Raw genomic sequence first — 144,179 nt, forward strand, 5'->3', positions numbered from 1 at the left:
TTCTCATTGTGGATCTCTAATATGTGATGATTTTACAATTCAGATAGGTTTCAATTGATGTGTTTGTATATATTTTTGACGTTTTCTAACTATCACTTATTCACAAGCACATTTGTAAGCACCCATTATCAACCTATCTTGGAGCAACTCATTTTTTCAGAATAACATATGTCTACTGTTAAAAAGCAACACAGATTCTGAATTCATTTTGACTGAACTTGTGTTATTGCCAATGTTTTGGGTTATCTTGTGTACTCCCTATTGTTTTAATTGGTTCTGTTGGGACCAATTGTGTATTGTATCGAACATCATTGGGAGCCAGCGATCTTAAGAGAAACAGCCTACATCTGCTGGTACATAGATTTGCCAGGGGCTCAAAAGTCATAGTTTGGATGCTCCAGACTAACAGAAATCATACCTAAAGTACATCTAATTTAGTGGCCCAAGGACAGGTATAACTCACTCATTCTTGAAATATTTTGTTTCAAAATACTCTTTTCTGCTCTAATAAATTGCAACATATACTTCAGGAATAAACATCCAGCCAAAAAGGACAGTTTCAAAAGGCCAAATTCTAGCATAATGTTCATTTGGGCGACAGATTTATTCAGATTAAAAAATGCTGATGACAACCTGTTTGACCTTGGTTGAGACGGCTGGTGAAATGCCACAATATGTTACAGGGATATACAACAGTATGGAATAGAGTTCAGTTGCAAGTAAAAGTGGAACAATTGACAGACAGGGCAAATTGTTATGCAGTTTAGCCTTTGCATGAGATAAAAGCTGCAGTTTTGTTTTCACTGTGGATCTATGAGTTTTGTTTCTCAAGGGCATGAAAATCAACAGTACTTTGTAAAAATTGGACCTGATTGTGACTTTAGCGGGGGCCTGCTGTCCATCAGGCTTGCAGAGATTTCATCCGCCACTCTGAGGGACTCTGCCTTCCATATTTAGAGATCATCACATGCCGAGTGCTGATCTTTGTGCCTTTAAAGGAACCACAACAATGGAGGTTCCGCTGAAGGCACTGCACACTTGGGGCCATATTCTGAAAGTGCCCTGGGACGCAACAGGCATTTGTGCCCGTTTTGCACGCCCCTGGGGCACTTTGGTATTACAGATGGGGCTGCAGACCCTTCTGCATCCTCTTCTGTAATACTGAAGTGTGCCAGCACTACCTTCAGTGGGTGTTCTCTAATTTGCATGGGGGCGTGCCCAATGCAAATGTGGGAATCCTTTTGCCTCTGCACCCACACTGTATTGCAGAGGCAGGCTCAGAGGCAAATAAGCTCTAAGGAGGTGCACTGATAGTGAGAGCAGCCCTCGTGAGGGAGGAAAGGGTGTCCCATGGACCCCCAGACATCCCCCTGCAGGTGGGTGCAGCCACCTACTGCACCTGCCTGCAAGGGGCTCTCTAATACCCTTTAAAAGTGCAGGCGGGCTGCCACCTGCACAGTAAAACACGGAGCGGCTGCTTCCAATCGGCTCGTATTTCACTTGAATCTGCTGCCCCCTGGGCAAAACGAATTTGTGGCTGCCCTGGGGGCAGTGCATTCTATGTAATAGGACACACTTTCTCTGTTTGTGCCCGGTGCACCTGTTCTAAGGTACACGAGGCGGAAACAGAGAAAGTGCTCTCTATACATAATGTGGCCCTTGGTGCGCACGCTATTTTTGAGGTGGCTGAGGACTAGTTTTTTGTTTTGTTTTTCCAAAACAAACTCCCAAAGTAGAAGTTTGTTAGTGAAAAACAAACAAACTAATGACCACCACACTGTGGGAGCCTTATCTCTGTGTGTCAGGGCCATTTTTACGTTTTTTAGGTCGAGCATTCGAGACCTCTTGTATATACTTTAGTATATACTTATATGTGTATGTACTTTGTGGGCTCTGGACTTGTCTGCTTCCGCTTGGGGACTTTTTTTCTGTTCAACTGCCTCTATTCAACTGTCTGGATGGAAAACGACCAGGAGAGGTCAGTAAAATACCAGAATTGCTTTCTGCTGAGCGATTTTCTTTTTTTAATTCTTTCTGGCAACTGCCTCTATTTATATTTCCTAATAGAAAAGGACCACCAGAGGTCAGTAAAATACCAGAATCACTTTAGCATTCTCTGGATACCAGTCCATAGAAATTGTCTTCAACGAGCACCAGTAGACAATAATATTTTTTCAAATCTTGTAGTTTCCTTGATATGACCACCGAAGTCCCTGCTTTGGACTATACCATTTTTCCGCTGAAAGGTAATATTTCTCTCACTGTGTTCCCATACCTGGCACGTCACACAGTTTGGTGCATACTTTCCGTCCTTGTTAAAGAACAGAAGGTGTTTCAGCACCCAGGCTAATGTGCTGCATAGCTAAATACATATAAGTTCTCATAAGCGAGACCGATTGCACTGCAAATGCTTGTTTCTGTCTTGTACAACCAGCGTTTTCCTGCTAGTAACAGAAGAAAGGAAAACATCAGACCGTCAGCTTTAAATAGGCGGTTGGAGGTCCTTACTCTGATGCTACTCTTCTTTGTTGGGTCATCAGAGTAAGAGTTGTGATGGCAAAGCCAGCGGGAGCACCTCGGTCAGAAAGACAATGGTCTGTCGGACTCTAAAAAAAGGGGAGAGGGGGGACCATCAGTTTCCTGGACAGGGTACATGCCATATTTGTGGCGGACTCTAAGTCATGCTCATTGTTTTTTCTATGAAGATTCAAGACTTCTTTTCTGTTTTCTTCTTTCTAAAGGTAATTATTTGTACTTTTTTCCGAGACCAAGGCCGGCAGTTTTTGAAAAATTAGCCTAGTGAACACTATGGCCTCAGGATTTAAAAGGGCTATGAATATACATTGATCCAGGTGTTCACTGGCTCTTTTTTATGGATTGGAAACAAAACCTTGAAGCCAACCAGCAGCATAACTGCATGTAGGGCCATTCTGTAGAGAGTGTTTGATATTTGAACCCAGAGTGTGATATCCACCTTTCACAGGGTACAAGGGATCCAATTGCATCCTTATGCACATCACGGATTCATTTTACCATAGCCTAGTTTTTCGCTCTATTCAAAAATAAAAACAGAAAAGGGTCTGCCTGGGGTTGTATAGAGTTCACCTATTCCATTAAACTAATGACTCTGCTCCCCAGCATCCTCTGCATTGACGATTTGAACATTTTGTATGCGCCTGTGGTTTAAATAATGCTACGTAGCCCCCATCTTGCTTTCTGACGGATGTCTCACAACCTACAAAAGACCCATGCAAAATCTGAATTTTGTATTCTATTTAATTTTTGCAGCTGAGAAGTTAATTGTATTTACTTTATTCTAGGAGTTTTTTCAAAATTAAGAACACCCTCATTTTCTCCCTCCCAGGTGAAGCAGCAACCATGAAGGTTCCAGTTTCACTAATAGATCAACCAAAGGAGATCTTGCGGTGCTCTTCAAACTGCTAATTCCTTAAGGTCATAGAGGATTGAATGCTGAAGTCTGTAAATCTGTTTCAATCCAGCCTTTCTCTAAAACAGACTCCCTTGGAACTCTCCAGTTCTGCTTGGTGTTTTTCCACTACCATAGATGGGCTGACCCAGACACCAGGTCCAAAACTTTGTGCTGGTGGAGGCAATCAATTTCAAATAGAAGCATAATCTCACAGCTAGTGCATCTTTCAGGTAAATGTAGATAGGAAAATAGATTCCCAAACAGTTTACTGTCAAAGCGGCCTATGAATATATTGGACTGATATTTCGGAGACCTGTCTTTAATTAACTGCTCTCCGTCAAAAAGAATGTAGAAAATAAGCCACTCCACTGTTCCCATAGTGGAAGACATTGATGGAATCGCTCCTCCTGACCACATTCCCCTTCCTTCCATGGAAGGTAATCAAGCTAGAAGGCTTAGTACAATTTTAAGGGATAGTTACTTGACAAGAAGGTGGAAGCTGTTCTGGTGTATGAATTAAAAGATGTATGCCTTCCCGGGAGTTCAGCTGAATCACTTGAGTCAGAGGGAACTTACACAACTGCATGTGAGAACAGTCAATCCATGGATTCACTATTGTCTGTGGTGGTTTTTCTAATATACTTCCTGCATTTTCCAATACAATTCTCTGTAGTGTCAGTGCCCCCTTAAGGAAATAGCAGGCTGATACCTACAGCATCTCTAGCAAGGGGCACCAGATTGGAACTTAAATCCAACATGTATATAATCATCCTGGTTGATTCATGCCCAATGCATTTCGGGACAGATAAGTCCCTTCTTCAGGGGAAATCCTACACAAAAAAACATTTCTGTGTGGTGGGAGGTTCACAATGTCCTATATGCGAGGTCAGGCATCTGCCATTTTAGCGGTTGGAACTACAGTATTGGTGACTATTAAATGCATCACCATCATTAAATATGTGTTAGAACATATTTACATGATGTATTGCTCCATGGCTCTATAATTTGCTTTACAAAACATAAGTGTAGTGCATTACTTCGCATAAATGCTATATTACCATGGTGCTCTGTACACGGACGGGGTTCGGATTTTAGGAGTACAATTAAATCATTACAATATTAGGGTGCTCATGATATGTTTTTGGCTGTATAATATGTACTTTTCTGTTACAGACACATGGTAAGACCCCAAGGTGGATGTTGGACAGTAGACAATTATTATGTGAATTATGTGTAATACTTTCTCAATCAGTTGTGTTTTCTCACATTACTTCTGGCTTACTCTACATAAAGAATAGGACACGTTACAACTCAAACTTTTACAACGCATTCCCTTACAACGCAGTTTTTACATCGCAACATCCATTAAAACGCATGATTTTATAATGCATGCCATCACAATGCATTTTTAGAAACTACACTTACAACGCATTTCATTACAACGCATACCATTACAACTCATACCATTACACTGCATAATACTTTTAGGGCAACAGTAGTGTAAGTGTTGGATAGTGTAAGGGTAAAAAATTACTATTCCAATTTCAGTGAGTGCAACAATAGGGTCAGTGTTGGATAGTGTAGGGGTAAAAATTACTATTCCCACTCTAGTGAGTGCAACAGTAGGGTAAGTGTTAGATAGTGGAGGGGTAAAAATTACTATTTCCCATTACTTACCTTATAATGCGTTGTAATGGCATGCGTTGTAGTGGCATGTGTTGTATTGGCACGCGTTGTAGTCACATGCATTGCAAAGGCTGCGTTGTAATGGCATGGGATGTAAAGGATGTTGCATTGTGATGACTGCATTGTAATTGTAGTGCGTTGTAGTGACTGCATTGTATGGTTGTTTCCCCTACATAAATGTTACTCTGGACACTGTGACCAATGTTCAAAATTGTTTCCACTGCACAAATGGGTATCCTGGGAAAGAGAGGAGATGACAGCCTTCAGTGTACCGCCCATTTCCAGACCTTCAGAGCATGGAAAAAAGGGAAGTCATCAAGAAAGTTTATTTAAATAGACAAACAATACAGGATTTATGTCAAGAGTTGGAGTCTGATCTCTTTTCTCAAAACACTAATCCAACATGTATTCCACCTATTGTGAGATTTATGAGAGTACTGCATTTTCTGGCCAATGGTTCCTTCCAGTACACTGTGGCTATATCTGGTGGTATGTCACAACCAATGGTCAGTGGAGTACTACACGATGTGCTTTCAGCAATGATTAAACACATTGACAGATACATCCAGTTCCCCAGACGTGAGGATTTAGCCAATTTGAAAGGCAATTTCCAAGGATTTGGCGCCCGAATAGGGACACTTTCTCATCTCACGCGCCGGAGGTGCGTTGCAGGCCCGGTCTCCTGCCACAGCTGGACGGACAACAACGCGTACCCACAGGATTTCCTGTATCTCCCTCCTGCCGAGCGGGGGTAACTGAGGCTGCGATCAACACCCAGACGAGGCGGTGAGAAGTGCGAAGTGCGAAGAAGCGAACCTGAATGTGAAAAAGCTTCACTGACGGTTTTACAATTTTTGGCCGAAAAGGGGCACAAGGTGTCCCCTTCTAAGCTGCAATTCTGTGTCCAGCGAGTTGTTTACCTTGGGCACTCGCTGTCCAAGGAGGGAAGGCAGCTTACGTCAGATCGCATCCAGTTAATTGCTAACATGCCAATACCCAAGACACAAAAGGAGGTACAGGCTTTTATAGGCCTCACTTCATATTGTAGGCAGTGGATCCCTCAGTATGCATTTCTAGCAAAACCACTCATTCAGTTGACAACACAGGAGGCGGCCACATCGACTGTCCTCCCTTGGACTCAGGAACATACACAAGCTTTTGAAAGCCTAAAGAAAGCTTTATGTCAAGCACCAGTCCTAGCAACACCATGTTACAGTAAACAGTTTACACTCTTTGTTACAGAACGCGAAGGTACTGCTTTGTCAGTACTCACTCAGGAACAAGCAGGATCACATAAACCATGTGCTTATTTCTCTAGTACATTAGATCCAGTAGCTCAGGCTCTGCCTGCGTGCCTGAAATCAGTGGCAGCGACAGCTTTAGCAATCAGACAAAGCGATGCCATAGTATTAGGACATCCATTGACAGTACAAGTACCACACGCAGTAGAGGTTCTTGTGAACCGAACGCAAACACAACACTTGACTATAGCAAGACTTACCGGTTACGAATGAACATTGTTTCAGCCACATATAGAAATCAGACGTTGTAATACGTTAAATCCTGCCACACTTTTGCCAGTAAACGGAACAGACCCACTAGCACATGATTGTATTGAAGTTATTACTATCACGACGAAACCCAGACAAGACTTAACAGACGTCCCATTGACAGATCCAGACCTGACGTTGTATGTAGATGGTTCATGTATGAGAACAAGTACAGGAGAGCTAGTGGCCGCGTATGCAGTCACAACAGACACTGAAGTCATTGAAACATATTGCATAAATACCTTGTCAGCTCAAGCAGCAGAGCTCATCGCTCTGACACAAGCCTGTATTCAAGCCACAAATAAGAAAGTCAACATATACACTGATTCACGTTATGCATTCGGAGTTGTACATGACTTCGGCGTGCTGTGGCGAGAGAGAGGTTATTTAACTTCTCACGGTGCCCACATTCAGCACGGACCCCTCATTCATGCCTTATTAGATGCAATACATCTACCTACTGCAATATCAATTATGAAATGTAAAGCTCATACGAAAGTTACTGATATCATTTCCCAAGGCAATGACCTAGCTGACAGAACAGCTAAACAGACTGCTCAGAATAAAACTCACACATCTGACATGACAAAGACAATAGTTCTGACACCAACACATTGCATGACGGTTAAGGATCCCGCTCTTGACGTAATTGACATACAGACACACGCTACACCAGATGAAATAAAGAAATGGACTGAATTAGGAGGGATCCAAACAGATCAGGGATGGATGACGAAGGAAAAATGTATATGGTTTCTTCCCGACTCAATGGTCCAAGTCATCATTAACACAATACATAGTCCAGCGCACCTAGGAGAAAAAGCTATGCTAGACAGCATTCAACACATTTGGTTCAACAAACATTTGCGAGCCGCAGCTAAACAAAAAGTTCGTACCTGTATGATCTGTTGTCAGTTTAACCCAGGTAAAAGCATTCCCGTAGAACAGGGTGGATTTCAGCCTCCTGATCACCCTTTTGAAGTCCTCCAGATGGATTATATCCAGATGGAACGATGTCGAGGATTCAAATATGTTCTTGTAGTTGTTTGTGCTCTTTCCCGTTGGACAGAAGCATACCCGGTCTCAGATTACACTGCCCCGACTACTGCCAAACAGTTAGTTCGAGAATTCTTCCCACGGTACGGTTTACCACGTGTTGTCTACTCAGATAACGGCCAGCCGTTCTCATCCGAATTAATGAAACACGTTTCACTTTTGTTAGGCTATCAATGGAGATTTCACTGTGTCCGACACCCCGAGGCAGCAGGTCTCGTGGAACGACATAATCAAACTCTGAAAATTAGATTGTCCAAAATATGTAGACAGAAAGGTGTCGATTGGGTAGTAGCCTTACCAGTTGCACTCTTTTACATGAGAATGGTAGCGCACTCTCGAACAGGGCTATCCCCGTATGAGGTGATCTTCGGTAGACCACCAAATATGTGGGGGACGCCTATACCTCGTAAAATAACTGACGTTGACTGTAATATGCTGACAGATTACCTGGCTTCCTTGATGTCTGCACTACAATCTTGTCGTTCACAGGTAGCTGCAGCCTTTCCCGACAACACCGAGGTGAAACCCCATGACGTAGTTCCCGGGGACCTGGTGTTAGTGCGTAATTTTGACCGGAAGACTCAGCTGGATCCTAGGTGGAAATCGCCTCAACTTGTACTGCTCACCACGAGGACAGCCGTGAAGATCGAAGGTCGCAAAGGGTGGATACACTCGAGTCATATCAAGAAATTTTATGGACTACCATCCGATATAGAGACTAAACCCTGTATTTCCTCAAAGACAGACTCAAAGCTCCCTTTGGTTGAGAAATCGAACTCAGAACTATATAGACTAAAATTGAGGTCCAGTCAGTCAGACAATTTGATTGTTTAAGTCCTCCCCAAGGTGAATCGGTTGAATTTGTCTCTGACATGTATCCTCTGGACCGGAATAGAGAAAGAAATAATCAAATGCTGCTCAAAAGACATGCGTACTGTAAATCACTGCGTAGTCATTGCACAGTGACGTTATTAATTTTGTTTTTCTTAAGTCTTTTAATAATCACTGCAAGTATATTGTTGCACACATATTATCCTATTTCTAAACATGTTTACAATGTTACTGCTGAACATTCTTTTAGTGAATTACCCCCGCATGAGTTGTCATATAGATTTGCGCTGCGCAATAACACTTTTATTAGTATGTTACATCATTCCCATCAAACTAGCAATGCTACAAATTGTTGGATATGTGGCCGACTCCCTCCCTATCAGAACTATAAGGGAGTTTTGCCCCTCTTTCCCTATCCGTTCACACACAATGGCTCCTGTGGAGCATGGTTTAGTTTGATCAATTCCCTAGACTCGAATTCCGCAGTTTATCAAGACAACTGGGTATGGGGAAACCTGAACTTAGTTTTGCTTAAGGTCTGCTACCCTAACAAGGAGGGACTTCCCAAAAGAACAGGAACTGATCTAGAAAATGAAGTATACGGATTAGGTAATTTTACACTTAACCTCATGATCCTGAACGTTGAATCTGAAGCTACACCCATATTGCCCGCCATGTCGGTATTCCCAGTAAAAGGGGAACTATGTATAAGAAAGAATGGCTCCATACACATGGGCCATAGTAAATGCACCACTGTGAAAAAATTTAGTGATCAAGGCAAGTCTACATTTAGAGCTTCTCGTCATTCCTACTTTATATGTGGCCAGACCGCATATATACGCCTACCTCTAGATTGGGATGGTACCTGTTATATAGCATTCCTCCTACCACCTGTTTTCTTAGCTCCTCCTGATTATCATAGAAATACTCATTTAGTACACAATAGACAGCAGAGAGATCTCCCAATCGTCGATTACACTGAAACAGCATGGGAAAAATACACAGATTTCAATAAAGGTTTCTTTCCTTATATAGGTACAGTTACGAATAGTAAGTTAATACGTAGATTAACCAGAACCCTCGAAGCAGTAGTGAACGAAACTATTTCCGCCTTAGGCAATTTAACAGAAGAGCAGTCTGCTATGCGGATTGTTGTGCTTCAGAATCGTCTTGTCCTTGACGTCATCCTGGCCGATAGGGGCGGAGCTTGTAGGGTCATCGGATCAAGTTGTTGCATTTTCATACCAGAAAATTCACCGTCAGTATATAAAGCCATAACCCGCCTTCATAAGATTGTAAGCCAGATACACCAGAGTCCAGGCACCTGGACTTGGTCCGGTTGGTTCTGGGGCGTGTTGTCAGCCTGGGGATGGAGAATTCTATCCTTCCTAGGTATTGGCTTTCTCATACTATTCAGTTGCTGCTTATGTCTACAATGTGGGCCAGCGATTTGTGGTCTGTGTGCCACCTCGTGTATCCCACATCCAAGTTTTCGTTCAAGATCCCGGAAGAAGAAAGAAGAACAAATGATGTTATATGAACAGATCGATGGATTGATGAAGATTGATATCTCCTAAGGGCAAGTAGGGGACAAGGAGGGAATGTGGAAATATGGATTTTTATGGTCGGTTATGTCCCCTATCTTGGACCCCAACGGTTTCATGTATAAGTCACAAGTACATGTATGTTCCCTCCAGTTCCAGTTATGAAGACGCAAATACATGTGCGTCCACCGTCAACATGTCCTCTTTCAGATCCGCCATGAATGGGCCGGATATTCTATTCCTAAGTATGAAAGGCCACCGGCTTTATATGGTTCACTTCCCACATTTCTACAGATTCAGGCGAGTAGGCCCTGATTCTGCCACCAAGCCTTTTCTTGCCTTCTGCCTCTGAAAGCTCCAGTCTGAGCCTGCATCTGTGACCATGAACTTTGTCTTACTCCCTGCGCGGCTAACGGTGCCTGATCCAGCCCGTTGCCTGCCAAAAACTGTATTTCACCTTCGAGATTATCTCCTTCGCCCCTCATCCGATGCATTCCTGTCTAGCAGTTTAAGTAAACATTCCTCCAGCTACCATGCAAAGGGGCCAGGCCTCGCTGCCCTCATGCAAGTAATTCATAGCCCTGTTACCATGGAATATTCCTACCCCCTCGCATCTAGTGTAGACACTTAGACGCTTGTACACGCACTAACAGTCAGTATAGTCAGTATAGAATAAGATTCTATCCTAAGAGACCTCTCTTTTTGGATAACACAGTTCTTTAAACATAGGATATTAGATATGATTTGGGATTAGGTTGACATAACCCCAGACTTTTGTCTCCACATGTAGAGCTAAATGTCAAGTCCCATTCTCCCCCTAGTTGCACGTCAACTCACACGTCATGCTGCTGCGCGCGCATCTCTGCCAAGTATTTTTGCTGACATTGCGAAATTCTTTCATGGAACCACCCATTTGTGACATCATACCTAATGACGTTCTTTAGTTACGCCTAGTTACACCCATTTTGGTTACGCATGTATGCCTTTATCTCTGTTATCAGCTGTTACGCCTCTTGCATCTGCTTTACTGTAATGTATTTTCTATAAAACTGCCTATCTGTCAATAATATATGTTCCTTCCTTCCTGAACTTTCGTGGTGATGGAATAGAAGGCCCATAATTTGAATTATGTTCCTTTGTATAGGAATAAAGCCCGTTCCGAACCTCTAATACCACGGATTCTGCCTCTTATTTTCTGAGCTATTCTTATTAATGTTCCGCATCAAATTAAGTTCCGGTAATTAAATTATTTACCACAGTATCCCACAAGTGGTTGGAGCTATTGATGTGGCACCCATATTGCTTCAGTACCACCGCCAGTCAGGGAACATGTTTATTGGAACAGGAAGCACTTCTATTCTATCATCTTGCAATTTGTCTGCTTACTGGATTTGACAATCTCAAACATCTGTGCCAAGTTCCTACGATTAGCCCATAATTCATTTGTGCTGTGGAACAGCAAGATACCCCAGCTGATGCCACAACTACTACTGGAGAGGGCCTGACTTATTGGTAAGTATGATCTGTCCTAACTTTGCGTGAGTAGTGTCAGGTAGTATGATCAGAAAGTTCATAACTTATTGTTGCTCCTTCATCTGTCTTCCATCTGGGAGACTCAGTGTATCCCAACCATCCATGATTGTTGGAACCGCTGAAGAATCCAACTACACCAGATGGCAGCTTCAGTGAGGCCCATGGAATAATAGGTCAGCCAGTGGAGCTGGCTTTTGGGCTCCAAAAGGTGAGATTCAGATATCTGGACAAGACTGGGGGAGCCCTCCTCTACTCACCCGGGAAGGTATGTCAAATCACCAAGGCCTGCTGCATGCACCACAACATCACCTTATGACAGAACATCCCATATATCGCAGGGGATGGAGACCATGAAGTGCTAATAGGTGAGGATCCAGAAATGCCAAATGATAATGATAGTGGTGAAGAAGAAGGAGGAGAATTGCTTCAAGATCTCATCAACAACTTTTTTTCATGAGTGTAAGTATATTGTGAGATGTCATGACTTTGACTATTAAAGCAACTCTTGTTGTGATGATGTGAGGAGTATCTTTAGGGAAAATATTAGGAAGCTGGTGATAGGTGTTTGAAGAGGAAGGTTTTGACGCATTCTCACCTTGTTGGTGTTGCTTTGTCTAGCACAGATTTTTGTCAAGGACTGTGTACTTCAGACGTTGAGTATGTGAATTTGAATTTGAATTTGAATTTAAAAGCATTTATTAAGCGCACTTATACCATGCGGTTTCATGGCGCTTTAAGTGATGCAGTAGCAGTCGGCGGTAGAAGGCTAGACATTGTAGGCTTGCTCAAATAACAAGGTTTTAAGATCCTTCCGAAATAGTATGTAGGAAGGAGAGGTACGGAGAGCGGCAGGAAGAGAATTCCAAAAGAGCGGGGCGAGAACAGCGAACTTCGCTCCGCCAGATTTCTGTTTCTTGAAACGAGGAATGGTCAGGAGAGCCATGTGGGCAGAGCGGAGTTCGCGGCCTGGAAGATACGATTTTATGGCAGAGCGTATAAACTCGGGGGCTGTTCCCGATCTAGCCTGGAAGGTGAGGCAGCCGAGTTTAAAAAGGGCACGCTCTCTCACCGGGAGCCAATGCAAAGCTTTAAGCAGGGGAGTGGCTCGGTGGTCTTTGGGTAAGCCATGAATCAATCGAGCCGCTTGGTTCTGTATCAGCTGTATCGCATAGGCAGGGGCTCCATTGTAGATGATATTGCCATAATCAATTTGTGATAGTACCATGGCCAACACAATGATTTTTAACGCAGAAAGGGAAAAAAAACGAGATACTTTCCTAATTAGTCTTAATGAAAAGAAACAAGCAGAGACCACTGAACCAACTTGTGAGTGGATAGAAAGTTGTGAGTTTAGAAAAATCCTGAGAGTTTTGACCTTAGGGACAGGAAGAGGGGGAACACCAAGTGACAGGGGCCAGTGAGAAGGGGCCCATGGACTGCAACCACCTCCAGTCAGGACTAACTCAGTCTTGTCCGGATTGAGTTTGAGGTGGTTGCAGTTCATCCAGTCCTGGATAAATGTCATTACTGTCCGAACATTAGAAGCGGATGAAGAGGAATTAGAAAGATTAAAGATTAGCTGGAGGTCATCGGCGTAATTAAACACCGTGACCTCCATCTGCTGTAATGAAAAAATGAGGGGGTAAATGTATAAATTAAATAAGAGGGGGGAAAGTGATGAGCCCTGAGGAACCCCGCACTCCACCTTACGGGAGACAGCGGTAAAGTTGGCCAGATGGACTGCTTGGGCCCTCCCTGTAAGGAAGGACTCAATCCACGAGAAGGCTAGGCCTTCTATGCCCGCCGCCCTGACACGATTAAGGAGGATGGAGTGATCCACCGTATCAAAGGAGGCGGACAGGTCTAATAAGATCAAGGCTTGCGGGAGGTTGGTGTCAATGCCTTCGCGTAGCACATCCATTACCGAAATCACCACTTTCTCGGTGGAGTGCAAGGGGCGAAAGCCAGCTTGACGAGAGGAAAGACAATGATTGATTTCGACATGGGTGCTTAAGGTGGTTGTGACGTGAGTTTCCAGGACTTTTGCTAAATAAGGCAGAAGGGATATGGGACGATAATTGGAGGGGGAGGAAGGGTCAGCGTCAGGTTTTTTAATGATATGTATTACGACCGCTGATTTGTGTAGGCTAGGAACATTTCCTTTCCTTATCGAATCATTAAGGAGGGTCAGGTGAGGAGTGGGGGCGTTTAAGTAAATTTCCCTAAGAATATGGGCTGGGGCAAAATCTAGGGGAGAACCAGATTTGACTCGGTGAAGTAGTGGGAAAAATGTATCCTCGGTTAGTAGTGGAATAAAATTGAGTTTGGGGGCAGTGGGCGGGGGGGAAGGATTGACAAATGTGAGGGAGGGTGGGGGAATGTTAAGTTTAATTTTGGCTACTTTGTCAATAAAAAACTCGTTGAGCGAGTTACAGAGGGACTGAGAGGGGGGAATGGTAGCCGTGGTTCTACTGGATAGTGCTAGTTCATGGACCGTGGTGAAAATGTCCTTTGAGCGAGACTCAGCTGCCATGATCCTGCTGGTATAGAATTCAGTTTTAGCCGCAAGAATGCCCTTTTTATAAGTTTTTAAAACAGACAAATAAATTGTCTTTAGCTCTGGACTGTAGGTTTTCCTCCAGGCTCGCTCGGCTCTCCTTGCTGCTAATTTCTGTTCTTTTAGGTCTGAGGTAAACCATCGATTGGCTGCATGGGCCCGCTTAACAGTGAGTCACCTCAAAGGGGCGAATTCGTCACCCGCCAGGGTCAGCCAGTTGTCAATGGCGACCAGTTGGGAGGTAGCAGCGAGGTCTGCAAGATCGGGAGAAGTTTTGGCCAGGGTTGAACAGAGAGAGGACATATCCGTTTTTCCCCATTTCCTGACCCAGGTGTTTTTGGGAAGTGGAGGTTTGACCAACGCGGTCAGTGCAAGGGAAAAGGAAATAATAGAATGGTCGGACCAAGAACACGGAGAGATTATGGGAGATGTAGATGGAATGTTTAATGCCCAGATTTGATCCAGCATGTGACCATGTATATGCGTAGAGCCATGAGTAAGCAATAGAAAATTTAAAGAAGTCATAAAGTCCGTGAATTCTTTGGATTGGGGACTCTCAGCAGGTTCGTTGGGCCAAAAATGTAGGTCCCCTAGAACTAGTACCGATGAATTATTAACCACCAGGGTGGCTAAGAGAGCCTGAATGCTTGGGAGAAAAAATAGGGTAGGCTGGGGAGGACGGTAAATTAAAACAAAAGTGAGTGGTACCTGATGGAAGGTCGAACGAGCTACAAGGTAGTCTACATCAGGAATGGGTGGGGAAGGGAGAGTCTGGAAACTGAAATCGGTCCGGGCTATTAAGGCCACTCCGCCACCCCGTTTGCCCTCGGGCCGGTCTGCTCGAATGGCAGAGTATGATGGGGGCAACGCAGCTAACACGTTGGGTAGGGAGTCAGCCTTGAACCAGGTCTCAGTTAAAAATAGGAGGTCTGGATTATGAGTATCGATGTAATCAAATAGCTCGTACTGATGACTAACCGCAGACCTAGTGTTTAGGAGCATAGCTGAGGTGTTGCATGATGGAGCGGAGGAAGCTGATGGGAGCAAGGGAATAATGGATGGTGTTTTGGGTGAAAGGACTAGGTGTGAAACGATAGTGGGAGGACAGTGAGGAGGGGAGGAGTATAGACCAAGCTGTCTCAGGTAGATACTGACCAAAGGGTCAACAGCTCCAGGGACCCAATAGGAGAGTAATAGTGCAGGCGGATACGTAATTGGACGGGCAGCATCTCGTGCCCCTAGCCCCGGTCGGCCGCGGACGGGCGCAGACGGGCTTAACTCAGGCGCAACTCCGGCGCGCCTTCGTCACGCCCGCTGCGCTCGTCCGCTGCGCTGACACATACTGCACGATTAAGTAGGGGCGGAGCGGTGGAGGAGGGGCAGGGCTGGGATGGAAGGCAGCCCGATCAAAGATGGTGCACGCTGCCACTGGGAGCCCACAGACACGCCAACCCGCCCTGGCAACCCAACTCTGAAACCCCAATAAGGTGAGAACCTGCACAAACTTTAAAAACAAGTTAGTGACAGTAAAAATACAATGCTAGCAAACATCGCCTGCGCTAGTAATCAGCGGGGGCGGAGTGCAGGGAAATAGTGACAAGTTTTCCAAGCGTTTTACCAGCCAGCCCACTGCCACCGGGCTACTAGCAAACACAGAAGGAGAACAGATCTCAGCTCTTAAGTAGGGGCGGAGCGGTGGAGGAGGGGCAGGGCTGGGATGGAAGGCAGCCCGATCAAAGATGGCGCACGCTGCCACTGGGAGCCCGCAGACACGCCAACCCGCCCTGGCAACCCAACTCTGAAACCCCAATAAGGTGAGAACCTGCACAAACTTTAAAAACAAGTTAGTGACAGTAAAAATACAATGCTAGCAAACATCGCCTGCGCTAGTAATCAGCGGGGGCGGAGTGCAGGGAAATAGTGACAAGTTTTCCAAGCGTTTTACCAGCCAGCCCACTGCCACCGGGCTACTAGCAAACACAGAAGGAGAACAGATCTCAGCTCTTAAGTAGGGGCGGAGCGGTGGAGGAGGGGCAGGGCTGGGATGGAAGGCAGCCCGATCAAAGATGGCGCACGCTGCCACTGGGAGCCCGCAGACACGCCAACCCGCCCTGGCAACCCAACTCTGAAACCCCAATAAGGTGAGAACCTGCACAAACTTTAAAAACAAGTTAGTGACAGTAAAAATACAATGCTAGCAAACATCGCCTGCGCTAGTAATCAGCGGGGGCGGAGTGCAGGGAAATAGTGACAAGTTTTCCAAGCGTCTTACCAGCCAGCCCACTGCCACCGGGCTACTAGCAAACACAGAAGGAGAACAGATCTCAGCTCTTAAGTAGGGGCGAAGCGGTGGAGGAGGGGCAGGGCTGGAATGGAAGGCAGCCTGATCAAAGATGGCGCACGCTGCCACTGGGAGCCCGCAGACACGCCAACCCGCCCTGGCAACCCAACTCTGAAACCCCAATAAGGTGAGAACCTGCACAAACTTTAAAAACAAGTTAGTGACAGTAAAAATACAATGCTAGCAAACATCGCCTGCGCTAGTAATCAGCGGGGGCGGAGTGCAGGGAAATAGTGACAAGTTTTCCAAGCGTTTTACCAGCCAGCCCACTGCCACCGGGCTACTAGCAAACACATATGTACGGTTTCATAGCTGTGTTATTTGATTTGGTTTGTTTTAGGTACCTTCACTGTGTTATCTTCATTTGAACATTTCAGAGTTGTGACATAAACAGGTATATGATGCTGTTTGGATGTGCAAAGGGGACACATATTGTTCCTGGGAACGACTGTCACAGACTTTGGGTGTACAAATCTAATGCCAAGACAGTTTGCACATCGATAGGATGGAAGTAATGAGGAATCTATTGGACTTGTTCCTTGTTGTGTGGTGGTCCTAATGCAATATATATGCAGTGACAGCCGGCATAGCTCAGAGGCGGTGGGGGGAGCAGGGTGTAAAAAAAAAGTACCTTCTGCCCGCTTACTCGCCACGTCTCTCCTCCAGACCTCCTTGCTCCGGACAGAACAGGAAGCCCACCCAGGCTCCCCATAGCCAATTAGAATGCTGCAATGCAGCGTTGTGATTGGTCTGAGGGCCGTGGTTCTGTGCTCAGCCTGGGAATGGGAGCCTGGCATGTTCTCCACCCAGGCTGAAATACAGCCTGGGCGGAGAACATACACAGTGTGCATGAATGTTTGCCTGGCCCAAGACCGTCGGCCAAACATTCATGTGCACTAAAGTTTGCTCACCACTCCCCCTGTCTTAAAAGCAGCCTCACCCCAACTCACCCTGCAAAGCTGCCTCAGCAGTAACACATAAAATGATAAAAAATGTTGCGTTATCATTATATGTGTCCTTTATTTCACTGCTAAAAAGTAGTATACACACTGTTTGTGTGGCATCATGTGTTCCAACAAAATGTTCATGTGGGCCCAAATCATGCTGGTCTCTCTTCACATTGGCTAAACCCTCATTGTATAGAAACTGTTTGTAGGTATTTATGTGTCTCTTCATTGTAGGCCAAAGTGTGTGTGGCACATCACTGACATTTGTTTGTGACATTCCACCAAATGGTGCAACACTGGATTGGAATGACCCTGTAAAGAGAAGCTGTGGTACTGCCATGTGTCTGTTCATTGGTTTAAATGATGTGGGATTCCTTTTGTGAGCTAGGTGAAAAGGATTCAGCTGATGGCATGTACCAATTTTATGTTGCCTATTCAATAGGAAAATGTCTCATGTATCTCCTCCTTCATTGTTGTTAAGGACGGCACCTGAAAATATGGTCACTGACACAGACGTTTTGAGTCATGTATGATTTGCTATGTTACTGACATCATGGCAGCCTATGATATGAAAAATAGAATACGGATGTTATTAGACCAAACACTTGTATGTATGTGTTGGTGTGACATGGTTAGGATCCTGAGCTAAACATTGTGTGCATGCAACATATCCATGCTTATACGGTAGCTACTTTTGGCATTGTGAAGTTCACATGGCAGCACATATATACATTTCTAGATGTGAAAGATACTACATCAGGCAATGAGTTGGTGACAAGTGTATTTATTTTTTATTTTTGTATTTTTTTTATGTTTTATATAGCACAAACTACTCCAGAAGCTATCAGGTATCAGAGCGCTTAACATGAGCACCAGTTTTGTTACAGATGGACACAATCATTTTCTTGGTAAGCACGGAGAGATTAACCCCTTGGATGCCCATGACGAGCTGGACTCATCATGGCACACAGTTGTCGTGTGCCCATGACGAGTCCAGCTCGTCATGAGGCATCCCCTGGGAAATCCCTCTGGTGTCCGCACCAGAGGGATTCCCTTTAATTCAAAATAGCCTCAGGAGCTGGGGAAGAGCTTCCCCAGCTCCCGAGGCCCCCCCTGCTTTCCCTGTAATGACGATAGGCGCGCCGACGTCATTACAGTGAAACCGAAACTGAAATGAGCCAAGAGGCTCATTTCAGTTTCACTTTCTACATGCTCAGGGGGCTATCTCAGCCCCCTGAGCACGTAGAAAGATGGGAGAGGTATCGTTGGAAAGGGGAGAATCCCCTGCTTGGGGATCGCCACAGTAGGGCGATCCCCAAGCAGGGATCCACCCAGTAGACACTAGGGAGGGGGGAGCGGCCCCTGGGCATGGGCCTTTGCTCCCCCCTGATTATTTTGGCCACCCCGGGGGGCAGAAAGCCCACTAGACACCAGGGAATTTTTTATAAAGTAAAAATAAGGGTGGAGGCTGCCCAAAATGGGCAGGCCCATGCCCCACCCCACCCCATAAATGATTACAGTCTTTCTGCCCCCCCTGGGGGGCAGATGGGGCAGTGGCCCCTAATCTGCCCCTTCGGGGGGGCAGAAAGTCCACTAAACACCAGGGATTTGTTTTTAGGTTTTTTTAGGGTGGGGGCTGCCCGAAATGGGCATGTCAATGCCCCCACACACACGCCATCATTACAGCCTTTCTACACCCCCGGGGCGCAGATGGGGCATTGGCCCCTAATATGCCCCTTCGGGGGGGCGAAAAGCCCACTCGACACCATGGATTTTTTTTAGAAAGTATAAATAAGGGTGGGGGCTGTCCATGCTCCCACCCCCCTGCAATCATTACAGTCTTTCTGCCCCTCTGGGTGCAGATGGGGCATTGGCCCCTAATCTGCCCCTTCGGGGGGGCAGAAAGCCCACTAAACACCAGGGATCTGTTTTTAGAAGGTTTTTTTAGGGTGGTGGCTGCCCGAAACGGGCACGCCAATGCCACCACCCACCCACCACCATTGCAGCCTTTCTGCCCCCCCAGGGGGGCAGATGGGGCATTGGTCCCTAATCTGCCCCTTCGGGGGGCAGAAAGCCCACTTGATGCCAGGGATTTTTTTCGCGCAATTTTATTTAGGGTGGTGGATTTTATTTAGGGTGGTGGGTGCCTGAAACGTGCTCGCCAATGCCCCCACCCTTGCTACCATTACAGCCTTTCTGCCCCTCCGGGGGGCAGATGGGGCAGTAGCCCCCAATCTGCCCCCCCGGGGGGGCAGAACACCCATTAAATGCCAGGGATTTGACGCACAACCCCCAGCCACCATTACAGCCTTTCTGCTCCCCCCCAGGGGGCAGATGGGGACAGTAGCACCCAATCTGCTCCCGGGGGAGGGCAGAAAGCCCACTTGACGTGAGGGATTTTTTTTGCGCATTTTTTTTTAGGGTGGGGGCTGCCCAAAATGGGCACCCAAATGCCCCCACCTCCTGCCACCATTACAGCCTTTCTGCCCCCCCAGAGGGCAGATGGGGCAGCAGCCCCTAATCTGCCCCCCCCAGAGGGGCAGAAAGGCCACTATCCACCAGGGATTTTTTTTGCGCAATGCCCCCACCCTCCCCCCCACAAAAATGACAATTTTTCTGCCCCCCAGGAAGCAGATGGGAGCTGTAGCCCCAAATCTGGCCCCCCCGGGGGCGCAGAAAGCCCACTGGAAACCATGGATTTTTTTGTTTTATTAGTGTAGGGGTAGGGGATCCCCAAAATGGGCATGACAATACCCCCACCCCACCCCCAGAGAAATTCCGGGAGGGCAGATGGTGGCAGTGGCCCCTGATCTGCCCCCTGGGGGGGCAGAATGCCCACTAAGCGCTAGCGAGTACGCAGGCTTTTTTTATGCATTGGGGTGGGGGCTGCCCAAAATGGTCAGACCAATGCCCCCACAAAAAATAGCTGCAGTCTTTCTGCCCCTTTAGGGGCATATCGGGATGAAACCCCTTTCCCCGATTCCCCCCCCAAGGCGGCAGAAAGCCCACTGGGCTCCGACTTTTTTTTAGCAATGTGCCTACCTGAAAACTAGACACCGAGGGGAATCCAGGATGGGGTGACTTGACTGGCTCTCACCAGGTTCTGTTACCCAGAATCCATTGCAAAGTGATCGGGAGAACGCTGGGTGGTAGGAAATTTGTGTCAGGCCGGTGATGCCACAACTTTCCCACACAAAAATTTGTGAAAAAGGTGATTTTTTCAGCTAACTTTGAGGTTTGCAGGGCAGTCTGGGTAAGGAAACGTTGGAGGATCCACGCAAGCCATACCTCCCTGGAATCCCTGGTGTCTAGTTTTCAGAAATGTGTAGGTTTGGTAGGTTTCCCTAGGTGCCAGCAGAGCTATGGTTCAAAAACTACAGCTAGGCACTTTGCCAAAAAAAGTTCATTTTTCACAGCGAAATTGAGGTGTGTCCACGTTGCGTTTTGCACCGTTTCCTGTTGCGGGCACTAGGCCAACCCACACAAGTGAGGTACCATTTTTCTCGAAAGACTTTGGGGAACATTGGGTGGGTGGAAATTTGTGGATCCATGCACATTCCAGAACTTTCCACCACAGAAATGTGGGGAAAATTTGTTTTTTTTGGCAATTATTTAGGTTTGCAAGGGATTCTGGGTAACAGAACCTGGTGGGAGGCAGTCAAGTCACCCCATCCTGGATTCCCCTGGGTGTCTAGTTTTAAAAAATGTATAGGTTTGCTAGGTTTCCCTAGGTGCCAGCAGAGGTATGGTTAAAAAACTACAGCTAGGCACTTTGCCAAAAAAGGGTCATCGTTTGCTGCGAAATTGAGTTGTGTCCACGTTACGTTTTGCGCCGTTTCCTGTCGCGGGCACCAGGCCGACCCACACAAGTGAGGTACCATGTTTCTCGGAAGACTTTGGGGATCGCGGGGTGGGTAGAAATTTGTGGATCCATGCAGATTCCAGAACTTTCCAGCACAGAAATGTGGGGAAAATGTGGTTTTTTTGGCATTTTTTAGGTTTGCAATTGATTTTGGGCAACAGAACCTGGTGGGAGGCAGTCAAGTCACCCCATCCTGGATTCCCCTGGGTGTCTAGTTTTCAAAAATGTATAGGTTTGCTAAGTTTCCCTAGGTGCCAGCAGAGCTATGGTTCAAAAACTACAGCTAGGCACTTTGCCAAAAAAGGGTCATTTTCACTGCGAAATTGAGGTGTGTCCACGTTGCGTTTTGCACCGTTTCCTGTCGCGGGCACTAGGCCGACCCACACAAGTGAGGTATAATATTTCTCGGAAGACTTTGGGGAACGTGGGGTGGGTGGAAATTTGTGGATCCACACAAATTCCAGAACTTTACACCACAGAAATGTGAGGAAAATGTGTTATTTTTTACAAAAGTTTAGGTTTGCAAGGGATTCTGGGTAATCGAACCTGGTGAAAGGCAGTCAACTCACCCCATCCTGGATTCCTCTGGGTGTCTAGTTTTCAAAAATGTATAGGTTTGCTAGGTTTCCTTAGGTGCCGGCAGAGCTAGGGTTAAAAAACTACAGCTAGGAACTTTGCTAAAAAAGGGTAATTTTGCATTGTGAAAATGTGGAGTGCTCACGTTGGGTTTTGAGCCATTTCCTGTTGTGGGCACTATGCCTACCCATACAAGTGAGGTACCATTTTTATCGGGAGACAGGGTAATTCAGATTTGTAAAGGAACTGTTATTACCTATTGACTTTCGATGCATTTCTGCCTTCCAAATGAAAGACATTGTGTAAAAAAGAAGTCATTCTAAAAAATGACTGATAATTCTCATGCTAGTATGAGTATTCCCAATTTCGGAAATGTGCAAATATCTACTGTTTCTAATCTCTACATTTTGTTCCCATTTCAGAAATACATAGGTGTCTTTCATACCGATTTTTCCATGTACACATTTTTACAGAATAATTACTATATACCCGGTACATAATAAAAAACCATTGCAAGTTGCTGCTCAGTTTTTGGCTCTGGGTTCGTCGGGTTCTTCGTGATCCTACAAGTCCTATATATCCCCACAACCAGTAATGTCCAGTGGATGTAACGGTATATTGCTTTCAAAGAGCTGTCATAATTAGAAGAAGTTACAGGTGAAAACGTTAACACAAAAGGCTGTTTTTTTCAACAAATGTTCAATTTATCCTATATTTAACTGTTAGTTTCTATAAAGAAACCTTGATGGATCTACACAAATGACCCCTTGCTGAGTTCAGAATTTTTTCTACTTCTCTAAAATGTATAGCTTTCCAGGATCCATTATTGCTTGTGTACCCATTTTTACCATTAACTGGAAGGAGGTCGAAAGAAAAAAAATAGCAAAAATAGGCTATGTCCCAGAAAAATCCCAAAACTGTGTAAAAAATGTTGGGTTTCTGACAAACGTCTGGTATCCCCTAAAAGCTGGGAAAATGGTGATTTCAGCCCCACAAACCCTTTTTTGATAACATTTGAAGGGAAAAACCCAGATGCTTTCATTTGCAGCCCGTTTCTCCCATTTTCCCCAAGAAAGCAAAATGTTGCTGTATTTTGGCTCATTTCTGTGACCCCTCTAGGGGAATCCACAAACCCTGAGTACCTTTAGAATCTCCATGATGCTGGAAGAAAAGGACGCAAATTTGGCGTGGATACCTTATGTGGTCAAAAAGTTACAGGGGCCTCACTGCGCACTACCCCAAATAGCCCAAAAAATGCGTGGCACAGGAGAGGGAAAAGGCCTGGCAGCGAAGGGGTTAAGTGATTATCCCAGAATCACAGGATGTTGAGGGTCATTGCCGAGAATCAAACCTGACTCAAACCCGGTTCCACAGCTTTGAGGCCGACCGCTCTATCCATAAGGCTACATCCTCTCCCCTGCAGTGAACAAGGAAAAACCAAGAGTGAAGAAGTCAGTCATGGTGGATGAAACCATAGACATAGATGCCAAATTGTTTGAAGTCCAAAGTCCAAAATACTACTCCCATCAGAAAGGGAAAGTGTCCAGAAGTAGTCTACAAAGTGAATGCGTTGCACACACTGAAGGAAATTAGATGTGAGCTTTCTTACTGGCGGTGATGCAGGTCTTGCCATCCACACCTCTTGGATTTTTGGGTGGAAGTCTCCTTTTGCAGGGGAGGGAGGGATCTGCTGCTGGTGAATCAGGCATGTATGCAGACATGTCTTCCTCTGACAGGGCCTCCCTTTCCGTGGCTGCCACGGATATAGATGGGCTGGATGTAGTTGTACCACAGTAAGAAGTAGATGGTGGTGTAAAATCCCTGCAGATGATGGTGTTGATTTCCTGCAGCACCCCAATGAGCTGGCCCATTTTGGTGTTGTGGGTGGCCTGCTCCTGGTGTATGTCCCCCTGTAGCTACTTCATCTCTCGGATTTACGCTAACACCTGGCCCATCATGTTTTGGGACTCCTGATAGGCTCTGAGGACTTGGTTGATGGCGGCCTGGGTGTGAGTGATCCCAGTGGCCTCATTCAGCAGACCCATATTTACCCCTATGACCCCTACCCCCATGGGCTTGTGCCCTTGGCCCAGGCTGCAACCTCCCACTGGTTCCTCGTTCCTCAGTGACTGCGTTGGTGATTGTCACCTCAGGATCCAGGACTTGGAGGCACAAGATGTTACTAACAGTGGTAGGTACCCAGATTAGGGGGACTGGGGTTGGCTGAGGTTTTGCAGCTGGGGTGGGAGGTGTTGGTGTGGGCATAGTGAGGCTCATTGTTGCAGTCTGCCCAGGCTGACCAGATGTGACAGGAATGTCATTCACATCCACATCTCCAGGAATGTTGTCATCACTGAGGGCTTTATCCGGGGGTGGAGTGGGAGTCTGTTCGGTGGCCAAGCTCTGCCCAGGTGCTGTGCCAGATCGACCTGTAAAAAATAGAGAACTTTGTTACTGGTGGATTTGTGGTACCTACATCCAAATGTTTTGTGTCACAGTAAGTAGAGACCTAGGAAATACAAAATAGGTAGAGAACCATTATGATATATTTCCATGGTATAGAACTTGTCAAGAAGAAATTTGGAGACATTCAATATATGTACTAGTATTGAGCAGCTGATTAGATGTGCTGATATGTTGCATTTTGGATTTAGGAATGAACATGACATATCTCAAACATTTAAGGCAATGTGTAATTGAGCATTCCAAGGATTATGTGTGTACAATACAGGCAAACACACAACTCAATTGTATATTTAGCATTAGTCATAATGTGAACAGTGCAGAGTCAATGGGTCACCTGCCACTTCTACTCAGCTAAATTACCTTAACGCTTTACAAATATTTGAGGTACACACTTGGTATGGTGTCATTTATGGCAACAAAAAAGGCACTATCTGAGCAATATAATTACATGGGATTACTGGTAGGGTAATGTATAGATCTATTACTCCTACGTTAGTAGTTCTTGTCATGAACTATCATTAAATCCCCAGTGCCATGCAACTTCGTACTTAATAATTCCCAAAAGGTGAGAAAAAACAGCCCTACATTAGAGTCACTCAACCAGCAAATTGTGAGAAAAAATCAGAAAGTATCTCACGTGTGCAACGCCAAAGGAGCTGCTGGCAGGTTCTCACCAGTTTGCTCACGATATTATCATAATCGATATCTTTCTCATGAAAACAACTATGTGTCCCATTTAAGAAAGTGTAAAAAAATTGAAAAAAAGGGAAGAGGCAAACCCCAAAACAAAGATGAAAGACCTGTGAAGTCTTAAATAAAATTAGGTCTAACTCACGTATATATTTCCAACTTCTTTATTTCATTACGTGAGTTATCCCAAGGTTAAAAACACAGTCATGTCATGTAACCACATTCAGGAATGGCCAACATGTTTCATTGCCTTTTTAGAATAACGGCAAATTCATCAGGGCGTAAAGGGTCTGCATTCCCTTTCCCTGGACTTTTTCTGTTTAAGAAAGAGTGACTGCACATATGCAAAAAGAATAAAAAGAAAGAAACAAGGCTGGTAAGTTCATGAGAGACAACACCCAACTCGTACTTCAAATTCAAGACAGGTAGTCTAAATTAAAAACAACACACCGACCCTCTGACTTAAAGCCAAAGACGTCAATTACCTAATGATAGCGACGGGCCCGCATACCAGCTCTCAATTAGTTATGGGAGTATGTGCCTTTTGCACTTTTCTTCCCCAATGTAAGCACGTCTGTTACTCACACTTTTATCTGAAGAGGCAAAAACATAAAATCAGTACATTCAAATATTGTGCCAAAATCATCTACCTACATCCATTCTAGGCCATGTAGACTACACTAAGCTAATTCCCAGGAGCAGGATCTAACAAGATGTCAACATCCGATATATAGCCCTACAATTTACGTTAAAGAAACCCCTCAACAACCTGCTCTCCGAAGCTATATCTAGATTCTGATTCAGTTTAGCATTTCATTATGGGGAAGTAATTGCTAGTTGAGCCACCATTGCCTTCATACCGGCTCAATCGTTTTACTCTACTCTCACCGTTAACATTCTTAATCCGCGCGGTCACTCATCCCGGCATCAGCGCGTCTTAGTACGCGTCTTCAATTTAAACAGACAGCGCGTACCTTTCTCTCTTTCCTGATTCTGGCCTCTCTAATACCACCTCTGTAAGAGAGGAATGGGAGAAATTGAGTAGTATTAAGAAGAAGCAAATTAGAGTGGCACTACATGGGGCATTAATGACTGAGTATTATCGAGCAGGTGCAGCCCCCACAAGTCTTTTGGTTAGGATCGAACATAGGATTTTCTGGAGAACAAACAGTTTAGAGTTGACTGGAGTTTTATTGCGAATAAATGCACTAGAGACTGGTTGATTTTAATTATTCAGACAGCCAAAAGATTGAGTGAGCAGCTTCTAAAAGAGATTTTGGAATTAGAAGAAAGTATAAAAGCAGACTCAAGTATTGTAGACGCAAAGGAGCAACTTCAGAGGATACAAGATGATTTGAATGAAAATAAGAATTATATGGTCAATCAAAAGATCAAAGTATTGAGGAGAAATTTAGAAAGATACTCACATTAGTGGGCTTTTCCTTATACTGAGGACAAGTACTACCAGCAAGGTAGTGAACAGTTGCCACAGAACAGACATCAGAGGGGAGGTTGAGTACAAGCTAGACGCTCCCCCCAAAATTGGACATTTGACAACACATCCAGTGAGGAGGAAGAGGGGGCACAGGTATCTGAACAAGGAAGGGTAAAATTTAATCCCCAGGTGCAGGCAAATCAGGATTTTGGAGGATTGTTATGTTCTTTTTGAGCCCAAACCCAAAGAGGAAACAGAGGGGGAGGTACGAGGGGCAGAGGTCGAGCTCGTCAGAATCAGTCACAGACATGGCAGTCTTTCTCCCCTCAGGTAACTAGGAGCAGGGGCAGGATGCCAACGTGAATAACATTGTAGTTAATCTATCAGATTACCATCTAACGGTAGATGAATTGAGATTGGTCAATAAAGGTTTGGGATATGTCCCTACCCCACGTCATGACTCATTCAAATGTAGAATGGAGTTACAAAAAGTGGTGCGAAAAATAAAAATAAGAAAGTTTTTTGCTCATAAAGATTCTGACCCTCCATCAATTTTTTCAACTAACCTTCACCGTCCCTCACACTTTTGCCCACCAAGTAATGCAGTTGGCCCAGAAGTTGCTGTTTTTGAGAGGAAGGTTTTGGATGAGATTAAGATACTTGAGGAGACACAGCAGCAAAAAACCTTTAACAATATGAGTAAGGGTGATTGACATGCGATTAAATCTCTACAAGAAAATGCCTCTTTAATAATAAAATCGGCAGATATGGGTAGGGCTGTAGTTCTAATGAACACCGTGAACTACGAAAGAGAAGTAATGAGGCTACTAGATGATAAAAAGAACTATCAACCCCTGTTCAGAGATCCTGTTATTGAGCTCCTAGGGATGATTACAACAATGGTAGGTCAAGCCAGAGAGAAGAACTGGATTACAAGTAGGGAGGCGGAGTTTTTGGTTCATACTAAACCAAGTACCCCAGCATTTTACATCTTGCCGAAAATCCATAAGAAGCAACGTTCCCCTCCAGGACGCCCGATAGTTTCGGGGATCTCCTCTGTGCTTGAACCGTTATCCCAGTTTGCTGATTTCTTCCTAAGAGAGTCAGTGCTGAAACAGTTGTCTTATGTCCAAGACACGACGGATATTTTGAACATCATCCAAGATATGGACTTCGATTTGTCACAACAGCTGTTAGTGACGATCGATATTGAATCCCTGTACACGAGTATCCCCCAAGACGCTATGCTGGTGGCAGCAGCATGCGCTCTTGGGGGACAGGATTGGTTTTATGACACACCCCAATCCTTTGTGATGCAGTGTATCGAGATTGCATTAACTCACAATTATTTTTCTTACAAGAATGACCTCTTTTTGCAGGTATCCGGTACTTCAATGGGTGCTACTTTTGTGCCGAGTCTGGCCTGCATTTATGTAGGCCAGTTTGAAGAGCATCACTTATACCATCCATCAAACCCCTTCCAGAGGCATATCAGTCTCTGGAAGCGGTATATTGATGATATTTTATGTATATGGACAGGAACTCAGAGTCATCTTTGTGAATTCTTGGAATGGTTGAATGATCATGATGAATGTTTAAGATTCACGTGGAGCATGAGTACTGAAAAAGTGACTTATTTGGATCTGGACATTAGGGTAACTGATAACAAACTAAGTTCTAGTGTTCATTAGAAACCTACAAATAAAAATTCACTATTACATTATCAATCTTTCCAAGATAGCGGCTGAGTGAGGAGGGAGGTGTTCAGCCGGTTGTGCTCTCCCGGAGTTAAGACGAAAAATCTCTTAAACACGACGATATTCCGATGCCTCTAAGCTAAGGAGGCGATACTTTTCCGAGTGCCTTCGCTAAGACAAGACAGGGAAAAAAAAACTCAATGCATAAGGAGTATAGTGGCGGAACGGATAACTTACTTGGCTGGGTTTCAGCATTGGCCCGATATACGGAGCAGCTGCTTCCTCGGTTGGAACGCATCGAAAGGCTCTGTACCTCCCATCTGCCGATCGCCGCCTCAATCTTTCCCTCAAACATGGGGCCAAAGGCGGTTCCACGGGGCAGAGGTGCAGCGGATCGACCGGGCCCACCGGTAATGACTTCGGAGGTTGACGCTTCTGTTCGCGGACGCAGACAGAAGCACAGTGCTCTCCCGGAGACCGCAGACAGGAAGGAGAAGGGCGGAGGCTCCCAGCCCCAGCCACACCGGTCCTCAGTATCGGTAATCGACCTGCTTAGAGGGCAGGTTGCGCCGGCTGCCCTCAATAGGGATAGCAATGTGTGTGGCAACCGCAACGCTAGTGGAGACGGCGGAGACGACGGGGAAGAAGGTGGAGCTGGGGTTCTCGAACAGCCAAGTAAGGAGCTGAGCAAAGAGTTGACTGGAGGGAAAGAGGGGGAGAAGGAGTCCATGCTAATGCTAACGGAGCTAAGCATGGTTGGCCCGGCAGGCGAAGGTAAACCTTTGGATTTGCAGCCCAGCGCTGCTACAGTCAAACAGAATGCTTGTCCAGTCCAGGACCAGGAGAGTCCGTTGGTTCCATTGGTGGGTGGGGAGAATATACCCCCCGCTCAGATATCCGCTCAGACATCAGTGCCACAGGCGGGTCAGAGTGAGGCTTTGATGGGGAAAAATAAGAGTACACCTGGTCAGATGAAAGATCATGCCCCAAGAAACAAGGGGGGTTTCAGGGGCCATCGAACTCCACGCCAGGATTGCGATAGGGATCTTGACTCAGAGACAAATGATTTTTATTCTCTCTCTGACGTAACGTGGTCTGATGGTGCCTCTGATTCAGGCGGAGATACCCTGTCTAGCGATGAACCACAATCGCAGTCTAAAGCTAAGCTACTTTCTGCCTCTGAATCCATGACAACGGTACGTTCCCTGAATCTCTGTCCAACGAGACTTGAAGGCCAGAAACAGGCGACTCTGAACTGGGACTATACACTCGGAGATCAATTGATGGGCAGTATTAATCCTAACTCAATTACTTGCTCAGAAGCTGGGCTTAATCCAGCTCCTTCTACATTAGAGTCTATTATGCAATGTGTTGCAGCACACCGAGAGGAGTCCCGGGCAGAAAGCAAGAGATCACAGAATGCCTATCGTAAACTCCAAGGGGCAATCAGGAAGGTCGCTAAGACCTGTAAGGATATAAGTGACGGCATGACGGATATTGAGACTCGGACAGAGGTTTTGGAATCAGAGGTTGCTGGTTCCAAAGGTCAAGTGGATGCTCATGAGGCACGATTAATTGATATTCAGTGGAAACTTGAGGAGGGGGAAAATTATCAGCGTCGGAACAACCTGAGATTTTTGGGTATTCCAGAGGGAAAGGAAGGGTCTGACTCTCGTACTTACATTATCCAATTGTTGCGGACCTCTTTGCCAGATTTGGTTGGCTGGGACTGGGATAAGGAGGTACAAAGGGCGCACAGAGTCCCCTTTTCTATTCGTCAACCTCTCCGTCCTAATGCTAAACCTAGGGCGCTATTGGTATATTTTGGGAATTTTTTGTTGAGGCAAAGTGTTTTTGAAAGGGCTAGACCAGATGCCCAATTAAAAGCTGAGGGGTTTTCTTTCTTTGTCAGACCCGACTTTTGCCATGTCACTGTGGAGCGCCGGTGGCGTCTACGTCAGATGATTAAACCCTTCCAAGAGAAAGGAGCTCAGGCTTTTCTTTTAAACCCTGCTCGCTTAAAAGTAATTTGGAAGGATACTACAAGCTTTTTTACATCTGAGATAAAGGCAAAGGAGTTTTTGGATACAGGAGGGAAGGTTTAATCGGAGGCGTAATCAGTTTAATATCGGATTTTGGGTAATTCCCCCGTTTTTTTTTGCAGATGATTAAGAGAGTGTTAGACAGTTTTAGGAAGCTAAGATATGTTTATCTTCGGGAGAGCACAATATTCATCCTCTACAGACCTGGTTGGTCTGTTGCCTTCATTTGCAGGGTGGGTGGTTTGGGTGGGTTGGGTGGGTTGGGTGAGTAGCCGAGGGTTAGGGAGTGGGGTGGGAAGGGTAAGGGGTGGAGTAAAAGTTTCAGGGAAATCAGGGAAATTTGGTAAAAAGTATAGGTTGATTGATACTGTGTCATTGAGATGTTTTAAGTCACTGCATTGGAATAAAAGTTACTATGATGGGTAGGCTGAGAATTTGTTCTTTGAATATAGGGGGGTTGAACGATGCTGGCAAACGGTATAGATCTGCCGAAGTTATCCGCTCATGGGGGGTAGATGTTATTTGTCAACAGGAAACCCATATACCTTTTCCAAAGAGAGGGTTAAACAGTATCCCTGGGTTTAAACAGGTGGTCTGCTCGCGTCAAACTACCACTACAAGAGGGGTAGCTATACATACCACCACTCGGATGTTAGAGACGGAGCGAACTTTAGCAGATAGGTGGGGGAGATGGGCTATAGCTCTATTACCTTGTAGAGTAACTCTATGTACAATTTATGGCTCCAACTTTGATGATTCGGATCTGTGGGGTGAGCTGGAGCTTGAGCTAGCAGCCTGGCCTTCCCCACTTATAGTTTGTGGGGATTTTAATATCCATTTAGGTATCTCGGATATCTCTTCGGGGGGGTATGATGGAAGGAAGCCTCGGGTATATAAGGCTCTCAAAGCCTTAGCTGGGAGTCATGGATTAGTTGATGTGTGGACCCGTAAGGTAGTAGGAGATGCCGGCTATACTTATTTTTCCTGCCCCCACCAGAAATATGTTAGATTAGATTATTTTTATATTTCTACCTCCCTTATAGACCGTGCCAATATACGGAAAATCCCAAAGATCCTATCAGATCATAACCCGTTGATATTAGAAGTGGAGCTTTCGGCATTTCTGAACCGCCCTAGTAAATGGTCCTTTGATAGGAAACTTCTTGTAACTGAAGGATTTGTAGACCATCTCAGGAGATCAACCAAGCAGTTCTTTGACATAAATCGGTATAGTGCGTCAAGGGAAACTGTTTGGGATACGTTCAAGGCATATTTAAGGGGGGAAATTATAAGTTTTGCTGGACACCTCAGGAAAGAGCATAGGGTGACTGTACAGAAACTTATGGCTGATCTCTCTATGAATGAGGAACTACATCTTAGATCTATTGTTAATAAACAGAAGGATGCTGCGAGGCTAATTGAACTAGAAGTGATAAAGGTTAAAGCTAAATTAAACGGAATATACAATAACAGGAATGCTAAAATATATCAAACACGAACCAGGGAGAACTACGAATATGGGGAAAAGACCGGAAGACACCTTGCATTGAAATTAAAACAGCGGACGGCGGCTAACAATATCCTGGAGGTTAAACGGGGTGATGGGAGTAGTGTAACTAATCCTCAGGACATTCTTCAAGTTTTCGCTGATTTTTATGGAGATATTTATAAATCTCAGACTGATTCTCAAACCGCCACAGGTCAGGGTTTAATTACTCCTACTCCTACTCCTGAAATTTTACAGGAACTGGAAGAAGATTTTACACAAGCTGAGGTTGACGAGGCTCTACAGTCCATGGCATCTGGTAAGGCCGCTGGTCCCGATGCAATTCCTATAGAAGTGTATAAGGTTTTGTACCCCGAGCTATCACACATGCTTCTGGATTTATTTTTAGCAGTACAATATCATGGTACCACACCCCATTCCTGGAAAGATACTAATTTAATTGTTTTTTTGAAAAAAGGGAAACCATCTGTTAATCCAGCCTCATATAGACCGATTTCCTTGATTAACACCGACGAGAAATTGTACTCTAAAATTATAGCCAACAGGCTATCAAAAATAATTGCTTCCTTGGTTAGTCCATGGCAGCATGGCTTTATTCCCGCGCGTGGAACAACGGATCATGTGCGCCGGGTGATCTCCTTATTCGATATTACCGAACAGTTGGGGGGTCAAATGTCTCTGATTTTATTAGACGCACAGAAAGCCTTCGATTAGGTTGAGTGGGCTTTTCTTTGGCAGATTCTAAATACTAATGGCTTTGGTCCTCGTATTCAGACCGCCATAAAGGCCATGTACTTACAACCATATACAAAAATACAAATGATGGGGATGGAATCCGGGAGAATTAAGATCTCACGTGGCACCAGACAGGGATGTCCATGTTCCCCGATTCTTTTTGCTCTGTACATAGATCCTCTAATAAGATCTATGCTTAACGATCAGGCTATTAAACCTATAGTGGTTAGGGGATTTAGTACAAAAATCTTAGCGTATGCGGATGACATCGCTATAATCACCCCTGACTGCGTTGGTCCGTATTGAGGCTCTTGCATTACAATTTGGTCGCAAATCTGGATACAGGCTGAATACAGCGAAAACTAAGATTGTTTGTTCTAGTAATACCCCGTTTAACGATGATAGGAGATCCTTGGAGGCTACTTATCTAGGGATTAATATAAGTGCGGACGCTTCAATTATCTGGGATATTAATCTCCCACAGCTGCTAACTAAGATTAGCACTGATTTAAAGCGCATAGATAAATTATATATTTCCATCATAGGACGTGCTAATATCATTAAAATGACTATGTTTCCCAAAAATTTTTATCTTTTTAGATGCATCCCAATTGAGCCCCCTAAAGAGTTTTTTCAAAAAATTGACGGGATATTTTCTCAGTTTGTATGGGGGTATAAAAAGATTAGAAGATCTATAAAGTTGATGACTTTGCCACAAGACCGTGGCGGATTAGCTATCCCCCATATGAAATATTATTTTTGGGCTGTAATGCTGCAGCAAATGGTTAGCTTATTTCGACCAAAATTTGGACCAGGTACTATTTCGGCGCTGTATAACACGGACTCCCCTCCATCTGTCTATGAACTAGCACTAGGAGACCATGCACCAGGCGTTTTTACTAAGGCAGTTAGATGGCAGCTATTATAAGAGAACGCGGTTCAAAATAGTCAGAACTGCCTGGAGTGTCTGGAGTAAAATAAGTAAACTTCTGGGGATCCCCAAGATACATAAATATCATGTTATCTGGCGCTCGTCTATTTTTCCACCTTTATTTTATGATAATTTAGGAAAAACCTGGGAACTGGCTGGTATAAATCTAATTGGAGACTTATTCGTGAGATCCGAGTTAAAATCCTTTCAAGAGCTTCAAAGTCAATTTGGGGTGGAAACTAAGACTTTTTTTAAATATTTACAATTTAGGGAGATTATTAAAACCGCAAAGTTTAAAATAACTGGATTCGACGATATACCGATGCTTGATTGGCTCGGGTATAGGCAGCCTCGAATAAAGGATTTATACTCAATCTGGCTGAATGCTAATCAAGATGATATCGTCAGTTCCGAAAGTGTCTGGGCAGGCTTGCTAGGGGACCCTGACGTGGACATTTGTAGATCTCTTTATTTGTCAAAAAAAATATTTCTCGCAGCTAACCTTAAAGCTCAACATTTCAAAACTTTGTTTAGGTTATACTATACCCCTGCTAAACTCTTCAGTTGGGGGAAAAGGGAAACTGATTGTTGCCCTAGATGCAATTATGGTCCGGCAGATATAATACATATGTTTAGTGGATGTAACCAACTTGTTAATGTGAAGGCAAAGATAGAGAATTTTCTTAATCAGGTTACTGGTGGTTCGGCACGACTAACATCAACTCTGATCATTTTAGGGATTGATGATAGTCTATGTCTAGATTCTTCCCAAATTTATTTTTATTTTATGGCCTCGGCCATTTTGCGTTTAACCATTGCAACTCATTGGAAGGATCCTGAACCACCCCCCTTTCAGGAATGGTATTCAAGACTTCATCATGTTTTTAATTTAGAGAAGGCACTTTATAAATGTAAAGGAAATAGAGCCAAAAGAAGAGGTCTTCGGATATGGGGCCCGATATGGGAAACTGATGAGATTTAGGGATGTATTTTTTTTTCTAAATTGCTTAACCATTATTTTGAAGTGTATAGCTGGATTTGTAATATGTTACTTGCAGTGATTAATTGGCTTTTTTCCTTTGTCTGTATGATTATTTCCTTTTTTTTTATATTCTTTTCTTTTTCCCTCTCAGTGTAACTATGTTTCTCTTGATTTCCCTGTCTAAATCAATAAAAATATAATAAAAAAAAAAAAAAGAAACCTACAAATAAAAATTCACTATTACATTATCAATCTTTCCATCCCAGAGCTTTGAGGGACAATCTCCCGGTAGGGCAGTTTCTGCGCTACCGTAGGAACTGCTCTTCCATGGCTGATTTTTTGCAACAGTCTGAAAATCTAACTGAGAGATTGGTACAGCGTGCTTATCCCAGAAGAATTGTCAACAGAGCCCGTAAGAGAGCACATAATACCCCCCGGGAGGCCTTATTGGAAAGGAATACAAAAGACAAAAATGAGTGCCTGCCCTTAGTTTTGACTTTTGACCCTTTGGCGACGAAAAGCCATCAGGTTTTTAGGAAACACTGGTCATTGCTCTCTACTAATGAGTATCAAATGCCCTTACCCAGGTTTGCTTTTAAACGGGCAGAGAATCTCAAGTACAGGCTTGTCCATACAAGGCCCACATTACAAGCAATGAATACATCCATTCCGTCCGGGCATTACCCGTGTGGTGGCTGCTCAGTGTGTGAACTTACTGAAAAGACAACAAGTGTTCTGTTGCAAAATGGGAGAACGTGGCATCTGAATAGGTTCAGCAATTGTAATTCAACAAATATCATCTACAGATTAACTTGTCCGTGTGGGCTTCATTACATCGGCCTCACAACGAGAAAAATTAAAGTGAGGATACAAGAGCATCTTAGTTCCATTAAGAATGGGAAGCTAACCACTAGGGTAGCCCAACACTATAAAGATAGCCAACACAACTATAAGACAGTGAAGTGGGTGGTGTTGGAAAAAGTGAAGGGTGACATGAACTATATCGAAAGAACACTTGCAATGAAAGTGGCACGCTGGCTCTCATTAGGTAATTGACGTCTTTGGCTTTAAGTCAGGGGGTCGGTGAGTTGTTTTTAATTTAGACTACCTGTCTTGAATTTGAAGTACGAGTTAGGTGTTGTTTCTCATGAACTTACCAGCCTTGTTTCTTTCTTTTTATTCTTTTTGCATATGTGCAGTCACTCTTTCTTAAACAGAAAAAGTCCAGGGAAAGTGAATGCAGACCCTTTACGCCCTGATGAATTTGGCGTTATTCTAAAGAGGCAATGAAACATGTTGGCCATTCCTGAATGTGGTTACATGACATGACTGTCTTTTTAACCTTGGGATAACTCACGTAATGAAAAAAAGAGGTTGGAAATATATACGTGAGTTAAACCTAATTTCATTTAAGACTTCAAAGGTCTTTCATCTTTGTTTTGGAGTTTGCTTCTTCCCTTTTTTAAAATTTTTTTACACTTTCTTAAATGGGACACATAGTTTTTTTCATGAGAAAGATATCGATGATGATAAAATCGTGAGCAAAGTGTTGAGAACCTGCCAGCAGCTCCTTTGGTGTTGCACACGTGAGATACTTTCTCATTTTTTCTCACAATTTTTTTCTCACATTTTTTTCATATTTGTTTTCATCGATTCCTTGCACTATATCAATTTCTTCATGCTGGTTGAGTGACTCTAATGTAGGGCTGTTTGTTCTCACCTTTTGGGAATTATTAAGTACTAAGTTGCATGGCATTGGGGATTTAATGATAGTTCATGACAAGAACTACTAACGTAGGAGTAATAGATCTATATATTACCCTACCAGTAATCCCATGTAATTATATTGCTCAGATAGTGCCTTTTTTGTTGCCAGGTCTTTGTTGTTGTATTACAGATTGAGTGTAGGGTGGCCTGGCATATATTTTCCCTCTTCAACTCCTTGTTGAATAACAATGGTGTCACTCATGCCATCAATTTTTTCAGTTGAGGAGACTTGCTAGGTAGGAAGTAATGTCTCTGAGTAGAGCATGGTATGTAGATTGCTTAGTCTTGAGAAGTGAACAGCAGTTGTAGCATGTGAGACAAATGAAAATGGGCAAACTCACTGTTGCCTCTAGTCTAGAGTTAGAGAAATTGGGCCTCATGGCAGCTATAGTCGTTTCGAACTTTACTGGCCAAGACTTGACAAATTGGGTTAGTCCATGAGAAGTGGAAATGAGTTGTAACATGTGAAACAAATGAAAATCGGCAAACACACTGTTGCATCTAGTTTTGAGTTAGAGAAACAGAGCCTCATGATAGTTTTTAGTTATTTTAAACGCGACTTGCCAACACTTGGCAACTGGTTAGTGTAACATACTTGTTGCGAAAATGTAGTTGGAATAAACCATACATTTACATATTGACATATATCATGGGCCCCGGGATAATGATTTCATCGAAATATACTTACAGGCAGCATTGCAACGTGTGGCCTGTAATGGAGATTGAGCCATGTAATTCTATATGCAACAATACATGTTGAAACTGACAATCAAACATCTCTGATACTTTCAGTATGGCATGTTAGGAAAGTAAATAGATAGAGAACACAATAGCAAACGATGAGATGAGATGAATGCAAACAGGACATTGAAGTGTTGTGACAGTTAGTGAGGTTCAACTTACCAGATCTCGCATCCCAAGCTATTCTTCTCAAGCCATCTGAATGCAGGTACCCATAGATCTTCTCCTTCCATACAAAGAGTTGTAATGGGGGCAGGGAGGACCACCACCAGTCTTCTGGGCCTCCAGGTGATGCTTGGAAGCCAGGTTAGGGAGCTTCGCTCACAGCTCATGCCACCTCTTCCTAATGTCCTCCTTTGTGCGCAGGGTGGTGCCTACAGCATTCACTTTGTTGACTATCTTGAACCACGCTTCCATTTTCCTACAGAGAGGAGTATGTTGGAATTGGGCTTCAAACAATTGTGGCTCTACTCTTATGATTCCATCCACCATAACTGACAACTCAGCCTTTGAAATACCTGGAAGAAAGTGTGTGGAGGGTGATAAAGTAGGATAGGGAAAAGGGTAAGCTTTATATGGCACAAATTACTGCTCTGAGTTTCTATGCTGCTGTGTAGAGGCAAAATACCATGGTCTGGGGTGTGTTTTATAATGTGATTTGCAGGCGAGTCCACTTGGCGAATCAGATATGTAGTTTTTGACTCCATCCAATGGGCACTGTTATGGCGCTTTGCTGACAACGTAACGCAGTGGCTTACAGCTGCTGGGGAACCCCCGTTAGGGCACCACCAGTATAACTGTGTTATTTTAATCTGGTCAGTGAAGTATGAATCACCAATATTTCTGTCCGCTGTGTCCTAGGTGGAAAACACTCAGAAGTCGCAGGATCAGGCTTCATGCCTCATAATACAGCGGGCAGAAGACTGCCAGCTCAGGGGTCTTCTTGGGCCCCCGACACAGTGGTACGGTGGTAAGACCTCCTAACTTGTAATCAGGCCCTAAGTACCTGAGTCTTGTAATTAGGGGTGGGCGGAATTTGCATAGTCACGCTACGCAAAGCTCCGCGAAACAGCAAAAAATCTCCGCAACCACGCAGAAATTCCGTGAACACGCAGAATTGCCTGTTCGCGATGCTTTTTTCCTGTTTGCGATCGCTGTTTGCATGCTCGGGGGAAATATCTTGCGAACACGCATTTTGAAAACGCGAACAAGCAAAAAATTCCACAAAGCAGCAGAAGGCAGAATTTTGGGTAATTTCGCGTTCTCCGCGGAACGCGAAATTACCCAACTTCCGCAAATTCCACGAGCGGAACGGAATTTACCACCCAGGCCTACTTATAATGGCTGCCAGCAACATTTTTCTGATGTTGCTGGCAGTCAATCAGAGCACTCGCTCCCTTGGTGAGTCTGACTCCTACAGGAGTTTATTGACCCAAAACAAAAAATGTTCCCTGGGCCAATCAGAATACTCTATTTTTTAATTGCTGCTCCCATTAGAACCTGTTGAGCCTCTTACGGGCCCAACTATCCAGGTATCCATATTTTAAAACATAATTTTATGTCTTTGCCTAGAAAAATGCTAAAGAAATGATTGGAAGTTATTTTTCATGTAGCTTCGAAAATAGAATAAGTGGTGAAAATAGATTGGGTAACTTCAGTTATAAACAGTTTTGGCCTATTTCGATATCTGTCGTAAAGCACACAACCTTAGGTCAGAGGCTTTACTACCAAGATCACCGGTTTCAATTCTGACAGGCTGATTGCAATACAGCCGGTCGGAATTGAAACCGGACGGTCATTCCGGCTGACTTCTGACGTGCTCTAAGAGCCCTTCGGCCAGTCGGCGACTGGCCGGTAGTCCCATAGGAAAGCATTTCCGCCTTTGGGATTACGATGCCGGAAAGTGAGTTTGTTTCCTTGTGGCCTCTGGTTCGGGCTGAGGCCTGCCAAGGGGTGCAGGGATTAACACAACCTCCCATATCCCAATGGGAGCTTGTGCTACGCCCAGTTTACAGCCGTAACACATGCTACCATAGGGAAATATGGGGGTGCAACCGCACCATGTGCAGACGCATCATAATTAGGCCATAGGGACCGTTGACTGACCGGAAGGAGGTCGATCCCATTTCCGCCACGGTCGCAGTCGGAGGAAACTCCGACTGACATTGAACAGGTTTAGAACGAGCTTGCTTAATCCTACTCCAGGGGTTCAATTGGCATTTTTTGCTAGGCTTTAATAGCCCTGCTCCAAGATGACAATAGCTTGGTCACTTAATCTAGAAAGGCAGGAGTTGCATCAACAACTGTTCAGGTGAAATGGATTAGACATCTGGGAGAAGGTCAGGAACAGTTGAAAAAACAAAGGACAACCTTTAACCATGATCCTTTAAATGAATGATGCCAAGTGGCCAAGTGTCAGGACTTAGAGTGCAAGGACAAGATGAGCTCAGTCCGGCCAAGTTAGATGTGCATGAGGTCCTGAGCTAATAGCGAGATGCAGTTGGGTTGGCTATTGTGCATGTAGTTGAGAGGGTTCACTGCCAAAATATGGAAAACGTAAATATCGTGATGCAGGAATATCATGTCAAAAATATCGATCACAAAAATATTGTTTTCCTATACCTATAATGTATGTGTCAAAAATAATTTTAAAAAAGACATTTTTTACTAATATCGAAAAATATATGAAAAAATATCATTTTTTAAAGCTATATATAGTTAAAAATGTAAACATGAAATATATTACCAGGCAACAGTAATATAATATAAATTACATATATTAAAATAATATATAAAATACATATCAATATATGTATTTATACAAATACACGTATATGTATATATGTTTGTTTAAATGCACATATATAATGTAAAACTATTTTTAAATAATTTTAATTCAAAATTAAATTTACTAGAGAACATTTAAAAAAAATCCCAATTAAACTAGACTAAACAAGTAAACAATATAGAAAAATACATTTGACTCAACATATATTATGTATTACAGAAGTGACTACATAATAATATATTTTGAATACACAAAAACATAACATAATTTTAAAGAATATTAACAAAACTATTAAATTCTATGAATAATACATATACTATTCACACTCAAGTCTGTGCAACAATAGAGAAAGCTTTGGACTCAGGGGGGAGTTAAATTTACTAATCTCACTCCAGTCTGTTCAACAGTGGGGAAAGTGTTTTACTTCAGTGGGGTAACATTTACTAATCTCACTCCAGTCTGTGCAACTGTAGGAGAAACATTGGTCTTTGGAGGGGTAAAATGTCCTATTTCTTATCTAGTCTCTGCAACAGTACTGAAATCGTTGGACTCTGTGGTGGGGGGGTAACATTTATTATTCCCACTCCAATCTGTGCAACAGTAGGGAAAGCATTGGACTAAGAAGGTGTACAATTTACTATTCCCACTCTAGTCTGTGCAACAGCAGAGAAAGAGTTGGACTCAGGATGGGTACAGTTTACCATTCCAACTACAATCTGTGCAACAGTAGGGAAAACATTGGACTCAGGAGGGGTTACATTTACTAATCCCACTCCAGTCTGTTCAACAGTGGGGAAAGTGTTGGACTTCAAAGGGGAAAACTACTATTCCCACTTCAGTTGTTGCAACAGTAGGAAAAGCATTGGACTCAGGGGGGGGGGGAATATTTACTATTTCCAATCCAGTCTGTGCAACAGCAGAGAACGCATTGGACTCAGGCAGGATAACATTTATTTTTCCCACTCCAGTCTGTGCAACAGTAGAGAAAGTGTTGGACTAAGGAGGGGTGAAATTTACTGTTCCCGCTCCAGTCGGTTCAATAGCAGCGAAAGAGTTGGACTCAGGAGGAGTACAGTTTACTATTCCCACTCCAGTCTGTGTAACAGTAGCGAAAGCGTTGGACTCAAGAGTGGTAAAATCTACTATTCCCACTCCAGTCTGTGCAACAGTAAGGACAGCGTTGGACTGAGGAGGGGTAACATTTACTATTCCCACTCCATTTGGCGCAACAGCAGGGAATGTGTTGGACTCAGGAGCGGTAAAATGCACTATTCCCACTCTAGTCTGTGCAACAGTACGGAAAGTGTTAGACTGAGGAGGGGGGGACAAAATTTTGTAATTCCACTCCAGTCTGTGCAAAAGTAGGGAAAGCATTACAGTACAGAGAGAGTGCTTCACTTCAAACAAATAACATATTTAAACAACTTTATTAAATCCCCAAAAAATATAAATATAAAATTAAATGTCTTACAAATACCAGAAATAGTACAATTATTAATAAGTATTATCAATTAGCACAAATATTATTGATATAATTAAATAAACAGACTATATTCCCACAAAACATAACAGCCAACAGATAAAATGTAATAAAAATAAACAAAGTATAACACAATTAACATATTAAATATTATTTTAAATAAATGAATATTTATTTCTTATTTGTGATTACTTAAATAACTTCCCCCATTCCTCTACAAACTAAACAACACACACCTAAAATATAACTTAACAAATATGATAAGTTCACAATTAACATAATTACCTATTAAATAATTATTAATAAAGTAATAATTAACCATCAATAAATTATTTCTGAATTAACTCCCCACCCTGTAACCCTAAAAAGACAGCAACCCACACCTAACATATAATTTAAATAATATCTTAAATACACAATTTACATAAGTAATTATCAATTAAATAATGCATAATCATTTATTAATTATTAAGTAATTATAAATAATTTACTTCTAATCCTGTACCCCTTTAAACCCCACAACCTTCTCCTAAAACATAACCTAAAACATTTATTAATGACATAATTAGTTTTTAATTAAACAATCAAAAATACATTTTTATTTAATTTAAGTGAATTTACTTCCCACCCTCCATGACTATTCTTATGCATTAAGTGACATGACATCCTATTTATCATAAGGGTGAATACCGTTCACATTGAAAGAAGAATTCCAAGCCTGTGGTAGCCAATAGGCAACAGCAAGTGAAAGTAAGTGTCGCTTCTGGGTGATTAGAGTATAGATAATACAAAACTGCCCTTGAAACTTGAACCTGCTCTCAGTGCCTGGCAATATGGCATGTTGGTCGCTTTCTCCCAGCTGTGAAGTTCTTTACCGAGCCTTTCCTTTCCCTGCACCTTATTTATTTTCTTGTGGTCCCTTCTCTTCTCTGTTGTTAATCCTGTCGTAGTTGTTGCTGTTCTTGGTTGTTTTGTTTCTTGATTCATATTGAAGTCAGAGGACTGGGTCTTCATAATTGAGTCTTGAGCCGCTCAGGTAGGAAGTAATATCTTTATTTCATTTGATGCTAGACCCTCGGGTAACAGCAACACCAGGTAGGTGCTTCAAGGCCTTTGAGTGCTTCATCCTCTCTCTTTCATCCTCCCTCCAAATGTCCCTAGGGACCACCCCGCATCACACAGCAACATTCTATTACAACATTCATTCTCATCATTCCAGAAACCAGCGTAGGCATACAGTGAATAGGGGCACACTGAATACCAAATGTACTTACCTTTAAGAGTATCATAGAGATTAGTGTGTAAATCTTGCTGTCTCCTTTTGATCAGTGGTCCTTAACCTTGAAAAGATCAAATCAATACTTGCTTTCTGTATAATGCTTCCTGGCAGTATGGTTTCAGTATTTGGTACCACTATGCACTTCATTTACAGAATCTAGTCAAGACTCCAGCATTATAGACACAGTCTCTCTCACTCTCTCTTTCTCTCTCTTTCACTATCTACTTACGTAGTACCCCTTGCTTCCCAGGGTTCTACCCGTTCAGGTGCTTAATTTAGAAAGGGACTTCGAATTGGCAGTGCAGGTTGGTATTCAGTTGGGTCACTGACTGACTGGCAGGAACTGCTCCATTTTATACCCACGACCACCATTGATTCTACCAGCGCAGCAAGAGGGGTAGCCAGCTTGACCATGATTTGGGGAAGGGCATCTGATCTAAATAAGGCAATACTAGGGAAGAACCAGAACCACTCCTGTTGGAGGAAGGTAACAGTCATTTTGATTTTAGGGTTTCTGGAAATTGCTGTTGTAAACCAAAGTAGGGGTACTGAAAAAAAAAGATTAGGGTAGTCATATAGAGTAGTTGAGATTGAAAGTAAGAAATTCTTCAATCACTGGCCACTTCTCTACCACCGCCTCAGAATATGCCTATGAAGAAAATGTATTTAAAGATAAAGACTGACTGACTGGTTGATAAAGACTCAGATACTCCTGATTCCTGCTGGCAACTAGGGCTGGAACTCCTCTTCAAGAATTAAGTGAAATAGAGGACTCCTGACTGCAAGAAGGATCAGCTGGTAACTGAGGGCAAGACCCTGCAGAAACCCTAGGCTGGAGAGTGACAAGGGGGTCCATTACGATGGCGGGAATGACCGCCAGAGGTGCTGCAGTCCCGCCATGGCAATTATCTCGCATTTATTGCATTGCGGCTGACGGTGCTGTAAGCTGCATCCGCCACAATGCAATATATGCATGTTGTGCATTGGCATGCACAACGTGACAGGCACCATGCGGTGCTTCCAACCTTGTGTATGCCAATGTTGGGGGGTACCCCCTGGGCACCCGCGACAGGCCCCCAAAGTGAACTCCGCATGCCTTTTCATTGGCTGAGTCTCCGCCATGGAAAGGCCCTAAAAATGGCACATCCTAATATGGATGGCAGTGCCTGCAAGGCACTGCCACCATATTGAATCCAACCGGAGGAAAAGCGGCGGACGTTCTTTCCATCCGCCACGGTGCCCCTCACAATGCTAATATGGTGGGGGGTGAAGATGGGTTATTTGGCGGGCGGATCGCCACCGCGGAGCTGGCGGTGGCCACCGCTAAGCTGGTGGTGGCGTTCCACCCGCTATGCTAATAGGCCCCATAGTGTCTAGAAGTCTGCCTCAACACCTGAGTGCCACATAAGTAACCAGGCAGAACTGCCTCAGCTGATGGAAGAAAATATGACATAGCCATTATTTTTTCACATCTGCAGGACTGCGACTTACCCTTGGAGGGCACTCAATAGCTGGGCACGAAAACCAGCTTCAGTCTGCCATAATTTTTGTGGCACTGAAATTTGATTCAGCAGGACCTTGAGTTAAAGGTGTCCGACCTCCATCGTTTCGAGATCGGGACTGCACGACAAGTAGGTGGCGTTCCGACCTCCAAATTATAATCCGACTGCTGTGTAGGTGGTCAGAAACATGCATTTTTGCATTCAGGCTTGTGATGTGGCACAAGCCTCAATTCAAATAGGCATGTTTAGAAATAGCCCTTCATCGTATTTGGGTGGGACACCACAGGTGCCTCCTGGGCCCCATAGCAGAGACCCTGCAAGGGGCCCCCAAACTCATTTTCCATCTGCCTTTTCAAAAGGCAGAGGGAAAGGGACATAGTAATCCCAATGGTGGTGCCTGCACAGCCATGGCTGCTATTCAGGGATTACCTGTCTGACCACCGAGATCGCGTTGGTGGCTGCATTCTTTCCCCCCACCTGCAGCACTCCAGCTTCGTAATTATGTCGTTGGACCGTGGCCCTGGATGTCGTGCAGATCGCCACTGATGGCCCGTCGGTGGCGGTACATACAATACCGTAATCTAGCCCTAAGCACGAAAGTATAATCTTGGGCCAGGGTGAGCAATCTATTGCAGCATTGAAGAGACCTCAGCAGCTATGAAATTTAAGTGTGTCCAACTCACAGATTTTGGCACCAAAACCAACAGCTTCAGCTGGAACCTGGTTATGTACCTGATTTTGAGAGAACCTCACTGGCTTGAGCCTTAGATTTTGCCTGCATAAGACTTTATGAACTAAAAAGTAGACTACGTCTTAAGGTAAAAAATGTGCCCAATGTAACCATCTTGGCTGACTTGATTTCAACTCCATTGAGGTTGGCCTGAAATTGTGCCTAAGTCCAGGTCAACCTCAAACTGATACTTTGCATGAGCCTTTTACTTTTTCTGCGAACTTTTTGCTTTAAAATTAAAAAAATATATATTTTCTGGTTCTTCTTATACGAAGTGTTGGTGTATTTTTTATTTGATACATTTCTCTTTAGTTTTCTAATTTGGTCTGGTGATTTTATTTTGTTATTTTCTTAAATGCCTAATTGCTGGTACTGATTCCACTTAACCTGCTTTCTTAATGGAATTGCCTTCTTCGTGTGTCACAGTTACTTTTCTAAGAACTTGTATAACCTACCCAGGCGGTACGTATGGTAGAGAAACGCCCCACTACAAAATTAAAAACCCACATTCTGACACCTGTATCTGCTGATTGCTTTGAAGAAGCTTCCCTAATCAATACTGTATAATACCATGATTTTATGTGGCGAAAGAGCGGCACAGAAACTTTAAAATAAATTGCTTTAGAAGTGTAAAATAATGTTTTTTCTCACAATTCTATAGAATTAAGCAATCTGATGTCTATACCATATTTTTTTTATTCCATCTAGACAAATCCCATTCTTAGCTGTAGTAACTGTGCTTTTCAAATCACTACTCCATTACCGTATGTTACGTGAATTTTAGACACTTGACCTAAATTGATATAAGTGGCGTTGTGCTGTTATTCTTTTACGAAAAAACAGACTCTCTCTTCGCAGCATCACTGCCATTTTATAGCTCAAAAATAGCTGGGCTTATCTTGCTGCTACATCCTCGGTTCATCTCGGTGTGCTGGGAGATAAGATTAGAGGCCTTGATCTTCTCGCTGTTAGAACAAGACCTCAATCTCTCACTGTCTCTGTTTAATCAGGTTCCTATTTTAGCTGCCACAAAGCTGTCAACACAAGAAAATAAGCTATCCCGCATCAAGGGGTTAAATTGGATTCTACAGTGTGCAAATGCGTATCTGAGCAGAGTTCCACCTGTACCCTCCATCAGACAAATTACTTCTGACTTTTAATTTATTTCCCCGGGAAATAGAAAGGTATGGCATAACCAAAGTCAATAGGGAATAAGGAATGAGGTGTAATCAGACTGCTCGCCAATTCCAGACCTCCTACCCTGTCAGTTTTAATAGGTTCTCAGACCACACATTTTAGAAAATCCGTGACATGTCCTTTCTCTTCTGTGTTTTATTTTGGACTTGTCTCGTTAACGGTCCTACCAAGTGAAAACTGATTTTTGTTTCACGCTATATGCGCGCGAGACCTATATGTTATCTATTTAACAGCCCTGAGTTCAGATTTTAGCTATCGAAGACGCGGGTGCAACTGTATCTCTTTTTTTGTATTCAGCGATGCAAAAGAATTTGTTTATGGCGCAACCTCACAATATAATACAAAAAAATCTGTACTTCATTCTGCTCTACAACTGATTGCCTACAGTGAAGTGCAACGCAGGAATTCATTGTGAGTTGTATTCATGGATTCAGGCTTTGTAATCTTTGAAAATATTGCTTAAAAAATCGAGGGATATGCAGTAATTTCAGACACGTGCGCATACTAGTTACAAAAAGCAAGATTTGTTATCAATGGCAGCAACAATCGAATTGATCACATATAGGAGCCAAATGGAAATAACAAACTATTATATTTTACATGGCATTTGCTTACTTTTGAAATTGTGGGACTGAAGCCCCGAATTCAAGGCCCTTAATTAATGAATGATAGGCAGGTGGTACTACGATGAGCAACACAAAACATAGCATCAATTTATTAATTGTAATCAAATAATAGAATAGTAATAATCTATTTTGGCATTTACTAAGCAATGCAAAGCTCATTTTGGGTGGCTTTGAAAAAAAAAGGAATGCAATGCAGGGGATATCGCTGCCTCCTGTTACTTTGCGTCTGGGAGGTGTTACCTGGGTAGAACGTGAGCGTTCTTCTGCATCCAAACATCTATATCGCTGCCTCCTGTTACTTTGCGTCAGGGAGGTGTTACCTGGGTAGAACATGAGCGTTCTTCTGCATCCAAACATGTATATCGCTGCCTCCTGTTACTTTGTGTCAGGGAGGTGTTACCTGGGTAGAACATTAGCGTTCTTCCGCATCCAAACATGTATATGGCTGCCTCCTGTTACTTTGCGTCAGGGAGGTGCTACCTGGGTAGAACATGAGCGTTCTTCCGCATCCAAACATGCATATCGCTGCCTCCTGTTACTTTGCGTCAGGGAGGTGTTACCTGGGTAGAACGTGAGCGTTCTTCTGCATCCAAACATGTATATCGCTGCCTCCTGTTACTTTGCGTCAGGGAGGTGTTACCTGGGTAGAACATTAGCGTTCTTCCGCATCCAAACATGTATATCGCTGCCTCCTGTTACTTTGTGTCAGGGAGGTGTTACCTGGGTAGAACATGAGCGTTCTTCCGCATCCAAACATGTATATCGCTGCCTCCTGTTACTTTGCGTCAGGGAGGTGTTACCTGGGTAGAACATGAGCGTTCTTCCGCATCCAAACATGTATATCGCTGCCTCCTGTTACTTTGCGTCAGCGAGGTGTTACCTGGGTAGAACATGAGCGTTCTTCTGCATCCAAACATGTATATCGCTGCCTCCTGTTACTTTGCGTCAGGGAGGTGTTACCTGGGTAGAACATGAGCGTTCTTCTGCATCCAAACATGTATATCGCTGCCTCCTGTTTCTTTGCGTCAGGGAGGTGTTACCTGGGTAGAACATGAGCGTTCTTCCGCATCCAAACATGTATATCTCTGCCTCCTGTTACTTTGCGTCAGGGAGGTGTTACCTGGGTAGAACATGAGCGTTCTTCTGCATCCAAACATGTATATCGCTGCCTCCTGTTACTTTGCGTCAGGGAGGTGTTACCTGGGTAGAACATGAGCGTTCTTCTGCATCCAAACATGTATATCGCTGCCTCCTGTTACTTTGCGTCAGGGAGGTGTTACCTGGGTAGAACATGAGCGTTCTTCTGCATCCAAACATGTATATCTCTGCCTCCTGTTACTTTGCGTCAGGGAGGTGTTACCTGGGTAGAACATGAGCGTTCTTCTGCATCCAAACATGTATTCCGATGCAAAACCATATTTACTAAAGTCAGTAAACATGGACTTGCACTTAAATGGTGCACCTTCTCGAGGCTGGTGCAACAAGGAAAATATCTTTATTCCTCATTGTTACTTACTCTTTTTGTTTTGGAAAGCTACCTCTATGGCTTTCCCGGTGCTTTGCATTATGAAACAAGAGAACTATCTACTTAAAATAGCCATGTCTTCAAATCATTGCAGAATGCAAGAGGGGAGGTACTGTCCATAAGGGATTTGAGGAGAGAGGTCCACAGGTTTGGACCATTCACTGCAAAAGAATGTCCTCCCAACTGGGCCAGATGGAATCTCGGTACAGTGGAGAAAGCCAAGTTGGAGGACCTCAGGGGAGGAGAAGGGATGTAAGACGTCACTAGGTCTTGGATATAGTGTGGCTCTGGACTAGCTTTGGCCTTACACATATAGCAAAGAGCCTTAAATTGGGTCTTTTTAGAGACTGTCAGCCAATGCAGTTCAAGAAAGATGTGAAACTGAGGCATGTTTGGGAAGCACGTACAGCAATCTGGCCGCTGAATTCTGGACCATCTGCAGGTACCTCATGGATGCCTGGTCTATTCCCAAGTATAAGACATTACCATAGTTCAATCTAGATAAAACTAAGGCCTGAATCACGGTCCTCTGGGCAGATTGGGATATCATACAGATAATCTTCCTCACCCATTTCAGCACCATTGTTTGCATTTTGCAGGTCAAATAAAAAGAGGAATAAGAATACTTTTTGTGTAGGAAATTGTGGCTTCCTGCACAAAAACTATTCAGACCGCAACGCAGGTACTCTTGAGATATGAAGCAAGGGTGCCTGCTTTGGTGCTAGATAGCCACAAGAGCCCCAGCTACAGGAGAGAACAGAACTGCACCATAACTTTACGCAATGCAGTGCAGCAACTTCCCTTGTTGTGCTGCGTTTCATAAAATGCTAATAAATCTGGGCCCACATGCGCAAAGCTGAATTGCACTGCTGCGTTAGCTCCCATACAAACAATAATACAAGCAGTTCAGACTTTGTCCAAAGAATAGCGACTTCCATGGAGCTTTAGAACATACCCTTATAGTTAACTCACTTATTATGTATTTATTTTATTTTGGTGATAGAGGTAAGGACTGAACTGCGATTCTCACTAAGGATATTACCAGGAAAATTCCTGGATGTGCTAGAAGCTAGGGTGGACTTTTATGGTGGTAAATCACTGGTGCTGCTTAATGTGCATAATCGAGTGGATGGCAGGATGAAGACAATAAATCCATTAGCATACTAGAGGACTTCCTGTTAGAGTACAAGGGTAAATGGGAGGTCATAATAGCTGGCAATCTTAACTCCACCTTTGAGACACTCATGTCCACCAGATTGAATTTATCAGATGATCAGGATGCTAAATGGAAAACCCCTACTCTAGATCTTCCCATAGTGAAATGGTCCCTGAGGGCAGCACAGCTGCTTGCTATAACCTTAACATTGTATCTTAATGCAGCTAATGGGAGAATTGTGTCCGACACTAAGGGTAAACATACATACAATCAACCAGGCCACTCTAGTTGGATAGACTATTTTTAATTACTTTGATTGGTTGGTCATTTACGCATGTTTTGCAGTCATCAAACGGGCCGACAGCGATCATAATGCCCTTAGGCTGTAGTTCTTGGGAACGCTGGCACATGCCCCGCAAATCTAAGGTTGTGCACATATTGGTGAATTTACACTTTCCAATAATGGGAAAGCTATTAGGTGGGGATGGGTTGAAAAACACCCGGAGGTCTTGAGCGATGGTGGTGAACAGAGTCAAAGAGCAGTTAATGATATTGGACAGCCTACCCCAAGGAGAGAGATCCAATTCTGGGAAAGGACCACAAAGTGATTTTCTCTAATATCAGAGACATTCTGGTAGAGCGCCTCAAAATCCCAACAGGAAGCTCTGTGGCATACTAAAGCTTTTAGGATGGCCAAAACCGGTCTTTTGTTAGCAGCCAAAGGCAAGAATAAGCACCAACTTGTGCTTTGCAGGGTAAACTATAAATGGGAAGTGGCAAAAGCCAAGGGGGTTTGGGAACATGCGCTCTGGGAAGAGCTATTCCTTGCAATGAGCACTAAAGACAATAGAAGGTTCTGGAATACCCTGGCATTGAGAGATAATGGCAGGGGAAAAGCAATGGGATACTTTGTAAAATCCCAGGACTGGGTATCCCACTGTAGCAATTTGTACTCCTGTTGCGAGGATCCATCATAGGTGGGGATCGAGCCTTAACTGGCAGCCAAGATGAAGAATTGCAACAACTTGAAATTTGAGATCAGGTAGTCGACAGAGGCAATTAGGTCCTGTTTACCAGGAAAAGTGCCAGGTCCCAACAGGATCTCAAACAAGTTCTTTATATGAAAATTAGATACATGGGGTCTTTCTATTAATTAGCTCTAAAACTCTAATCTAAAGGCCATGACAAATCCTACCACTTGGCTTACTGCAGAGATTTTCCCTATTTATAAGAATGGTCAGCATAGTGTTCCAAGGAATTACCAGCTGATTAGTTTAATAGATGCTTCGCAGAAGGTCTTCTGCAGACAAGTGTGAGAGCTCCTTCTGGACTGGATTAGGAAGAAGAATGCAATATCTGAGTTTCAGCGGGGTTCAGAAATGGCATTAGCATGGTGGACAATATGTTCTGTTTTAATTGCATTTTATGCAAGGCAGTAGCATTCAATAAGGGTCAACATTTTGTCATCTTTGTTGATATGTTTGCTGCCTTTGATTTAGTCCCAAGAGCAATGTTGTGGACATTTCTTCCAACCTATTGGCAATTCTCATACAACTGCATTAAGAAAACTATGTGAGGGTCAGGTGTTGAGAGAATGGGCAAATTATTGATCCCAAAAGCCTACACGGGGTGTCTGGACAGGGATGGTGGTGACTCACCCAAAGTGGCAGGGAGGAGAGTACCTGTTTTACTCTTTGCAGAGAATATTCTGTTGGTTTCAAAATCCCTTAAAGGTCTACAGCAGCTCTTGAATGATTTTTATAATTTTTGTGAGGAGTGTGGGCTAGAGCTTAATAGATCAAAAACTAAATGTATGTTATTTAACCCTGTAAAAAACATAGATGTAAAATGTAACCTATATGCCATCAATGATCCTATAGAACAGGTTTCCATTGTTGCCTATTTGGGTCTAAGACTGCAATCACACGTGGGCTGGACTAAGCAGGTGCAAAGATCTCTCTGCTCTTTACTATACTCTATCTCAAGATTATCAAAGATCTTCAAAGAAACTCATTCAAAAGAGCTGCCCCGGCCATAGAGAGCTATACCGTGAAGGCACTGGGAGCTGTTCTGTATGGCTTTGAGATTTAGGGGTGTGCAAACTGCAATATACTAACTTTCATGGACAATAGATTTATTAGACCACTTTTTGCCTTTCCAAAGAGCGTGTCCCTGATTCCCCTGTTTCTTGACATGGCCTTTAAGAATATCTCTATGAATGTCAAGTACAGGCCATTGCAGCACATTTTGCTATATTGGCATAGACTTTGGACTTCAACTGCTTTTGGAGCTAAGAGAGACTCTAAGGGATCGCCTGGCCTCTTCAGATGTTCAAAAAATACTTTGGCTAATACATGTTAGGTCTGCACTAAGGAAACTGAGGTTAGAGAGGCTTTGGATATGCCAGGCGAAATCAAACTGTATGCCTAAAATGGATATAAAAACACTATACTGAGAGTACGCATCCACTGAACAATTTGCAGAATTCCTTCATTTTAAACTGCTTCCTGCTTATGAAAAGATGATAGATTAAATCGTATCCCCTTTGGCTCGCAAATTATTTTTGCTATTCAGGTACTAGTCCCTCCCTACTAGAGTATTGTCTATCAAATTTGCTCACAGATATCCCATGAGAGATGAGTGCTGAGCATATAGAGGGTCCCCAGAGCCATACCCCATATCCTCTTTTTTTGCACAGCTTTTGGCCACTAGAGAAAAAATGGTTATTTCCCCCAGTGTAGAAATGCTCTTAGGATACAAACGATATACAGTTTCAGGCTGGTGGTCTAAGCTGTAGCGAGATTACTTATGTCCACCTGGATATGGCAATCCACGCATAGCCAAGTAAATGAACAAGGGTTGTCGTAACACTGTGTACATGTTTGTGGGAGATCTAGGCAGAGGCAGTTCCTGGATTGTACCCAATGCCCCCATAAGCCAATGCAGATATGATTATATATGCTTTCACATTTATCCCTGACTTTGTGATTGTCTTTTAACCAATGTTTTTAAGTATTTTAGTAGTTATGTTTTAAAAATTATTGGCACTTTATTTCATTCGGTATGCTAGACATTTGTCGAGGACTCCATTGAGAACTGTGCACTTTATTGCATAGTGTCTCATTGCTATTTTGCACATGCCATTAGGGTGTGAAAGGGCTGTAAGTTGGGGCTCATTTGTGGTCTTTAAGAAAAATGTGCACTTTTCTGCAAAATGTTCACAAGCAGCACCGACTATTAGCGAGTTCTGACCTCACAATATAGCTCTATGGAATCATAGTTTCTATTCCAATTGTAATAAAGCCGTAGCTTTGATGTTTCGACTTGTAGGGTTTTAATGTATAATGACTTTTGTTTTTACTACATTTATTGTACTTTTATGGTTTTTGATGATCGCAATAAAGTTATGAATGAAATGTAATATTTATGCATTTCTTTTCTTTATTTGTAGTGTTATAATAGCACAGACTCAGTTCTAAAGAGTGGTTGAGCATGCACAATATATATTACATGAGGATTAGCAATATATGTAATATATAGTTAAAAAATAGTTGCATTAGAAACATGTTAACAAACCAGTCTTTGTAAGAATGAAGTGAACATTTACAACATTGGTTTAAAATTTGGTAGTTTACCCCGAAGAAGTTGTGAACCTCATATTTTATTGCAGCACCAAGAGAAGAGTTAGAGTGGTATGCATGTGTAGGCAAAATCTTTTCAAGGTTATATGTTTGTTGCTCTATACATTGCATCTTCCAATATATGAGAAACTAAAAAACACAAATTCCTACATTTTTTTAAAAGTTGTTCAACAACTTTATTTTGCTTCCTTTTACAAACAAGTACCCATACAGAGTTCACATTTCATCTTGAAACCATCAATAAATTCATTTATGTCCACAGAACTGCACAAGATTTGCTCAACAGACAATTGATATTGCTGCACTGTAGAACGTAGCTTAGGGCCTCATTATAAGTTTGGCGTCACTGCCAAACCTGAACGCTGCCAGCCAGAATATGATATATATTGTTGTCTGGTGGATGGGCAGCGTTACAGTCCTGTGGCAGGGCAGTAATAAGGCTCAATGATCCTTTAATACTGCCATGCTGTGGGACCGCCTCAGTGCGTTTCAGAATGGCTTGGCCTGAAAAGTCCATGTGGTGCTGGAACTGGGATGGTGCATGCACACAGGGGGGCACAACATGTGCCCACCCTGCATGCACCTACCTGCATGGTGCAAGGGGGGGCCTGGCAGTTGTGGCGGTCAGATGGCGGTCCGACCGGCAAACCTATAATACGGCAGTCGGTCCCCACAATTCTGGCAGTCCATGGACAGCCAAACTCGTAATAAGGCCTTTAGTTTTTAAAAATAAAAATTTGGAAAATGATAATTCACACCTTGAACTGGTGCTAGCCAATGTGTGAAACACAGCCATCAATGTTCTCAATATGCTAGACCCTGCAGAAGGTTTCTTTAAGGACAGAATGGGGTCAATTCTCAAACCCCATTGTGTAGTACATTTATCAGTACTTCTAGAGTACTACAAAATGCTATTCACAAGCCTGCGAGTGAAAATCTGCACCTCCCCCTCTCCTCTTTTTTCCATGCCTGGAAAAAGGGGCATACTTACTTCTAAATGGGTGAGGTGTAGGGAGGAGTTAAGAGGGATTAGGGGAAGTTAGGGAGGGACATGAACCCACCCACAAAAGAGTAAGCATATTGGCATTCACAAACTGCACTTCTAAAGTTACTACTGCCAAAAAGCAGAAATAACCAACTCCAGCTCAGAGCTAAAGTAAGTCTAGCACCACACATGCACAACTGCTAGTACTGAAACACTCTCCCATGGAACATAACAGAGTTACGTACTTAAAATAAAACCCAGCGGGAAATAATGTTGAATTAAAAGATTTAAAATAGTTACAAATATAAATAAATTGAAGTTAATGTTAAAAAAATAAAATCAAATGATCTGAAGTAGTGCTTTTTTTGTGGGGGAGTTTTATATAGCCAAACTCGACCTGAAGATATCAGGTATCAGAGCGCTTTACATGGGCACCAGTTTTGTTACAGACGGACGAATACATATTTGATTGGCATGGGGAGATTAAGGGGCTTATTGCGGTTCTGACCGCCTGATTATAATGAGACCGAACACTGCTTGGTCGGATGCTCACATTTCTCTATGGGAGCCTGTGTCCAAATCATAAACCGGAGTGCATATAAGAACCTCACCCTGTGGCAGGCACCCCATGGTGTCTGCCACACAGTGCATGGATTTACGGGGGGCCCCCTAGGTACTCCCTCAGCCACCAACTGTAGGTTGCGGAGACAAGGGGGCACTGGTATGGGTTCCCAAAGTCACTTTCCAACAGCCTTTCCATGTCGAAAAGGCCGGTACGGAAAGGCTGTCGGAAACTGACATCGTAGTCCATAGGAGATTACGTGTGTTTCCGACCGGCTGGAAGACTCCGAAAGCCAGTCGGAACTGCGTCGGAATGGCCGAGCAGTTCATGCTTCGACTGCCAACATTGTAATTCGGCGGTCGGACTGCAAACCGACCATGTCCGTCGGAAAGCCTCAGCCCGTGGTCAGAAAGCTTCCGACTAGCTGTCGGAGGCTTTCCGACTGACATCGTAATCGGCCCTTAAGTGATTTGCCCAGAATCACAGGATGCTGTGCATTGTTGCTGAGACTCAAACCGGGTTCCCCAGCTTCGAGATCAACCGCTCTAGCCCTTAGGCCACATCCTCTCTCCAAAATATAAATACATATAAAAATGTAAGATAATGTTAAGAAATATACAAATATTATGTTTGGAAGTAAAAATCAATATAACCTTCATTTTTATTAAACTATTATTACAATTCTTTTTTTTTAATTCTATACATTACTTTTATCAATAACTGTTATTGGCAAATTATTTACATTAGATTGGAAGTTATCTGTTACTCTACACTTCAGAAAATTCATTTCATGTTCAATGAATGTATTTTAATTAAAGATATAATTTTTTTGTTATTCAATATTTATATAATTATATGCAATTAATTTACATTAATATTTAACATACAAATAATCTTTTAATTGTTTTTATTTAAATAAACTTTTTAAATGATCCCTATATTTTACAATGGGGAGAATATGCCATTAGGTGGAGATCTCCTTATGATAAAACATAGTAAAAAGTAAAAAAGCATATTAAACTTAGAAAATATTACTGAAAGTAACTTCATCAACAGATTTTGACAGAGCTATTCCTAATGTAAATTACACTTGTGAGTAATTTACATGTTTAGTTTAAGCTTACATTTTTGAGCATCTTTGCCACTTTTGGCTATTTCCATAGTCTGACTGCAAAGTGTAGAGTTACGCATTCCCCAACTCCTGAAAAAGGGGGTGGTACCACATTTATGTGTGTGAAATACTACTGCAAAAAAGAAACAGTAGTAAGTCCAGCACCACATATGTCCACCCACTCATACTGCAACAACCTCCCATTGAAAATAATGGAGGTAGGTACTTAAAGTAAAACCTCATTGGAAATAATGCTAAATTAAATTACATTATTTAAAATAGTTGAAAAAATATAAAAAAATAACTTAATGTTAAATATATAAAAATAGTATATATTAATCATTTAATTATGCATTTTAATAACCTTTAACAAAAACATGTATTAGCATTTTTTATTACAAGATGATTTAATTGCTTTTAATGAAATCTATCACTATCTATTTAAACCGCAAGAAACCGTGAGCCGCACCAGCAGCCGCACCAGGTGCCACAGCGAAGGTCAAAGATCAAGGATCATAGCAGGAGCGGCATAGGAGTTGCGGCTCTGCAGCAGTGTTGCGGTGTTGCGGTAAGCAGCGGATCCCGCGAATTGTACTAGGATTGCCACATAGAGGCTGCAGCGTGGAGTCGTGGGAATCGCAGGAGGCAGGAGGTTGTGAGGGGGCTACAGTGGTCCCTGCTAGGAGAGCGGAGTCCCTGCCACAGGCTTCCCGTTTCACCGAGTGCAGCGAGCAGTGAGTGCAGTGAGTGCTGCGTGGGAGCAGGAGACCTCACCGCTTAGAACACCGTGGTCTCACGTTAAGCTCAGCCTCAGCCTCAGTGCTGGTTTTGACCTGGTTTTGGCACTAGGCACGAGTTAAGCCCAGCAAGCAAACTCAGCAACCCCAGGTGAAGCATTATCCGAGCGTGGCTGTATGTGGCTGTGTACGGCTCAGCCCCAAGGTCGCTGAAACCTATTGCCTAACTGCTGACTCTTGCCCATGCAGCTCCCTCGGCACTAGCTCCCAGGACCTTATTTCTGCTCAAGGCACCATGCGGCGTGCTGTGCTAAGCTGTGCCCGGGGGTGTCTCACGGGAAGCCGAGCTGAGTGTGTGGGGTAGAGCGGGTAGGGCGGGCTGCAGGTGAGGCGCGCGGCAGGGTACTCAGTCGGTGCTGCATTGTGCTGGTGCTGCATTGGCGTGAGTTGGCCTCCGCAGACAGCGTCCTGTGCACCTTTTGTGCTCTTGCTTCCTATGTGTCCTGTGCCCCGAGACTCAGCCCCACCACGCACTACTACCACAACCACCCTATTACCACAGCTACGGCAGACAATGCAGACAGTACAGGCAGGAGCACCATGGGAACAGTTGAGGCAGGCTAGCCTCACAGCAAGTGGTCAAAGCAGGGAGAGTAAGCCGAGATAGCATCTAAGAGGTCGGTCTCACCTTACCTCATCACCAGCATCGGCCCGCACACCTCCCTTCACATCTCCTCTGCTCATCTCACCTCATCTCACCCACCTTATCATTGTTGTTACCATCGTCCACTACCATTTATTGGACTTGCAATTGCTAGATTGGCACAGATTGGCACAGACCGGAGCAGGATAAGGATAAGGGAAAAAGAAGAGGAAGAGAACAACAGGGGAAAAAAGGGAAAAAAGAACAGAGTAATGAGGTCGGGGAAGTCAAGAAACTATACGGCTCCCACTAACCCCCCCAAAAGAACGAGGAGAGTAAATAAAAACCTCAAGAAACACCTAATGAAAGTCAGCAATGAAGGCAAGGGGAAAAATGTGGGAAGGAAGGAAGACGAGGAGGGAGAACTTCCTTTGATTTCCCCACTGCTTACAAGCCCCAAATGTTCGTCAGACACTAAGGCGAGAGGGACCGCAAATGAACTCCTGGTGAACAAATCCGGCTTTCAACCTAAAATCTACACAAAGTTCTCATTTCTTAAAGGTGTCGGCTCTGCCCTTTGCCTAAATAGTCTCAACACAAGTGATCTGCCAACCCCACTACAACCAAGCAAGGCAACCCCCTTGATGCAACAACCACAGGCGGGGTCGGAGAGGGATCCAGCCGACCTCAGCAATCGGAGGAACAGTGTGGAAGAGGCTGCACTAGCGAGCAATGAAGAGCCGAACAAGGGTCCAGAAAGTAGGGCCTCATGGAGCCAAGCTGCGCAGGATAAGGGATGCGGACAGGAGCTGGCAGACTTAAGTCTAAAGACAAACCCAAATGGCTGCGGGCATGAAGGCATAAAGGAGAACAAAAAAAGAGGGTCAAGATGTGATCACAAGCCCCAAATTCGTTCCAATAAAAAATTGGAAGAGGAATCCCACAAGTTTTTACTATCACACAGATGGAGAACCCTTCAAACCCTTAGAACTCTCAAAGGGTGGACAAGGACCACCCGGAAATCCTGAGAGACAAGATGGGCTGGAGGCAGCAGCAACCTGGGGGTCTAGGTACCCCACCCCGCAGGGCAAGGGCGAAGCGCAAAACAGTGAATACATGCAGCACAGCGACTTATCAACGCAAACAGAGCTGACACTTTGCAAGCACACACCAACAATGCCAGAGGACAGGCTGGTGATGCAAGAACTTAAGAGAACAAGGGTAGCTGCAACAGTGACAGACACGGAAGAAGTGAGGCAACCAAACACTATAATTACACAGGAAGCCATAGTGCAGGGACAGCATGCACCTTGATCAAATGATCAAATGATCAAATGATCAAATGACCAACAACTTGAGAAACAACATAAGCAAGTCAAGCTAGGAGGTGCCTCAAGTCAAATCGAAACTGACCCTCCCTGCCCATTCACTTCAACTAATACACCACCTATACCATTTCAGGTCAATGATTCTGAAACCTCGTATCTCACCCCCGAGGAGTGGGAAGAATTGGTAGCATCCTACCTGCCGGCCACTCTGGGGGAACTGCCAGGAGGGACCAACAGCGCAACTAACGCAAACTCTGGGAAGGAAACATCAAAAGCAAAAGAAGATATTTGGACATCGCTTTTGCACACAATGCAACTATCGATAAATGCCATCCAATACCAGTCAGACAAGATGGATCTTCAACTTTCCGTACTTAATTCCCTGTCAATATTTGTCGTCAACATTGACGGCAAGTCAGCAGAGCTGAACAACTTAGTTAAAAGGGAGCAAGCAGAGACCCAATTTATACAACCTAACTGTTCCTGCATAACAATCGTGGACAAACTGGCAACACTCCCAATGGCAATGGACAATCTCCTCTCTGACATTAGGGAGGCCGTAAAAAACAACCAATCAGATAGTTCTGCCAAGAAGAGAAGTGAAATGAGCATGCCATTGCTAGCAGGAACCCAGTCACCAACTCAGGAGAGCCCAAAGTCGACCCAAGACAAGAACTGCAGTCGATTAGGGAAACCACAGGTGCAAAGAAGATAACGCTCAATAGCAGTCAGCAAAATGAAGGAACCCAACCTCCACTAACTATTAACACAATGCCACTGGATGAAAACTCGCAAAAAGAAACAGCGCTGGAACATTTTCAACCTGGAAAACACGGGAGAAACAAGAAAAGGAAGGGACAAAATCAAAAGAAAAAAACAATGACAATAGCTTGGGGCAAGGGCAACACTAGAGTGAACGTGACATCTGATCTATCATAAGATTGGCTGGTTCAGATGAGAGATGATACAGAAATGGAATATAATCCACAAGAAATTGGAAACCAGAAAGGGAGGAAAAAACCCAAAAGAAAACAGCCTCCAGAAAGAAAGCCTGCCACCAGTCCCTCCCAAAAAAGGAAGAAAGATGCTCTTGAGGGAGCCCCCAACGGTCGGCAACTGCAGCAAGCCCTACTGGACCGGAACCAACGGACAAGAATGAAATGAGCGCTCAAAGACAAGTAAAAGCAAATGAGGAACGTCATGGCTTAGGGGAGGACCCTATTATCGCCCAGAACAACCCAACACAAGATACGGGGCAAACAGGCACCGCCACAATGGTCTTTCACCCGGAGTACAAATCAAAGTGCACAATAGATGTTCTAATTAGGGGGAATATATTACTCCTGCTAAAAACTATCGACTGCCTTAAAAACATATCCTCTAGTAACCTGGAGTCAATAGAATTTATAGAACTGCCGGGACACTCGGGGGTAGAAGCAGCAAAAACAGTATGGGCCACAGCAGAATTTCCTGAGAGACTGCTAAAAGAACAAGCAAAGTTGAACTTATGGGGAATAGAACTTCCACCATTTTCAAAACTGAGATATCCGGATCCTCTGACCCTTGATAGCCAGCAAAAGAAAGAGAACGGACAGCCCAATCCGAACTCAGTACTACGATGGGCTCGGAGTAACACCTCTGAGAACTTAGTCCACCGAGAACAGTCTAACAAGAGACCACCTGCCAATAGTATCCCAACCTCGCAAGACTGGAGTTAGCTCTCCAGGACCCTAAACGTAAAAATCAAAAATCAATGACAAAGTTGAAACAAAGCCGGAAACAGGCTTAATGTCTTCAACCTGTGCTCCTGGAACATCAACGGCCTAGGAAACAAGCTAACGGACTCGGAATTAAACATCTATTTGCAAAGATTTGACATCATCACACTGCATGAAACCTGGTCCGATACTCCACCAGCATTGTCGGGCTATAACCTGAATGTTTTGCCACCTACACAGAGCTCATTGTTTGGCCACAAAAGGGAGGCCTTTGCACATACAGCTCGCTAAAGACCATTGTTGCAGTAGTGCCCTTGGCTTACAAGCTAGCCCCTCCGAACGCAATACAAGCACTGCGACTGACATCTCATGAGCATAACAAAAAAGAGGACATAGTTCTAATAAACCTCTACCTACACCCCTGGGAAAAAAACAAGGGAGCACAGCAGCTGAAGGAAGAACTTATAAAATTACTAAAAACTGAGAAAACCAACAGCTTGATCATCAGCGGTGACTTCAACTTAAATATGCTTAGCAATTCAGCCTCAGATACTACTAAAGATGAGGATCTCTTTGTTTTGGAGCCAAGCCACCAAGACAACACCTCGGGAGGCAGAAGCTCGAAAACAGCCAGGAGACTCCTGGCAACACTAGAAGAGCTGGGCCTCTGAGCACTCAACTGTAGATTCTCAGGGGATCGACCCGAAGCAGCTACATTTCATAGCACTAAGGCTAGCTCTACAATTGATTTTACATTCCTCTCTCGTAGCTTGTATCAAAGGGTAAGAGATTTCCATATTGGCTCAATGGACTACAGCGACCACCTCCCTCAGGAAACCATGATCGAGGCTCCCACAATGGTAAGCCCCCCTACCGCCAACACACTAGGCTCAGAATATTCAACAAATGAAAGGCGGATAAAGTGAAAAACTAATGACCCACAAAGTCTCCTATCCCAAGCGAAACGAGTATTAGGAGAAGCACAAATAGCAACTACAGACTTAATCGAGAGTTGGGAGCTGTTTACAAAACCATTATGAGACAATTCCGGAACAAAAAATAATGTAAGGACTGACAGAACGGCCGAAGTCCGCTGAGACAGTTAAAAGATATTCGCAGGAAATTGATCTGGCGACTCAAAAAAGAAGCTGATGAGGCGTTCTGGGGAAAACTCCTATACGATGCCAAAACAAATAATAGCGCGCAGATTTGGGAAAAGATCAGTTTGATCAGTGAGTGAAGTCAGTGGATCAAATCCTATGCCACTGAAGAGGCTTGGACAACTTTCCTTGGCACACATCTGAATGCAGCCCATGAAGCTTGGAAAGAGCCATACACTCCCAAAAAAGTCTCAGAAGCGTGGACATCTCAACATAAAGAAGCTCCTGTACAAAATCAGGCATTCCCAATTACGATCGCACAGATATGCAAAAGAATCTCAAAAGGGAGATGCGAGGGTGCACCAGGTCCAAATGGTATTCCCCCAATCGTGTTCAAACAAGAGCCTGAATATTGGGCTGTCGTCTTCAAACCAATGTTTGTAAAAATCCTGCAGTCCTCAACAATCCCACGATCCTGGAGGGGAGAAATTATCTTCCCAATTTTCAAAAAGGAGATAGGAACGACCCAAGAAGCTATCATCTTACTATCGTCTTATAGCCCTACTTGATAATGAGGCGAAATACTACGCAGGCCTCTTACTCCAGGAGTTAACATCTTGGGTGGAAGATACAACAGCAATCTCATACAATCAAACTGGCTTCTGCAAAACATGGGGACGACCACTAACATACTAGCCCTATCGCTTTTGATTGACTCCGCACTTGCGGCAAAACAACCTTTATACCTGTGCTATAAAGGGTATAGCTCTGCCTTTGACCATGTCAATAGAAACATGCTGTGGCAAAAATTTAAGAAAATGAAAATTCCCCCGCTGCTGTTAAACCAATTAATTCTCTTGCACAGTAATACCTGGGTCCAGGTCAAACTAGGCGCAGGGGAATTTGTATCCAGGAAGATCCCTACAAGCACAGGGGTAAAACATGGATGCGTGCTCGCACCAACATTATTTAATCTTTTCATGGCCGAACTGTCAATCTTGCTGAACGAAAGTAATTCCCATGCACCCAAGTTAGGGGGCACCCAGCTGTCCAATTTATTCTACGCGGATGATCTGGTGCTGATTAGCCGGACTCCGATAGGCCTACAGCGACTGTTGGACATCACATCGCAATATTCCAAAACAAACAAACTCGCAATCAATCATGAAAAAACTAAAGTCATGTGCATCACTGATCATAAAAAGAAAATAACGAACAACTGGTTCTTGGACTCAAGGAACCTGGATGTCGCAAGCAAATACAGATACCTGGGGGTCATTCTAGACTCCAAGGGCAGCTTTTAGCCACCATGCGAGGAAATAAAAAAAGAAGATTAATGACTGCGGTATCTTTAAGAATCCTAAAAAATAAGATCACTGGACCAAGCCTCCTCCCTCTAATAAAGGTGATTCAGGCAAAACTGATCCCATCTATCACCTACGGAAGCGAAGCGATGAGAGGAAGGGACGCTGAAACGGTAGATGGTACGGTAACAAAAGCATTGCGCATGATCTTTGGCTTGCCGAGGTACACATCATCCACGCAGATTAGGCTCGAATTTGGGCTCGCAAAGGAAGAGCTGGCACGCAAAGGAGTATATTTAAAAATCTGGTACAAAATAAACAGGGGAGAAGCAAAAACACTCAACCCTCTCCTCTGGAAGGAACTGCAAACTAAAGAAAACTGCCCTGCAAGGCTTTACCTGGAGGACGCAATAAAACACCTGGGGTTGCATCAACTATGGGATCTCCGAGGGCCCTTGACAGGCTTCAAAAAAGCAGTAAATAACATTGTCAAAAAATAAACTCTCTTGCAGGACAAAGCCTTACTGGCGGAGCGAGCACATGGCTGGCTAATCATACAATCTTACACCAAACTCAGGCCCCAAACATATCTTCAGACAAGCTTCACTAAAAAGACAAAAGAGAAGTTTTGAGATTTCTCCTAGGACTGTTGCCGTCTGTAAACCACTTGGCCCCTTGGCTGTGTCCCTCAATGCCAGCAAAGTGCCGCCTTTGTAGCAACTGCGAAGAAAACATCATACACCACATCACCATCTGTAAGGATCTGCTACAAGATCGCCGGAACATTTTGAGACCACTATTCAACAAAAAACGGATAAGGACATGCAGGCAAGCAGTCCCAGCATGCTTCTCCGGTGATGAAGTCCAACTGAGCTGCCGACTGGTAAAATACCTTGTAGTTGTAGATGCCCACCTTAACAAAGTGAAAGAATAATCAGAAAAAGCTAAATTGGTTTGGCTGTAGAGCAGAAGCCAGCTCCACAACCTGCATGAAGAAGGCACGGTACTCACATTAGAGAAAAAGCAGGAAGGACAGTGACAGAACCCAGCACAACACTTGTACCCTTAGAGCCAAAATAATCGGATGGCAACGAGGGCTCAGCTGGCATTTTCGGTATCCATTGAGCTTTTATTGCTACAAAGCACAAGCTTACTTAGAGGATATCTTGTTGTTATCCAGGCAGATTATGGACTGCAATAATTAACTGAATTTGGATGGGAATGTAAGCTAGCCCAACCATGCAAAGTTTTTCAAAGGTATGATAGAAGTGAGCCAGTTTCTGGGCCAATCTAACATCCTGCCTGTATTTTAATAGTTTTCGCTTCAGCACCTTGTAATCGCAGTTTTTACTTACACCCTACCACAGTATTATCGTAATTCGTTATGGCTGTTCTAGACACACAAAACAGTTTTTATTGATGATGGTTTGTAATGGTTTTAGTTAACTGTACAGCAAAGTATTACTTTACCTATCTATCACTTTCAACAATTATTAATGGATGATAAGAAATATTTTTTTTCTTCAGGTGGGAATTCATTTATTTTATTTTAAACTTCCGAAAAATAATTTTAATGTAATTTAATATATTTAAAAAATTAAGATTTAATTCAAGATAAAGTTAATACTGCAGCAGTGAGTGAGTTTAGAAGACAGGGTAGAACTAGTTTAGAACCTTACCAAGGATGGTTCAGGGAGGGCGTATATAATCACAGATGATGTTACATTTCACTTTTGTCCCTATGGATTAATTAAACCTTCAGGTTGGACAGCTTTGCATTGAGTCTCTGCAGCATTTATGCACCATGTCGGTAAGCTGTTCTTCCGGGTCTTGCAATCTGGCCAGGAGGCCAAACATTGAGAAAGGTTTAGGAATAGCACTTGCAGAGTCATCTAGCAGGCAGGCAGATGTTCTTCATAGATGAGCAAGTTGTGAAGTATTTCTTATCCTTTTTATTTCAAGTCGGTTCTTAAGTACAAATACACCAAGGATTGGTTTTTGAAAGTAGAACTTGCATGCGATTTTGAGAAATTAGCTCAATAGATAGTGCCTAGAAAGCCAGGTCACACTGATAAACACTTTAAAAAAGGTCATTGGCGTATCATGTATAGCTCAGGCAAAGCAGCAGTCTCCAGGAACGTACATAAAGTGTTGGATGGAACATGATAGATGATTAACAATATAGTCAATAAGTAAACACTGTAAAGGTCAATTTTATACAAAAATTGAAACAAAAAGTGAACAAGTGAGGCACAGAAACAACAAAAATATAGAATATAGTTGATTGGTCGAAGAGTTGAGAGTTTGCAACTGAAAAATATAGGAACGTCTGTAAAAACAAATGTCCATAAAACATATGTTCTACATCAATTAACAGGGAAAGCCGGAACCTAAGTTGACACTTTACCTAAATGAAAGTCCATAGAAGTCAAATGATGGGGGTGGAGCATTCTGACTTGCAGAGGTTTTATTTCAGTTTCAAGACAATATTCAGAATTGTGCATTTCGGTGATCCGAACATCTAGTTTTGCAGATCACAGGCATTTGAAACTGGTGCCAAAAGATAATTTCTCTCAACCCGCCTCACTAAAATTGCATAGTTTAAGCAATCCACTGTGATCATGAAAGATCAGATGAGGGACAGGGTGGTTGTATTTCTATTGCCATGAATGGAAGCACTACTGTAATAAGGTAACAAGGGAACAAGGAAAAGGATTTCTGGAGTATACCTCTGGGGGAACGCATTAGGCTTCCACGGGTAGGAGGATTTCTGGTAGCTACAGAAGTGGCGTGTGTAGTCACAGGTGCAGCTTGTGGCTCCAAGGACAAATCCCAAAGCATGGCTGTCACAAGTATAATATATATGATGAAGCGGATTTCTCTGATTAAACCCCACAATTCCATCTCTAACAAAGCATCCACAAAATCAACATGCAAGCAGTGTGATAACTTAGTGAAGAAGGTACATAGGCTTCCATTCATGGCAATAGAAACACAACCAACCTGTCCCTCATCTGATCTTTCATTATGCTCTCCAGCAGGGCAGGGAAAAGTAGAGCTTCAGGCTGAATTGGCTGCTGGTCCCGGTATGACGGACTCAATTCTGGTGGGAGTAAAAGGAAAAGAAAATTCACCCCTTATCTCTGCTATAAGACCACCCAGTCCCAGTCCTGCTTTCAAGTTTGCGACTGAAGAAGAAGTCATTGACATAGCAGCTGAAGCAGGACAAAAAAATTAGCAGATAGCGCATTAGGAGCCACAAAGTGCCAGACTTACTCCTTGTTTGAAATGTTCGGGTTGAAGGAACCTACCAAAGAAGCGCCTCTTCTGTGATCTGATAATAATTCCTCTACTCAGGACAAGATCAGAAGTAACCCTGCTTCTCATAAACCAGGCATTAATAACAACTTACAGCAGGTGTTATAGACAGATTTTGCCCCACCATAGCCATCAATGTGAGAGAATCAGCACGGTATGAATAAAGCAATTCCACACACAATGATGACTCTTTCCGATCTTAGATTCAGCCAGATAACAACACAAGCTGACAAAACAGATAATAGAAGAATCTCTTCTACAGAGTCCCTTCTGAAGGTCTCTAAAGACGAGGCTGAAAAAGGACCGACCAGCAGCTTAATCTCATTGATCATAATATGCAGAATTGAACAGGACATTTATCTGAGGTCGAACAGCGGTTGTCAGATTTAGAGAATGGAAGATCACAGCAGGACACTTCCACTGCTAAATTTCAAGCCAAGTTGACTGACCTGCGGTTTAAAATTGACGATGCCAAAAACAGAACTTAAGGTTTTCCGGTATTTCAGAAAAGCGGGAAAGTGGACAAACTGTTGTTAGCCTCAACTCTGATTTACTGAAAAAATATATCCATCCAGAAGCAGAGACTCACAACCTGGATTTAACTATCACACAGGCATATCGTGTCCCTGCAGTTAAATCTTCCAGCATTAAGAACCCTTGGACGATACTTGAACATTTTGGGGACTTTCGGATCAAGGAGAAAATTCTCGCCAATGCCATAAAAGATAAGCTCTTTCAGGTTTCAGAGGACTTTTCCTGTAAGATTTACTCCAATATATCCACCATGTCAGCTAGCCACAGAAAGGAATTTAAATGTTTAAGTAGTAATTTACATCAAGCTGGCACACCTGCTGATATTGTCCAGCAGTCGAAGTTAAAGATCTTTTTAACGGCCTTCTTCAAATTTTTAATTCTGTAGAACAAGTGTTAAATTTTCTGTGGTCAATCCAGCAGTCAATGTGGAAAGAGGTTGTGTAGGAGAGTAATTAGTGTAATGTGAGTCTGTATAACAATGCACAATTATCTGCTGTGATGCTATTCTGTTACCGCAGTGATAATTTGTGTACATTTTTTATATACTGCCTTCTTTGGATTTGATGCAACTCACATTGTTTCTTACTGATTTACATACTGCCTTTCTTTTGGGGGTTAAATGTGATTAATTCCTTTTTTCATTCTTCCCTTTTTTCTTTTATCTCTTTATCTGCAAGATGCCATAGATGGCCTTTGAGGATCTCCTGGTGCCATTTCAAGGCACCGCTCTGAGGGTAGGGGTGGTAGTGCAGATTGGGGAATTGGGCACAGGGAGGTAAATGGGAGGGGTGGTGGAATAGGAGGGAGCTTGGGATGGGTTGTGCTCCAGGGTTAAACGGGGTTAGGGGACGGTGGATTTGGTTCATAGTTGATAGTTGTCAGGGGGAAGGAACACGGGAAAACTTGCAGCAGACTGTTGGGCAAACAAATATATCTTGCAATGTTTGTAACAAGTTGAGAATATTGTTATGCAATGTGAATGGCTTTAATAATAGAGTGAAGTGTCAAAGCATGTTAGCCTGGTTTAGGTCTTTAAAGGCAGATATAATAATTTTGCAAGAGACACAACTAAAATATAGCGGCTGCCTGCCTTACATTCCCTCGAATATACAACACAAATATTTGCCTCTTCACAGGCATCGCATCGAGGAATGGTGGTCTTAATTACACATGCAGCCTAGTCAGAGGTTCTCAAGGTAGTGCGTGACATGGGGGCTAAATGGATTTTCATCAAAATACTGATAGGAAATTAAACCAACAATCTTATGAGGTTCTACGGCCCCATCAAGGACATACCTTCCCCACTATATGATCTTCATTTCCTTCTACAACTGGAGATGGGTCATTTAATAGCAGGTGTGGATTTCAATTTAATTCAGGGTTTGCTTTTACACACTTCAGGCTTAAATAAGCATCAAAACAAGCCTAAATCTATTTATGCTTTACAAACTCTTACCCCAAATTCGCTCTCATGACTCGTGGTGGGCACATAATGCTTCAATATATCAATTTACGTGCCGATCAATATAGTATGGCACAGCCTCACTTATAGATTTCCTTCTAACATCACGTTTAGTTTTGTGGGAAAATTCTATTATATTAAACAATATATTTTCTGATCACTTATTGGTTAGTCTAGTCATATCATCAATTGCACAATCAGCAGAGGTATCAAGATGGTGTTGAAATAAAACACTTCTCACAGATGACTCTTGGGTCACACAGATGAAGAGTAACTTAGATGAATTTTTAAGTTTTTATAAAGACTCCGCTTCAGATTTTTCAGTATGGGAGGCTTGAAAGGCATTTTTCAGAGGTCAGGTAATTTCCTCCCTGGCTGCTCAAAGACAGGAGGAGAAAATACACAATGTGAAGTTATGTAAGAGCTTAGACAATGCCATAAAAACATATGCTGAGGCCACCAATAAAATTACACAGATGGCTTTAGACAATGTTACGTCTAAGATTCAGAAATTTTTAAGTGTAAAAGAAACAGGAAGGCATACATCTTATCTCCACAAAAGATTCACGGAAAATGAATTTATAGGTAAATACAATACAAGCGCAGAGCTAACTCTAACATCATTTAAAAATAATCAAGATAGGTGCTTGGCCTTGTGAGCCAACAGAGCGTACGCAACCTAAATGAGCTCCCGCCAGTCAGGCCTCAACATCCACCATTATCCTACCCACACTTTATACATATTCTCCACCGCAGTCCCGGATGCCCTGGAGATCGGTGTGGCCCCATCGATGCCAGGTTACAGCACTGCAGGGCCCGGCAGTGTCAGTCGGTGCCTCAGGGCCGGATTGTGGCCAAGCTGGGCCTGTGCAGCGACTGCTGGAGTGTCGCAGTGGATGGCTAGGCTGAGGCTGCGGCCCGTGGCAGAGGCCTGTGATGGAGGCCACAGTGGAGGAGACCAGCATTGGAGTCCTGCATGGATCCTGCACCGGCTATCAAAGATGCTGCAGAGTCAGTGGCCTAGCTGCTGGTGGCTAGTTCTGCGTGGTGGTAGCTGATGTTGGAGTGTACTCACGGCGAGATTTGACCATCTTCTGCAGAGTCAAGTGGGGAGCAGACCTGGCGGGTGAGTGGTTGTGCCTGGCCGTGCCATGTGTGGCCCTGGGCTTTGGTGGCTGTTGGTGAAGGTGGTGGCTGGCCTCGCTGCCTGCAGCCCCCCTAGGGGCTTGCAGTGAGTGTGACAGGGGCTGTGCCTGGCTAGTGCCCTGGGTGGTGTGAATCTGGCCAAAGGTGCAGGGCCAGTGTGTGGGAGCCCTTCCCTTGCTGTCCATTGACAGGGTGCCTAACTGGATGGAGGTCCGATGCTTTGGATCCTATTAGGGGTGCCACATTGCACCTGTCTTGGTGTTGTGTAGGTGGCCAGGGCAGGTCCTGGTGCGGCTTGTGGACCAAGACCAATCAGTGGCACAGAGATGTTATGTGCCTATTGCGGATGTATGTCGTTACAACGCACACTTTTACAACGCATTTTTTACAACGCAAAATCCATTACAACGCATTCCATTACAACGCATGACACTACAACGCATTTTTAAAAACTACCTTTACAACGCATTCCATTACAACGCATACTACCTTTACAACGCATACCATTACAACGCATAATATTAAATTGCATTTAAGGTAAGTATTAGATAGTATAGGGGTAAAAATTACTTTTCTAACTCCAGGGGGTGCAACAGTAGGGTAAGTGTTGGATAGTATAGGGGTACAAATTACTATTCTAACTCCAGGGGGTGCAACAGTAGGGTAAGTGTTGGATAGTATAGGGGTAAAAATTACTATTCTAACTCCAGGGGGTGCAACAGTAGGGTAAGTGTTGGATAGTATAGGGGTAAAAATTACTATTCTAACTCCAGGGGGTGCAACAGTAGGGTAAGTGTTGGATAGTATAGGGGTAAAAATTACTATTCTAACTCCAGGGGGTGTAACAGTAGGGTAAGTGTTGGATAGTGTAGTGTAATATTATGCGTTGTAATGGTATGCGTGGTAAAGGTAGTATGCGTTGTAATGGAATGCGTTGTAAAGGTAGTTTTTAAAAATGCGTTGTAGTGTCATGCGTTGTAATGGAATGCGTTGTAATGGATTTTGCGTTGTAAAAAATGCGTTGTAAGTGTAGTGCGTTGTAAAAGTTGCGTTGTAAAGGTTGTTCCCCGCCTATTGCTGGTGTAGGATTGCAGCCTAACAGTACTGTGTGGTGGTTGCTGCTCGGACCATCAGCTGAGAACTCAGTGTACAGCCTGTGGGGTCTTCTGGGCAGGGGACCCATTTCATGAGGCAGCATAATGAAAGATAAATTATCTGCCCGGCTGACATAACAGAGCCCCATGGATCAATACACAAATGCCGGGAATGGTGCCATGGAGGGAGAACACGACCGCTGGGTCAGTTCCAGACAACGCTGTGCTATTAGAGGCCATCAAGCAGTCATTCGACACGCTTGATGTAAAGATAGGGCCTGTTTGATCCAAAGTTACCCTATTGCACCTTAATCACTAGAAGGCAGTGGATCCATAATGGAAGTGGAGACCGAGGTATCGATTGTTGAGGACAATGTGACATCTCTTCAACAGAAAGGCAATAAACTGATGGTACTGACCAAATAATTAGTTGCAGGGGTGGAGGATGCGGAGGGACAGTCCTGCTGCAGTAAATTGCGATTTGTGGGGTTTCCAGAGGGGTGCGAAGACGCCTCAATGGAGTTTTTTTTTGTTGTCGGCCTCGGTCGATGATAGTAAAGCTATTGAATTACCTGGACAGAAACACCATCCTTAAATTTGCCCACGGTCAAGATAAACTCATGTATAACTCTCATGTAATCATGATGTTCCCAGACTACACTAGGATTGTTCAACTTCAATCCTTGGTGCAGACTACGAAAGTTGAACTTCCAATACATGCTGCTTTACCCTGTATGAATTATGGTCATTTACTATTCACAGACTTTGTTCTACGACACCCCAGAGGAGGTTTTTAAATTGACAGATGAAGCAATATGTGTGCGGCCCCATACCCAAGTACCTATAGCGTCTGACTCCTCTCAAAGTGATAGACAGAATCTACTGGGAAACTTCAACATCAATCTCGCTCCAATTGGCGAATCCAGAGTCAAGGTGATGATCATTAACATACAGCATGAGTCATCCATGCTGTGGTTGCTCCCTTTTGGTGATGGCTCCAGCCTCTGCCTGTACTGCCTAGGTGGTGGACATTGGTCTGTTGTCTTTCTGTGGGCTTTACAGGTCTGACTGCTTCCCTGGAAGTGTTTTCCTGAGGCTTCCTAAGGTAAATGTTTGGGGGGAATCAGTGTATGGGGATTCATTGGCAAAGTCTCTTCCGGGGCCCCAGTTGGGTTCTTAGTAGGACACCCACCGCAACAGATACTTTTGGTTTCTTGACGTATTGGGGTGGGAGGTGGGGGTGGCTCTGTTGGTTCTGGGAGTTGGTTGTTACATTTCAAGTTGGTACAGACAGGGGTAAACTATGAGTCTCAGATATTCGGACCCTATATGGTTTCCTCCCTGACTACAGATGGCTGCACATGACCTAGATGGCCGGGTGGGTGGTGTCCGCATCACAACTTGGAATGTCAGCGGGATTTTAGACAAAGTCAAATTAGGTGCAGTCCTAAAGCAGGCAAAGAGACTAAAGACAGACATATTGATTTTACAAGAGACTCATTTAATGGAATTGAGGGCACCATGCCTAGCACGTTTTGGTTTTCACCAAGAATTTCAATCAAGGAGCAAAGTGATTGTTATACACCGCAAGGTTCCCTTTAGGCCTACCAAGGTGTAATGGATTTAGGTGGGAAGTATACCCTAGTGAGGGGGACGCTATATGGGAAGTTGCTGTCTTTGGGCAGCGTATACACCCCCCCTCCCTTGGGTCAAGCATTTATAGATAGAATTCTGCCCCTCTGGGGTGAATTACCAAAGGGTCTGTCCATTTTGGGTGGGGGCTGGAATGATGTGCTGGTGCTGGAGGTAGGTAGGTGGCACATGGCAGGATGTGCCCCTGGTACTAGTTAAACTAAGTTGCACCTTCTCACAACTTCTCTGGGATTGGTGGATGCATGGTGGGTTTATCACCCAGCAGAGGCCAGCTATACATTTTTCTCAGATGTCAATGGGTCCTTTTCCAGATTAGATTACCTCCTTCTTCCTAATACATATATCCATAGGGTCTTTGCAGTTGCGATTTTGCCATGGGGTAGTCGGACTATTCCCCTGTAGCCCTCACCTTGCTTATTGGCATTCATCTGTCCCCATTTCAGTAGCACTTGTCACCTCGGCGCCTGCTATACCTGTAGCATAAGTCTTTGCTCAACCGGTCGGTGATTGAATACCTCTCTGTCAATGTTGATGGGGCCTCATCTAGTGTGGTCCTGTGGGAGGCTCTAAAAACCCATGCTACGTGGGATAGACATTAGCTTTTGTGCCGGAGAATGGCAACACAAAAGATAGTGGCGCTGGAGGCCCAGCTGCAGGTTTTGGAGAACAGGGCTCGGGGGGACAGCTGGGTGATTGCCCGGCACCAACTTCTTTTAGCCCAGCAACAATTACAGCAGTTGTTCTTTGATGTAGCTAGGCAGGCCTGGCAGTCGGCTCAGAGTCAGATCTATCAGTGGGGCAACAAGAATAGTAAGATGTTACACCTTCTATGTCAGGTGGCACAGATATCCACGCTGGTGCCGATGATCTGGGATGTTGATGGTGCATTACAGTCCAGCTCTCAAGATGTGGCCCAGACCTTTGCAATGTATTAAATAACTCTCTATGCCCTTAGGGAGGTCCTGGCTCTTGACCAAATTTTTGAATTTGTACATGCCATGCCTCCCCGACCCATGTCTGATGCTGCCTGTAAACAGCTTGACAAACCAATAATGGAGGAGGAATTGGCGAGGGCACTGGCAGGCCTTTGCACGGGTAGAGCTTTGGTACCTAATGGGTTCCCGTGTGAGTTCCCAAAGACATATATGCCCCAGCTGGGGAAACACTTACTGGATGTGATTCAGGAGACCTCAGATATGGCAATCCTTATGCCCGACTAGCAACATGGAGATTGTGATCTTCCATAAGCTGGGACCACCTTTCACCGCAAATCATTCATGCTACACTGATCCTGATGATGGACTAACATTGCATATAGGCTGAAACGCCGTTGACTTTCACGGCAAAATTTACTAATCTTTTCTCGTGAATGCACATTTAAATCACAGTGTATTTATTTGCATTTATTGTATGGGCATTACAACGAACATTCCTTGTACATAATTTGTTTTATTTTGTGCCCCTTGTCCACTGTACATACTTCCTCAGGTGTCACTTGCACCATTCACTATTTCACAAGCATTTGTGCACAGTATAACACAGGTTACATGTCATTTAATGTAACACAGTGCTTTTCTCGTCTTATATATATGATGAAATATATACAAAAGTTTATCTTTGTCTTTGCAAATTATTGTCTCTCGGTTTTCCCTTCCATACTCTTAGCAATTATTTGTGACCCTTAGAAATTGCCTGACAAATAATACCCTCTGAGACACTGTTGTATGTTACACTTCAGCTCTGGCAGCCATGGGAACTCACACCAGACAAAGAGTTTCTCACAGCATTGACCACCTGAATGAATCTCACAAGCATCTGTCAATCCCTCTGAGGCATATAGCTCCCTCATCATTAAATGTATTGAATTTACATTGTTTGATGAGCATATCCAGTCTCTCAGTAAATTCGTTGATGGCCTCATTGGCTTTCTGTCATTCTTGGCTGAAGATGTACCTTCTGTAATCTACATTTGCCATTGGATTGAATTTGGGAATGAAAGCTGCTTTGATTTGACTGTATGTAATTTCGTCAACTAGCGGAATTTTCTTTATGACTTCTTTTACACCTTCATCAGCAAGGTTCTTAAGGTACTTGATAATCTCTTGTTAGCTGCTTCTTCAATTCCATCAATTAAATCATCAAATGTCTCTAGACAGGTAATCCAATTGACTCCAATATTAAATTTTTTGGTGGTATCGAATGGCGGTGGTGGTTTCAAGAGACAGCAGCATTATAACCATTTACGAGATTGAATGATACTGAAGGTGGAGTTTTTACAACACTATCTTCGGCCCGCTAAGACATGCTTAATCCATACCATCTCTAAGGCCCTGTGCTGTGCAGGCCTTTGGGTCATCTTCAACAGCCCGTGGAACCTTGACATCCCTCTTGGTCTCCATGGGAACCCTTTGCTTTCAGGAGACCTTGGGAGTTGTACCGAGCCATCACCCAGCATCTTTGGTGATGGGCCGCTTCAGGTATGGACAGCTCCGCAAGCACAACCTCAGGTGCTTCGTCTGAGGTTTCTGCCCCCAGCACAGTGGCACAATGGCTCTCTTTCCTCAGCTCTCCTAAGTGAATGACTGTTTTTTCTTGGAAGCTTCTCTTTGGCACCTAGTTGATCTCTGCCTCACAGTGCTTCTGTTCGCGGTGTTATCACTCTATATGATGTATGGCTTTAAGTTGTGTAGTAGCAAAGAACCTCTCTTTGTGGCCTTCCCAGCTGTTTCTCGGCCACTAACATATAGATTTCTCAGTGAATTTTTCATTAAATCCAAATGCTTTACACAGAACTGGGGCTGCGCTTTGACTCCGCATACGCCAAACGTCGATTCTGCACTTCGATGAAGGCACACGTGGCAAGCATGAGCAGCATGCTATAGCATGGCAAATGCTCTGGGAGAGCACTGTCAAACTTTGGATTACTCATCCTCTATCTTGTAACGAATTGTAGCGTCCTCTCTAGCCCAGGTACTCGCCAATGACTACAGCACACATGGAGCTTAGCATAACAGGTCTTTATTCTTGCAACCATAAACCCAACATTCTAATCCTGCATTGAATTTACTACATTCTAATGCTTATGTCTCAGTTCAAAGGGGTCTATCAGTAGACACAAATGTTCCGTCATTACAAACTCACACAACACCCTTCCCTCTTTCAAAGGACAGTGATTTCTATGACTGCTAAGTAATATGTTTTTGCTTTTGATTGGTAATCCTCATGTGATTCCCAAAAGTTTCAGACACCTCTCATTCTCACTTTGTCTACTTCCTGAAACTAGTAACACAATGTTACAAATGGAAGCTATCAGCAAGAACCTGCTGTCACACAAGAGGTGTTTTTTGGAAGACAAGAAGTGTCAGTTCAAAGTTAAAAGTATCTGGAGGTGCAGTGATTCATAGTTTTGGGGGTAGAGAGTACCAAATTCTAGACACACTCCCAGTGAAGCCTTGTGTAGTCCATATTTGAAGCTGGAGTTTCTAAAAGTAGCGTTTCCAAGCTATGACATAAACTGAACCCACAAACCTTTTCAGTGTGTTGGATGATATCCTCTGCTCAGCACTGTAAAAAAGACAGGGTTCCCTGGAGATTTGCATAGGGGACGACGAAAACATTCGCATTTTAGATGTTAGTGTGGTGGAGTTGGTTTGGTGAAGTGGCATGCCTAGCATTTGCCTACTGGCAAAGGTGAGTTATTAACAATGCTGGATGAATAAAGCGAAACTTAGGACACAGGTTACCTGAAGAGGTGAATTCAAAGTATGAACAGTGCCCTACCGATTCCTGCATCTACAAGAGGTTTTGTTTTTTGTGTGTGCTGATTTAGACCTTAAAGGAGGAGGGTTGCAATATAAAGTAATGTAGCATGTAAACAACAAAGAAATTGTACAAAATAGTAAAGACAACAAATGGTTATTCATTTGGTACAAAATGCTTGTTAGGCTAACTCTGGCATTGGAATAGATTTGCATGCAAAAGGCATTGCTCAGCCTACTTTTCCACATCTATGAGAAACACAACTAGAATTGTGTAGAAGGAGATGTGTCCTAACAGCCAGAGCTGTCAACTTTGGATCTAGAAACCTTTGGGTCAGAAGTATGAACATTTGGAACACCAATTTCCTAATATTGATCCTCTCCGATTCACAATTAGGAAATTGGTATTCCTAATTTATGAAACTCTTTTGAGTTTCATTAGTTAGTAACAAATAGACCTGCCTCTTGCATATTAATGAAGTATATCACATTTGCAACCCATTAGGAATCACAGCCATTGTAAGGATGTCAGCAGACCACCAAGTCTGTGATTGCATTATAAAAAAGCTATTTTTGTTTTTTTAAATGATGTCAGTTTTCCTGAAAGGAAAAAGGGATGCATTTAAAAAGAAAAAATGTATCTTTGCAGTTTCATTTTTTAAGATCCCTGGGAAAAGATTAACATTGGCAGAATGACTTCAATCTCATGTTATTACTTCTCCTGAGTACAGTGCTTCCAATATTGCCTGAGCAGCGGTACCTCACAACTCACTGAACCAGCATTCTAAACAGGCTATTTTTCAGTGTTCTAAAGAGGTTACCACTTGGTAAAGATAATGGAGGGGGAACAGGTGAGGCGTGGGTTGGAGCATATACAATATTAGTTATAACGCATCTTCACAATATAACAAAAGGAAATATAAAACATATCCAAGCTGGATAGATGCTTGGGGTGGAACCTGAACTTAACATTGGAAATATGAAACTGTAAACAAATACACACAGTGAGTTCATGACCAATGGAGAGCGAAAAGAGCAAAACAGTAGGATACAGACAATTTGTTGAACCTACTGGATGGAAAACACTAGCCAAGGGTAGGCCTTAATTCACATAGTAGTCTGTATGCCATCTAGGAGGATGGACTGCCCTTTTCTGTCTCAGGTTACAGTCCTCTTTAACAGAATCGTTTTCCTTCATTCTAGAATACTCTTCATTGGGAAGTATGTTCCCTGGAGATGATGTTAGATTGTCCATGCTTCACCGGTTTCCATTTTCCAGAATCACTATATATTTTTTTTACTCCCTTGACGTTCTCAGGCTTGAGAAATGTATCAAACTTGTTCCAGCTTATGTTAGGTTTTCTGACTAAAATTCATTGACCAGCTTTCCATGTGTGTTTTTTCACACCCCATTTCCTTCAATACCACTCTTTGTATTTGGTTCGATGTTTCTCCACCTTTTCCTTGATTAAAGAAAACCTCTTTGTTTTCAAATAACCAATTTGGAGATCATTTTGTCCCCGGTTTCCTGCCTCTCAACATCTCGAATGGAGATAAACCAGTGACACCATTGGGAGTGGTATGACAGGACACAACATATTCCTAACAGTTTGCTCAATAGGTTTGGAAGAGGCCAAGGCTAACTGGATCATTTCTTTGATCAATCTGTTGGCCCTTTTCATTCTACCATTGTCTTTTGGACAATGCACTGGGGTTCTTACATGCTTAATGGACTCGTCAGTAAGCAAATGCTCATTTCATCTGAAACAAATTCAACAGCATTGTTGGCAATTAAAGTGCTATTGATTCCTTACAATAAAAACACGTCTCTAAGGAAATTGATGAGATTTTTCGTATTGATGGAAATTACAAACTCTGTGGTTATCCAATGTGATTAATAGTTAACAAGTACTAAGACGTATTAGTCTTGTAACCCCGGTAAATGAATAGGTCCTGCTATATCTAATCCCAACTTATCCCATGGGATGGGGGCACGCTAATGTGAATCATAGGAGTTTGTGTTCTTGGATTTGTCACTTAGGGCCATATGCATAAACACATTTTCCCATAGACAGAGAATGGGCAAAACCTTTTGATGCATCTGGCCCTTAGACTGCAGGCATGACAATCCTTAACCTCTTCTTCTACCAACTGATCCATGTACGGGAACCACTAATCTGCTCTCACCTTGGCTTTAGTGAAATTCCAACCTAAGTGGCCCTTGTGCTTTGTTGGCAATACGTTCTTTCAAATCTTGAAGTGGTAAGATTTTGCCTGACCTTACAACGTTATTATTTTTGGGCCAATTCTCAACTATTCTTTGTCTTTCTGTATTTAGGACCTGAACTTTCACCATGTTATCGCCCCATTCTAAGTTTAAAATTTCAAACATGGTTTCCTCCAGACTTTTGGATTCTTCCTTAAAATCCATAGGTAGTCTTGATAAGCAATTAGCTACACTGTTTTTTGAACCAGGAACATACACCACCCTGAAATTTTACCCTTGAAGGCCAAGTACCCATTTGGAAATTCTGGGAGTTTTTTTCCCTTTCACTTTTTTTTGATAAAATAGGTACCAAAGGTTTGTGGTCTGTTCTCAACTCCAAAGATTTTCCCCAAAGATAACATTTAAAGTGATTGATGGATCCGTAGCAAAATGGCAGCTGGTGACATTTTAAAGTGGTGTGGCTTGAAAGTTTGGGATGAATAGCGAAGCGTTAAAGCCCGATAAATAAGGAGTGCTAGTAGGATTAGGCCCTCTATGATACTATCAGACTGAAGACTAAGAAGTGTAAAAAATGAGAAAAAAACCAAGGCAGCAGGCGTTTTCCATCTCTGCACCCAGTATCTGGAACAGCATCCTCATATCTATTAACATTAACCCAACAATGCTGCAATGTAGGAAAGATTTGAAGAATATTAAATCACAATATAAGAAAAAAATCACTAACCAGCTTCCGCTCCTAGCACTCATTGACTGTATGCTTGCCTTTACCTTTACCTTGTACAGAACCCTTCTTCCTTTTTTGGTGAGATTCCTGCTTTGCAAGTAGTACACATACACATAACTTGCAGTCTACATGTAGCTTCTTGGTGTCAATAAATAGATCACTGTGCTATATTTGAAGGATTGCAATTCATGAACTGGAACAAAATCATCTCAGTGTCAAAAGCAGTAATCCACTTACCTTTCTACATAAAATACTAACCTGTGATCTGCATGATACACAATGTGCTTTGCACCAGACACATTAGCCCTCTGTGCTACCTTATGAGCCAAAACCGTTACTGGACAGATCACATACCTCTCCCAGAACTGCATTAACAACCAGAATTGTCTTCCCACTCTTTTAATTCCTGCATACTTTCTTGTCACACAAAGATCTCTACAGCATGTGTCTTAACCATCATAGCTAATAATGTATTTCCTCTTTACCTCCCACTTCATATTACAGATGTGCGAAATCTTGCATGCTAGGTTTAAGGACAGTAAGCTGAAATTCAGAGATTTTCTCGCTTTAGTTTCTTCATGGGTATGAGGTGCTGTACAACTGGTGCATACCAAACAATACTATACAATGCAATTGGCATGAGTTGGCAGTGGTATACATCACGAGCAAACCGTATAGCCATTTGACTTACTGATCCTCCCAATCATTGACTTTACAGTCCATGCCCTCGTGGCTGCACATCGATCTCCATTTGCCACATCCTATACACAGCTATACAGCACCTCCCACGTGAAAATAAAACTGCCAAAGGGACCTTGGAATGTGTGACTTGTATGTTTTGGCAGTGGTTGAATAACTGGTGCACTTCAGTCACTTCACTGGCTCCCAGAAGAGTGGAGGGTTAGGTTCACAATCCCATGCGCTATTTACATGGAGCATGAGACTCTTGCTATGAAAAACCTCAAAAATTGGCCTCCACTTAAAGCTTGGCCAGAACATTAGATCCACCATAAAACAGTCCCCTACAAGACTGAGATCAAGAAAAACAGGTTATAGGGGAGATTGGCAGGTTGCCTGTGTAAGTCCTTTTCTCCGAACCTATTCAGTCTGTAATAAAATCATACTATCAACGATGATAATACTGATGTTATCAACTATTGCACAATTAATACATTTTCAGAGGTCTGAAATATCCTGACAATTAACAAAAAAGAAGAACACTCAGTCCACAACAAAGGACACTCTTTAACCGTCTTTTGTATTTTCTATATCTATGAACATATGTTCCATTCTACATGAACAGTCATTTTCTGAAAATGTGAGTTTAAAAATAAAAAAAAAGAGTTTTGTGATTTATAAACCATCATACGTTGCAGTTGATACAGTAACTACTAAGGCTAGTCTTCCATGCATAAAACTCTATTTCCAGCATCCACTTTCCCAGTAGACACTTGTGTCTGGTATCCCAGCAGTGTACCAGCAGCAGTGTGAACTTATGTTCAATGAGGCTCCTGACTTGTGGAAAGTGGGCTGAGCAAGCAAAAATGCGTGACTCAGCTTGTGTGGGCTGGTGCTTCAGATGGTCCATAAGTCTTTAGACAAGCACAACATGCAAGGAGTCTATTTTACTCCACTGAATCGAATTATATGAGAGGCTATGGTGGATAATGCCAATTTGATTTACTGCCTCTTTGTCTAGCAATATGTCATGATTCACTGGCTCAGTGTTCCTGTTGTGAAGAGCCACAACTTCATTTATTGACTGCTGATGGGGTCACCATTCTAGGTCCAGAAAGATAAAGGTTAGTAACACAGGAAGCACATGTGTAGTATGTCTGATTTGTGGCGTGTATGTGAAAATAAGTGGATTGGTTTTGTTTTCTGTTTGTTGTTTATATCTAAATAAAGGTATCTGGGCATTGTTTCCAGTGTGAGCTGCCCTTGTGAATGTAGGTGCACCATGAGTAGTGTTTCCTGTTTGTCGTGTGAAAGAAAATCAAGGGGCATGGAGAGTGTTTGGTGTGCGTGCTCAGCATGCCAATCTAAGGGCAGTGGAGCGTTTTTGTTTGTGTATAACTCAAAGGGGGAGATTTATGCTTCCTGGCGCATCCCTGCAAATCAGCAAGGATGCGCCAGGAATGATGCGTCACGCAAATTTACCCTTGCGCCACACATGATGCGCCGCATTTACAATGCGGCGCATCATGGCGCAGGAATAAACAGATGCATGATGCATCCGATGGCGTAAGGTTGGCGCAGTGCTTCAGTTGCGTCGCAAGCACGACGCAACTCCAGCACTGTTCCAACCTACCCTATCCCTAACATGGTGCGTCAAGCCTTACGCCTGCTTCAAGCAGGCGCAGGGTTTTGGCGCATCAGCGTTGGGAAAGTGACTCAGTCAAATCTTATAGATCTGACTGAGTCACTTTTCAGGGGCGTTCCTGCGATGGAACGCCCCCCCCTCTGTCGACACGCCCACGTGAAACCTGACGCAGGTTTTACGTGGCGCAGGGCTTTACATCGTGACGCATCTCCATAGATGCGTCACGATGTAAATATGGCGCAACGTGGCGCAGGGTTTACACCGCCGCTGCGTCACAAAAGTGACGCAACGGCGGCGTAAAAGTGGCGCATCTCCAATATAGATCTGCCCCAAAGTGTTTTGGTAGTCAATTGTTTCTTTATTAATCAAGTTGTTCCATCTGTACCACACTGCACAAACATTAACTAAATGCAGCAATGCCACATTAATGATGACAATTATTTTCAAGCAGCTGGTTGGCAAGTGTAGGACTAACATTGTATCTCTAACAAACTCCTATAAAAATGACAAAATGTAAAGCAAATAAACTAAGTCAGCACACAGGACGTCTCTTGGAAAGAAACCCGCATAAACTCAAATAATATTGACAAATTCAGGGGTCAAATGATGAAACATTGATGTTCTGCTGAAGGGTCACTAAGTTATTCCTAACATCACTATGTTCTGTAGTCGGTAGAAACTTACTATTACATCAATAACACAACAAACACAAATCACCGACATTCCAGGTCCCACACATTTTAGTAAGAACACAGCCTGGGCCTGTCAGAACAGTGGGGTTGTTGAAAGGATGGTCGGTCTGGTCTTCACACTCTCACATGCAGCCTCACATGCAGCCCACCTTTTCTCCCACCCTCCTACCCAGTGTCCATGCAGCCACCTTTTAGTCTCTCACCTGATGGGCAACAGCTTGTGGAGAAAGTATGTGGCGTCCACCAGCCGAGCACAGTCAGCACAGCCCTGACATGGTGCTGCCAGGATTCTGCTCTAGTCATCACAGCCCTGACATGGTGCTACCAGGATTCCGCTGTGGGAAGGTGACGAAACTGATGAGGTCCCGATGGAAGAAAGAGGCGGTGTACTACTGCTCTGCTGCACCTCCACTCTGCCAGTGGGCACTGGTTTCCGGCTCCAGCTCAGATCCAGCAGGCACAAGAAGGGCATGGAGGAGACGCCCATCCCCCAGTGCATGCTGCTGCAAGCACCCGCCAGTGTCAGGCATGTCAGGCTGTAGCCAATCCAGAATCTGCATCTGCTGTTACAGCAGTGCCTGGATTTGCTGGGGTAGGGAACGTCAACGCTCATTACTGAGCCAGAGGGCTGCAGCTATGAGTCACCCTGGGCTTCAGCATATGCAGGGGGAAGACTCTAAGCCGGCCTCTAGTGTGCATGTCAGGCTGGCCGAAGAGAGGCCGCCGTCCAACCTGACATGCACACTTGGGTGACTTTGACAGTGCCCCACCCCACCCCCTCAGGCCGGCAGGGGAGGATTCTCATGGAACCTGCCTCCTCATGCCTGATAATGAAACCAGCCAGCAGCAGAAATGACTAAAACACCCTAAAATGTTTAGGACTTTGGTTGCATTTCTTTGGGGGCTAGGAGGGCCAAAAAATAGGGGGAAAATGCCCCAACGCCCTAAGGGACACATCGCCCCTGCCGCAGCATGCTAATGCCTCTTTCTCCACAGTGGAGTAATTTGCCTCTAAGACCACCAAAGTTCTGAAAGTAAATGTCACAATCCTTTCTTTATCTCCATAACTTTTTTTAAATTTGTATTCGCCATTAAATATCATGATTGTACAAAGGACATTATGATTAGAGCAAAAAGATGTTATCGAGAATAGATTATGACAATAATTCATGCAAATTCATACAGCACATAAGTAAAACAATCATCAAGGTGGAGAAATAAAAAAAGAAAAGATAAAAGGCTCAGATTTCATAAAGAGTTCAAGTGATCTAACATTAACCCCCGCATCCTTAAACTTAATTTATGAATGGCGTAAAATCTTTCTCTCCATGTCTCAAAGCACGTGGGTTCCTTCTGTAACCATGCAGAGGCTTTGCATAGCGGGGCCACCACGGTTGCCATAAAAATCAGATACCTGCCTCGTTGCTCAGACGTATCTGACAGGCCCAGTAACATCGTTGTGGGTGCAATGATAATTTTTACACCAATCATAACAGTCAGAAAAACCTCAATTTCCCCAACTAAAACATATGGAGGATGTCATCCTGATCAGCTCCACAGCAAAACATTTACCATCATTAATCCCACCCCATTTAAGCATTTTAGCAGGGGTAGAGTAAAGACTAAAGATGGTTTTAAAATGCTGTGCCTTCAAATATGAAATCAAAATCTTCTCCGCCATAACAATAGATTCCTGTAAAATGTCACCGCCTTGGTTCAGTGTAATATTCCATTCAGGATTTTGGGCCTCCAGATCATCCATCTGAGTTTCGACAAGACAACTATAAAGGTTGCTGATCCTTTCTCCCCCGTCTAATAGCCTCGATCAAAACATTTTTGACTTATATGACCTGGTTGAACTTCTTCTATAAAAAAACACGGATTTGTAAAAACTTTAAAAAATCTGTTTTGGGCAGAGAATGTTTTTCAGGCAATGAGGAGAAATGAAAAATATGATCTTTAATAAAACAAATTCCCTACCATCGCTATCCCCTTTTGTCTTCATCAAGCCATTATAATATCCCAAAAGATAGCGGGTAATAACAATGAGTAGTTGGTGTGTAATAACAAATCCTATTGATCCCTAGGCCTTTTCGCACCTGTTTCCAAATTTTGAAGGCCGCCACAAGAACCTTGAATCATCGAGTCTTTTTATAGTAACTTGGTCCACCCATCTTAAATAAACACCTTTCTGCCTCCATACCAAACAGGATTTGATATAAAGATGGAGCATCTGCCATATCATTGTGCCCTTCACCTGTAAGTAATCCCAGTGTTCTGTAAGAAACGTCTTCATACCGCTGTGAAAGAGTAGCTCCTATGCCTTTGTTAATTGTGTCAGTGTTTAATATGGTTTCAAGATTGACTTTAAATTTGCCTATGTATGGAGCATTGATAATGGCATATTTTACATTAACAAAGGTAATGGCAAGCTCTTCCTCGCAAACAAATGATACACATTTTTTCAACAAGACCCTAAGGGGATGGACCAAAACATATTTTTTTTAATAAACTTAGAGATGTTCTCAGCTCTACCCAAAAATGACGTTTCCTCACCATTACTGGTTGGAATCAGTGCCTTGTGAACTGATTTTATCAAATCAATCTTGGATTTATTGCTTTCATTAGAGTTAGTGCGCCTCAAGTAATATACAGAGGTGACTCCTATTTTTCACTTGCTTTCTTTTATGGTGAAATCAACTTTTTTTAATTTGACTATGACTGCCCTTTCCCTGGTATTGGGTACTCCTCATTTGAACCATAAATTAGTATGTCACCTTGAAAACACAGAGTTCTCTTGGAATCTTTTAAGATGTGTTGCATTATTCTCTGAATCGCCGCAGCTGCCGAAGCTCAGCCAAATGGCGTTCAGAGGAATTTAAAATTACCAAATGGTGTAGTAAACTCAGTTACCTCTTGTGAGTACGTATAGAAAGCAACCTGATGGTATGCTGAAGATAGATCAAGGACACTGAAATACTTTGCATCCTGTATGGTGCTTAATATCTCATGTATTCTAGGTCTGTCTACCCACATATTAGCGTTTAAATCTCTTAGATCCACACACAGGCGAATATTTTTCCCTCAATCTTTGGTTGGTAAGACAAGGGGCCCAGCCATTCTGAAGTTTCTATTTCTTCAATGAGCCCATGCTTAGCTAACTTCTGCAGCTTTAGTTTAAATAGTTCTCTCATCATTATAGGTACTGATCTTGTCTTATGAGCTACCAGAATAGCCTTTTCTTTTAATGTTGTTTTCTGTAGGTAATTATTCAACAGACCCAAGTTGTCTGTAAGTACCTCTGGAAATTCCTCAAATAGGTTTTTCCTCACCAAGGATTGGTCAACAAGAAGTACTTGTTCTTCATTGTTGGAGTCTATAATAAATCCCAAATCCTTCTGATGTTAACATCCTAGTAAGTTTGACCTTTTTTGTGTAACATATATTTTTCCCACAGTGTGTCTGTCTTTACATAAAATGTTAAGTTGTAAAGCTTATTTTACTTTGCATAGTTATGTAACACCATTGCAACATTTGCTTAAAAAGAATATGTTAAATTGTTATTGTACAATAGTAAAAACCATAAGAAACAGGGAACACAATTACTATACAGAGAAATTTAGCTATACAGGCCATGACAAGGTTCATTTGTTCGCAAGATAAAGTGCAGTGCATTTGCTATTCCAAGCTGGTACTGGGCATGGGCGTGTTAATCATGCCCTTTAGTCTGTATTGTTCTTGTTGTTAGTTCTTGCTCAATAATTTTTTTTGTTTGAGAAAATTGCTGATGCTCTTTCCTTTGAGGGGGGGCAGTCCCGGATAATAAACTGGTTAGTTGCATCACTAGGGCTTCTTCCTTGTGTGGCTTAATTATATGGCTATTCCAATATTAAGTGTTTTTTTATTCTTTTGTTCAGCCAACTTTTACTAATCTGCAGTTCAGCTGCGTATTTCCTGGATTGAAGCAAGCCAACACCGCTTGTCTCCTGGTGCGGATACCTAACTGCTTAAGAGGAGCTTTTAACAACAGTATCCATTCTTGATGTAGATCCTTACAGGTGCAGATTAGGTGTAAGATGTCTCCTTGCTTGGAGTTGCACAGCCTGCACGTGCTTTGGGTTGTGGCCCTCAGCCATGGTGGAAGATGCTGGATGCACGGGAGGATGCCCAGTCTGTGCTTTAAGAATTTAATTTTTATCTCTTTGGAGTAGTCCTGGTTAAATTACCTTTGGGGTGCAAGTATTTTATAAGAGTTCAAGGTCATCTAGGCATGGGATCTGCCTGCAAAGGTTGCCTTGTCCTCTACCACTGCAATTTGTTTTACACATTTCCATGCCAATTTCTTGAAAGCTGAATGACCAAGTTGAGTACTCCAGAGATCCGTGAGCTTGGTACTTTCCAGAGGTGTCTGAAGATATCTCCTTGCTTGGCAGGTGTCCCTGTGCTGGATTTCATGCCACAGCAGTTGGTTCAGCCTATTTGAAGTAGCATTTCAAATTTTGTGCCAGCAGATAACATAAGACCCATGCCTGGCCAGGGATTGATGTAGGAGGCCATACTCCAACCTTATTTGAGCGTACTATCTAGTATCTTGGCGTCCCTCCCCTGCAATGCTTCACTGCCATAGGTGATTATCGGGAGTAGTTTGGCCTGAACTACCTTCAGCAGCGAGCTCAGTGTTGGCCCCATCAGTTTGTCAGCAAGATTTTTTATTGAAAGTGCTATTGCCAGCCCTCTACTTCTTATTTCCCGCTGAGCACCGGGGCGCCCTAACGACGCGGACCGAGGTTTCCTCCAGCCACCAGTAGACCAGAGGAGATCCAGGACATAGCCAAAGCAACGCTCAATTCCTTCACGGAGTCCCGCTCCACTAATCAGGACTGCCTGGCCCAAGATCGTTGATACCGGCACAGCATCGGTCCCACGGAGATCCGGCAGTATCTAAAGACAGGATCTCTCCCCATAACGAAGGCAGCAAACCTCTTCAAGGGCCATCAAATGGCAGAAATCCAATGGCCTTGTTCTTATAGCAAAGAGGAGTCTTGCCACCACGTTGCAGCTGGAATTGCCTGACTCTGTGATGGGCGGCAAGAGGACAATCGCCTGGCCCAAGACGGACGACTCTGGCTCCGACTCGATCTCATAGAGATCCCTCTGTATCTATGATGAGATCACTCCCCCTTAAATGCACCTAACCTCGTCAAGGGCCTTCTACTAGCAGGAATCCGACGGCCTGCTGCTTAGCGAAGAGGAGTCTTGACAACACTCAGGAGTCTTGCTACCACGCAGCAGCTGGTCCTGCCTGACTCAGTGATGATCGGCAAAGGGACAACACCTGGCCCAAGACGGCTGATTCTGGCACGGACTCGGTCCCATTGAGATCCTTCTACCACTAAAGACAGGATCACTTTATGAAAAGAAATATACCTAACCACTTCAAGGGCCACCAACTAGCAGTGCTACGACGGCCCTTAGTTCGCAGTGAAGAGGAGCCCTGCCACCACGCAGCAGCCGGACATACCGGACATGGTGATGGTCGACAGGGGGTCAACCCCTGGTCCTTTTATACTGCAAGGATAACCCTGGGTCTGCCCTAACGAACCGGGCCCCCTTTCGGTCCTCCCATACTCTACTGCTATAAACTCGCCGGACAATCTGAATCATTAGGCTACAGACCCAACCTCATACACTAATGCCCCAGCGCTATGCCTAATTTGAAGATGGTTGCCCTCTGCATTTCAAGGAACCCACCGGACAAAGAAACTGCGCAAATGTGACATGGAGAACCGACGACAGGGAACCTACCCTGTGAACACGTCAACAGTTCGCCCTGGATGGCCACAACTGATAAGGTAATGGAAATACTTATCCACAGCCCGTGCATCATTAACTAATCATTAATATACCTCCTATACTCAGCCCCTCTGCGAGCAAACCTGGCCCTGTCCGGAACTACGCATGGCTGATGCCTCCCCACCGATGTGCACCTTCAACTTGAAAATAAAGTCACACAACGAACGTCCATGCAGCAACACCCACTAAGGAGGCACAGACCAGTCGATAACGGACTCGTATCCCTGACCCCAAAATAGCGGCTCCATGAAAGCAATGCCCCCTGATCAGCATTTTTATTTTCAGGTAGCTAAGGGGACGTACAGCTGTTGAACCCTACCTCTCTGACCCAGCCCAAAGAGACAATTTTAACTCCCCTCTAGCTGAACTGTCCATACACACCAAACGTCTAAGACACCCTTTCAGATTCACGGTCCCCCCCTCTTAGAAATCCAGCAATGTCACCGGGCATGCCAATTTCCTCCATCCAATTCACATCGACCTTCCTGAAACCCCACGGCACGAAATCCTTCGTGATTAGCTTCCCCCCAACCTCTCTCTTACAGCGAGAAGAAACTTCATACATAGACTGATTAGACAGCACCCAGAAACACTATTCGCGGACACATACCACTGCTCCTCCAAAGGGCAGATCAAGATGGATTTCATCTTCCACACTGAAAGACCCGATGACTGGAACGCCACTTTCAGAACGCAACTTTACATCTCTAAAACCACGACTACTCTGCATAGTTGCAAACTATCGATCTCTCTCCTTAACTGCTCGGCAAGGGGCGGGAAAATGTCTGTGACCATCTAGACTAACGGCACAGTCCTGATATAGGCTAACAATGAAAACCTAGAGGCCTTCGACTCCCTCTTCCCACACTCCAAACCGCTCTCCCTCAATCGCTTCATCCTTCCCCGACCCATTTCTCACCCCAGACAACATGCCCCAGGGTAAGCAATCTAACACCATCTCGCCCAACGCCCCACCTCCCACTGCTTTGCCCCATGAATCGTGATCGCCAACTCCCAGAAGAATGCCAAACTCAACTTCCCCCTAGGATCCACCCTCATCAACAGCATGATCCTGCCCTGCTGACACTGACGACTAACCACACTAGCACTTCCGCAGACCTCAGGTGGACGAAACCATGACATGACCCAATACACCCCCTACCCAGGGTCCCAAACAGAAGCAACATGGGTTACACAAGCAGCAATAGGCAACATTACTTAGTCACTACCTCCACCTCACAGGGCGACCCTACCTAAGATTCTCTCACCCCGACCACAATAACATGGCATGGCATCTCGCTTCACTAGAAAGCCAGTTAGAAATGATAATCCGGGGTCTGAATGAAATCCTCACCAACCTCGACAAGACCTGAAAGCCCCAGCAATCCCCTCCCAGGGCGCCCACTCCGTCCAGCTCCAACCACCCTAAGCACCCTTCCGGACCCATAGTGACCCCCGCGATACGAAGTCAGAGACCCTCCTGATTGGTCGCTGAGATCCTGTCACCGAAATCCATAGGAACCAAAGCCCCCTCGCCCAGGCTACAGAGACTCATAAAAACTGACACTGATCCTGACATCAAGACCCACAAGAACCAAAGCCTCAATGTCCTTCAATGAAGCGGCCGATTTAGCCTCATCATACGACTCCCATCCCACCGCATTGTCCTGCGAAGATGAGGCTGACCTAGCCTCATCATTCGACTCCCATCCTACTGAGTCCCCTAAATCCAAGATCCAAGTGATCACCGGTTTCAGAAGAGACGTCCCCTCACGAAACCCCCTAGACCCCCGCCCCTTCTCACCACCATACCTAGGGCACCCCCTGGAAAGGATCATAGTAAAAAAGAGCTTTCCACCAACTGCATGCTCATTAACTGCAGATCTGCCTCTATGCATGCAACTGAACTAGAAGAAGCCATCCTCTCGCAGGACATAGACATTACATTCATCACAGAGACTTGGCTCAATGATCTCTCCTCACCTTGCTTAGATATGCTTGTGCCCCCAGGTTTTACCATTATTAACAAAGACAGAAAATATATACGAGGGGGAGGTGTAGCTATTATTCATAAGGACAACATCACCATCATGGAAAGGGTTTCTTGTAAGTATAGCACCTTTGAATGTATGACCGCCAATATCAAGACGAAGGATAATGGATCATTACTCTGCCACCTTCTCTATCACCCACCAGGCAACACCCCGCATTCGGGGAACATTTGGCCGACCTGATGGCTCACTGCGCACTCGGGGACGCTAACAACCCTAATTCTGAGCTAATTCTGAGCAGAACTACGTCATCTGCATACATAAGATTGGTCAGTGTTTTTCCACCTTGCTTTGGGAATGTGAATTGCAGGCATTGAGTGCCTTGGGGAGGTCGGTCATGAATAGATGGAACAGGGTGGGAGCAAGCACACAACCCTGTTTCAAGCCTTAGGTTGTGGGGACTTTAGAGGAGAGGTGAGTTCCGCCCCCTAGTTTCACCTGCACCCAGGTGTCTGTGTGGAGAAGACACAGGATGTTTAAGATGGACTGCGGAATTCCCCAGCCCACCAGCTTCCCCCACAGTCTGCCCCTCTCCACATTATCAAATGCTGCACTAAAATCGATAAAACATAAGTGTAAGGGAAGGATTGATGTTTTTGCTGCATCTATGAATAGTGAGATTGTGAGAATATTAGTTGATGTGCCCGCCATTTTACAAAAGCCAGTTTGATTTAGCGGTATTATCTCATTTGCCTCTGCCCAAGTTGTAAGTGCCTCTAAAATTGTGCCTGCAAAGTATTTTGCTTTGTTATCTATCAAGGCTACTAGCCGATAGTTGCTTGCCTCTGCCTTGTCTCCTTTTTTGTAGATTGGCACAATTGTCAAACCCTTCCATGATTCCGGTAATCTGTTCAGGAGCCTGACTTCTAAAAAAAGAGGTTGCAGGACACCAGCCCAGTCCTCCGATGTGGCTTTAAACAATGCAGGAGGGATGCCATTTGGTCCTGGTGCCCCTTCTCTCCTTCCTTTTGCTATCTGCTTTTTTTATTAAAAGCAGTGATTGGCTGCCAGCTGCACAGGGTGATGTGAATTCTGTCATTGACAAATTAATCTCCCGGCTCTCTGTGTTGCTCACTCTGGAGTGTTCTTCTAGTAGCCACAGATTCAGATCTTCTGTTCCGGCATCTCCCCTTTGGTTATTGAAGTGCATGGTTAGGAATTCCACCCAGCTTTCTTCCGAGATATGTGACAATATGCCTTCATGGTGTGGGTGGATTATCCCATTCACAGTTTTCCAAAAACGGGTGCTTCATTACGGTTTAGATCATGAAATATCTTTGCCCAAGTTGCATTTTCTTTGTCTTTGGTGATATTCCATTTCAGTTTTTTAAGTGATATCCTTTGGACCCTCAGGAGTGAGCGTATGTTAATATCTCCCGGAAATCTTCTAAGTCTGCGCATTGTACGATTTAATGCTTTTTTGAGGGACTTAAGATGGTCTCCTTGGCCTTTCGAAATTCTATATTTCTGACGCATGGCCTGAGCATGGCTTTTTTTGGATGGAACAGCGGCATAGCGGTCTAATAATGTAGCTGTTAATTGTCCCCATTGGGCTGCTTGATCCATTGAGCCGGTCATGAGAGAATTAAAAAGTTTGATTGCAGCTTCCCCTGTGCATCTTCACCATTCCCTCGAACAGAATGGGTTCTGTGTTGTTCCCCCCCTGGTTGGCTATCTGAGACCTTTAATTTGTAAAAAAACAAAAAAGAAAAATACAGAGGAAACTGGTGGTCTAAAAAAGGAAAGAACATAAGGAACAAACAACCTGTCTCCTAGCACCAAAATAAACTGTCCTTCCAATAAGTCACTAGTGAGTAAATACTACAAGTGAGGAAGAGAAAGTAGAAAGGAAATACATTCACAAAAATGTTGACAGGATTTCCATCAACTGCCAAGAGCGGCCAGTGTCATCATTTGGTTATCCTTCAATCTTGCTACTACTCCTCAAAACCTTGAGGGAAAACATGTAGCAAAAGATTGCAACTGGATAATACGAAAAAAGTCAGAGAAGAAACTTTCAAAGACAGAGACTAACCAAAGTGGTCATGATTAAAACAGCAAAAGTAAGTCGTCTCTTGTGTGATGGAAATGTGAGTGCAGTGCGTACAAGTGAAGATTAAAAAAGGAGTTGGAAGAGAGAGAAACAGCCTTTAATCACCATCTCACTGCCAATCCTGTTAAAAACATGTGTAAGCAACTTTTAACAAATAGGTTGCTTCACAATGGGTCATCTAGTTTCTGTCTGAATGGACCTTTTTCCCGGCTTTATTCAGGACCTATAAAATTAACCAGCTACTGCAAACGTGGTGAAAGTGACAAAAATAATTATCGTGTGAATAAGAGTTGTCCAAAAGTACAACCTTGAGTGATGAGATCTCTGAATGAGCAGGGCAATCTTCACTCCTGCATCATGTGAGATTCAGGCCTCACCTCACCCGGTCACTAACTCAGGCTTTAGGAGACCCCGCTCTATCTCTCGGTGCCTCGGACTCTCCTGGGTTTGTGGGAGGTGACCATTATTTTTGTACGCACTGCACTCACATTTCCATCACACAAGAGACGACTTACTTTTGCTGTATTAATCATGACCACTTTGGTTAGTCTCTGTCTTTGAAAGTTTCTTCTCTGACTTTTTTCGTATTATCCAGTTGCAATCTTTTGCTACATGTTTTCCCTCAAGGTTTTGAGGAGTAGTAGCAAGATTGAAGGATAACCAAATGATGACACTGGCCTCTCTTGGCAGTTGATGGAAATCCTGTCAACATTTTTGTGAATTTATTTCCTTTCTACTTTCTCTTCCTCACTTGTAGTATTTACTCACTAGTGACTGTTATTGGAAGGATAGTTTATTTTGGTGCTAAGAGACAGGTTGTTTGTTCCTTATGTTCTTTCCTTTTTTAGACCACCAGTTTCCTCTGTATTTTTCTTAAATTGTATTGAGGATTGGAACTGTATGCTGGTCGTTAAACTTTTCCCTTAGACCCTATTTCTCCTTACATGGAGGTGTTTTTGATACCTTTAATTTGTAATCATCAGCCAAAAAGTACATTTAAAAATATCCTTGTCAATCAATGTGAATGGAGAAAATGATGCTGCAAAGGCCTGAATATCTACACCATCTAATTGAATGGCACACATTGGAAAATGCATTTTCTCATCTTTAACTATTGAGTTGATTTGAAAAATGTATTCTTTTTTCTCTTCTGTTTTGTTTTCTGCATCAGTAACAACATGTACATGTTCACCTAGGGCGTTAAATACCTTGGAAAATGTCCTTTTTACTACATTTCCTACATGTAACCCATGTGCAGGACACCAAGAGCTATTAGCAAGATGACTGTGATTGCCGCATCTAAATCACTTTCGTTTCTCATTATCAGGTTTAGACCTTACACTTGTTTAGTCATTAATCTTACACACCATTTCATAATCTATAAGAGTTTTTACCTCCTCAACTTTTTTACAATAATCGTTCGATAATCTCATTTCCTTAATACATACAGCTGTATGATCTATCCCCTTTGCTATGTTTATTGCCTCCGGTAAATCAGGGTTTTGTGTCAGTAGTTTCACCTGAATTTTTTGGTCATTGCTACAAATCACCAGTTGATCCCTGATCAAAGAATCCGGAAGTGCCCCAAAGTAACTCATGATCATCATACTTCTTAGTACTGCAACATATGTAGACACCTTTTCACCCTTATTTTGTACTCGGTTAAAAAACATGTGCCTTTCAAGAATAACATTAATTTTCTCTTTGAAATGAGGTTCTAACTTCCTTTATGTGTATTGATAAACATCTTCCTCGCCACTAGGTTCATTGAAATCACTTTCAGTTATTACACTCTTCTCCCTTGCAAACCAAAATTGTGTAGTAAAATGTGTTTACGTACAGATGAAAAATGTCCACCCCCTATTGCTATTAAATAAGATTTGAAAATCTTCAGCCAACTATCCAAGGGTATGTCAGGTTCCCAGGAATCATTTGGAAATTGACGGGGCTGGTTTTTGCCGGATGCTGTCATTTGGAGGTGTGAAACAACCAAGTGATAATGCTAGCAAAGGGTAACTGTATGAGTGCTTAAACATAAACAGTACTTCAATTTCAAAAGGAACAATCAATATTAAAAGAAACACTAGTATGCTACAAAGAGACTTTAAAACATGAAAAATCACTCATATCACCCTAGGTTTTCCACAATTGCTTAACTTGTCTCCTTTCTGTGTCTGATATATATGTTCAGACCATAGTCCTCTGTTTATAACTCCACCAGGGCAAGAGACTTCCTCCTAAGCTCAGAAGTGGAAGCTGCCTTTGGACTACAACAGCCCCCATAGGATTTAGACAAAAATTACCCAAACTTGCAACATTGAGTGCAAATTAAACTCCCCACTGCTGTTATGGAGATATTATGAGCTACAATTCCCTCTGAATGCCACGTTTGTCAAAGGAAGAAACCTGCTCTATCCCTCACAGAGTCTCAAATTAATTGTATTCCTCTCAGGGTGTCTGTGTTGCGTGTGTCAGAGTAAGAGTAAGAGAGCGGCATCAACCACCTCAACTCACTGTGACTAAACCTTTCTCATCACTTTGGCACGCCGTGAGAGAAAACAATGACATGCTCTGGTTTCCTCATACCTTTCTCTGCAGGCCAACTACATGGATGAGGTAAGCAGCATACTGCCTCTCCATTTTACATGGAATCTCTTTTAAATGTTAAACACCACGCGGTCCCACCAGAGAACGATCGCCTCTCCTCTGCTGGACACCCTGTCAGCAATAAATGTTCTTTTACAGGCTGGCGTAAATGAATCCTCACAGGAATTTCCTCAAAATGTTTCAATACGTTATGTAGATGCCTCAGACAGTAGAGTTGTATCAAACAAAGCCCTTCACTGCGGGTAACTGCAGAAGAAAAATGTAGACTTCATACTTCAGAGCTGAATTATTGTGGGGTCTTTACTTCCTGTAATTTGGGTGCATGGACTGGCAAGAATGAAGATCGCAAGGGTGGAGACGTCTTGCTGTCCCCTGCACAGCATCCCCTGCTCGTCGCCATATGAAAAGATGAATGTAGGCATGATGACTTCAATCTCCTTTTATTAAGTCTTCTGAGTACAAAGCCTCCAGACATGCCAGAGCAGCAGTACCTCACAACTCACTAAACCAACAATCTAAACAGGCTCTTTCTCAATGTTCTAAGGAGGACACCACTTGGTAAAGATAACGGAGGGGGAGACAGGTGAAGCATGGGTTGGAGCAAATACAACATTAGTTATGACAGCATGTTTTTAATAAGTATTTCTTTTCTAAATTCAAAGGGAAATGGGTTCCCTGGAGACCCTGTCTGTCCCCTTTGTGGATGGGTTACCACCTCCTTCAAGGAGTCAGTGAAATATGAATGTTTTGCACCCGTAATTTTACTGAAAAACATTTCTACGTCCCATTCAGATTCGGTATTTGGAAGGGACACCCTGAACACACCCATTCCAAATTCTGAATCGCAAACACAAATTGTGATTCAGTAACGTGTTACCGAATCTCAAATTGTGATATGCACGTATGTAAAAGCATTTTTGCGGTTGGAAATTGCCCAATCTGTCATTTCTGACTGCAAAAATGCTTTGTACATGTGGCCCTCCCTAGATTTGAGTCCTGACATCAGCTCAACATCCTGAGATTCGGGGCAATTCACTTAATATCCCCGTGCTTAAAGAAAAGAGGACCTGACCTTGTGTAAAGTATTCCTGTGCTCATGTAAAGCACTCTAATGCAGCCACGGCCCGTATAGGGCGTGCTACCGGGGCGGTGACGTAGGGCGGGGGAGGGGCACGGTGAGGGGTTGTAAAATGCGGCATACGGCCGATTTCAGGTAAGTACCGAAAACAATAAATAAAATGAATTTTGTTGCGCGCGCTGCATCGCAAAATGCGATGCAGCGCGAGCAACAACATTTTTTTTTTCTTTTGGTACTTACCTAAAATCGGCCGTATGCCACATTTTACAACCCCCCGCCCTACGTCACCGCCCCGGTAGCACGCCCTATACGGGCCGTGGCTGCTCTAATGCCCTTGGTCCAACTGCTGAAATGATAGGGCATTATCTGCCGCTCAAATGCATCAGTTATGCACTCTGTTATATGGCTTGCCATGTTTTCTTAGTGCAAATGTTTTGTTTGCAAAGAAAGAATGTGCTCTGGCAATCCAGCAAGGAATAGAAAAAACAAGATGTTTTTATTATGTTTGTTACCGTTTTGTTGTTCGCTGATAAGAATGGAACAATAAGGACAGTAGTGAGATTAAACAGCTACAAAGTGCCTTTTTAGGGTTATTATCAACATGGGCAATATGAAGGAAATTACATACATGGGCAGAATGAATCAGAACGTTATTGATTTACAGCTCAGCAACAAGTAGAGAGCACCATTGAAGGAATTGTATCTTTTTGTTTAAAAAAAATAATGGGAAAGAGAAAAACGTTTCTATTCAACCCACTCTTCTGTGGGAACCTCTTCTTTGCACCTCTGTAAAAAGAAATTATGGTAGTCTTAATTTCTTTGTCTCGCATTGCAAATAGCAAGATGCACTCTAACTTAAGATCAGACGTAGGAGTAATTTACGATGGATGTACATTATGCCACTTTCTACAACCAGCTCTTTAATCCTCAATTAACATTTTAAATTAACAAAATAAATATGTATCTGGGGGAAACCTAGCCTAGAATGTAGTGCAAAAAAATGGCATTTACCTATCGTGTCATTTGAGAAAAAAACATAAACAAAAAACAAAAAATCTGCTGAGTAAAACTGCAAACTCAAAAGACCAATAGCCTCATGTAGGTAGCCAAATACCGGTCGGTAACGGCCGATTTTCGGTAATTATACCGTTACCGACTGGTATTTTGGCTTTTGGTATGTAGGGGGAGAATTTCTGTATTCGGAATTTACCGAATCGGTAAAATTACCGATTCGATAATTTTACCGATTCGGTAAATTCCGAATACAGATATCAGATGTAGGGGGACTGTGTGGGTGTTGTTTGGAGTCGGTATTTACCACCAACTAATAGTTGGTGGTAAATAAAGTATGAATGTGTAAAAGCATGTTATAGCACTTAGAAGTGTGCAATGTGGCAGACATACATGCCCTTAGGGCATGTATGTGTGCCACATGTGCACACATGGCCGAATCAGGGGTGCAACAGGGTGTCAATGTGACACCCTGCCACCCTTGCATGTGCTCCCCCATTACCGAATCGGTATTTACCGATTCGGTAATGAGGCATACCTTCCCATCAATGGGAAGGTATGCCTCATTACCGATTCGGTAAATACCGATTCGGTAATTACCGAATTATTCCGAATCGGTAATATTTACCGACCAATTACCTACATAGCATTTACCACTTCATAAATACCGAATCGGTATGATTCGGTATTTATGAAGTGGTAAATGCAAGCCCACCTACATAAGGCCCCAAATGAGAAACGATCTTCTATCACCCACCATTCCTTTTTCACCTGTCTTCCTTTTCAACCCCACTCTTTATCTCGCCTATTTACCTCAGAGGTAATGCCTTATTCTGACGTGAAATAGGGAAGTTTTAATTTGTGTCTGTAAAAAACGAACAGGAGGCTGAATGTGAAAACCACAAAAAACAACTCTAGTCATCTAAAAGGTGCAATTGTATCAAATTCAAGAAAAAAAAAAACTATGAAGAGTGGAATTGTGTTGTATTCTAGAACAGATTGTGAATCGAGAGACCATATCACATACAAGATGTTTTATTTTATGCATTAATAGAAACCAGATAACATATATTACCCGTATATACATTCTTGCAGGAGGGCTACGTACATATGTCTGATTTATGGTTTCTGGGCATATAGTAAAACCCCATATGTATGCTTTTTTCCTATACAATATAATCACGGGAAAGCAAGGCGTGCCATAATTCACTGCTTTCATTTCAGCCGTATATATCACTGCGTCTCCTGGTGTTGCCATGCCGAATATCACAATAATGTCATTTCATTTTTCCTGTCCGCTTAGATCATATCAACATATGTGAAATTAGCTTGCTGATAGAGTTCTGTTTTTTCTCTTTGCGCATACAGTCATTCCTAGAAGTGCTATTATTTAGACAAGGACTCCAGGAGCATAAAACAAAAAAAAAAGCCTGTTTATGTGCTGTGATGGCGTTTCCTAAGCAGTATCATGCGGCTAGTGTATTCTCCGAAATGTTATTTTGAATAGATCACAGCACGCCGGCTGGTACAAGGGAGAGGACGTAATAACCATTGTTTCGCAGATGTATAGAGCAGTTAATTATATTACAGCCACTAGCTGTGCGCCTGACATTTCTGCTAGGGATTTGGGGAGAGCAATTGTACATTGGCTAGAAACGTACACAGATGTACGAACGAGCCACCGTAGTGTATAATTTTGCAAAACCAGCATGTGGCTGCTTTATGGCGGAGATTTACTGTGCAATGGGAAACATGAGCGGTCTAATCGGGTACCATTTAACACACTGCTGAGCTGTTTTAATGATTTGTCAACACTTGAGCTGTCAAAGATTTTACCGACTTACACTGCCGTGCAATTTACTCCACGGTGCAACTAGATAGAAACGCGCACGGTTTTGTTACAGATCGTTTAGTGGAAATGTCGGTTGTTTTATTGTTTTGAGAAAATACGTCAAAGAAGACATATCCACGACTCTCGTGGGCAAAGTTGGCTCGAGCACATAATTGCAGATGAAGCAAAACTTCTAAATGCGAAAACTGCATAATGGGTTACACTGCGTTTAGCATTATGGAAACAGAAATTCATGGTAAACTGTTTGCGAATTATGTTGTCGATTAGCATGAAGGGGCACAACTCAAAGCAATTGACAGAGCAATAAAGCAAACTTTTTAATAAAAAGTTTTATTACAAAATTACATTTGTTTGAGAGATGTGTAAAAACAGCGAGCAATGCATGAATTGAGCAAGGAGATAAAAAATAACATTTGAAAAGGAAATTTGTGAGGTTAGGCCTTGGATGTGTTGAAATGATGTTGCCAATAAGGTTGTGCACAGTTCTCGATCATTACCCTTTAATCGCTTTGCAACAATGCTGAGATTACCACTGCAACATTTGTGTATGCATTGCAAGATTATTTGTACTGCATAGAATGATCACTGGCATTGTAGTGGAACCCTTGTAAGATGCAACATCTAATTTAGATGTTTTCCTGTAAATTTAACTTTTGTCTAGATTTCCTGTCCAACATGGAATTTTACTGGAAAAGAACACTAAGGCCCTAATTGTTGGTATTTTGGCGTAGGGCAGCACAGCAAGGCACCTTGTTGAGTAAATTAGTATTTTATTGTTTGATTAATTAAATCATTACAATCCACATAAAAGAGGCAAAGCTTAAAAACATTATTCAAGTGTTTTTCACTTGGCTCCTCCTATCGTTTTCAATAAAAGTAGGACAGTAAAATTATTAATATAAATGTTCCCTTCTAGGACGGGGTAACCTTCTCTCAAGTACAACCACATGGCGGCATACTATCAATAAATGCAGTTAGTAAAAAAAGAAGTCACTTCTAAAAACAACAGATAGGCTACCAAACTGGAGAAAGTGCAACTTTGCGTAAGGGGGAGAAAACGTATTAATGGGCCAATAAGTAGTCAAGGAGGTTAAGCAGCTGGCGGGTTTAAATATATATTATCCATTAATTCAGCCTTAATTTGCTGAATTGATTCTCTAAGTCAAGTTCAATTTGACCCGCTCTAACCGCCTCTCAAATTTAATGTAAAAATTCAGAGTTACAACAATCAATAGTCAATAGCAAATTATTGGCACCTCGTTGTGCTGCCCTACGCCAAAGTGAAAGGGCAGCAATGCACAGTATTTAAGCAATACAGTGCATTCCTGTTCTTTCTGCCTGGGCTGGTGTTACTTTGGCAGCCTCGCAGCAACATAGATTTTGAAAAGATTTTCAAAATCGTTGAATGGGTTTAGGAAACCACTACAAACCGGTATTTGGAAGTGGCTTGTTAAGGGTGTCCCTTCCAAATACGGATTCTTCATGGTATGTTTGAATATTTTGCAACCAAAACCTGCTTACAAAATATTATCATTTAACCATCACTTCAATGGATGTGGTATCGCATTTATAACTGGGAAGGAGTCCACAGGAGACCCTTCCCCCTTTATAAATATTTAAAACAACCTTTTTAGGAGTACAACATGGCCGTAAATTGTGCAGCCAAGTACATTGTAGAGGGAAAGCTACCAAAAAATGAATCTTACCGACGTCTGGGGCTATAAAGGTCCCGGGTCAATACTGCAATTTGAAAATAAGTTTGGCTGTAGGCTGTTTGCTGCTCCCCAGTCATATCCTGCTTTCATGTGCCTTTCAGAGTTGAGCCTGGTACCCACAGGGGATGCAATAAAGCTGGCACCATTATTGTTATGGTAGAAGATATGTGGGAACTCTGATGACCAACTCTCAAAGGATGTACTGGAAAACTGACTCTCCCTGGACCGTGCTCTCACCATAGCCCGGCTTAGTTACATTAAGGAAGAATTTTTAGAACTAGGCTTGCAGGAATATGCAGAAAAGCCAGCAAGTGTTGACTTCAGGGCTATTTTCAGAGTTAAGGAGGCTTGCTGGTAGAGGCAAGCTACAGCCCACCAGGCTGCCTTTGATCAACTGCATGTGAGCTGTTATTACAATCCTATCAATCAGAAAATTGGGTGTGAGCATTACCTTTCCTGGTTTTCAAATGGGAACCCTAGACTTTATCTAACTAAATTACGATTAAGCTTATTGCACCTTATAGTTGCTTTCCCTCAGAACATAGCTTGGGGAGAACCACAGCCTAGATGTCTGTGTAATAACACTACCACTCAAAGAACAATGGACTTTATTGTTTTTTGCATTCTGCATGCTCATATCAGGAATTGATTTCTGTGTCCTATCTTTTGCTGTTTTAAGATGAATTCCTATAAGGAAGCTTTTGAGCAGCTGCAAAGGCTGGAGAATCAGAAAACTTGTGCGGCGGTGGGAAATTTAGTCCTGTACTCACTGGGGGTCAGAAATAAATATGGTTCAGTGTAATTTCTACTTCCTTTTTTAATAGCTTTTAGGATCTAATCCCTAACATTTAAACTTTCCACATTTTTAGCATAAGACCCTTTAGTTTTTGTCTATATATATCTCTCATGTTTTTTATTGCTGGTAGGCCATTTAAATAGTGCCCATTTTGTAATTATTTGTATTTTATCTGCTCTGCTCTTGCTGTTTTCTGTATCTTGAGATGCTGCTATATCTATGAAAATGTTTTTGTTATCTGTACTTCTGGCTGTGATTGGCCAAAAAAGTTTTGTGACTGACTGACTGACTGAATCTTAGAGAGTCTTAAAAATTAGAAATAATAGCGACAGGTTGGATTTGGTACCCAGGTTAAATATGGTTCTATCTCATTGGCCGTCGATAGCAGAACATATCATATAATAGAAAGCATGGATTGTTCTATCAATAATCTTTCTTTCGCCCAATAATATAGAAGGATATCTTTTATAACATCCTTTTTTTTACAGTAATAAGGGCCGGATTGTCAAAGAGCTCCTTTATACCTATCAGTTCGAAGGACAACCAAGGGATCTGAGCCACCCCTGAGAAGGCTAAGCAATCTAGAATACAAGAATAAACTAAAGATGCCTCGGGGTGTAACCATACCTTTGTGCATAACAAAAGTGGGACCAAACATAAAAAGATCCGCCTTGTACGGGAGGCTTAGTTCTTCATGAAATATCAAACTGTTTGTACTCTCGGGGACAATTGGTAATCTCTGCAGAACATAATTTTCTAATCCGGATCAATTGTTTGATCGGTTTTTGGCCTAGCTTTTGGCTAAATCAAGTACTGAGTCCTAACAGTTAAAAGATTCTTGAAAGTCTAAAAGGAGCTAAACAGTATTCCTAGGTAATAATTAAAATTACTTATTTTCTCCAGCACCACTGACTTTACATGGAAAATGTCTTAGATTATGGTATTACCGGATGTGCACATCATGACTAAATTAGTCATATAGTTTGAAAAAGTGTCCATCACCGTTTACAGCCCGTTTTCCATGCGGACAATTAGCACAACATTGCCCTCATATAGTAAAATAGGAATATTTTGACACCAATGCCCAGGAAAGAGTTCTACATAAATTGCAGATGGTACAAAACACAGCAGCTAGAATTCTCTCAGGCACTCCTGAATTTAAACCTATCTCAAGGGTAATTCAACAGCTACATTGGCTGCCCATTAAAAGTAGAACAGAATTCAAGGCCTTATGAATTGCCTACAAGGCAATGCATAACACAGGTCCAGAATTTCTCCCAAAAAATATATGCCTTTACAGACCAACCAGAACCTTACGTTCTTCATCAGATTATTTGCTAACTGTCCCCAGAACAAAAAAAGCCACCTGGGGAGACAGAAGATTCACTGTAGCCACTGCCAAACTCTGGAACACACTCCCTTTACATATTAAAACCACCCCCACCTTGTTGTCCTTCCGTAAACAATTAAAAATGTGGCTTTTCAGTAAATAATCCATCCTTCTTCCTTCTTTTCTCAACTAAACTGTCCATAGCGCCGAGACACCTAAGGGTATTTGTGCGCTCAATAAATTGCTTAAATAAATATGCATGGTGTATCTTTTGGCCAATTGTTTGGATATGTTATTAATATACAGTAAAAATAAAAAGGTGTCAAGGATGCAACCCTGCCTAACTCTCCTTGTTGTTTTTATGGGGGTGTTTATTGTCCCAGGGGGCCAGAACTTACTTTCAGAAGCAAATCCTGATGTAAACGCATAAAGAACAATAAAAGGTCAGCCTCCACCCAATCCCTTCGATGAAGGCCTAGAATTTGGCGCAATTTACTAAATCAAAAGCAATAGATAAATCAATAAATGCTAAATGAAGGCACACTTTATTTTTTGCTTGGACATATTTGCTGGCAATAAAATAAAGATTGAGGTACACAACAAGAAGCTACCCTGACTCAGTGTCTGATTCTTATTGAAGGATGAGGCACACTATGCCAGTAACTTGAGTGGTGCAGAGCATCTCAAAAAAATGTATGGACTGTCCTCACACACCACTAGGTGTCATGCTTCATCGTCTGTAGTCCTCGCTCTTTAAAAACCATGTTTGATAGAGAGAAGGCCTACACCTTGAGACAGGGAGGTACTTCTTTAACTAAGTAGGAGCCAGTGCTAAGAAAGTGAATGAGTGATGTTAAAAATTAATGCAAATTACTCCATGGAAATTTAATGGCACAGAATATGCTCGTTATTAAAACTAATTGTGGGGACTAGGGGGGGTTAGTACCCCATCCACATCTGTGTTGCCACAGTAAACTGTTCCCACCCCCAGCCTAAAGCCAAATTGCACATTTGACAACATTTTTTGATCTGTAGCCCATGTTTCCAGGCACTTGACTAGGACCCTTCTATGGGTTTTCATGCTGGAATCTATTAATAAAATGGGTCTATAGAAGGCCGGGGAGGGCCTGACCCCATTTTTACAGACCGTTATAATAACAGCCGTTTTCCAAGATTCCATTATAAGTCCCTTAAAAACATTCCTGAATATGTTTGTTAAAAGAGGGGCCCACAAGTCTATATTCAATTAAAAAATATCCACTGGCACTCCATCGGGCCTGGCACTTTACCCAATGCACATTTTAGATGGCTTCCTCTACTTCACTAACCTCAACATTTAAAGTAGGGACCAACATTCCCAATCTATTCTGTACTATATCTGCCTTAAGATTTGAAACAGATGGAGAGATGGCTTCTGAGTGGAAAATAGCTGAAAAATGGTTTACCCACTGGTCTACAGAGATCACCACCTCTATTTGTGAGGAAGCTGGAGTCTGCAAAATAAGGCTGTTTATTGTATTTGTGGTCAATAACCGATCAACATGTTGAGATAACAATTGACACCACAAACTATTGAAAGGAATCTTTGTGACTTGTAACTAGCATATTTTAACTATATTACAACTACATTATATACATATATATAGATATATATCTATTTCCTACTGGCGGTCGCCAGAAGGTAGTTATAGTTAGGACCTTGTTTCTATTCAAAAAGCTTTTTTATTTTGTCAATATCTTTGGTGCTGTTTGAAGAATCTTCGCAAAATTTTCAAAACTAATGGGGCGCTCCGGTCAGCTCCTGTCTTGAAAGTTTCGGGGTGATTTGTCAAGCGGGGGCTGAGAAAAAAGCGGGGTCCCAAAACGCATTTTCACTATGTTAGTTTCCATTGGAAAAATTGGAGCAGGCTACAGCCCGAACTGCCTAACGGAATTACACCAAATTTGGCAAAAAGGTAGGTCTTGGTCCAGAAAGTGACCTTTTTTAAGTGGTGTAAATCCATTCAGTAGTTCCTGAGAAATAAAAAAAAAAAAAGTTCGATATCTGAGCACCGAGAAGGAGTCGCGACCCCTCCCGAGCACGAGCTGACTACTGATTAGGTGTCAACACTCCAAACCAGGAAGTGTTGGCAGCCATCTTGTGACTCGGTAACTGAGTCACAGGAAAACAGAAGAAAAAAAGGTTGAAAAACAAGAAAAGGGGGCAGAGTAGAGACACTCTGACCCCCAAGGCCTGCTCAGGAGGTCCCACAGGGACCCCAGGCCCAAAAAAAGATTTTTTTTAAATAAATTCAGCCAAATTCATGATGGGTTCACGAATCCGGCAGAAATTATAAAAGAAAATGAAGCATGGGCTCCTGCACTTCGTTTGTTAAAAGGCCCCCGGGTGGGCCAGGTCCCGGGGCAATTGTAAATTACGGTGTGGAGGCCTGTGGGGGCCCCCACCGCCCCAGGGACTGCCACCTCCCAAGGCTTCATAATTTATGCATGGGGCACCCAGCCCCCCTGCAGCCTCGGGGACTGCCACCTTCCCAGGGCTTTAATTAAAATAAGGGGGGGCTTCGTCGGCCCCCAAGCCCTGTGGATGCCACCTCCCCAGGGCTTTGTTGCAATTGGGTAGGGGGCCTTGCAAGCCTCCCCAAGCCCAGGGGACCACCTCCTCCCCGGGACTACCTGATTTCAATGTGGGGGGCTATGCGGCCCACCAAAACCCAAGGACTGCCCCAGGGCTGCATTCAAAATTAATGTGTGGGAGGGCTCGAGCCCCCCACACTGCCTGGAGACCACCACCTCCCCGGGGCACTAATTATTTAAATTCATAGGCACGTTACGGCCCCCCGGGGACCACCACCTCCCCTGGGCTTTAAGCTGGAGCCCTTGATGGCCTTGTGGACCGACACCACCCAGGGCCAGCTCCTGCAATGTCCCAGGGTGCCCACCCCCGGGACATGGCTGTTTGCTGTGGCAGGGCGGGAGCACGGTTCCCGCCCTGCCATAGCAATCTCTGCTTTGCTTCATTGAAGCGAGAGCAAGAAAACCTGAAGCAAAGCAGAATTGCTTTTGTGCAAGGGGAGCTGCATGATAGCATCTCCCCTTGTTCAAAAGCAATGCCGGCTCCCGCAGATGGGGTCCCTGGGGCCAGAAGTGGCCTGGGAGGGGGGCCACGTGACCCCCCTCCCCTGTAATTTATGAAAAACGTTTTTTTTTAAATGGCATGCTAGCCCTGGGGGATGGGTTCCCCCGGGCTAATAGTGGCTACGGAAAGGGGGGCCATGCAGCCCCCCTTCCCAATAAATATTTTTTTTAAAAGCCATTACCCGGGGAAGGGGTCCCCGTGGCCAATAGTGGCCCAGGGAAGGGGGGCCATGTGGCCCTCCTTTCCTAGAAATAAATTTTAAAAAAAAGAAACTATGCCCCGGGGGATGGGGTCCCCGTTGCTGAATTGGCCCAGGGAAAGGGGGCCACGCGGCCCCCTTCCCTAAAGATAAATAAAAAATAGGAGGCCATTCCCTGGGGGATGGGATCCCCAGGGCCAAAATTGGCCTCGAGGAAGGGGCCGCGCGGTCCCCTTACCATATATTAAAAAAAAAGATGGGGTCCCCAGGGCCACAGAAATGTTAAAAGAAGGGGGTAACACATCCCCTTCTAAAAAAAGTAGAAAAACAAAATGTCAACATCTCTCCGGAGACCCCACCTCCTCCCTGCACCACTGTGCAAACGCACCCCCCTAGCACGTTGTAAGTTGGGGAATTAGTTACCCTTGAATATTGAGGGTTCCTGGGGCCAACTAGCCCACCAGGTACCTTCAGCAAGCGCCACAGAGCTGGATTGCTGTGAGGTGGTCCGAGGCCACGCCCCTTTTACAACACTGTGCAAACGTGCCTCTAGGCGCACTGCTGGTGGAGCGATGAGGTCGTCTTGTATCCTAAGAAACTCAGGACACAAGTGGACTTCATCCCCCAAGCAGCAGTGCGCCATGAGTAAAAAGGGGGTGTGGCCTTTGAGCACCACTCTTGCCTCTTTCTGTACCTCTGTTGCCTCTTTCTGCACTCCTCTTCCTTCTTTCTGTACCCCTCATGCCTCCTTCTGCACCTCTGTTGCCTCTTTCAGCACCTCTGTTGGTTCTTTCTGCACTGCTCTTGCTTCTTTCTGCACTTCACAGGCCTCTTCGTGCACTTCTCTTGCTTCTTCCTAAACCTCTGTTGCTTCTTTCAGCAATTCTCATGTCTCCTTCTGCACCTCTTTTGCCTCTTTCTGCACCTCTGACTAAGAGGTAGTTTTAATCCCCCTGCTCTATTATGTACTAGGGCCTTACAGGGGAGGTCATGCCAATCACAGAGGTACCCCAACCCATAGTGTACCCTAGTGTATGTAGGTGTTTTCACTGTATTCTAAGTGTCTTTCAGGATAGCACTTGCTCTGGGCCTGGTTAGTCAGAGTCGGTTACCACCAGTACCAGTCATCAAAATGTTGAGGGCACAGGATGACTTTTCAACAAGGCCTCTTTCTGTACCTCTGTTGGTTCTTTGTGCATATCTCTTGCTTCTTTCTGCACCTTTCTTCGTCTTTCTGGACTTCTGTTGCGTCGTTCTGCATTTCTCTTGCTTCTTTCTGCACGTTTCTTCCTCTTTCTGCACATGTTCTACCTCTGTAGGAATAGTTAGAAATTAGCATTTAAAAAACCTTTGAAATTCATTGAAAAAACCATGGGTTTCAAGGACGTTCTAGTTAGAAATTATCATTTATAAAAAACTTTGAAATTCACTGAAAAAAACATAGGTTTTAGGGACGTTACAGTTAGAAATTAGCATTTAAAAAAACATTTTGAGATGTCATCAGTGATGTCATCAGGTATGTCACTGACCATGTCATGAATGTTGTAATATGTGACATTATCAGCAGTGCATTGTGGGGGCATGAGTTATAGTTAGCTCAACTAACTATAATGGCTGAATTTCTCTGGTTTTGTACGAGTGAAATGTCCAACTAACTATAACGTCCTTGAAACCTGTGTTTTTTTCAGTGAATATATATATATATATATATATATTATCTACTGGCAGTCGCCAGTAGATAGTTATAGTTAGGACCGTGTTTCCATAGGAAATCCGCAACATTCTATTTGGAATAACTTTGGCGCCGGTTGACGAATCATCGCGAAATTTCCAAAATAGGTGGGGCGCTCCGCTCCTACCCTGAAAGTCTCAGGAGGATTCGTCAAGCGGGGGCTGAGAAAAAAGGGGGGTCCCAAAACGCGTTTTCCCCATGCAATTTTCCATAGGGACCTTTAGTCCAAGGTACAGCCCGAACGGCTGAACAGAATTACTTGAAATTTGGCAGAGAGGTAGTCCTCAGCTCAGGGATGTGCCTTCTGGTGTCAATCTGTTCAGTAGTTCCTGAGAAAATCAAAAGTAAAATCATATATATATGTGAGCGGAGCCTAACCACACATCTCATCCTGAGATCTGATTGGCTGTCAGCACTTCATCCAAGAAGTGTTGGCAGCCATCTTGGGACCAATATACATGATAGCACCTCATTAAAAAGCATTGCCATTAATAGAAGGTTTTAAGACTTTAGTTACATTATAAATCATTTGTTTATGGTACCATACTCATTTTAGGAATTGTGGTATGTTCTAAGGTGATTTCACCATGTGAAAAAGCCTTCTGCTGGGATATCATGATTGAGAGAAAAATATTTTCTCATGCTTTTCCCACAGAGGTTTGGAAGGTGATCTATAAGCTAAACTGAGAGCTTATTTTCTGTAAATTCACATTATCTTTCTCAGTCATGTGAGAATGAAGTCTGATATTCTTAGTAAAACATGTACATCCAACAATGGCAGAGACTGTCAGTTGCTTCCTTTGTGTTCTACTGCAGCTTCCCAGAGTGTTCCAAAGAACAAATAGAGCGCTAACAGTCCTACTTATGATAAATGTATGGCACACCTGAAGCCATCTTGCTTGGATTAAAGTGGTAACTCTTAAAACATTTAATTTAAAAAGGAACAAAATGAGGGGGTTCATTTTTCCATAAAAAGTATGATTAGTGCTGCAGAAAGAAAAATTAGGGCACATTTTGAGTGACTTCTCAAATCCTCTTCTATTTCATTAACAAATTCTGACATGCAGACTGAAACATGCACTTTCAATACCAGCAGCAGTTTTCCCTGGTGAGCAGTAGCTTTACTACAGTGATCTAATGAGCAAAAAGAGTGCTAACATTCTGAATTTATGGCAAATGTGTGACACGTCTGAATGCCTTCTTGATGGAATCAAAGTAAAAAACTGAAAGTATTTCCTACTGAGGAGACTGTAGTAAATGAGGAAATTAGGAAACTTCATAACAAATAAGTCTCCCAAGATGGCCACCAGAGACAAAAGAGCCCAAATGTAGCCCAAATATCACCAAGATGTAGCCCAAGTATAGCCCAATGACAGAATGTCTCAGAGTGTTCTTAAAAACAACTAGAGCGCTTACTGTCTTCATTATGACAAAAGTATGGCACATCTGAAGCCATCTTGATTGGACTAAACTGGTAACACTTAAAACATTTAATTTAAAAAGGAACACAATGAGGGGGTTCATTTTGCCATAGAAATTATGATTAATGCTGAAGAAAGAAAATGAGGGCACATTTTGAGTGACTTCTCAAATCCTCTTCTATTTCATTAAACAATTCTGACATGCAGACTGAAACATGCACTTTTAAAACCAGGAGCAGACTTCCATGGTGAACAGTAGTTTTACTACAGTGATCTAATGAGCAACTAGAGTATTAACATTCAGAATTTATGGCAAATGTGTGACATATCTGAATACCTTCATGATAGAATCAAAGTAAAAAACTGAAAGCATTTCCTACTGAGGAGACTGCAGTACATGAGGAAATTAGGAAACTTCATAACAAATAAATCTCCCAAGATGGCCACCGGAGACAAAAGAGCCCAAATGTAGCCCAAAATCACCCAGATGTAGCCCAAATATAGCCCAATGACAGAAGTGTGCAAAACACTTATTATTTTGTGTTTTTGCAGTGTTATATAGTGCAGACTTGTCAGGTATTGGAGTGCTTTACATGAGCATTGGTTACATCACACAAGAACAAATTCATTTTGGTTGTAGACATGGGGAGACTAAGTGATTTGACCAGAATCACAGAAAGGCGAGCTGAAGCAGAAACTCCAACCTGGTTCCCCAGTTGCAAAGTCTGCAGTTCTGGAAGTAACACCACATCCTCTCCCCTAAGTGCAACATTTAATCAAGTGGTCAACTGGATAAAAAAACATAAAGATAACAAATAATTTAAAAGTGCTTTGTCGCTATTTGAAAACTCAGAAAATATGTCCTTATTTTAGTCTTTTAGAGCACTAACCATAATTTTGATGCCAATAAGACGCTCTCATATATATAATTTCAAAAGGAAATGCTCTAGGTATTACAGTTTTGATTACATCAAGATGATGTCAGGCGTTCCACACTTTTGTAATAAATATAGAATGTTAGCAATCTAGTTGTTCATTAGGATACTGTTGAGAGGCAGAGGCCAGGGGCACGGACTCTGAAAATTGAAGGCAGGTAGGAGGGTGCAAAGGCAACAATTTAACCACACTGAGCAGGCAGGAAGGGCCGTGGCAGCACAACAGACTATGGAGGGCAGTGGAAAGGGGGGCAGGGGCAACAAACCAACAATACAGGACTTGCAAGAGAGGCTGTGGCAGTTTAATAGACCATTGTGGGCAGAAGAAAGAGGCAATGGTAGTTCAACCATACATGCCAACAGACCCGATTCAGCCAGGAAACGTCCAATGTTTTTAAGCTCAAATGGGCTTTATTTGATCTGTCTCCTGTCTACAATCTCCTCTTTTTCAATGTAACTCAAAGGGGAAAATCAATACCCCAGTTTTTTTTCAAAATCTCCCTCTTACCAAGTTCAAAATGTTCGCAAGTATGGTACATTGGATCATGGAAGGAAATGGGGTGGGACATGGACTTGGATAACAGAGGACAGGAGGGACATGGAGAGGTGCACCAAACGGACCCTGCATGGCAGGCATCAGGGTTTGCAGCAGCACAATACACCACACAGGGCATGCGGGACGGGAGTGCAGCACAACAATCCATAGAAAGCAAGAGGGAGGGGACAGGACCATGCACATGGACAACAGAGAACAGAGGGGCTAGAGGCAATGGTAGCTAGCTGACCATAATGGACAGACAGGAGAGAAAGCTGCAGCATAACAGACCATAAAGGGCAGGAGGGATGGATCAGGGGCATTACAATGGAACAGACAAGCAAGGAGGGAGGGAGTAGGGGTCTGCACATGTAAACAGAGGGCTGGGGGCAAGGGGGCAGGGCAGGAGCAGCAAGATAGCCATGGAGGTCAGGCAGGATTGTCACTAGAAGCAAGACACACCATGAAGAGCAACATTGAGACTGTGATGGAATACACACAGACCATGGAGGGAAGATGGGAGGGGGTCAGGGGCAGCTAACTGACCACACAGGGAAGGTGGGAGGGGCCATGGCAGCACAGAAGACCATGCATGGCAAGTGGGAGGGTTAGTGGCAGCACAATGGCTATGACGGGCAAGAAGGAGGGTGCAGGGGCATGCACAAAGGACGATGGAGGATAGAAGGGAGGGTCAGGACCTGTGCACAGACAAGAAAGTTCAGGGGAAGGGGCCTCACAACAGACCGCACGGGGCAGGCAGGAGGAGCAGTTGCAGCACAACAGACCAGGGAGGGCAGAAGGGTGTGGCAGTACAATGGACCATGTAGGACAGGAGAAAGAGGATAGGGGCATGGCATGTGGACAGGCAGGGTGGAGGTGGCAGGGACAGGTTACAGTCATCTGACAATGCTAGGCAGGTGGGAGGGGAGTGGCAGCTCAACAGAACACTCAGAGTAGATAGGAGTGGCAGGTCCATGGAACATGGTGGGCAAAAAGGATGGAGCAGGGGCATGCACAAAGACATCGGAGGGCAGGGGGAAGGAGAATAGGGGCAGTAAGCTAAGCACAGAGTTTAAGCAGGAGGTCAATGATGGGGCATAGAATTGGGCAATGGAGGGCAGGAGGAGTGGACTGGTACATCATACTAAATTGAGGGCAGTGGCAGCACATCAGACCATGCATGGCAGGAGGGAGGAGGCTAGTCCATGGATTCACACAACAGAGTATAGGGAGGAGGGGGATGGGGCAGCAAGCTAACTGTTCAGAGAAGGCGGGTAATTAGGAACTTTATTGTTTTTAAAACGTGTGTCTGTGCGAACTACTTAAAATATGAACAAGTATGCAGCATAATCTCACTTTTATTCAGGAAGAAGAGGACGTTTGTGACTGTGACTCCGGGCTCACTTGGCAGAAACACCCCCTGACCCTCCACCCCCTATCGCAAAATGTAATGCCCGTGAAAAGGGTAGGTGACCACAGTGTTATATAGAACATAGTCCTGAGAGCACGATTGAAAATGAAAACTAGATATAGTGTATGGTATAAACTATGCACCAAAAAGTGTGATATAAGATGAACCGGGAATGAAATATAATATGCAATACATTGTGAGCAATGATAGATTCATTGGAGAGCGCGAGATAGCGCAGGCACTAGCGCGTGCTATGCGATATGCGCCTTGGAGTGTAATATGCACAGGGCAGTGTTGTGTAACCTAACTAGTCTCTAAAGTTGTAATATAAAATATGTGCTGGGGAGTGTAACGTTGCATATGCACTGTGACAAAGATGTGGATCCCAGATTGTAATATGTATGGCATAGCACTGTGCGTTATAAAATAGGCATCGAGGAAGGCACGTTAGATGGGGCAATATAACCCGTGCAAAGACAAGTGTGGCATGACATATTCACGGGGTGGTGTTACAGTGCACATGGGCTAGAGAGTGTCATAGCATATGCACTAACTGGTGGAATACAACACAGAGGTGTGTGGCACTCAGCAGGCAATGGTGGGTGTAACACAGCATTGGGCTCTGCCAGGAGTGCGCTGTGACTCTCAAGTGATGTTCGTCCCCTTTCCAGAGAGTAAAATAAAAAGTATTACACATCCGGCAGTGGATGTGTGTTTTATTAACCATGAGGGGGGTTTCTTGCATAGTTTTGGTCGAATTTTTGTCGAATCCCCTTTGAATAGCTTGGTGTGCATGTGTATTAAATGTGCCCGTCAATAGCTACCCATGTTTGTATAAATAAACGACAAGGGTGTCTACCGGGATTAGGCACGGTAGGGCATCAGACATGTCAGAGCTTCACTAGTGGTGTAAATACATTCCACGTGGATTCATTGTATGCATAGTCGCCTTTTAATGAATATCATGCAAATCGTCATGATGATAGGTACGTACGGTTTGTCCAGCATGTCCTAGGTATGTCTATAAATATATATTTTTTTAAAATAATAAAAAACAGTGGCCGGCCCTGGGGATTAGGGTCAAAAAAATATAATTAGGAGACAGGCCCTGGGGGATAGGGTCATCAGGGCCAATAAATTAGAATAAGAAGGAGAACCACACAGCCCCCCTTCTTAAAAAATTAAAATAAATAAATGACTGGCATCGTGCCGGAGGCCACGCCCCCTCCTTGCAGCACTCTGCAAACGCGCCCCCTGGCGAGTTGTAAGTTGGGGAATTAATTCCTCTTCAATACTGAGGGTCCCTGAGGGCCAACTAGCCCATCAGGCATCTCCAGTATGCGCCAGGGAGCTGCGCTGCAAACAGGTGTTCTGAGGCCAAGCCCCTTTTTACACCTCTCTGCAACGCAGATCTGTGGCGCTTACTGGAGGTACCTAGTGGTCTAGTTTGACCCTAGGGACCCTTAGGATCCAAGGGGACTTAATCTCTCAACTTAGAACAGCCACAGGGCGCGTTTACACAGTGGTGAAGGGAGGGGACAGGGCCTGAGGTGACGTGTGCAAACACGCACTATGGCACGTTTTAAATTGGGGATATAATTTCCCTTCAATACTGAGGGCCCCTGGGGGCTAACTAGCCCACCAAGTGCTTCCAGTAAGCGCCACTGAGCTGCATTGCAGAGAGGTGGTCCAGGCCGTGCCACTTTTTACACCTCTCTGCAACGCAGCTCTGTGGCACTTACAGGAGGGACCTAGTGGGCTAGTTGGACCCTAGGGACCCTCAGGATTCAAGTGAACTTAATCTCCCAACTAAAAACGGACACAGGGCGTGTTTACACAGTGGTGAAGGGAGGGGACGGGGCCTGAGTTAACGTGTGCAAAAACGCCCTGTGGCCTGTTTTAAGAGGTAGTTTTAATCCCCCTGTCCTATTACATACTAGGGGCTTACAGAGGAGGTCATGCTAATCACAGGGGGACCCCAACGCATAATGTTCCCTAGTGTATGTAGGTGTTTTCACTGTATTCTAAGTGTCTTTTAACATAGCACTGACTCTAGGACTGGTTAGTCAGACTCAGTTACCACCAGTATCCGTCTGAAAAAGTTGAGGCTACAGGATGATTTTGCAACAAGGCTTCTTTCTGCTTTTCTTTTTGTTCTTTCTGCACGTTATCCTTCTTCCTGCACTTTTCTTCGTCTTTGAGGACTTCTGTTGCTTCTTTCTGCACTTCATTTTTTTCTTTCTGTGCATTTTTTCTTCTTTCTTCACATGTCCTATCTCTGTAGGCATAGTTAGAAATTAGCATTTAAAAAACCTTTGAAATTCACAGAAAAAACCATAGGTTTCAGACACGTTATAGTTAGGAATTAGCATTTAAAAAACCTCAGAAATTCACTGAAAAAACCATAGGTTTCAGGGGTGTTATAGTTAGCTGGACTTTTCACTTGTACAAAACCATTGAAATTCCCCCGTTATAGTTAGTTCAGCTAACTATAACTCGCGCGCCCGCAATGCACTGCTGATGACGTCACATATTACATCACTCATGACATGGTCAGTGACATCACTCATGACATCACAGATGACATCTCAAATGACATCACTGATGACATCACTGATAACATCATCCTTGTGATAGAGTGGCAGACCTCCTCTCACCCTAATATAACCTTTGATACACACATTCAAAAATAGAGACTAAAATTTTCAAAACAATGGACATACCAATACCAGTTACAACAACCTCTTCAGTAATTCTAAGATCCACATACACATCCACTCATTCACCAACAGTCCTATACAGTCACTCATACATGTACTCACTCATCATATGTACTCATACACCTATACATCCTGTTACACAATGCCACTCATCCATAGAGTTACTCACACACATAGTCACTCATGCTAATAAAGAATCAAACATACATTTACTTGCATATACGGTTATACACACACCACCACACTTACTTCTACGGAAACTTACACATACTTAGTCTTTTAAACAATCACTTATAGAAACACATACTTATTCATACAGGAACTCTTTCAATCTCTCACTCTCACATATACTCACTTATATGCACCAATAGTCACATATACTAGTTTAAAACATATGTAGTTACTCATAAAGACACTATTGAGACAGTCATTCACTCACTAACACACCCATACACACACTCATCCACCCATACAGTCCTGCACACATGCTGTCTTCAACACATACAAACAGTGAGTCACTCATTCATGCACCTATGCCCTACGTAATACCCCCACCGAACCATGCAGACACTCAGACTGATACTCAAAATACCAACTAATAACCTATATAGACACCCATGTAGCTACTCACCAACCCATGCAGCCACTTATACACAAAGTGAGAGACTGATACAGATATTTACATATTTCAACATTACTCACTAAGCCATGTATTCACTATGATACCCTTAATCAGTCAGTTACACAATCAATATTTTAAAAACAAATCATCCATTTAGACACTTATATACCCATTTATTCTTCCATCGACCTTGAGATATACATATATAAAACATATTTAATTTTCAGAAAAACACACATTCACTGGATGATGTCATCAGTGATGTCATCAGTGATGTCATTTGAGATGTCATCAGTGATGTCATGAGTGATGTCACTGACCATGTCATGAGTGATGTAATATGTGACGTCATCAGCAGTGCATTGCGGGCGCGCGAGTTATAGTTAGCTGAACTAACTATAACGGGGGAATTTCAATGGTTTTGTACAAGTGAAAAGTCCAGCTAACTATAACACCCCTGAAACCTATGGTTTTTTCAGTGAATTTCTGAGGTTTTTTAAATGCTAATTCCTAACTATAACGTGTCTGAAACCTATGGTTTTTTCTGTGAATATATATATATACACACACACACACACATGTATATTTAGATATCCATATACACACACACACACACAAACATGGGTGAGTGTTTCTAAAAGATTTCTGAGTGTTAAATATATATATATATATATATATATATATATACTAAGGTGTATTGATGAATCAGTGGGTGTATGAGTGCCTGTATGGATGATTTAGTGGGTGCGTGACTGACTGTATAAGTGAGTGATTATACGTGTCTCAGTGAATGTATGGGTGCGTGACTAATTTGTGTGAATGTCTATCAGTTTGTCAGTTGGTGTGTAAGTGGCTATATAGGTTGGTGAGTATGTACATGACTGGCTGTATGGGTTATTGATTTTTTGTCTGATTACCTGTATGGGTGTATGAGTGTCTGTGTGGGTAGGTGAGGGGGTGTGTGACTCCCTGCATGGATGAGTGAGTGGATGAGTCAGCAGCTGTATGGGTTCATGAGGGGGTCTGTGAGGGTCTGTATGGGTGAGTGAGTGTTCATATGGCTGTGAAGGTGAGTGAATGGATGTGTCAGTGATATATGGGTGAGTAACTGCATATGTGAAAGGCATTATAAATGAGTGTTGGAGTATGTAAGTGACTGTGTGAGTAAGTGATTGTGAGATTGGCTGTATGCGTGAGTGTGTGCTTGTGTCAGTTATCAGCAGGTAGTTACAGTTAGGACCAAGGGCCTCATTACGATGGCAGTGAGACCGTGCCCGCCAGGCCGTCGGTGGCGGTCCCACTACCATCGGACACTGTTACAATGGCGGTGGATGGTAGGTGGTCCGAGAGACCAACCACCACAGATCCGATGGTTGAGCCCCTTGGTCCATCAGAGGGACTTGTATCCCTAAAATAGTTGCGGTGCCTGCTTAGGCACCACCATAGGGATTAAAATGTCCCTTTCCGCCCGCCGTTTCATGGCGGTTGAACCACCAGGAAAAGGCAGGTGGACCAGACTTTTTAGTGGGCACATGGATAAAGAACCACAGAAATTCACTTAAAACATACAAAGGTTACAGGGACATTATAGTTAGGAAATAGAATTTGAAAAACCTTAGAAATTCACTTAAAAAACCCAAAGGGTACAGGGTCGCTACAGTTAGAAAAAATAATTAAAAACCTTGGAAATTAACTGAAGAAAAGCCGAGGTTACAAGCACACTATAATAACGCTCAGATTCCACTTATAAAAAATCATAGTAATTCAGCAGTTATAGTTACCTAAGCTGACCATAGATATTCACTTAGAAGACCAAAGGTTACAGGTAAGTTATAGTTAGGAATTAGCATTTAAAAAACCTTAGAAATTTACTGAAAATACTAAAGGTTATAGGGACATTATAGCTAGGAAATAGAATAAAAAATATCTTAGAAATTCACTGACAAAAACAAAGGTTGCAGGGGCATTATAGTTAGTGATATTCCACTCATTCAAAACCAGAGAAGGTCAGCAGTTATAGTTAGTTGAGCTAACTATAACTCATACCCCAGCAATGCACTGCTTATGGCCTCATATATTATATTACTCATGATATGGTCAGTGACATCACTGATAACATCTCAAATGACACAACATTGTCTGATATCCTGTCCACCAAAATATAAATCCATAGGATATAATGGGATTTATATTTCGGCAGATGGGATATCTTTCACCGTTATGACTGAGTAACCCGTCCACCAAGAGTTAAATCAGGCCTTTGGTAGTTATACCTAATATGAATTTTCTATAGCAAAAGCATATTTTGGTTTGCTAATAACTTTGGCTCTTTTTGATAATTTTCCCTAAAACATTTTTTTTAAAAGCCTAATTCTTCCCAGATCCTTCCTGGAAAGTTTCAGAGCAATCCATCAAGCGGGGGCTAACAGAGAGGAGGGGTACCAATATGCATTTTCCCCACTCATTTTTCAATATGAAAATTGAACATCAATACTGCAACAACTACTCAACCAAAATACACAGAATTTGGCAGAATGCTAGGTCTTTTTGTTATTTGGTGTAAATACATTCAGTAGTTTTTGAGAAATGAATGCTCTCAAACTGTGTACATTTCCTGCTGCAGAGGATCAGTGGAGTCTACAGATCAACAAAGATGTGGCAGCAGTCCTTTCAGGACTTGGGGTCTGAGGCCCATGTCCTAGAAATTAATTTGAAAAAAGATATAAGGGAGCAGGGATACCCAGCCCTGTAGGCCTCGTTGGCAGTCCCTCGGGGACCCTCCCATGGGCTAAAAACTATATAAATGTTTTTTTACTGCAAATTCACAGATGATCTGTTGGTTTATGGTGAAATTATAAAAAAGCACATACTGCCACACTTGAAAAAAAAACGGGTGAGTGTAGTCCCAGGGGCGGCACCAAAATTAATGTATTTGTTAGGTGAGAGAGGAATGCACCCCTCCTAACTGAACTGCTATGAATCCTCAGGTACCCTGGGCCTTTTTCTAAATTAGGAGAGGAGATGTGCACCACCCATCCTCAAACCTCTATGAGGTTCCAGTGGCCCCAACCCCTGTGCGCTTTTGAAATACAGGATATGAGGCATGCAGTCATCCTGCACAGGCCTCTGTGAAGCCCTGGGGACCCTTTCTAAAGGAGAGGGGACACCAGACCTCCCCCATGGCAGCTAATACTATAGAACAGCATGGGTACTCTGGGTGCGCAATGGATCTCACCAAAAATATTAAAAAATTAAAATTAAAAAAAAGATCATTTATTATTCACTGTTCCAGACAAGTAATGCCACATAATGCCCTAGGAGGGCTTTTTTGATATTTTTGGACCCTGGTGATGCCTCTAGAAAGGGCTGGGGCACCACCAAGCATTTTTTTTATTATGCTGTTGAGGCAACAGGGAGTGTATCTGCCCCCCCCCCAGCATCATTTAACTAAACACAATAAGTCTCTTGGGTAATTATCTATACCCCTGCTAAAACTCGTTTTATTGAAAACTCTGAAAGCAGTTCTCCCTAAACTTTAACTTCCACTTAATCTGTTGTTCTCTCCAGTGTCTTAGTTTGGAGCTTCTGTCTGCCATCCAGGGCAAACAGAAGGGTGTTTCCCTGTCTAATTCTATTTGGCCTGTCAATTTTCTCGGTACACCAGCTTGAACTTTGATTTTACCTCTAGAATGCTGATGATAAAATGAGGATCCAGCTGTCCAAGTTATATTTATCTTTTTTTTTATTTTAAAACAAACTCAAGTGCCTTTACCTCACTTTCCAGGGTCTCTTCTGTGAGACAGGCAAGGCTTCAACTGTTTCATCTGCCACAGTTAGTAAAGTATCCTCTGGTCTTGAGGCACCACTTTTCTCTGAAGAAATAAATTCTTTGTATCCATCGTGTCGTTGGTAGATGTCAATACCAGTTCTGTGCAGGCACAGAACAATCAGGCTTAGCCCAGGGGTGTAATGCAGGTCCTACCCGACTGGATGGCCCCATCTCTTCAGGGGGTCCCCAATGAGCCCAAAACCAATGAATATTTGTGAGATATGGGAGACTCAGGAGTGTGCTTGTGCTACTGCTTTCTGATGTATGCCTCCAGTTCTCTTATGCAGGACATATGTCTCCTGATAACAAATGCGTCCTGGAAGACAAGGATAGCAGATAAGCTCTCAAACCGCCATCCCACTAAAAGATGCCAGGAGTATACTAGGAGCTTTGTGAATGCCGGTGCCCACCAGTGGCTCCTCTGCTAAGGTAGAGGAGCTTCGCCGCACAAGAAAAATAAAAAATTAAAACAAATAACAATGTTATTATAATTTTATTTTTCATTATTGGCTAAGTAAAGCCGGTGTGGGCGGGGCGGGGCTGTGCTTCTCCGCAGATCAGTGGAAGGAGTGGTGGCACTCTCCTAGGTACGGATGAGGGTTTGGCTGGTTCTCTTGGGCCGGCCAAACCATCATGCGCACTTGCCATGTTCTCCACCGAGCTGTGTTGTACAACCTAATTGACAACATGCCCGGCCTCCCATTCCCTGGCTGAGTGCCGAACCACGGCACTCAGACCAATCACAGCACTACATTGCAACATTGTGATTGGTTAGGGGAGTTGGGAGCCTGGGTGCTTCCTGGTTCATTGACCTGAAGAGGACAAGGATAGAGTAAAGCAGCCACTTGTAAGGTAAGCGTTTTCTTTTTTCTTTGCCCCTTTTCATTTTTTTCTTTTTTTAAACCCCCTCCCCGCCTCACCACTAATGCCAAGTAGCAGCAGCTACTGCCTGTTCTTCAAGATAGTTGCATTAAAAGTCAGAAGTGGGGTTACCAATACTGCCCGCTTTTTACCATTGACAGAATGAAGCAAAAGAACTCTTGAATAAGCCTTCAGAAGGCTGCCATGCTGCTCCAACCTCAAGCTTGTTTTTACATAGCACTCAGTACCACACTTACCTCATTTCTAAGACCTGTAAAAATGTGTCACTCTAACACAATTTTTGTGCTCAATTTACTGAAATCAGAATAATCAAATGCTGAGTCTGTGTTGCAAATATTTGAGCACATTGCATTCGTATAACTGCAGTCATCAGAGGATGCAGGTGATAGTGTGTTTTACAAATTAATGTAACACAACTGATACGCATTTCTGTCCAGTAAGAGGCCGCCCATGTTGCTGGGGTGGTCCTATCAATGGCATGCACGATTCTCTTTCTTTTCTGACTATTAAGGAAATTTAAGATCAATGCTGGTCACATTCATGACAAATTACAGAATGACTGGGAGACTATTTCACAGTGCTTGATGTTATCAGTTGATGAGATGCCCCAGGAATAGGTGGTCACTGCTAATATCTATGACGGTTTGAGTAGTTAGGATGTTTTTTTCCCTTGTGGGCCAGGGTTATTAATTGTGGAAGAATCTAAATCCATGGTGATGTTTTTATACATTTTAAATTTTTGTTATCTGATGTTTTTAATTGGGAATCCTGATCAAATAAAGAATTACCTGCTATCCAGTTTTGTGATGTGATTCTATGTAATGTTATGAGTACTAATGTCATGTGATGGTACTTCGACTATATGTGCAAGTGAGTGAATTCATATCAGTACCTGGTAGTCACATATTTGCAAATATGATGCTATTTACACCTCCTAGGTGGGTGCATGATTTGCTATTCACAACATAATACTCCCTTCTTACACCTTCGGATGTTATGAACGATTGGCATTACTTTCAGTAGCGATAAAGTTATGCCAGGTTTAGAACATATTTGCCAGTACACATATTTTCATAATAAGTGACACACATTTGTTTTAAAGAAATACACCTATTGATTTGTCATAGGCATTGAAAGACGACGGGCCATGTACGTTAATTACTGTGCAACAATGGTCTTGCTGTTCTAGGTTGAATGACTTGACTTTGCCTTGGGGTTTTGGGCTCTACCTTATGCTGTCAAGGTATAATTGACTTCTAAATGGACCCTCTAGGAAACAGTATTGCTCTGTATTCCCTTGGGAGACCATGAATTATGCATTCGGATGTGTAACTGTGTGGCTGCCGAAAAACGTGTTTCTTCTTGCTAACAGTGACAGTGCTAGAAGGATGCCAATGCAATGGTTTAGCACAGCAAGCAGCTTGTCATGGTATATTTGTTCTGTGAATCAGCCAAAGTGGAAGTAAGCCCGATAGAGCTCTTCCCTTGAGGGAATTACTAGCCAAGAAATTACAGGTCATCCTCTTCCTTGAGCATTTTGCTGAAATCATAACAAGGCTGAAAAGCCTATGCAGTCCTGCAGCATGAAATGGTTTCTGGACTACTGAAGCAGTAATAAAGAGCATATAATAAAAATATAATAAAAAGGTCGACTTCTCAAACTATTTGCTACGCTTACAGAGACGGCTCATGGCCATGCGTCCTACTTATGAGGGCTAATTTAAATTCTTTTTTTTTTTTTTTTGCTGTTTCATATAGCATGATCTCGACCCTAAGGTATTGGAGCACTTTACATGAGCATCAGTTACATTACACAAGGTTACATTCATTTTTGTTTTTTGGGGCACATGGAGATTAAGTGATTTGCTAGGAACCACAGGATGATGAGCCGACGCCAAGACTCAAATCGGGTTCCCCTGTGCCAAAGTCAGCAGCGCTGGATGTAACACCCCATCCTCTTCTGAATATGAGCATGTAGAGGTGTAGTGCAGTATTAGTTTTTTACTCACGCTTACATGCCTTTGAGAATTGTCCCAAAACATCTAAAATGTGAATACAATTGCAACATTAATGGAATCTTCATATACATTTAGTACAAATAAAAAGGACTGTGTCCTCTTTAGACTTCTGCTAATAGGGTCCTTTTGTGGCTTGTTAGACCTGGAATACTTGTCATTGGTGTGAGTTCCCCTGACATTTTGCCTTCTGACCTCCTGTTTTAGACTGTTTTCCTGACTTTGTTTTTGATGGCTCTAGGAATCTGGGCAATTTACCACTGCTACCCGGGGCTAAAGTACATGCGCTCTTTACTTAAAACATGGTAAAATTGGAGCATCCACAATTGGCATATTTGATTCACATGTAAGTCCCTAGTAAAGTGAACTACATGTGCCCCGGCCTTTAAATCAAATGCTACTAGTGGGCTCACAGCATTGATTGTGCCACCCACTTAAGTAGTTATTTAAAAATGTCTTAGGTTTGTCACTGCAGAGCCTCTGTGTGCAGTTTTAAACTGCCATAGCGACCTGGCAAGTTAACCTACTTGTGAAGCCCAAACCTTCCTATTTAATACATATAAGTCACTACTAAGGTAGGCCCTGGACAGCACATGCTCAGGGTGCAGTGTATTTAAAGTGTATGACATGTATGTTTACGTTTTACATGTCCTGGTAGTGAAATATTCTTACATTTGTTTTCCACTACTGCAAGGCCTATCTGTCCCGTAGGATAACATTGGGATTGCCTTATTACATGTTATAAGTGTATTCTTCATTTCAGAAAAGATGGGACCCCCAAATTTTGTGCTGCTTGAATCACAATTTAAAAACTCAACTTATGGTGAAGTTGGTTATCGAATTGCAATTTTGAAAAAAAGCCACTTTTAGACAGTTGGCATTTTCTTACTGTAACCATCTGGTGCAGTCTGCCTATCTTTGGAATACACCTCTGGGGTGGGTCATAGCTGTCTTTCTGTATTTCCTCTAGACTGCTATGCACAAGGGAAGGGTAGGTGTGACTGAGAGGCCATCTGCTAGCTGATAGGTTATCCAGAGCAGGATGGGAAAGAGGAACTGACAATTACATCTGAAAGGGCTGTGACCTTTCCCCACACAAAGGGTTACATTTCTCCCTGAGACTGGAAAGAACAGGACTCTCTGAAGTCTCCCCAACTTTAAAGGCCCAACTGGCTATAAGAACTGGACCTCTGACACCATCAACTCAGAATATTTGAGGAATTGTGGACATTCTACCAGGAAGGAGGACTGCTGTGCTGCTGGAGGAACTGCCACTTTGATGAATCCTTTGTTGGGTTGGTCTGCTACCCTCTTGCCTGGGAGTGAGAAGGACTGGACCTGCATCTCTATATCCAAGAACCTAAATATCTCATAGGGCTTGGTGGCTTGCCTCCTGTTTTCTGAAGTCTCAGTAATATCAAAGACTTCTCTTTTCAACAAGCACCTGGACTCAGTCTGCTGTGAGTCCTGCTCTGCCAAATAGAACCCAATCCAGTCCTGGGTTCTTGGAAGTGAGTGTAAAGGGCTGCCTCAGCCAGAACCAATGCCACCCACCATTGTGTAAACCAGATCGATGCATCACAATTAGAACTTCAATATTGCCTCATGAACCACCGCATGGGAATTGACCCATCGCCGCCACTGCATGGAGAAGATTGATGGATCACCTATACAATGTGAGGAATGCCTGTGCATTACATTCAAAACCACTGCACCTTGGAACCTGTGCATCGCTCATGGACGCAATGCAACACTGCTATTGCGTGGAGAAATTAAGAGCATCATTTTAACTGCATGGGGATCACTGACGCATCTCACAGCAAGGTACTTTTGGTCAGTGGGAACTGCGTTGGTCCTGTACCAGGCCTGCGCTCTGTGTGGTGGGCATAAACTCTTGACTTTGTCCTGGTCCAACACGACCAAATAACTCTTTAAGCGCTCACTGCCTCCAAGCACCATTTTTGCATTTAATCTTGAAAAATTCATATCTCAACTAAAATGATTCCTTATTTTTCTAAACTGATTTGGAGTCTATTTGTGGTGTTTTCACTGAGTTACTGTTTGAAGTAATAGTAAATAAGCATTATTTCGACACAAAGCCATTAAAGCAACAGAAAACACAAATAAAACATATAGAATGTATAAGAGCAATATAGTAATAAAAGAAATTACCAAAAAGCAACGTATTCTCTAGGTGACACAAATACATAAAGGTAAATTACCCCTACCCTTTTTGGGTCTCCTCGTGTGATAAAGAATGTCATAGAATTACAATTTGTAACGGTTTGCAACATAAAAGATATATAAAGATTCATCAATTCCTTAGTATGCCAGCCCTAGGGGACATCATGGAAGGTGATATATCAAAGGGTCAACCAGGATCACTGCAGTAAAAAAGAAAAAAACGTCATCTTCATTCTTTATGTTACAGAAGCGTGAAACTTACTTATAGACAGCAGATCCCCTTGCCGCTAAATCCGCCCACTCCCTCATTCTAATTCTCCACATTCCCATCAAAAATCTACTGGCCCCAAAGCCTATTAGGGTACTTCCATCATGCTTGAGCAAACTAACTGCCTCTTTGTGTTCTCTGAATCCCAAACCCCTACACAAGGGAACTATCCATCTTTTCCCACAGTTATTATAAGAGGGGTAGAAAAACGGCACATGTTCAAAATTCTCATTAGGAGAACCACTCATCAAACACTGGGTGTCCAGCTCATTCTTTCGATTCTGCCCATTTAGCTGTGAAAGCACCAAGATGCAAGGTCCCAAACCACAATTGCATATATAGTCACCTAGCTAATGTAGGTGACTAAGAAGTTCTCCTTCTTATACGTGTCTTTAACAGAAAAAAATTCTTCCATCTGAGAACCACCATTCGGCTGAGAAAGCAACTTGAAGTCCTCAAACTGCCAAAACAATGTTTTAACTAGCGTTTTGGGTATTGCTTTTTCTAAACCAGTTGGGTTCCACAAATTCTGCAGTCCATTTTCCAATAGTGAATTCTTAATATACCTGATCTATGGGATGTTCATTGAACCTAGTAAAGACAAAATTTCCTTCAAACCAGCATGGAATGAGGAGAGCTCTGAGGTGTGCCATATTCTCTTCCAATACAGTAGGGAACACAGTCCTTTTGTGTCAACAATTGGATGTAACCCTAGGTACAGCCTGAACGTGATTACTGATGTGTTTATCGGGAGCCCTGTCAGCTGCCACATACATTTTCTACCGATGAGAGAGAGTTCACATAAATATGGCCCCACAATTCTGCTATATGACATGCAGTCCCCAGGACTTGTGAATTATATATTTCGAGAGCATGTGGTTCTGGGCGGAACTAGGATCTAAGTGACACCCTAATTATTCTTCCAGCCACTTGTTCTAATTTGAGTCTACAGTGCATTAGATGTTAATGTTACATCAGGTGCTCAATTAGCGTTACTCCGAGATAGTCAAAGTTGTGAACACACTCTGGGGTGTCTCTGCTAGCCTAGGATTAGCCCTGTTTGTGCGTCCTGGATTTATGACCATAACCCTTGTCTTATTCACATTAATCTCTAGGACCTTTACTTTGCAGCACTTATTAAAACTATCCAATCACCTCTACAAGTCCATTGGGGATTTAGAGAGGAGCAGGGTATCATCTGCAAACATTAGTGCAGGAACCCTCTGATTATACAACTTGGGTGCATCATAGTCACATGACTAAGGATGATCAATGAGTCAGTTGATATAAAGAGGGAACAATATGGGGGGGAAAGGACACAACCATGCCCTAACCAGTACTCACTGGAAAGGGGTCTGTCAGTTCGTCTGAACTCCCACATCTCACTTGTGCATAGTTCCTGGTATGAAGTCTCACTAGGATGTTCATCAAATAGCCCGGAACCCCCATCTCTGCAAGGACCTGCCACATTCTTATCCTAGGAAGTAGGTCAAAGGCTGAACGAAAGTCTACAAAAACAACATATAATTAATCTTTGCCCAGGGTAATAGTTTTCCAATAGATCATTTGGAATCGGAGCACCTGGTCAATTGTACAGACCAATTCCCTAAAGCAGGCCTGTAAGGGGGTTAAAACATCATTGGAGCTCATTCATTTCTTCTGTCTACCCAGAACTATTTTACTAAAGAGCTTTTGCGCACTATCAACAAAGCTTATGGGCTTATAGTTAAACTGTGAGCCCCGCAGGCCTTTTTTATATATAGGGATAATTTCGGCCCCAGCCCACATCAAGGGGATAGGGGCCCCTTTTATAATGGCAGTAAAAACCATTGAGACGTAAGTACTCCATACACCTGTCTCATTCAGGAACAGGTCTCCAGGTATTTTATTGAGGCCTGGAGCTTTATTTGGAACAATCTTTCCTATGGCAATTAACAATTCCTGGGCAGGAAACTCAGTGGGGTCTCTATCTTGTAATTTGCTGTTGGACAGTGAAGGACGAGCCGCATAGCTTGTGTCTTCATTTCCACCAGTATTATATGCTATCCTTGTAACTCCTAAAGCTTCTATCCCAAATGGGGTAGTGACCCATCCCCATCCTTGGAATAGAGGCTTAAAAAAATGCATAACCCAGTCACTGGCAGCGATGTTAGTTCCATAGGACCTATCCCCTGCCTGTTGACAGACGTCACTATGTTCCTAAATGAGAAGAAATCTAAAGATCCTGCTGCCTCAAGAAAGGCCTGCCATTTTCCCCTTTCTCGTTTTTTTGCATCAAGTACGGCTTTTTTATAACAACCTCTTACTAAGTGGATCATTAATCTGTCCTGGCTTTTATTGCCATAACCAAATTGGTTATGGCTACTCTACACTTTGTGTTGTACAATGGGTGGGGTAGCCTTCTAAATTTGGTGCACCCATTCTCTTTTGCAAGGAAACTATCCCTTATGTTACCAAACAGTTGAGTATAAGTTTCGACAGCAGTCTGGAAATCATCCCTTGAACCCCTGATTATAACTAGTGCTTCCAGCTCTTCCAGGCATTGAGCAACCAGACTGTATATTCCACAAATCGCCTCCTGCAAGCATGACACCCTACTCCACTTTACCCTGCGCCTGTTGCTAGCTAGCAGCCACTTCCTATCATAGTTCATAACTATAGGGTTACCCTTGATTTTAGAGGCTATGCTCAGTTCTCATGATAGGACATTATGATGCGTATCTATGCGTGGAACCACTATCATGTCAGTTAGTTTTAGTCAGAGCCTGATGTCTCACGTAATTAAAATTGCCGCCTACTATCTTCCTTATAGCTGTTGGAATTGAGGACAGTTGGGCGTTCAAGAGATCCAAGAACATTGACTCATTTTTGGAACCCACCAACCTAGAATAAACATTATAAATATAGTATGTTGCATCTCCAGGCATAGTGAGCCATACTCATAACAGGACAGGGGAGTCTAACTATTTCCTGCAACTGGCTTATGATGGAGGTTTTTACCCTTGTCATTAGGGCCCTCATGGCTGGCCCTTGCCAGTTGATATTGCTGCTTTGGAAAAGTTAACAAATCCTGGAAGAAACAGGGGCAACAAAAGACTATGTGTCTTGAAAAAGGCAAATGTTGGATTAGTTTATAAATGCACACCACCCTGGGACTGGTATTTTGGAGCCCAAACCGTCCAAATTCCAAAAGATTAGCTTTGTTTGCGGAACCTGTGAAAATGTAAGGGCACAAAACCAACAGTCCCAATAGTTGGGCTGCCTATGACAGCATTAGAGGGGGCCACTATAGCACTGGTAGAGTGCAATGGAGGTACTACCAATGAAAGGTTGGGGCAGGGAGGACTTGGGGCTATGGCTGTATCAAACTTGATAGGTAGCGAACAGTTGAAGGGGAGTAGCTGCAGATTATCTTTAGGGAGTCAATCTACATAATCTAGGGATTCAAACTGATTAGATGTGGTAATTACATAGCTGTCACCCCCTCTAGGCTGTGATGGATGGATGCAACTAGGAGGGGTGTATACCAGTGGGACTGGTGGAAGGTAATCACATGGGAGCGAAGAGGTGGTCTATAAAAGAACCCCAAGGGGAGGGGCTCAATACAGCTGTTTGATTCAAGATTGCAACTATCCCACCCTGATGACAACACTAAGCAGGCTGGTGGAGGGAACCTGAAGTTTACAATAATGCAATCCCCTTGCAATATTCTACCATGCCCGATGCAAGCTACCCGCAGTGTGAGCAGGATTATACACCAAGGACAGGGTGAAATCTCGATGTTTAGCAAGCCAGTCCAAATGATTCTTTCTGCTCGGCAAACAGCTTCAGCACTCTACTTAGTACTACAACGTATGGGCATGATGCAGGGGGAGGTTTATCCAGGGAGGTCTGAGCTTCCGGCACAACTATCCGGGTTTCTGGCTCCTGCATGGGGGTTTCCCTTCTTAGTTATTCCTGCCTTGCTCTGATGGAAAACAGCTTGTGGGGGCATGGGAACAGAGGATGAGCTTGCGGGGCCTTGGCACCATTGGTGCCGCATGAATTAGACAGTGTTGATTGCCCTTTATGCTGCTGTGAGCTGGAAGGGGCCTCAGTATTAGTAATAAAGGGTTGACTGCTTACAGAATCTCTTTCGGCAGTCCTACTGTCCTGTACAACCCTATTATGACCAACATCTGAGGCAGCACATACCCCCTTTAGGGAAGACAAACCTTTTTCTATAGATTCTAAGTGAGCAATAAGGGGACTTGGGGCCATATGTATCAAGGGTTTTATCAGTCGCAAACGGGCTGATTCTCAGAATTGGCCCGTTTGCGCCCGGTAAAAAGCCTTTTGGGATGTATCAACCCAAAAGGTATTCGCAAAATAGGTAATCACAATTTTTGTGATTCCCTATTTTGTGAATGCAGTTAAGGAATCGTAATTTGCGATTCCCTTAATGCAATGCAAGAAGCATTCTCAGAATGCGACTTTGATTTAGGAATCGCAAATTACCACCAACTTCAAATTGGTGGTAATTTGCAAATGCTTAGAAAAATGCCCAAAATTTCATTTTTCTAAGTGCCAAGTGCCATGTAGCGCATACTCACGCCACATGTGCACACTTACCTTTTTTGGCGGTGCATCTGGGGGGCCTTATGGCCCCTTGGCACCCTTGCAGTTGCATTCGCAATTTGCGATTATCGATTTGGTAATCCCAAATTGCAAATGCCTTCCCATTTATTCCTATGGGCCTCTAGGTCCATAAGAATGAATGGGAATGCCTTCCTTAATAGCGAATCGCAAATTGCGTTTTGTGATTCTAAAATAGCGAATCGCAAAAATTCACTATTTTTAGAAATGCAGTGATGATACATTTGGCCCTAAATTCAGCTCTGAGTAGTTCTTTAATATTGCTCAGACAATCTACGATAATTTGCTCAAACCATGCTGGTTTGTACAAGTGGGCCTCACTACTATGACCGTCAATAACAGCCTTGGCTGTGCATATGGACCTGATGGGGGTTGATTTAGGTAAATTATCCTCATTATTCCATTCCCCATTTCCAGTCTCAACTGAACATATGATCCTGCTAGAGGTTGGCGTTGATAGTGTATGAAGCGGTGATGCCCTGCTTGCTTCACTCTCCTGGGATGCTTTTTAGCTTGACTAATACCCGCGGGACCAGGAGTATGTAATGTTGCTGCTGCTGGGTCACACTGACGTTGGCTGCCTGAAGTGGTCAATTGTTCGGGTGGGGGTGGGGGGTGGCACTCTAAGTGGGTAGAGTTGGTCTCTTATGCAACTCCTGCCTGCAGAGAAAGACAATGTCCGGTGAGTTCAATCTCTGTACTAATAACCCCCAGAGCCCAATGTAGCATCTTGTCTATAGAAGTGTGCTTGGCGGGGTGAGGATGCTGGGCGGCTGTCAATAACTTTTTGCTTAGCCATCCTGACTGCTACAGCAGCACAGAAAAGAAAAAAAAAAAGGAAACAAGTATAAAGAACGCTCTTTAAACTTACTATAGTTATATGGAGCATGTTCTTAACCGGGGAATGATGAACTAGTGTAAAACCACCCTCGATGAACTCTTTGAACACGAGTGTTACACACAAAGTATAGAGGGCGAAAAACTATAGAGGGCGAAAAACTATGCAAATACTAAAGAAAGAAAATAGTCAGAACTGAAATACAGCCCTTTATGCGTGAACGGAAATCAGAAAGTTAAAAGTACTTCTATGCGACTAAGGAGAAAGTCAGTCTTCCTTCAATCTTGTTTGCTCAAGTTGCTGGTAGGCCATTAGCAGGAAGAACAAGAAGTGTGCCCACGCATCCACTGGTATGAAAAAATAACACCCATTATTGGTCGGAAAGCAAACATTAAAGGGATGGCCCAGCCCAGACTTAAATGACGGCGGACTGGTGCAGACAGGCCCACCATTGGCCCGGGTGCAGTCCGCGCAGCAGGGCAGCGCTGCACTTAAGTAGGTTTAGGCTTAAAGTGGATGCAGCTGGTTGAAGAGGACGCAGGGGCTTGTGGGAGTTGACGTCCCCAGGGGCCTCTCATCACGACGGCCTACACACTGCAACACTATAGATGGGCCAAACAGTGTCAGTGGCAGTATTAGTTTCTCAAAGCCACAGGAGCAATGCACCATGCCGCGGCCCGTGGAGGGAGTTCCGTGGGGCGGAAAGGCGGAGCGGGGGAGGGGCAGCGTAGGGGGTACTAAAAACCGGAATATGGATAATTGGAGGTAAGTAAACAATTAAATAAATAAAACGAATTTCGTAGCGCTCGCTGCATTGCAATTTGCCATGCAGGGCGCGCTACGGAATTCGTTTTATTTATTTAATTGTTTACTTACCTCCAATTATCCATATTCCGGTTTTTAGTACCCCCCACGCTGCCCCTCCCCTGCCCCGCCTTTCCGCCCCACGGAACTCCCTCCTCGGGCCACGGCTGAATGTACCAGCAGTTAGAATTCACTCAAATCCCACAGACCAGCAGAGCAGCAGGTACTTAATTTCATCCCCACTGTTTGAAGTGTTGCACACATAATTTACACATTGCCTCTTAAATTACCCCATCCTGCTCTGGGCCAAGCAGAGGTTGAGCACAGGTTAATTTAAACTGCGTTACTGGCTTCGCCTGACTAGGACTGTGGTTCCTGCTTGGACAGGGTGCATACATCTGCCAAGCAGAAACCTAATTTCTAACCTGGCCCATTCATAAAGGCAATTAAGCGTATTTAAAATAGTATTCCTATAATTCTACTTCCCGTACTTATAAATGCTTTTGTGAATCAGCCCCATGGCTTTTTATTTTTATCTTGTAATCTGTCAAGCTTAAATATAGGTCTGATCACAATTGTCACGGTGAATACTTACTCCTGCAGCAATCAATGCTTGTTTGTGCAGGGCTCGCAATTAGAAGTGGATCAAAGTTTATCACACTTGTTAATTACCGGGTTCGATCAAGTCCATATACTTTGGATGCATTTTCGCCGGTCCGTCCTGTTGAAATTTACCAGTAAAAATGGTAATGTAAAGTTATGTGGATTTTTGGGTGGAAAGCACCAAATTGTTCATTGTATACCCCATAGTTTGAGTCAAAACTCCTGCTGCTATGTATTAGCAAAACGTATGATATTGGAACTTCTCTCTAGGGAAAATGTTTAACCCCCTTCACTGGTGTAATGAAGGACAAAGAGGTGACCACATTCTTTGCCTGAAATAATTTGCCTTGCTCTTAATAATTAGATTACCTACCTATCACTTCAGGTCAGTCTCTGTTAATATGAAGTAAGAGGTTCGATTTAAATAGACAAGTATGCTGCAATGGGACGCAATTCTCATTGCTAGCCAAATACATGTTCATTAGTGTGTTTATTAAGTCCCTGTCAAAGGGAATTTTAAAAGGCCACAGTCGAAGTATCAGTTGGCTGCCAACAGACAGTAAAAGTTTATGTTAAGAACAAGCTAAGGGGCATATCTACCGAAAAGCGGCGATAATTTTATCGCTATATCAGCAAGGTCACGCTATCCCATGAATCCTTGCCTTAGCGCCTGTTTTCTGAACGCCCAGCTTTGCATCTCTAATGAGATGCAAAGTGGGCGTTCCTTCCTGAAATAACTGGAGAAATGTCGCTAACTGACATTTCTCCAATTATCAAGGGAATCGCTAACAAGCATAGCAATAAGAAAAGTAGCGCTAACCATGGTTATCGCTACTTTCCTTACGTCTGCTTTTCAACTGACTTAGCCATGATATCCTATGGAAGGTGGATATTATGGCTAAGTCTGCCTTGCCCTATCAGCAAGCTATCGCCAAACGTTGTGCGATCATCGCTGGATTTCCAGCGATAATCGCACAGTTGGCAGCTTGCGCGTTGAATTTTATCACTTTGGAGATAAGCGTTGCTGATAGCACGCTATCTCCGCGATAAAATTCAGCGTTGGACGGCGATAATTATCCTCGCGCTAAGAGCGCTGAGCGGTAATTATCGCCTGGCCTTGATGATATGCCCCTTCATATTTCGACAGCACTACCGTTCAAGTGATTACTTTGGGAGTTGTTAGATTTAAAAACCAAAACGCGTGATGTACACCTTTGAGCCTGGTATACCAGTTATTGAATGAAACATGGTAACATTGTAATGCTAATGGGTGCTGACTTTGCCATGCGAAAGTCCACATCTGCGCAGTAATTAATTTCTGGCACATGTAATCAAAATGGTTGTTGCCCACCCGACACATTGATAACTTAGGGCGTGGTCCTGAACACCATGTTAAATTGGGTGGTTGAACACACCTGATTATTATGCGTACCTGCTGGGTGTTAGCATTTACGTTGCATGATATACATTTTCCCTTTCAAATTTATCACTTGGACATAAGGAGTGTTCCAGTAATAATGCTGCATATATTCGCCTATTTTGAACAGAAAAACTTTGAATGTGGGGTTTTAGCTGAAGAAAAGAATGCAGGGAAAACTGTGGCATTACCATGCATTCTGTAATCCCAATTCAGGTGCAAACGTTCTTTGAAAGCAATACAGGTTAGGATTTGAGTATAAATGATAAGAAGATGGGAAAGTCCAGCATGAAGCTATTTTATTGACAGTGACACATATTGGTGTGAGGTTAACATTCTCTTTTTTACCAATGTGTGATACTTCTTGTGAAGAGCATTTTCCAACCCAATATGATACACAGGTACTCATGAATGTGAGTATTCATAGCCTCCCTGTATCACAACGCATGGGAATATATCATGTTTGCTGTGCTCATCACTCTTTTGCACTGCTTTCCACTGCTTCTCCTCTGGCGTTCTTTGTTATTGTCTATTCTACATTTTTTTTCTTTTTTCTGCTTGCAAACTTTTGGCTTGTATCTTATATTTACTTACTTTTCTGCCGTTGCCTTGTGTGCTGCTTACTTGTGTTATCTGAGGAGGTTTTTCAACTTTTGTTAACCTTTTTCCCTCTCCTTAACATGCCTGATGCTGTGGTTTGGCCTTCCCTTGTTGTTCTAGACCTTCCCGTGCAGTCCTTTGCACTTTTGTTTGTGTATAGTTTGCTAGAATAGGCAGAGGGTGTCAGAGGGGAGTCGTCCTTACCATCCCTTTTCAAAAGCAGGTATAATGTAAGGTTTCTAGTCAATAGTGCCATGAAGTAGCAGAGGATCAAATATTTATTAATGCCATGAGGTGAGAAATATTTTTGACGGATATGTTAAAAAGTTCCAGAGATGGGACACTAAGGACGACTGAGCTCCCTTCAGCAAGTCGACATTGGCTTTAGCTCTTGAAAGTAAAATTGGGAAGACCAAGACATGTTGCTTTGGCATGTTACAAAAGAGACTTCATCTTAGAAAATCATTATATAGGAAGATTTGGTACTTAGATGGACATGTTGCTTTGGGCAGGTGCCATAGGGCAAGAGAGAAACTACATTGCTTGTTAGGACAATGCCCACATTTCTCACTGAGGTAATGGTCATTAGAATTAAGACAGAATCCCATGTTCTACAGATCACTTTGGCACCCACGTTCAAAGGATGGAGACTAAATGGCATACTGCTCTATGATGCTGTGAGAAATTTTTGCAATTTAGAGGTCTATTTTCAAGTCAGAGTAGGAGAAATTGTTTCTGAGGAGCCACTAGGATCTTAAAATCTCAGCATGACCTGTGTGTCACATGATTCGTTGTTGAAATTGTGAAGGTACGTAGGATATTGAAATTCAGTTGGTGATGCTACAAGAGAATGGAGGGACAACTGAATCTAACCAGGAATCAAGGAATGATGGGCAACACACTGAAAGAAGTGTTCTTATGCTGCACTTATCACTAGGATGGACCTCATAATTGAGTTATTGGCAGTGTATGGCAATGGTCTCAAGTGATAAAGGTTTTCTATGAGTATGTGTGACATGCCGTAGTAGCACTCCTAAATGACAGCAGTAAACAAGGAGTATTTTTAACCCACTTCAGGAATTCAGGAGTGTGTTGCATGTACTGCACGAATAAGTCACAGCAGAATCTTTGAGAATCAGGCTCACAAACATGAGTAGCCTATATCCTATTCCCTTTGACAATGATCACCAGGGCCAATTCTGTGCATTTGCTAATTAGAAAAACTACCAGAATTTGATGACAGATGTGACAATATTCCATATCAGCTTTCTCCAAAAACTTTAGATTTGTGTTAGCTAGTGGAACTCAGTAAAGAAAAATAAATAGGTTCCCTGGATCCAGCCTAGGGGTGTTTCATATGGGTCACCACATATTGCTTATGAGAGCCTGGACTTACGTCATTGAACACTGATGAATTCAGTTTAGTAACAAAGTGTTACAGGAATATGGGTAGTGGCATAAAGGCATGTGGCGGGCCGGAGCCCTTGCATTTGGCTATGAAGTTTCTTAACAATGTCAATGTGAGGATAACAAAAAAGTTTCAAATCAGGCTAGATGCCTCCTGCAACGTAACTTCTCCAGGTGACTCCTATAGAATTAGTGTCACTGCTGATAACACCCCATATTGCAAGATGAGAATTAATTGAATTGAAATTAGAGCACTTTTGCCTTCTTCATTATACCAGAATTTTAATCCACCACTCCCAGGGCAATAACTGTGATTAATCCAAAATGATGTAGCAATGTTAGAGACTACACAAGGGAAAAAGCTAGACAGACAATGATGTTAGTGTAACAGTAGAAAGGCATGTACATTTTCAGTGGAGAAAATAAATGTATTTCTATTAATTAACAACAAGACAACCATCTATTTATTCCTTGTACATGGTAAATGTTCCTTGGAAGTGAAGGTGAAACCTCATGTTGATTTGCATTCACAGTTCCTAGCATTAATTGTGAAGTAATATGCCATTAAATCTGACATTTTATTTTAATTGGTGTCATTGTGAAACCAAGACTCGTTATATAACATCTCATCAAGGTGTTTTACTTTGAAGAATGTGAAAAAGGTCCAATGTGTGCGGCACTGCCATGCTGATAAGATCTTCAATAATAGAGCCTTATTCCCATTGTTGCAGGTAGAGGTGCTTGGATTTATTTTGCAAAAACAACAGTTGATGGACAGTATGCAGAACAATGTCATACATTCACCCCAGTACAGAGATCTGGGCCAAAATCCATCGTTTTTTTCCTCACCATGCCGTTCCATGTTGAACCCAGCCATATGCAAATCAGTCATGACCCTGTGCCTCATGGGAACAGTCCAGCCCAAACTGCCAGGCCAGGTCCTCCCTGGACTGGAAACAAGCATTCTATGACCGGTTTTGGGTCCTAGGATTTGTTTTGTCAAATTGTGTGCCTTGAACCGTCACATTCCATGTCATCACAGATAAATATAATTTACTCAAATACAGTAAAATTGATATCTTAATAGGCTAGTAATGCCGTATATTTGCAAGCTTTTGTAAAAAGATTTCACTTCTTCAGGAAGTTTCCAAAAAAGGCTTTGATATGAGAAGTCTGATGTCTTTTCTCCCCTCACCCATAACTTATGCTATGAAATGACAGATTGTAAGGACTGGTTTATTGTTAAGTTATGTTGTCAGAATTTCACATTTTAAAGCCCTAACCCCACACACAGAGACAGAGAGGGAGCAATGTTAATTTCATATATGCAGGATCCCAAATAAAGAGAATCAATCTCTCTAGCAATATTTTAGTTTCCACTTACAAAATAGTGCCACTCTGATTAGCATTATTTCATAGAAAAGTTATGTCTTTTAAGTCTGTCCCATTTCAGTCATAAATGTAGAGGCATGAACTCGAGGTAGAAGTTTCTCATTTAAGAGGCCGGTATAGATGTGCAGAGTCAACTGTGTGCCTTGCTGGCGTCTTTTTAAAAAAAAAATTATTTGGTGTGAAAAAAATTAGGTTGACACAGCTCGTTGCCCACAACCCGGAGGCCGGCAGCTAATTTCTGGTTTCAGCATTGCTATCAGTACATAGCTTGCGTGCCTACAACCCAGCGGGCCGGCAGCACTGCAACAGAATCTCATTACAACTTCTGCTATGCCCATTCATCATCTCAGTGCAGCTAATGACGTATACTCATATTAAATTACTTTAACCAAAACAACTAACTTCCCCTCCCACCCACCCCCTCTGCCTTCCGCCACTCATGCACGATATCACTCAGTTGGTCATGCAGTCTACTTGGTTGTCATGAGCCAATACGCTCACATGTTCCCCCAAGTGCGCCTGTTCTCACAAAGGTTCTCTCCTTTCATCTCACATATGTAATACACACCACCAAACGTTGACATTTAACCTATTGTAAGGCAATGCTGCCAGTGCTTCTCCACTTATCCCCTTCGTAAATCTGAGCCTCCCGCCTCCAGCCAACCCTCAAAAGGTTTCCAAATATCCGCCGGCCTGGATCTGAGTGGCATTAACTCCCAATATTGCGATAGCTGGTCTTTACAATAGACCACAGTATTTACTCACGCTGCTATTGAAGGGGCCTGTTGTTTTTTCCAATGAATTGCCACCTGCCTCTTTGCCAGCAGAGACAGCATGGCCATAAGTTTACGTTAGTTCTTTGGGACCTCAAACACAAAACCCAGAAGCGCCGTCAGCGGAAATGCCGGTATCCTGTGTTTCGTGATTTGTGGAACATGCTCAAACACTTCCTCCCAATACCTCCCTATTGGACCGCAGTCCCGTGCCAGATGTGAGAATGTGGCTCCAGGTGCCCCACACCTCCAACAGTTCGTGTCTGGGTGTATGCCCATGCGGTGCAGCTGGGAGGGCGTACGATATAATCTATGCAAAAAGTTAAAGTGAATTAGCCGCAATCTATAATTGGGTGATAGCTGCTCTAGCTGCAAACAGCAGTATTTCTACTGTCTATCCGTGATGTCAAGACATGCCTGTCTCTCCCATTCAGCCCTTGCCGTACACACCATTATCGGCGTTTCCTTTTGTGTGATGCTGTATATACGCGTAATCAGTTTGCGAGAAGACGGATTTGCCAACACATTCTCTAGCGCTGGTAGTGCGGGCGGTGCCTGCGGGAAAGACGCGTATCTAGCGCGGCAAGCGGCTCTAAGCTGATAAGACAAAAGTGTGTCTGATGCCGTGGGCTCCCTAGACTTGCACATCTGCTGAAGAGTAAGGAATGTATAATCTGGATAAAGATCTGCACCCTTCACCAGTGCGTGTGCCGAGGCTCCTAGCGTAACTGCTTTGTCTACTAGTGGAGTTAGGAGCGGGTTAGCTCTCCCAGTCCATGCCCATCTTAGTGTTTCTACCGTGTCAATTTCTAAATGGGGTCTTTTGTAAGGCTGGTATATCGCCATGTTAAGCGGAGTGGGAGCCACTCTATCGATTTCTATCGCTACATGTGGTTGGAAGGGCGTGGGATGATGCCAAAAAAACAAATATTGCGCCTGCGCACCATAAGCATATAGTTCGAAATCAGGGGCTCCCAGACCCCCCTGGGCAAAAGGTAGTGTCAGCAGCTTCCAGGATGCCCTCGGTTGCTTACCCGCCCATACCAAGTCCAGTACCTGCGATCTCAGCTTCCTGAAAAAATGTGTGTTTAGCGGCATTGGGATGTTCACGAACAAATATAGAAGCATAGGTAAAATCACCATTTTATTGATGGCTATTCGCCCCATTTATGACAATGGAAGATGTTTCCATTTCTGTATTTTGCACTCTATCCAGTCCATCACTCTCCCGTAATTTGCCAGCCATATATCTTGCACCGATCTGCTCACCTATATTCCTAAATATTTGACTTCCTCACCTGCCCACTGTATAGGGTATTCTGTGTCAATCTGGGTGGTACCGTCAGTGAGCGGAAATACCACGGACTTGGTCCAGTTCACCTGTATACCTGTAAGCCCACCGTAACGAACAATCTCACGCATGACTTCCACAAAGTTTTCTCTCGATTTGTGAGATAGATTATCATGTCATCGGCATACATTGAGATCAGCAGTCCCCTGGACGTGAACCCAATGCTTCTTTGTGTGTGGTTCTGGCGGAGCCGTGCCGCCAATGGTTCTGTGGCAATGGCGAAGAACAGTGGCGACAGTGGGCATCCGTGTCTCGTCGCCCTGGCTATGGCGATGGGTGTCGACACCTGCCCATTCACTCGTATCCGTGCCACAGGGTTCGTATACAACAGCTGTATTTGTTTAATAAACAAGGGGCTAAACCCCATGCGTGGCAGCAAAACAAAAAGGAATCGCCATTCCAACTAATCGAATGCCTTTGTGGTGTCTAGCAATGCAGCAATTGCCTGAACATGTGGGGCGATAGTGCAGTATTCCAAACAACGTTCGTAAATTGTGAGCAGTCGATCGGCCCGGAATAAAACCAGACTGGTCTGGCAGTGCTATCTGTGGCAACATGGGCTGCAACCTATTGGCCAAGTGTTTTGCATAGATTTTAGCATCCAAATTTATGAGGGAAAGCGGGCGATATGATTCAGGCATTCTAGGATCTTTGTCGGTGTCGGGCTGTGCCCTGTCCCTCGCGGACCTCACCTGATAGTCCCTTTGATCCGCCCGCTCTTTCTCCCTTCCAGTCGATCGTGAGTTCCTCGGACCAAGCGAGGAAGAAGAAGAGGATTGGCCATTACCTCCCGCCCCTTCCTTTACGTGGGCGGAGTCACGCCACCTAGAGACCAACAAGAAGGAGCCACCCGATGACGGAAGCGGAACAGCGAACCAGGAAGAAGACGAGTTCCGACTGACGAAGACGCGAGAGACGGAGAGAGAAGCCCATCGGGAAGCCGGGACTAGAAGAGAGGACCGAAGAGACCTCCAGGAGGACGCTGCGCCCCGCCACGGCCCCGGAGGGTCGTGGCTTGAACAGGTGCGTGCCAAAGTTCGTGGAATCGGGAGCGGGGTGGGGACCAGAAAAACGACAGGCTAAAAAAGAGGATAGGGTCCTAGACCTACTGGGGAGACCCGAGCGTTCCCACCAAGTCACACGCCTCTGCCCCCCCTCTTTTATGGTGACGGTACTCTTCTCTCGACTTCGCGCTGAAACCCTCACTCGTCGTATGCTGAAATCCCACACAGGTGTACCCCTATTCCTATGCTGTGGTACCCTGAGCACTGATCAGTGCCTTTTTTTATGCTTTCTTTCCCATATCCAGTGCACCAACCAACGAGAGGGAATACGGCCAACCCTGACAAAAGGAGGGAGAAGAACATTTGTTACAAGAAGAAGAACGACGCCGGTGTGACTTTCAACACAGTTTCTTTTGTTTTACCTGTGTTTCAGTAAATAAATACGGGGACCCAGCGCCCATTCCAAAGACACCGTGGTCTGTCTTTCTCTCACCCCTTACAAGTGGCAAGCCAGATAGGAGACTATTCCATTGCACGACTAGATGGAGGCCTTAATCCAGCACTTAACTGAAGGGCAAAAGAAACTGGATTGGCCATGGAGAGACAAATTAACATTGCCCAAGCAGATCGGGACCTGTTTAAAGACTTAATCAAGGGACAGATGGATGCCCTTCTGCGTGTAGGGGAGGAGGCAGCACAGGGAGGTGGAGCACCTTGGGGAAGCAAGATCATCCCCTCCGCACCCACTGTCTCCCTTCAGAAGTATGTCCCTGGAGAGGACCCCGATGCATTCCTCTTAAATTTTGAGCGGGCCGCTCGGGCCTCTTGTTGGCCTGTGGCAAAATGGCCCTTCTTTTTAGCCCCGTTGTTGTCGGGTGAAGCACAGGCAGCCTACCAGGTTGCCAACGCGGGTGGGGTCACACCCTACGAAGAGGTTAAAGCTATTATTTTGGATCACCTCGGAATGGACTCGGAGACCTATCGAATGAGGTTCCGGAAGGAGAGAGGGGCTCCAGGGGATAACCCCAAGACATTATACTTCAAACTGAAAATGGCAGCGGATAAATGGTTGAAACCCACCAAACGCAGCAAGGAAGAGATCATGGAGTCCATTTATCTTGAGCAATTCGTGGAGGCATTGCCATATCCCACACAGAGGTGGCTGAAACAGCATTCAAATTTAACACCTGAGCAAGCTGTAGATATGGCAGCCTCATATTCCAGGGCCCAACCTCGCCTACTCAATATGGAGACAGAGAGAACCTCCCGGTCACACCCCGCCCCTCGGAAACCCTTGTGACCCATCAGAAACGCGGATAAAATACCGCCCCCTCGAGGAGACCAACCTCCCCATCGGGGACCACAATGTTTTGACTGTGGGGGTTGGGGCCACATCGCCAGAGCCTGCCCTAAGAAACACACCAACGAGCCCATGGATGCCAGCTGTATACCCCGCAGCCTATTCTACACAGCAGAAGTGGGCTCCTGCTTCTATGTAAGTGTTATGGTAAACGGGATTCCCATAGAATCCCTTCTAGATACGGGGTGTAGACAGTCAGTAATCCATGCAAGTTTGGTAGAAAGGGTACAAGTCACACCAGGGGGGAAGACACATATCCGGTGCGTCCACGGTGATGTAAAAGAGTACCCCATAGCAACAGTGTCCCTAACCTATCAAAACAACCCTCCCACCAAAATCTCAGTTGGGGTTCTGACCACCCTCCCCGAACAACTAATCCTCGGCATTGACAACCCAGGTTTCATGTCCCTTATACAAGAACAAACAAAGACAAACCGTTCCCTCCCAAAGACGACCCTTCTTACCCAGGAACCCTGGCAGCAGGATACACGTTTCCAGTGAGCCCAGACTAGTGATCCATCCCTTGCCACCGCCTGGCAACAAGCCCGGAACATCGATAAGGATAGACCACCCCTCTATCCCTTGTTTAGGATAACCAAGGGGTTATTGTGTAGAATAGCTAAAGAAGGCGAGACGCCTCAACTACTAGTGGCCCAGCCTTATAGAGACCAGGTCATGTTTTACGCACACTCTCACCTATTAGAAGGACACTTAGGTCCAGAGAAGGTGACTCACAACCTCCTTCGAGATTTTTACTGGCCGGGCATATATACCCACATAAAAAAATACTGTCAGGAGTGCCCGGTTTGCCAAGTTAAAAATCCCTACTGCCCACGAGCTGTTCCCCTTCAACCTCTACCAGTTATAGGAAAGCCATTTGAACGTATCAGAATGGACCTTGTAGGGCCTTTGCCTAAAAACGCTAAGGGACACCAATATATCCTAATGCTGGTGGACTATTGCACCAGGTTCCCAGAGGCTTTCCCGCTCCGCGCACCCACCACTGCGGCTATCGCTGATCGCCTGCTGGAATTCTTCTCCCGTGTTGGGTTTCCTCATGAAATCTTAACAGATATGGGAACCCCTTTCCTCTCCCGATTTATGAAACAAGTGTGTACCCTTCTGAAGATTAAAGAGATAAGAACCTCGGCCTATCACCCCCAACCTGACGGTCTAGTGGAACGGTACAATGGGACCCTAAAACTGACACTTAAAAAGATGTTGGCCCTAGAGGGACGGCGTTGGGATCAGCTCCTCCCGCTTGCCTTGTTTGTCATACGGGGACGGGTCCAAGCGAGTCTGGGATGTTCCTAGTTTGAAATGTTGTACGGATGACAACCCCGGACCTTACTGGAGATGACAAGGGAGGCATGGGAGGAGGAACCCACCGACGCCTGTGACCTACTGGAATATAGCCAACAGTTGAAATTGCATTTGGCTAAATTGCGTGACCTAGCCCACACCAATCTTGAAAAACAACAAGAAAAACAGAGAACCCAGTACGATAAGGGAAAAAAATGGCGTTCTCTTCAGGTGGGGGATTGGGCTTTTGTCTGTTTGCCAAAAACCCTGACCTCTGTACAGAAGGAATGGAAGGGACCATATAGAGTAGTGGCGGTGTTTGGGAAAACCACCTACCAACTAGCAATTGGACCCAACCGAACCCAAACCTATCACATTAATCTCCTAAAAAAATGGTTAGGGCCAATCCCTTCCACCCACGATAACCATCTGGTCCACCTTCCTGGCACCACTGACAGCACCCTAGAACACCTGGTGGTAAACGACCTTTTGAGCCCCTGTCAACAGACCTCCCTGTTAAATAGGCTAATCCCATTCACACACTTGTTCTCGGATCAACCCGGAAAAACCTCCTTAAAAAAACACGCCATACACACCATCCCGGGGAAAGTGGTTCGCCTGCGACCCTATAGAATACCCGCAAATCGTAGGACAGCCGTGACACAAGAAATCCAAAACATGCTACGGATGGGGGTCATTGAACCCTCCCACAGCGACTGGTCATCTCCCATCGTCCTTGTTCCTAAACCGGATGGCAGTATCCGGTTTTGTATCGACTTTCGACAGGTGAATTCCATCTCCACTCTTGACGCCTATCCCCTGCCTAGAATCGACAAGCTCATAGAACAGTTAGGGGACGCCCAATACATTACGACCCTAGATCTCATGAAAGGGTATTGGCAGGTACCGTTATGTAAAGCGGATCAGAAGAAAACGGCCTTCATAACACCCAACGGCCTTTATCACTTCACTGTCTTGCCCTTTGGGCTACACGGTGCCCCAGCCACCTTCCAACGGCTTATGAACCGTATCCTGAAACCCCATCGGGGGTACTCATCCGCTTATCTGGATGATATAGTTATTTACAGTACGCTTTGGGATCAACACCTGGACCACATCCAGCAGATTCTGGGAGCCCTAGAACAGGCAGGACTACACATAAACGCAAAGAAATCCAAGGTTGGGTTTTCCAAAGTCAAATACTTGGGGTATCTTCTGGGTAACGGTTGTATAGAACCACAACAGGAGAAAGTGAAGGCCATAACAGACACCCCACTTCCCACCACAAAAAAAGGGGTACGAGCCTTTTTGGGGCTCTTGGTTTATTATCGGCGGCTCATTCCCCATTACTCTACCCTCTCTGCACCACTTACCGATCTCCTTAAGAAAGAAACCAAGACCAGTGACTTGCTATCCCCCTCCCCTGCTGTACAGCATGCCTTTTACGATCTAAAAAACGCCATCATACAAAGCTCTGTGCTCCTTTCTCCTGACTTTTCCCGACCCTTCCTCCTACAGACCGACGCTTCTGAGGTTGGCATTGGAGCAGTTCTCTCACAGGAAACAAAGGACGGAGTGGAACACCCGATTTTGTTTATCAGCCGCAAACTATTCCCTAGGGAGACCATCTACCCTACCCTTGAGAAAGAATGTCTGGCCATCAAATGGGCAGTGGAGAAACTAAGATACTATCAGGAGGGCAGCAGATTCACCCTGTATACAGACCACGCACCCTTGGTCTGGTTGGCTCGGAACAAAGGAAACAACCCTAGAGTGATGCGTTGGTTCCTCTCTCTACAACCCTTTGCCTTTGATGTCCGCCACCAAAAAGGGGCCCTGAACGCTAACGCCAATTTCCTTTTTCGCTTCCCTGTTCTCCACGAATGGGATGACTCTAGGAGAGGGATGTGTCGGGCTGTGCCCTGTCCCTCGCGGACCTCACCTGATAGTCCCTTTGATCCGCCCGCTCTTTCTCCCTTCCAGCCCCCGGTCGATCGTGAGTTCCTCGGACCAAGCGAGGAAGAAGAAGAGGATTGGCCATTACCTCCCGCCCCTTCCTTTACGGGGGCGGAGTCACGCCACCTAGAGACCAACAAGAAGGAGCCACCCGATGACGGAAGCGGAACAGCGAACCAGGAAGAAGACGAGTTCCGACTGACGAAGACGCGAGAGACGGAGAGAGAAGCCCATCGGTAAGCCGGGACCAGAAGAGAGGACCGAAGAGACCTCCAGGAGGACGCTGCGCCCCACCACGGCCCCGGAGGGTCGTGACTTGAACAGGTGCGTGCCAAAGTTCGTGGAATCGGGAGCGGGGTGGAGACCAGAAAAACGACAGGCTAAAAAAGGAGATAGGGTCTTAGACCTACTGGGGACACCCGAGCGTTCCCACCAAGCCACACGCCTCTGCCCCCCCCCTCTTTTATGGTGACGGTACTCTTCTCTCGACTTCGTGCTGAAACCCTCACTCGTCGTATGCTGAAATCCCACACGGGTGTACCCCTATTCCTATGCTGTGGTACCCTGAGCACTGACCAGTGCCTTTTTTTTGTGTTTTCTTTCCCATATCCGGTGCACCAACCAACGAGAGGGAATACGGCCCAACCCTGACAAAAGGAGGGAGAAGAACATTTGTTACAAGAAGAAGAACGACGCCGGTGTGACTTTCAACACAGTTTCTTTTGTTTTGCCTGTGTTTCAGTAAATAAATACGGGGACCCAGCACCCATTCCAAAGACACCGTGGTCTGTCTTTCTCTCACCCCTTACAGTCGGGTTTCAGCAATGTTATAAAAGTAGCCTCTCTAAGGGTAGGGGGAAGGGTGCCTGTTTCCATGGCCTCTAGATACACCTGCAACAGGCGTGACGCCAGAATATCTGAGTACTCTTTATGAAAGGCCGCCATAAGCCCATCCGCTCTTGGAACCTTCCCAACTGGCATACCACTTATTACTTGTCTTACATTCTCCACCGTTATGGGGAGCTCCATGTACTGCCTAGCGCTGTTGCTAAACCATGCCAATGCTATGGTATCCAGGTAGTCCACTATATCCGCCTGGGAAGGGTTAGTCTTAGACGCATATAGTGTTTCGTAGTATCGGGACATCGTATTCAAAATTTCTGTCGGGGACCTAACCAGCTCACCGTCTTCCGTGGTTATTTCCATTATATAATCCGCCCCCCTAGATGGTCTAAGTAGTCCCGCTAGTGTTT

The sequence above is a fragment of the Triturus cristatus genome, chromosome 12 (assembly GCF_964204655.1).
Source record: "Triturus cristatus chromosome 12, aTriCri1.1, whole genome shotgun sequence".
In the NCBI taxonomy this organism is placed as follows: Eukaryota; Metazoa; Chordata; class Amphibia; order Caudata; family Salamandridae; genus Triturus; species Triturus cristatus.